Consider the following 144,179-nt stretch of genomic DNA (forward strand, 5'->3'; position numbering starts at 1 on the left):
GAGAATTTATATTTGGATTGTGCTCTTAATTCTTCTTATAAGATTGCATTAATGTTACATTTTAAGGAAAAAGTCTTTTATAAATTGGAAAAATATTATTTAGTGATAAATTGAGTAATTGCTGTAATTCAAATGTTCCAGATTTTACCAGTTAGTGACTAGAGAATAAGATCATGCTTTCTTTTAATTCACCAATTATTATAGCTCGTGCCTCTGCCAGCCTAATGCCTGGAAATAAGACTTTACTTCTGAGCTTTTTCTGAGGTCCTGCCTCGCATCTGTTCAGGGGCAGGTGGCCTCCTCTTCACATTGCTGCCTCTGCTGTCGGCCCTGCTCATGAGACCACTAAACACATGGGCTCAGCTCTCTTGTCCTCCAAGAAAGACAACTACCACTGCTGCCTTTCTGATCTCACGTAAGCCTGACCCTTGCTTCCTCCATCTGAAAAATGAGATAGACCCATCCCTAATTCCCCACAGCACGACTAAGACCAGGTTAAAACATTAACTAGACTTTATTAGAGGTTTGGGCACCATGGAAGGAATACAACAAAGACAGTAACTTACTATTGCTATAAAAGTGCCTACTCTTTGAGTAGACAGGACTTCAGTTCTCTTATTGGTCCAGCTTCAAGTTGGCTGACATCTTGCCAGGAGTGTCTCAGAGTATCGATGACTCAGAGTTCCATCCAAATTCCTAGGCCCAAAGTGAAGATGCTGTTCACCCCAATCTAAGGCCCTAGCTCCTCATTTCTAGCCTCATATGGGAGCTCATCCAACATGATTGATGATGAGAAGATAAACTCTCTTCAAGGAACTCCATACCTAGCCTTGAAGCTGTGATCTTGCTTTAGGAACTACTGAAACCCATAACCCTATAACACCATAACCCAACAGCGTTTTTCTGCCTTAAATAAAGCCTCATTTGAATGCAGTCATCCAGGTGATCGTGTGCTGGCCTTAGCCAGTCCAGCTTCTTTTTAGCAGTAGTATGAAGTGGAGGAAGAATTGGGCCTGTAAGACCTTCTTACCGTCTTCTCTACCCTTGCTTTATATTTCAAATACTCATAGAATGAGACAGACAATGCTGCAAATATGCAGTCATTATACTTAGAGTATGGATCATATCCAGTTTGTGAAAAGAAACGTTTTCTAAAAACACATCTATGAAGGCTCTTCTAAAAAATTTCCCAATTTACATTATTAAACTTTGACTTTCCATTCTGAAGCATTTGCTTTGGAATTTTTTCTTTGAGTTCAGGGTTTTCTTCCAAACAACAAGTAGGTACGCTTCTGTTTTTTTCCTAGGAACAAAGTAACAGGCTTCCTCAAGGACTCTAGCTAGAATGTAGGACTTTCTCATAACTTTGAAAGTCTTGAAGGGATTGTCAACAGCAGAGAGAGCAGTGTGAAGAAGGGACCACCAAGTTTTAAAAAATCTCAAGTTTTAGAATCCAGAGTACCCTATAAGAAACTACTCTAAAATTCAATGGCCACCTTATAACAATAATTTTTTATTCTCACAAGTCTCAGTTGGGTGAGGCTGGACTCCAGAGTCTGGGTTGCTAGCTGCAGGCTACATGCGGGGTTCAGGCCTGCTGCACGTGTCCTTCTGAGGCCTAGGCTGAAGTTCAGTGGCCACTGGAGCATGTTCTTCCCGGGCAGATCCCCAGAGGTCAAAGGGCTACCTCAAGTGCACAAGCATATTTCAAGCTATGCTTGAGCCATGCCCACTAACATCCTGTCGGTCAAAAGAAGACATATGGCCTAGCCTAGTGTCAAGGGGTAGGGAAGTTCACTTAGCCCTCCCATCCACAAAGCTGTGGCAAGAGTGTAGACGTACAATTCTATTACAGAGGAGCAGTAATTATGTCCAGTAATTCAATCTGCTTTCCTGGACCACTGCAAACTTTGCCTAATTCTCTGACTACTTTCTCTTGTGTCTAGCCTTGCTCCACATCCTCACCATTTATACCTGATTTGCTCACTCCTCTGCTTAAATCAATACTTCCATTACAGGAAGAATTTAAACTTTTTAGTAAGGCCAATGGGTTCATCCTGGTTAGTTTTATAACATGTTTTATTTCTATTATTTGCTGTCTCTCTCTCGCCCCTCACCTCTAAAGCCTTGCTTCCATCTACCTGTTACTTCTCTGAACATCTAAACTCTTTTAAGGCTTGTGGTTTTGTGCATGATATTTCTTCTTCAGAAATTTATTTTATTTATCCAAAAAAATTTATTAAATGCCTATGATGTGCCAGGCACCCGGAAAGATTAGATGTACATTGGAGAACAGACTGGAATTTGTTCCTTCCCTCAGAAAGCTTACAGGAGGGTGAAGGAATGCACCTGCCCACCCCTCTTTGCCACAGTGAACATGAGTCATCTTGTTGGGTGCAGTTTTGATCACCTATGCCTTTCTCTGTTTTCCCCAGAGGGAGTTAAATTTTTTCCTTTTTAATGTTCTGGTACCACTTTGCATCAGTGCAGCTAAATAATGTTTTGAGATACAAATTAATGCTTTTTTTCCTTTCTGTATTTCTGTCTTTCCTCTCCTCCCTATACTTTGCCTAGGGAAGTTTTGGGAAAAGAAGTCCCCTTGCTCCCCCAAAAAACACATAAAGCTATTGAGGACATTTGGATAGGTGACTGTAGGAAAAATATGAAGATAAAATGGTGTGCAATTGGAAGTGGAGAATCTAGGAGAAAGTGGTGAAGAACATAGGACCTCTCTCCCAGATGAAAAAAAATTTCCTGGCCTGGGGAACGGAGACAGAGAAAGAGATCTGTAGGTCCCAGGAGCAGAGAGGACCTCTGTACTCCTCCTGGTAGTGCCCTGAGCACGATGATGTCAGTAACAATAATAACAATAACAACAGCAATAAGAATGATAATGAGAACAGCTGACTGTTACTGAACACTGATTATGTGCCAGGTATTGTGCTAAGCACTTTATATTGCATTACCTCATTTTGCCTTCACAACAACTCTGGGAAGTAGGTAATATGCATATCTCTACTTGACAGATGAAAATCTGAAGCTTAGGAAATTGAGAAACATCTGCCTGAGGTCACACAGATATGGCGTGCCCACGACGTGAATGCCAGTGATGCCCAAGTCAGCCTTCCTAAACACTCGCGATTCTGCCTCTCTTCAGAGAGGCTTCCAAGACCACCTGCCTGGGGGACTTAGGTAGAGAAAGCCATCTGCTGTCATGTGAGAGCTTCTTGTTTCTCCCGCAGGACACGGAAGTGGTCAAAGGGCCCTGAGCCGGACGAGTCGTGCAGACAAGGCAAACAATGAACAATAATCAGAGGGCAAATCCTCCACCCCTTTCTCCTCCCCCATTCCAATGACCCACATGAGAGGATGATGGAGAAAGAACCAAGAATTATCAAGGTCAAATTTTCTACTGGCCTGGAAGATGTGGACCTGGTATAAAAAATAGTTAAGCAACATTATAGAAAATAATAAATATATTTCTCGTGCATAGAAATTTGTAAAGTGAGATTTATACCCATTACATAGGTTGTTTCTATTCTCTCACTCTTATCACTTTGCGTTATAATTAGAGCATTTCCTGTCGATTATGGACAACTAGAAGTTAGGAAATTCTGTTATTTGACTTCTTTACGTACACATAACAGAGTGCCAGTCACATGCTGGTTGAATGGACTTTTGAAATACTTTTAGTAAGATTTCTCTATTACTCTATTTTTCCCCCAGCAAATTCTATTCACTTAAAATGTTGAAGTCTTTATTGTGAATATAAAGTCAATTAACACTAATAGCTTATATCTCAAATGTCCTTGCTCTTAGAGGTATATTTCCTTTTTTTCTTTTACCCCTTTCTTTATTCTTATTTCTTATTCTTAAGACATTTTTTTGAGAAAACCTTAGAGAATGTAACATGAAGACATTTTTGGCAAAATGTTCATTAACCACAACTATGTAATTTCTAAGAGCAAAGAGTTCTTACATGTATTTACACATTGTAATGACAATAACTGCAGAATTTATCAAAAACAATGTTGATGAATAGGAAGAGGAAATACGTTCTTACTAGAGGAATGATGCCAGAGAGAAGGGCAACAAATGACTCAGCAGGAGAAGATCTTACCACTGTCAAGGGCCAGAAAGCCAAGCACTGTCACCTGAGAGAAAAATCAGCCAAGGAATCAAGACTCCTCCTAGTTTTGAACCAACGCAATGTAAATCAGAGCTATTGTTGGTGACTGTGATGATACAGCTGCCCAGTTAGCATGCTGCCCTTCTTAGTCACTTCCTTCCTCTTCCTCCGCCTCTTTCTGGTTCCTGAGCTTGGGTCCTGTGAGCTCACCAATTCTGCAGTCCCAGTCATCTCAAGTAGATTTTTTTTTTATTGGGTAAATATCAATGTTTACAGCTTTTATTTGAACTCATGGAGAACGATTATGTCAGTGACACCAAAGTACCTGCATAAACTTATAAGTCTGAACTAAAACTGTAAGGCATTTGAGGAAAAGCATAGTTCTTAGGCTCATTCCCTCATTCAATTCACGGACCATCCAGTCTCTATCTATTATTTACTGCATGTTGGGCTCTGCTCTAGGAGCTGGATTCACAGATTTGCTGGGGAGACAGACATGTGAATAAATTCTATGTGTAATATCATGGGCGCTAGAACAGAGGCATTCTACAGTTCCAAGAGAGCTCAGAAGGGGAAGGTAATATAGAAAGTAGAGGAGGAGTTCTAGGGATGAGGACTTCTGAGCTGGATCTCGAAGAATGATAATAAGTTTGCCAACTGGCTCAGAGACAAAAAGGCACCCAGGGAAAAGGAACAGCATTTCCAAAGACCTAAAATCATGAAATAGCATGGTGTATTTATGGGTGGGGTGTGGGAAGAATAGAGTGGGAGATAAAGCAAGAAAGAAAGCAAGGCTGTGATTGGATCTGTATGCTGAACTTAATTAACTATTTAGAGATTGTTACAAGATTTTACTGATAGAGTTAGTTTTTGATGGAAACTAGTTATTCTGTTGGCCAGTTGGGGGACTGTTGTGAATATGCTTTTTCTCTCCACTGATGGCCAAATGATGCTAGTGCTAGAATGGGGACAGTTGAACCCAGCAGGGACAAAGCTAAATAGGGTGCCGAGCTGGCCATGTAGTTTCTACTACATAGGTCTGCACATGATGGTACCCAGGAATGTTCTTGACTTGCCGGGGTTTGGCATGTGTGTGTGTATGATGATATTTGGTTCTATAATAGGCATAGAGGAAAGTGGGCTGGGGTGGAGTATGAAACTTGGAACTCATTCAGGTACCACAAATTCTTAACTACGCCTCTGCTCTCACTACACGGACAGAGTTGCCCTTCAGGTTCTTGTGAGACATGAGTAATAGGCATAATATGTGAACGTTTCTCTGACCCACCCCTCCCTCAGTAAATGGGGGAGTATTTTAGTGCAAGAGAAAAAGGGAAGCATAGAGAAACTGGTATGAGACATAGAATCCTTGAGAAAACGTCCTTGTTAGTTTTTCTCAAAGGTTTAATCTTTTTTGCTCAAAATTAGTCAGCATGGCAGAGTGGTTGAGAGCAAACTTTGGAGGGAGATCATTCTAGGCTCTTATTCTGACTCTATCAATTAACAGCTGTGGGACCTGTGGCAAGTCAGGCAACATCTCTTAACATACTTTCTCATCTGTAAACTGGGCAAAATAACACCCACATTGAGAGGAGCAAGAATCAAATGAAGAAATGAGTGGAAAGTGCTTAGCACAATGCCTGTCACATAGTAATCATAGACTCCATTAGTCTTTGTCAGAGATTTCCTATAAAGGATCTCTTTGGATCTGAAACACATTGGTCCCAGATTTTCTTTGTAAATAAACTTTTTCTTGCCTATTCCCTTGTGCAATACGTCCTGTTCATTTCATATGTGACATCATCAACCTCTGGCCCTCCTCTCTCTTCTAATGGTTGCTGTAAGGAACCACGAGCCTCTGTTCCCTTTTCTGGGCAGCTCCTCTGTCCCCCTTTTTGTTTCCTTTCTGACACCTTCTTGCCTGCCTCTAGACAGTTCTGGCTTGTCAATAATTGTGTCTAAGCAGTATTTTTTGACCTGTGAAATAGCACATTAAAAATTAATATGACTCTATATTTTATGTTTCCTCCTAAGAACTTGCTCAGGGTTGAAGAAAATCTGAGATCTTCTCTCACTCTTTTTAAGTTGACTCCTTAGTCATGAAAATTAGAAAACTGAAAACAAAGTCACTAGATACAACCAGACTTAAATACTTAATCACTATACAGCCAAATATTACTTCTGACACTAGAAAATTTGACATGAGAATGACAAGTTTGGAAATATTTGACTTGTTACATCTCAATAAAGATTATTTGTATTCAAACTTGCTATCAGGAATTACCTTTAATTCTTTTGGCTTTTTCCAAACAACCAAGAAAAAGCCATCACTTGCCAGAGATAAGTTTCGCATAGTTATAATTTAGCATAGAGAAGATGGGGTTTTGAATTAGAAATCTAGGTTAAATGATCATGCATACTCTGGCATCATTTTTGGTTAATTATTAACTTACTCTCTCTCAGTTCTTCCATCTAAAATGGAGTCAAGTCTTTACTTTCCTTTGTTTGTAGGAAAGTAATAAGGCTGAATAAAGTAATATATATGAAAGCATTCTGTGCTCCTTGGAGGAAAGCTACTATTTAAATTCAAGTTATGATTATCAGAAATGATAAGAACACTGAAGCAGGAATATGCATACTGCACAGTTCCTCCCCTGACCTTCTATGAGCTTCAGTAGGCAGCTTCGAGGATTCCTGTACATTTCATTGTCACAGTCATAAAGCTGACAGGAGAGCCCTCAGTTACACGATGGAGGTGGAAAGGGTTATGTTATTATATGGAGACAGCATGGACAATGTCATGTGTAACATGCTGTAGATAAAGACTTAGAAAACCAGTTTAGGTTCTTGTTGCCATTCTTGAAGGTCTCAACCTTATTCATAACAGGACTACCAGCGTGTAGAATCTGAGGCATTTTCTACCTCAAGTAAAAATAGGAAACTTAGCGTAAGATGTCTGCGTGGGCAGAATGAATAGTAAGAACTGGCAGGGCCTGTTCCACCCTTCCTTCCTTTGTAATCTGATCTATAGTATCTTTTCTATTGTTTTCCGGCACAAATCTCAATTCTTTGTATCTCATAGTGTCTTAATATTCTGGGCTTTGGTTGTCTTTATAACAAGTCATTTAGGTTTTAATTTTCTCATGACTCAGTTCAGTAAATATCCCAACTAGTGTAAATGTCTTTAGCTTTGTGTGGAAATCTTTGTTTTGCTTTGCAAGCCCAATATTATCTTGTAGCAGGTGCAGATTCTGTGTTTTCTGAGTTCTTAACAAACATAAATCCCTACTGGAGATATTTTTCATTCCCTGAATGCCATTGTTCTGATAATGATGCTTGTAAAATACAGACAGATCCTTTTCTAGATTCCACTGCTAAGTACATATTTCAAGAAAGGCCAGTGTTCATCAGGAAATGGGGAACTGCCTACGGGTTTTTGGAGATCATGCTTATGTCTTTGAGTAAGTTTGCTAGAGATAAAAGCCACTTTATATATTGCAACCCTCTGGCTTCAGTGCAGTTCATAGAAAGTGTGTCACACCGTGAAATTGTTATATGCCCCTTTCTGTGCTCCTGGAGTCATTTAGTTGTTAAAACAGAATTTAAAATGATAATTGCTAGAAATGGTCATGATCAGGGAAGTGTTCCAGGGTAGCTTTGCGAATAAATACAGAACATTTATAAGCACACTGTTTAAAACCGGTTTCCCAGACTCTGCTTAAGAGATATCTGGGTGAGGGAAAAAATGAAACCAGTATTTTCTACCATTTACCCAGTCTGCATCATCATTTTCCAGAAGCAAGCATCTGTTTGCAAATAACCGAATGTTGCCCTGATGCCTCTCTCTGTTGATGGAAGTAATGACGTGGGTGTGGAATCTCTGAGGCTAATCCTTGTTATGTTAATAAGTTTACCTTTAGTACACCATGCAAACTGCTAGACACAGTGACAGACCCTGTTTTTACAACTTTCTCTTGAAGGTTTGGAAAGTTGCATACCCATCCTAAAATAACATAAGCATAATAAGCTCCTACCAATTATTCATGAGAAGCTTGTTGGGACTATCAGACTCATAGGGATGATCTCTGAAAGAGTAGATGGATGCTTCTATCTCTATCTCCATTCTGATCTTGCTCCAGAGCTGGCATCTCACATTTCCAACTGCTGTTAGCCATTTTCTTGTGAATGCCTCTTTGTTGCCTAGAACTCTACATGGCCAAAGCTAAACTCTAAACTTGGTTCACGTGTTTATTCTTCACTTAGTCAATTGACAAAATCTATCAATGTTTTTTCCTTCATTCCCTTCCTTCCTGTCTTCCTTCCTCTCTCCCTCCCTCCTGGAGTCCTTCTATTTATCCATCTGTGCATTTATCTGAGCAGTATATAATAAGGGTACCCTCTATGTGGATTTCTGTAGGTATACAGACATCAACGAGGCAGCCACATGGTTCTCTGTCTTCCTTCTTTGCTGATAGAACTATTTAAGGGTCTCCTACCTAAATCTTTATTTTCAGTCTCCTTTATCTTTTTTGTCCTCTTCACACCAACTTCCTATCCATCCTACACATTGTTACCAAATTAGTTGTTTGAAAATCTTTTCTTTGAATACATCACTCTTCGGTTTAAAAAAGCCTTAATTGGTATTTATTTTCTACAGGAAAATGGAAATGGTTTGGGGGTGGGGGTGGGGAGAAGCACTTCTTTGCTCCTCACCCTCCTCAAGCCACGTCTGCCATGTCATTTCACCCTCTTAACCTTCTTCGTAAGCTTTCCGCCTCAGCAGCACTGACGTGTTCACCGCCTTCTGAATAAGCCATGAGTCTTCCTAGCACTATGCTTTGCTCATCCTTTTCTTGGAAAATCACCCCCCTCACCATTCTGCCAAGACAAATTCTACCCTATCCTTCAAGATTCGATTCAAAACACAGTTTGATCATAAAGCTTTCCTTGATCTTCTAGGCCAGGGGTTGACACATTTATTCTGTGAAGGGCCAGCTAGTGAATCTTTCAGGCTTCTGGGCCATACAGTCTCTGCAGAAACCATGGAGCTCTGCTGTTGTATCATGAAAGCACACATTGGCAGAATGGAAAGGAATGAGTGGAGCTGTGTTGCAACAGAACTTTCTGGATGCTGAAATTTTACTTTCGAACAGTTTTCAAATGTCATAATACATTACTCTTTTGAATTTTGTTCAACCATTTAAAAATATAAAAAGCAGTCTTAGCTCATGGGCCATATAAAAGAAGGTGGCAGATGGATTTGGCCTGTGGGCTGCAGTTCTGCTGCTCTGGCAGAAGATTCTCTCTCATGTAATTCCTAAGGTAAATCGTTTGAACCATGCTCTTGGTGTGCAGGGTACGTTTCATACACTGACCTGCACTGCACTTTAAGTGTGTGTTTATTAGCTTTACTCAGACCAGAATCTATGCAAGCAGGGTCTTTATTTAATAGATTTTCCTATTTCCTCAGCATCTACAATGATATCTTTCATATAATTAGTGCTCCACGAAAATATAATGCTATGAGCGATTCAAGCAAGCTGTTAGATCATTCTTTCTGCCTCTGTGTTTAAGTCAAAGTAAATAAGAAAGAACATTTTTTACAGATACTTTGTTGTGGAATTATTATCTCTTTACGTGCTTATGTGCAAATTTAAAACACAGCTTCTTGTAAATTAGAGAAATAAATATGATGCTTATTTTTTAATTTATAATCAGTATAGCATTAATATGAAAATATTTGCTTTCTTAGCAAATAAAATAAACTGGAAAACAACATGAAAAAATTAGGACAGCAACAACGGGAGCCTCTAAAATGCATTTTTAGAACCAGGACAGTGAAGGTTGTTTAAGACTCTTAGGCTGCCAGGAAATCAGCATTACTCAGTGCTCTCATGGACCCCGACACTGTAGCTATGGGTGGTACTGACATATCCCAGTGTCTGTGGTCTCATTGGGTGGCAGAGCTGAGGCCACTGAGTAAGTCATGGCTATCATGGTCTTTGCAAATAGTGCAAACCTTAAATTTAAGAAACTGTTCAATAAAAAATTGTACATTTGATTAACTAGAAAGGTAGATATTTCCGGGTATAAAAGCATGCCACAAAGGAAGAAAAGCCAGGCACTTCTCCTTCCATTAGCTTTATAAGCCTCAGTCTCAAAAACAGTGCTACAGATGCTCCTCTGAGTAGATGAGGGGATAGGATGAGCTCTGCAATTCTTTTGGTTTTTTATGTTTGTCGCTAGTTTTTCAGGCCAGCTGGCTAAGCAGGGACTATTTCTAGCCTAAAGGAAGCTCTGAGGAAGACCTTGTGATTTAGTTGCTAAGTAAGTATTTCTGCAGATGCTGTTATCTTTAGGTAATGATGCCCTACTTTGCAAATGAAACCATGCATTTATTTTGCAGAAAGAGTTGGATTTCTGAAATCTTGAGCTTTTTAATCTGGGATTCTGCTATTAACTACTGGTCTGTCTCAAGACACTGACCCTCCTTTGTAAAGTAGAGTATCGGCCTGGATGGTACACAGATTTCTCTCTGGTTTTATGACTCCACTTGTTTGAATGCCTACTAGGACCGAAAATATCCTGGTTTCTCAGGCTGAGTGGAGAAGAGATTTCCAGGTCTAGCTTGTGTAGGGTGGCACTCGCAACAGCCATGAGGTGCAGATATGGGACTCTCTTCATACATAACAGGTGGCTCACTGTCACGTCAATAACATGGTCCCTTTTCACACGCACTTCCTGCTTCTGAAAAGTCCTTGCTTGTGAAAGGGTAGGATAAACTCTCTGGTTGGTCACCAGTGGTTATAATACTTTAAATAACTCAGATTACTTTGGGTTAAGCAGGATTGAAAAATATTATTTTTCTTGCCTATGGGAGCAAATCATGCAAGATTTATTTCTAATCACTCACTTGCTCTCTTGGCTGAAACTCAGTTTTTTTCCTTGCCCTTCTCCTTTTTCTTTTCTTTTGAAATCTATTTTCCAGCCGTATATTACAGTTCAGCGGTTTGTAGATTGAGTTGTTCAATCCAGACGAATATGACTTCCTTGACTCTCTTGATTGTTTTGACCACATTTGCGCAGCAGAGCTGACCACCCCGGCTTTCTGTGGGGCTGTGAGCATGATTAGAGAGTCAGACTTACTTTAAAATACTAATTCCAGTGTTGGCTGGCCGTAGTAAACCGGCAAAATCATTTCACCTCTCTGAACCTTAGTTTCCTAATCTTTTTAAAGACTAAATTAAACAGAGCATACAAATAATCTAACACACTATTTAACTCAGAGTAAGAATACAATAAACATTACTTTCTGGCCCCACCCTCACCTAGGTCTTTTGGTTGTTATTCTTTGCTGCTGTTATAATCTGGCAACTGGGTAATTGTTGATTCTCATGACTGAAATAATATTTTATAGTGAGAAGTGTATCTCACTATACACTTCTAAGAATCTCAGAATTCTGATTGGTTGCTGCACCCTCTACCCACCCCACCAGCCCATGCTAACAAAATGTGAAACAAATAGCTACTCTTTTGCACAATTTTCTTACAAAGGGAGAGCTAGAACTAAAAACTAGTTAAATTTGAGACTGCAGAGAGGAAATGAAGGAGGTAGGAGCAGGACCTGAAATTCTTGCTTTTCACAGTGTTAAGATAAGCATTATTAGATCATGTTCTCTGTTTGGAATGTCTTATCACCTATTTTGTGTAAGTATCCAGAGAGATGGTTTGACATTTTGTTTTCTTAAGAAAAAAATCTCAGAGAAAATTTTAGACTGCTAGAATTTTCTAGTGCACAGTATGTTGTGCTCCAAGGTAGAAATTAAAAAAAAAAAACAAAAAACAGTTGAATAAACAGGCTCCCAAATCTATTCACGCATAACACCTGACACTAGCCTTTCTCAGTCTTAAATTCCGAAGTGAAGTTGCATTATAGTCAGTGAGTATCAGCTGCTCTAGCACAATAGCGGCACATTCAGTGTCTCTGAACTAGTGATCGTTTTCAGTCTTTACAAATCTTGATTTTAAAGTCTCAGTTTCTTTAAAATTTTGGATGTAAACCCATCTGAACAAAAACTTCTTCAATTGGCTTCCATTGCTGGACAGATAATACTCCAATTACTCTGACAAGTAAATACAAAGTATACAATGAACTTGACCAGCGTTTTGATAAACATTGTTGAAGTGAAACGAAATATCTTTACGCTTTCTTTCTCTTCTGTTATTACTAGGTCTTTCTTGTAAATAAATAAACTGCATTAGTCAGTGTTGAGAAGATACTCTCTCATTTGTTAACTGGGAATGGTAAATTGAACTTAGGTGCTTTCATTTTAGAAAATTTTTTCGCTAAAATTAATTTATGTAAGCTTCTTTATATGACACTCATTTGTAAATGTTTAATGGTATAAAAATGAAAATACTTTTTGAGACCATTACTCCAGTTTATATCTGTTATGTGCTCAATTGTGTCCCCCAAATTCATATGTTGAAATTCTAACCCCAGTACCTCAGAAGGTGACTGTATTTGGAGCCTGGGTCTATAAGATATAGTTAAGGTAAAATGAGGCCATCGGAGTGGGCCCTAATCCAATATAACTGGTGTCCTTAGAAGAACAGAAGATTAGGACAGAAACACACACAGAAGAAAGATGACATGAAGACACAGGGAAGACTTTCATCTACAAGACAGAGAGAGGCCTCAGAGGAAATCAACCCTGTGGACACCTTGGTCTCAGACTTCTAGCCTCCAAAATTGTGAGAAGAATAAATTTCTGTTGTTTAAATCACCCAGTCTGTGATACTTTGTTATGCTAGCCCCGGCAAACTAATACAATATCTTAAATTTGGTAATAATATTGTCTGATAGAGTAAGAATTTCCCATGTGAGTCTTTCCTTCTACCAAAATTATCTTTAATTCTTTTTTTAATATCACCAAATTGTTACTGGCAAACTTTATGTGCATAAGTATATTAAAATTTCTTTGACAGAAAAATATTCCATAATTCAGATGTGGGACAAATCAAATCGACCTTTTCCCTCAGTTGTAAGGAATTAATGAGATCTTACTGAGTAATCCTTCGCAGACATAATTTTTACAAAACGAGGACAACATCTTCCACATTCAATCAGTTCTTAAGTCTCATAGGTTTTACTGTGTTTCTCATAAAATACAGCATTTTACTACCTTATTTTCCCTTCCAACTTTCACTATCCTAATGAATACACCAACCTCTCTTCTGGGCTCATACAATAATTTTCCAAATGTCCTCACCTCTAGACTTGCTCTACCTCCAAAATTCATTACATAGATACTAGTTAAAATTATGACGTGAAATTTTTTTCATTGCAAATTTCTTCAATAGTTTCCCATTATCTATAGAATAAAATCTAAACTCCTTTCGCAATACAGTAGCATATGCTTCATGATGGAGCTCCTGCATACTTGTTCTGCTTTGTGTCTCTCCCCAACCTCAACCCTTGTTTTACTCACTAATACTTATTACCCATAGCTCTTAGACTGTATTGGGCTTTTCTTTTTTTTTTTTATGCCTATATGTCTTTGCGTATATGTTGTTCTTACTGCCTGTAATGTTTTCCCAATTTCTCTGACCAACTTCTCATCCTTCAAGTCTTAGCTCAAATAACATCTTATATCTCAGTGTTCAAATGTGCCTTCTGTGTTTCCATGACATACTGTTCATAGCTCCTTGTCTATCTCCACACTAGATCAATGTATTTCTATATTTGTCTACTTAGTCCCTAGTATCATGCCTTCGTGGTGAAGGGACTCAATGACTATTTACTAAGTGAATACAAGAATGAAGTGGGTTATGGCATCGTAAAATTGCTCAAAACTATTCAAGAAGGCCTTACATTCACCACAAAGTTTTTATGAAAATGATCATAAAGGAGGATCATTCCAACAGGGTCAATTTCCTCCACAGGAATAATGTAATTGGGGGTTGTATTACAGAAGAAGGACATAGTACCAGGTAAATCACAGTTTTGACCCCATGGACAAAGCAAAGATATGACGATTAGAAACTGATATAATTAATAAACATTAAGTGCTAAGTTTTATAAGATGGATATACATGTTAAAGATATATTTGTAATTTAATGTAAATAAAGTAAATATAACTATTGAATAATAAATTTGACATGAAGTAACTTAGCTGAATCTTCTAAAATGGATTTAAGACTTCTTTGAAAACACATATAGTAGCAGTATCATTAAAATAAAAATTCTACAATTATATACTTGAAGTAAATTTGAAAGCAATATCAACCATTAACAAAACATTTAATGTTAAATGTCATTTTTATTTCTTTAAAATAATTTATTTTGGAATTAGTGTGGAGTGGGCCTATATCTCTTTGAAAAGCGTCTGAATTCACAAGCACAGCTGATGGAGATGTGAATTAGAAAACATATTTGAAAGCAGTTTAGCTGTACGTATTTATATTCTTCAAATTGTTCATGGTATTTGACCTACTATTTGCAATTCTGGAAGCTGATCTTAAGAAACAAATCAGACATTTAAAAATATTCATGAACAAATACATTTATTGCAGCACTATCTGAAATTCAAAAATATAAAAAATAAATAAAGGATTGGTTAAGAAAACATGGTATATCTGTTCATTGGAATATTTTTTGCAGTGAAAAATTTACAATAACATGGTGAAACATTAGTGTTATAACAGTGGAAAGCAGGATACAAAACTTTATTTACAACAAGATCACAGCAATGGTATTAAATTATGCTGAAGAACAAATGATGCCCGAAGTTAGAAGAAAGAAGGAAATGAAGATTGGAGCATAAAAAAGTGAAATAGAGACTAACAAGATAATAGAAAGGATCAATAAAACTAAGAGCTGGTTTTTTGCAAAGATAAAATTGCTAAACCTTTAGCTAGATTCACCAAGAAAAAAAGACAGAAGACTCAAATAAAGAAAATTAGAATTGAAAGAGAAGATGTTACAACTGATATCACAGAGATACAAGGAATCATAAGAGACTACTATGAACAATTATACACCAACAAATTGGACAATCTAGAAGAAATGGATAAGTTCAACCTACCAAGATTGAATCATGAATAGAAAATCTGAACAGACTGATTACTTGTAAGAAAATTGAATCAGTAATCAAAAGCTTCCCAACAAAGGAAAGTCCAGGACAGGATGGCTTCATCAGTGAATTCTACCAAACACTTAAAGAAGAATGAATACTAATCCTTCTCAAACTCTTCCAAAAAATAGAAAAGGAGGAGGGACCACTTCTAAAGTCATTTTACAAGGTGAGATTTACCCTGATATCAAACCAGACAAGGATACCACAAGAAAAGAAAATTACAGGCCAATATCCCTCATGAATATAAATGCAAAAATCCTCAACAAAATATTAGCAAGCTGAAATCAACAATACATTAAAAGGATCATACACCATGATCAAGTGGGATTTATTCCATGGATGTAAGGATGGCTCAACATTCACAATCAATGTGATACACTACATTAACAAAATGAAGGATAAGAATCATATAGTCATCTCAATAGATGAAGAAAAAGCCTTTGACAAAATTTGACGTCTATTTATGATAAAAAGTCTCAAGAAAGTGGGTATAGAGGGACTGTACCTCAATATAATAAAGGCCATTTATATGACAAGCCCACAGCTAACATCATACTCGATGGTGAAAATCTGAAAGTTTTTCCTCTAAACAAAAATGCCCACTCTTACCACTTTTATTCAACATAGTATTGGAAGTCCTAGCCAGAGCAATTAGGCAAGAAAAAGAAATAAAAGGCATCCAAATTGGAAAGAAAGGAGTAAAACTGTCACTATTTGCAGATGACATCATATTATATATAGAAAACACTAAAGACACTGTCAAAAAACTGTTAGAACTAATTAAACAAATTCAGCAAAGTTACAGAATACGAAATCAATATACAAAAATCTTTTGTGTTTCTATACACTACTAACAAACTATCAGAAAGAGAAATTAAGAAAACATTCCTATTTATAATTACATCAAAAAGAATAAAAGACCTAGGAATAAATTCAGGTGAAAGACCTGTACATTGAAAACTGTAAGACTCTGATAAAAGAAATTGAGGAAGACACAAATAAATGGAAAGATATTCCACTGTCATGGATTGAAAGAATTAATATTGTTAAAATGTCCATACTACCCAAAGCAATCTACAGATTCAATGCAATCCCTATCAAAACTCCAATGGCATTTTTCACAGAAATAGAACAAACAATCCTAAAATTTGAATGGAACCACAAGAGCCCAAACAGCCAAAGCAATCTTGAGAAAGAAGAACAAAGCTGGAGAAATCATGCTTCCTGATTTCAAATTATATAAAGTTATAAGTAATCAAAATAGTATAGTATCAGCATAAAAACAGACACTTAGATCAATGAAAGAGAATAGAGATCCCGGAAATAAACCCAAGCATATATAGTCAATTAATTTGTGACAAAGGAACCAAGAATATACAATGGGGAAAGGGCAGTCTCTTTAATAAATGGTGTTGGGAAAACTGGACAGCCACATGCAAAAGAATGAAACTGGACCACTCTCTTATACTATACACAAAAATTAACTGAAAAATAGATTAAAGACTTGAATGTAAGACCTGAAACCATAAAATTCCTAGAAGGAAACATAGGCAATAAGCTCCTTGACGTTGATCTTGGTGATGATTTTTTGAATTTGACACCAAAAGCAAAATAACAAAAATAACAAAAACAAAAGCAAAAATAAACAAATAGGACTACATTAAACTAAAAAGCTCCTGTGCAGGAAAAGAAACCATCAATAAAATGGAAGGAAATGTATGGAATGGGAGAAAATATTTGCAAATCATATATCTGACAAGGGGTTAATACCCAAAATATACAAAGAACTCATATAACTCAACAGCAAAAAAAACAAACAATCCATTAAAAAAATGGGCAGAGGATTTGAATAGACATTTTTCAAAAAAAGACATACAGATGGCCAAAAGGTACATGAAAAGGTGCTCAACATCGTTCATCATCAGGGAAATGCAAATCAAAACCACAATGAGATATCACCTCACATCTGTTAGAATGGCTATTATCGAAAAGACAAGAGATAATGAGTGTTGGTGAGGATGTTGGAAAAAAGGGAACCCTTGTGCACTGTTGGTGGGAACGTAAATTGTTGCAGCCACTTTAGAAAACAGTATGAAGGTTCCTCAAAAAATTAAAAATAGAACCACCATATGATCCAGCTAGTCCACTTCTGGGTATTTATCCAAAGAAAATGAAATGATATATGTACCTGCATGTTCACTGCAGCATAATTTGCAATAGCCAAGACATGGAAGCAACCTAAGTGCTCATCAATGGGTGAATGGATAAAGAAAATGTGGATAAAGAAAATAAAATATATATAATGGAATATTATTCAGCCATAAAAAGAAGGAAAATTTGCCATTTATGGCAACATGGATGAACCCTGAGGGCATTATGCTAAGTGAAATAAGTCAGACAGAGAAAGACAAATATGATCTTACTTATATAAGGAATCTAAAAAACAAAAAATCAAAACCAAACTCACAGATACAGAGAACAGATTTGTGGTTCCCAGAGGGAGGGGTCGGGGGGGGCGGTGGCCAAATGGGTGAAGGTGGTTAAAAGATACAAACTTTTAGTTATAAAATAAGTAAGTCAATAAGTCCTGGGGATGTAACATACAGCATCATGACTATAGTTAACACTGCATTTAAAAGTTGCTAAGGTAGTAGATCTTCAAAGATCTCTTCACAAGAAAAGAATTCTTTGTAACTATGTGTGGTGATGGATGTTAACTAGACTTAATGTGGTGATCATTTTGCAATATATACAAATATCAAATCATTATGTTGTTCACCTGAAACTAATACAATGTTACATGTCAATTATATCTCAATTAAAAAAATAATGTTGAAGAATACTGGGAGAAAATTCTTCAAAATATAAATGGTGACCATTGCTGAATTGTGAACTTTCAAGAACTTTTACCTTTTCCATTTTATATACACTATTTTTATAATTGCAAATTTATTAACATTCAAAGTTATTCCATTGGTCTTAGCAGTTTCTCAGAGTTCTAGAGGCATAATAAGTAGTTATTGTTGCTGATAGATATGTTTCTCCCACTCAAAAATGCTTTTCAGAAGTAAGGTCTCACTATCTTCTCATTTCCTCAGTTTATTCCAAGTTATAATAGTATTTACTGGTGTTGGTAGCTCTTGGGTTGGGGAGGGTACCCCACTTCATGAAAACACCGGCCATTGTCCTAACTATGCCATTGAGAAACTCTTTAAAGTGCACCTTCAAAACATCTTAGCAACTTGCTAGAATGGTACTTGAAGATAGGAAAATTGGAGATAGACTATAGTGTATATTTCCTACACTAGGCTGTCTTCTGAGTCTGGTAATAAAAATTTGAAGGTCGTGTTTCTACCCTAGACAGCAATCATAGTGAGTCTTCCTTGGGTAGGTCAGGAACAGTATATACCAGCTGTCTGTCGTTTTCTATTTCTTATATTTACTCTGCTGGTCATTCCTGGTCTTCCTCTGGGTGATTTTTATTTGTAAGGCGCAAACATGTACTCTTATTTTAACTCCTTGCTCTTCTTTTCATATTTAGTTTCAAATGGTATAGTCCTTCATTCAATCCAGGACATTTAACTATACCCTCTGAGAATAAATTGATATTTGTTCTTCCAGCAGCCCCACTGAAGTATTTTGAGTAAATGGCTTACTAAAAATATCCCATTCTTCTCTGAATCATTTTGAATGATCGTTTCTAAAGGAAGCATCTTCCTTTACTCTGGAACCACTAACTCACGTCAGATGCTTCCCTGTTTCCAGTCATTTTGAGCACCAAACCTAGGGAGCAAATTAATCAAACTCTTTATTATCTGAGGACTTTTTGGATTTATAAAAACAAAATTATGAAGAGAAATACTTTAATGCTGGTTCCTTCCAATCTCCTTCTAAGTTTTAACTTTGGTCATTTGCCTTTTTAAACCTGTTGCAACGTCTTCATACTGCCGAAACCAAACATGTACTTCAGTGTAGACACTGTAGCACTGCTGGCTTTGTTACTGGTGATTTCAATTGGAATATTTTCAAATCATCGTTTTGGCATCATGTCTACCACTTAGAGAGAGAAGATTTGGAACTGAAACAATGCCAATTAACATGCCCTCCCTGGAATGTGTTGGGTGTCCCTCACCTGACAGGCTCAGCACATTCCCATTATGTCTTTTTCTTATGGTGTCACTTGCCTGCCAGGGGGCAACACCCATACAAGTAGAAAGATTAAAATATGTACTATTTTTGGGCTCTCCAAAAATAAACTACAAAAGTACAATCTAAAAGCCTAGTGTTTTTCTCGCAGAAAAAGTACTGCATAAACATTTCCCCAGGTACCAGTGTGACACGCGAACTGACTGATGGAGGAGGTGATTTTGCCAGGATGCCAAGACTGCAAACATTTTAAAAGAAATTCTAGTGGCAGAAACAGAGATGTTAACTGGCATAGAGACATTGGAAGTATTTTATTTAGAGAAGAGCTTGTTTGCAGGAAATAGTTTATTAATTCAGGGAAGACACATCTCCAATGAGTCTGACTCACAAGGGATGTAGCTCATCATTAATGATATCATTTGAAGATATTCTTAACAACTGGTCAGTGAGAATCAAATATAAGCATATGATTCTTGAAATACCAGGAGAATTATCTGGATGTTGACCATTTTACAGGTTTTCGTAAATGAGTAAGAAGAACATCAGAAAAATGCGTTTACATTTTTTTGTATACAATTGTGGGAGAGTGCAGTAGAATACGTGGAAATAGAGGCAGAAAGCCACAGTTTTCTAATCTATGAAATAGAAATAATGATCCCTATCTTGGGACTATTTGTGGATTAAATGTAATATTATATTTATAAGTAGTTTCTCATGGGAATGTTACACTGGAACTATAATAAGGCATTTAAAGATGGCTGAATATTGGGAAATTGCTTTCACCTCATTGGGGAAAGTACTCAAAGGAACAATTAAGGATGTTTTGGAAATGAGAACAGGGACACAGTCATATTGGCTACTGAGATGTGATATATGGCTTTGTCATGAAAAACAGCCAAGAGAATTTTGCAGAGGTAGGAGAGAAAATAAGAATTAAGATTGTGAAAACGAATGAGTGGGTTGAAGTGTTAAAAGTGTTGCAAGAGATAAGAAAACCAAGCATGACTTGATAAAGAAGAAAATTTGCTGAAACACCAGGTAATCACTATCTGATCTTGACTAAAGAAAAGGATAAACAACATGAAGCAGAGCTAATTATGGAAAGAGATGGAGGATGTGATCTCTTTTATGATGTGGATTTGAGGGAGTGCATAACACAGCTCCCTGCTTGAAAATACTCACTTACTTGTCCTCAGGATTCATATTTGTTTCCCATTGCCTGTCACGTTTCTTAGCCCCTTGAATATACTAAATAAATTTTCTTGAGTAAAGAATGAATGAATGTCTTAGGTTGGTTCCCCTTTCCACATCCCCGAAGCAGACAATAAAATAAGGATTCAAGTTAAAGTAGTTTATTTGGAAGGTAATCCCTGGGAGCCCCACTAGAAGAGTGGCGGCAGTAGGACAAAAAAGGGGAAAGGAATCCAAAAAAGGGTATGTTTAATGAGCAGGTTGCCACTGTGGGCCACTGGGGCTCATTTCTACTGAGGACCTCTGACAGACAATGTAGAACTCCCATTCTTTATTAGCTGAGGGCTGCTGCCCAGGGCATCAACTCTCTATTACCTTCCTCCTGAGCATGCTCCTTTGGCAGAGAAAGCCCTCGGGCAGAGACTCCAAGATGTTTGTAGTAAGGAACTGTAGACTGTGTAAGAATGGCGATTACTGAGAACTATGAGCAGGGCACTGATGGTGTCTGCTACAGGGAGTGAGTGAGTGAATGAATGAATTACAGCTTCCTTCCCTTGGATCTGTAGGTCATTTCAGTCTTCAAATGATCAACAGTGAAATGCCATTGCCTATGTAACCATCAAGCCATATTAATGATCATATTATTTATCATTTTAGTTAACTTCTAGTAGGAAACATATTTTACAGGAAAAGACACTGATAAGGGAAAAGTCATTGATGAAATATATATAGAACATGTGGTAAAGAGTCCCTGAAGATAAATTTGTGACAGTAATGTTGCCTTTTTATCAAGATTCTGATAATAATTATTTTATGTGGTAATGTTACCCCCCAACGTGGGGCTTTCTGCTCGCCACAAGACATGCCAACAAGACGCAAGGTGGTAGGAGAAAAAGGACTTTTTATTACAGCTTGCTAGCAAGAGGGAAGATGGCTGACTCATGTCCAAAAGAACCATCTTAAGGGGGCACGAAATCTTACAGCAGTTATATAGGCCATTGGGTTGTTGGGGAGGGGGTTAGGAATGTTGACCTTCTGGTGTTACAGACAGGAGTGCCACACCAGATCTTTCAGTCTTCACTGATGATGGCTATCAGCATAGATTCTCTGTTCAGAGATCATCACATTCCTAAGAACTCAAAAAACGAAGTTATCATCTTATCGCAGCTGGGAGGTACATGCACAACCAGGGGGCGTAAAATCTACAGAGAAGTTAGATCTCCTGGAGGGTGCATATCCAGCTGGGTTAGTTTGTCAGAGCTCGTTCAAAGTTACAACAGAGTTTTTCTTTTCTACAACATGGCTTCCCTCATGTCAGTCTTGTCTTGAGCAGGTACCAGTAAGATAAATATAATTGTATCCTGGAGAAACTGTGAAACATGTAAACTTCCTTCTTCCCTCCCTCCATCCCACCTTCCTTTCTTTCTCTCCTCCCTCCCTCCCTTCTTTCTTCCCCTCCCTCCTTCCTTCCTTCCTTCCTTCCTTCCTTCCTTCCTTCCTTCTCTCCCTCCTCTCTCCTTTCCTTCCACAATAGATATAAAGTGTTAAATAGTTTCCCTCATCTTCCTGTAGGACTTGTTTTAAGAATTCAAGTGAAAGTGATTCAAAATAGAATCTTCCAATTTATAGAAAATTATGTTTGCTCCTTCTGTAATTATAGTACTTTAGAAAAGTTTCTAGCATTTCGAACATTCAACCCAATTTGATACTTGTCTGACCTTATTAGGATCCCAAGGCAAGCACAGAAGTCAGAGTTTGGCCCAATATACTCAACCAGAGGGATTAGTTGTCAAGTATGTTTCATTTACTACATTGTGAATTTTTAGTGTCCACACTCACTCTTTTCCACAAAAATTCAAGAGTAGTTATATTTAAACAGGACTGTACCCTTACAGAAAGTGCCGGTTTGGGTTATTAGGCAGTTTAAACTTTAAAGAATTAATAGATTAGAACTGAGCATTTTATTGCTGCCTGATTTTTCTTTGTCTCCGCTTGGTCGTGTAAAATATGGAATATATCCTGTTATCAAGCTCAAACATGTAACCTTTTATTCTCTGGCTATTCAAAAAAATGGGGTTTTAAAAGTACTTGAATCATGTGGTTAAGTTTTTGAATTTATTTTAATTAGATATAGCCTTAGGAAAAGTTATTAAAAATATTCTTACATATTCTTCTAGAAATTAGTTACCTAGGGTGGTTCAAATTTTATATTTTTTTCTCTTTAGCTTTTCTTTTATTTTGATGCTTGGAAATAAATATTGTATTTACTATTTGTCAAATTATCATTAAAATAGAATATTTTTCAATTATTTTTCCTTTTAACCACTTCATTCACTGAATTCTGAATCTAATATGTAATGACTACATTTTTCTGTAGATACTTTTCATTTAAATATTTAAGTTTAAATATTTTTCCATTTAATTTAATTTCATTAAATATTTTATATTTAAATTTCTCATATTTTTAAAAAATTAAATGGTCATAATTTCTTGACTTGAATCTTAAATTGGTGAAAAATTACTGTTTTCAATCTTTTTATAGTTTTATTATAATGACTATTTGTTATTAGCACATAAAACTTAGTGGTATCAGTGTCAAAGAGAGATAGTACACTCACTAATAACAGATATCATTTATGGAGTGTGTTTATACAGAGCATCTGATAAAAGCAGCTGTGGCCAGCTGTGGCTGCCTTCTTAAAGATCAGAACTCAGCCATAGTAACATGAATATTATTCAATGTATAATAATACTTACTAATACTTCTCCAGGTTATTTTGTACTTCCTTAACTTACAAGTATTAGATCATTAAAAATAACTTTTGAGTGTTTGAAAATCATTGCTACTTACAAAGAAACTTACAAGATATAGAAAGTACAGAAAAATATTTGGGCAGAGGATGTGGTTAGAAACTGTAAGAAAAAAAATAAATTAATGCTAAGACATTGTCAACCATTACCTTGTCTCAGTATTTGTTTTTTTCAAAGTAAAAGAAATCCCATGAGAGCCAGCCCTGCTGGTCTAGTGGTTCAAGTTCAACACTTACCACTTTGGCGGCCCGAGGTTCACTTCCTGGTGGTGGAACCATACCACTTGTCTGTCAGTTGCCGTGCTATGGCAGCGGCTCACATAGAAGGACTAGAGTGACTTACAACTAGGATATACAACCATGTCTTGGGGCTTTGGGGAGGAATAAAAAAAAAGGAGGAAGATTGGCAACAGATTTTAGCTCAGGGTGAACCTTTCCCTGCAAAAAAAAACAAAAAAAAAGACTTAACTGTTTAAAAAAAAGAAAAAAAATCCCATGAGATCATCACATCTGTATATACAAAATTCAATAAAACGAACTGAGCATGCTCATATAGAGACATTGGTTAGGAAGACGTTTTATGATAATTACCTTTTTTAAAGCGCAGTAAATTTTGAGGAGCCATTAAATAAATTTCCATTCTTTAAAGCAAAGTTGTCACATTACCCAGTTTGGATCATTTTGAAATTGGAGTTCTAATTGAATGAGGAAAATATAGGGAACATTTAAAAATTTTTCCATTCTTTATATTACACAAGTATTTTTTGATAACCAAATGCGTGTGCCTTATCAAAAATTTAAATTATTAAAAAAATGTATACAATGAAATTAACTTTCTACCCTGACTCCTTGTTTCAGAGCTTCCTCCCCAGAGGCAACTGATATTAATTTCATATGTGTCTTCCAGACATATCTATACAGTCACAATAATATAAGCAAAACTTCATGATTGGTTATGTATAAATAACCGTTTATCTTTATATATCCTTGGATTAGCTTATTATACACACAGTTGGTGACATTCACTTAATATCGCTTAGTCATTATTTCATAACAATAAATTACAATTCTAACTCACTTTTTAAAGTAACTATATAGTATTAAATTCTGTGGATATAATTTATTTTGTTTATTCAGTACCCTATTGTCAGATATTTAAGTTGTTTCCATGCTTTACAGCAATGAATATTTGCAGCAATCAATATATTTTTACATATGTCTTTGTATCCAGATAGATGTATTTCAAAAGAATAAATTCCTAAATGCAGTGTTGCTGTTTTTAATTTTTATAAATATTAGTTAATTTTGACAGCTATCAACCAAATTCCCTTCATATAGAGTTTTTATCAAATAATATTTTAAATTAGAAAAGTAATTTAAAGTTTATTATGTTCATTCTCTCAAAACTTAGTGTCTATACCACTCATTTTTCATTTAGCCTAGGTGACTTTATAGTTATTTATTTTATTTTTCCAAAATAGACTTAAAAGTCCTTGAACGCTTCTATAATGTCCTCCATACTTTGGTATTCCTAACACTAAGTAATAAGGCATGTACTGGGGCAAGTCCCATTTAAAACTCCTCTAACGGGTAACTTGAAATATTTGACTTTGATGCTTAATTATCAAAGTAAATGGATAATCTCAGTGTTGTTTAAATGTCCACTTACTCCTCATATTAGTAAGTTATTACAAACCCTCCATTTGAACAGAATTGGAAAATGAATAAGTAATACAAATAGTCATGTTTTACGTGGTACTACATGCGATGTTGCTTTTTTAGTGTTACTTTATTAACTTTGTTTTTGAAGACTGTAGCTGTGCATCAAACCACAAAGAATAAACAGATCTTTCTCCTTTTTCGATCTCTTGGGCACAGCAGGTCCTGAGCACCTTGCTCTAGAATGTTGCATCAGGCATTCCAAACATGAAAATAAAAACTATAAAGAGGAAATCCTCTCCTGTGGTATATGGGGGCTGGTTACCTCTTTTGCTAATAGGAAGATTAAATTACTACAAAAAAACCTGTTTGCCTGTGTTAGACAACTGCAAGCATAGCCCTGAAGACAGTACAGGCTCCTGTATTTATTTATTTTTTTTTATAATTTTTTATTTATTTATTTTTTTCCCCCAAAGCCCCAGTAGATAGTTGTATGTCATAGTTGCACATTCTTCTAGTTGCTGTATGTGGGACACCGCCACAGCATGGCCGGAGAAGCGGTGCATCGGTGCGAACCCAGGATCCGAACCCGGGCCGCCAGCAGCAGAGCGAACGCACTTAACCGCTAAGCCATGGGGCCAGCCCCAGGCTCCTGTAGAGAGAAGTGTCTCTCACATCTGAACTGTGCACTGAGTGCGCAGGTTGGTTGTAAGTTCAGTAATACCCCTGAATGATGCAAAAAGAAAGAGAAAAAAAAAGTATTACATTTTACAAGTTTTGTATACTCAAATATATTTTCTTGGTTTCAGATCCTCGGCTACTTTATTGGGTGAAAACTCCTGAATTGAAAGGGTCAAGAAGAATAATGTTGTATTTCCTTATGTCACAGGAAACACTTTTCATGGTAACTTAGATTGTCTATGAACAAACCCACTCTTTTAGACATTGATAAAGTCTTCTTTTCTTCACGTGATATTTTATACACGAACACTTCAGATGTGTTAAAGATGTGACTAATTTTAACAAATCCTTTAGATTTGTATCAACTAGTTACATAGGTATTCACAGTCTTTTGTGAATCATTGCCTTTTTGTTTAAAAAGATGGCCTATTTTGAACTTTTGTGTAGGTACATTCCTGTTTTTGTGACTAAAACAAACAAACAAACAAACTTAAGTAATGACTATCAGAAATGTGTTTGGTTTTAGTGTTCTGTTTTAGAGTGTTTTACATTTTTTTTACATTTCTGTTTTACATTATTTTAATATAAATGTGGAAATTTAGCGTTCAGTGCGGTTTTCAATAAAAATTCATAAAAAATTTCTGTTAAAAAAAGACGGTTATTTGAATAGCTTGGATTCTTTTTACTTTTATTTATTAATTTTTGGTTATCTATACCTCTTAGAGATATAAATTAATTTTTTCTTCTTTAGGATTTATTTATTTGCCTTTTCAGGTTGTGTTGCTATCTTTCTCTTCAACATAAAAATTAAAAAAAATATGTCCTACCAGAATTGTGTTGTAATTTGAGTACAAGGAGATGGACAGATGGGCAAAATGATGGGTACTGTGAAACGAACCTAAAAATGTAAATGCAGGGCCGGCCCTGTGGCTTGGTGGTTAAGTGCGCGCGCTGCGATGCTGGCGGCCCGGGTTCGGATCCCGGGTGTGCATCGAGGCACCACTTCTCCGTTCATCCTGGGGCCGAGTCCCACATGCAGCAACTAGAAGGATGTGCAGCTACGACACACAACTATCCACTGGGGCTTTGGGGGGAAAAAATAAAATAAATAAAAAAAAAAAAAAAAAAAAATCTTAAAAAAAAAAAAAATGTAAATGCAGCTTTGTTTGTAATGACAACTAATGCGACTAATTAAATATTGAAGGTTTGGTTATTGCAATAAGCTAAAAACCACTTAAAATGACTTTAAAGAAAGTCAGATCTCTCCTTGTGTAGATGCAGGCTGTATTAGACTTTGAAGACCAGACTTGGGGGTTCATATTATTTAGCGGTGATTGGGACGGAGCATCATTTTGTGATGCTCCAGGGCAAGCAGCCTCAGGTGTCGTGATGTGACACCCTGGCTCAGTAAAGTGAAATCATTCTAAATGACACCTCTGAACGACTCTGGAAAGTTAGTTTTCTAATGAGAACTTAGCTACTGAAGAAACACTTGGCTGAGTAACAACAGATCTCTCTGCCATTGCAAAGAGTAATTGCTTTTTTCTGCCAGCATTTAAAACATTTAGGAAATTTACATTTAGGAAATTATCAATATAAATAAAAATGGGGGGGGCAGAGAAGCAATGGGAAATGTGTGGTTAAAAGAGTCATTTAGCTATAATGGCCATGCCGGATGTGGGTAATATGTAGAAAAAATTTGAATGCTGTACACACAGAATTGAGGAAATTCATTTTGATACAGATGTGTCAGAATTTGTTCTGTGATACACTGGCAATTTAAAAGTGTTTCCTGAAGAGAGGGCTGTCAGATTCTGCTCTAAAGCCAATATAAAAGGACTCAGTCTCAATCATAGTTTCAGTCCTGCTTGCAGAGACCCCATAAAATAATGACCAATTAACACTCAATAAAAGTACCAAAAACAAGCACAAATACTGCTCAAAGACTTCCAAAAAACATTCATTCGTTCAATAAACATTTTTTGAGGTCCAGGAGAAATGATGAAGAACAAGACTAATAAGATCCCTAGTTTTATTAAAATTATATCCTAGTTGAGAGACATACAATAATCAAGTAAGCATATACATTCATAATGTAATTTCAGATAGTATTAAGTTCTACAGAGAATGTAAAACAGGATGATGTGATAGAATGTACCTGGTGTGCAGGTATAGTGGAGAGGGTCAACATTACTCAGGGAAGGCATCCTAGATAAGGAGACATTTGTGCTAAAGCCTGAATGATGAGAAGGAACGGGCCACATTAAGATTTGGAGGAAGGGCATTCCATGCAGAGAAACAGCAGTTGCAAAGTCCTTGCAATGGGAATGTTCAAACCGAAGAAAGCAAGCCAGCATGACGAGGGCAAAAGGGGCAGTGTAGTGGAAGATGAAGTCAGAGAGACAGTGAGGAGACCTGACTACACATGGCCTGGAAGTAATGGCAGATTAGACTTTGTTCTAAGTACAACAGGAAGCCATTGGAGAGTTATAAGCAGAGGATTAAATAACATTTATGATTAAAATGATCACTGTTTCTGAAACTAGGAAATTACCTAGTGCAGAACTGGATAAAGATTAAGTTGCAGAAAGGTAAACTTGGAAGCGGGGAGACCAGTCAGAGGTTATTGTGGCAGTGCAGATGTTTGACAGTGGTGATGGGATTAGGGTGGTAGTAATGGAGAGGGTAAAGTGACTAGATACAGGATACATTTTGGGAGCAGAGTCTACTTGCTGAGGGTTTGGATGTAGGGAATGAGGGGAAGAGAGGCATCAAATATCACTTCTGGGATTTTTCCCTGAGCAGCTGGCTGGATAGAAGCACATTTACTGAGAGAAGATTGGTGGAGACCAATTTATAAGGGAGGAAATGATAAGTTCTATTTTAGACATGTTAAATTTAAGATGCCTGTTAAGTGTCTAAGTGGATCTTGACTACGAGTCCATCTGCAGTCCCGGCAAACTCAAGCGCTCTGTGGGTAATCAGCATTGTTCTCTTGTTCTCGCTGTCCTGCATATTTCTAGATTGAGGGAACAACAGAAAAAAATTCACTTATTCATTCATTCAACAAATATTTATTAAACATCTATGCCAGAAACATTCATCCCAGGCGCTGTTCTAGCAGATGTGGACAGGGCAATAAACAAGATGGAGTTGTATTTTGCATTAAACTTTTTCCCTTTCAGGTTTAGTTTCAAGAGTGTGGGTGAAAAATGGATGACTCATTTCCGTTCTTTACGAGCTAGCACAAGGCTGGCGGTCACTTTGGTCTCTGTTGCATCACACTTCTCTGGTATTCAGTAGAAACATTCAGAAGCAGACTTAGCCTGAATGCACAATGTCACCTGCCAAAGTCCATTAGTAATGAAGACAAGTTGAATGGCACTATTTAATATACATTTCCTCCCACTTATTCATCCTATCTTTTCATTATTCTATCATTTATTATTTTGTAGAGTATTAGAATCAAATAAATGTCTTTGAGGTTGTGATGATTAATAGAAATGGTTAGATATAGAAATAATTCAGTTTAAGTCTGCCAAAGATTCACCAAAATATTTCTGAGTATTTGGTCATTGCAGACTTCTTGGAATTTCATTAGCAGCAAATTGAGGTTTCTGAAAACAAGAAATTACCTGGTGCTTTTCAATACTGAGGTGATAGATTTTGATGCCACTGCTTAATGAAGGAACAGTTTCTGTCTGTCTTCTACGGAATTCTAAACCAAAGAGAGAATCAGAGATAAAAATAACTTTCCATTTGTGCTTTAAACGGGTTCTGGTCCTAATTAAACTTCAGGCGAACCAAATTTGAGACCGTAAAATATAGTCAGCCTGATGGCTCAGCCTCGCTTAATATGCTGCACCCCCTTACTCTTCCTTAAAACTGGTTCCTCCAGTTTCCATCCAAATGATGCTATCATCAGAGTGAGTGTGCCAAACCGAGATTACTGTGTGCTGTAGTCATAGTCTGGTTTCCTGTCTGGTGAAGAAGTGTTTCATGGTGGTTTATAGCACTGGCTTTAGTCAATTAGACCAGGATTTGGATTCTGGCACTGCCATTCATTGGCTGGATGACCTTGGGCAAGACTTTTATTGTCTCTGTACCTCAATTTCCTCATCTGTGTTTATATGTGAGACTTAAATGAGCTCATGTAGGTAAAGTACCGAGCACAGGGCTTGTCAGGGGTTAGGCATTTGTTCATACACCTCAAAAATATTTGAGTGCCAGTCACTGTTCTAGGCTCTGGAATAAAGCAGACATAAATTAGACAAAGTTCGTGCCTTCATGGATCTTATATTCGGGCACTCCATAACCTCAATTTCCTTTCTAATCATTTTCTTTCTTTCCGGGATGGCTCTGGGCAAAATAATAATATAGGCAAAAAATGGGTGTTTTATCGTATTCTTCCCTTCATGTGTGTCATGGCCAGAGTCTGTGTGGCTCACCACAAGCTCCATCCATGCACCACCAAGGCTGTCCTCTGGGTAGAGCCTCCACTATGGGCCTTCCCTGCCCTGCTCCCCACCCTGCCCCATTGCCCCTCACCTGCTTATTCTGTGTCTTATTCCCTCCCTTCTCAGGCACACAAGGCAATTGATAAAGAGTGTCTCATAACTGACACAGACCTAATATATTACCCTATTGAGGGCTTTGGTTAGTTCCCCAAAATGAATCTCTAGAAGTCAACTGTAATTTGCGGAATATGACAACGGAGGGCTGTGGAGAAGCCATTGTGTCTGTTTACAAAGCACCATGTTTTGTTTATTGAACCTAGACTGTAAAATGACTTTCTTCTTCTCTTCCAACCAACTTAAATGCCATGTCCACTTCTGACCTTCCCAGTTGAAAGAAATCTCCTTCCTCTATAGCTTTCTGGCCAGTCTTCCCAGCATTCTCCACTTACTTGTTATTTATTCCTCATTTCTCTGCATCCACAGCCTTCATTAGGACGTGTGTGGATGTGTGGGCAACTAGAGCCGAGTGAGCAGTGGAGAGCTGAAACCAGGTCAGGGCCTTTCAGAGGTCCAGCAGGGCCCTTCCCTCCCTCTCTTCCTTCTTTTCATTAACATGTATTTTTAAAAAGTTAAAACTAGTTTTTAATATTATCACGTAAGAAATAATAGTTTTAATACATGAATTACAACGTAATAATTATGCTGTTTATAAAAATTATTTGTGGTTTTATTTTATTTATTTATTTATTTATTTATTTATTTATTTATTTATTTTTTGTGAGGAAGACTGGCCCTGAGCTAACATCTGTTGCCAATCTTCCTCTTTTTGCTTGAGGAAGATTGTCGCTGAGCTAACATCTGCGACAATCTTCCTCTACTTTTCACTTGGGACACTGCCACAGCATGGCTTGATGAGCAGTGTGTGGCTCTGCACCTGGGATCCGAACCCATGAACCCCAGGTTGCTGAAGCGGAGCGTGCAAACTTAACCACTATGCTACCGGCCCAGTCCCTGGGGTTTTATTTTAAAAGTAATTTGTGATACTCTCTGGGTATCTAGTAATGGGTTATTAAAGTTTTTTTATGAATAGGATCTTAAATGTATACCAGAGACTACATGTATAAAATAATTCAGAGAGATTATTAGATGCTTATTTTGAGGCCTTGTTGAGTGAGACCCAGGATGAGTGACTCTTTGGCTCCCCATGATGCGTCCTGTGTGTGCGCAGTGGTGTCAGGTGCAGATGAAATCAGTAACCAAAACATTAGCTGGATGAAAAACAAGGGAGATCACAGCAGGATGAAAAGATAGAGGGGAAGAATTCTGGAGAAGGGCTGAGGTATTTTGGGAGAATGGTACTTGTACTAGCTCAGGGCCTGACCCCCTTACCAGAAAGCTGGTCTGCAAAGAGAAGGAAGAGGACAGAGAAATTGTGCAAAGAGAAGTAGAAACCAGAAGCCATGTAAATCTTGAGAGATGAAGTGAGTTGTCTCAGTTCCTTGACTTCAATTCTCATGAATCCTGTTGGTACTTTGCTATGGATTCTGTGAATCTATAGCATTATTTGAAGCTCCCTTGCTTTATATCCTATCAGCGAGTCACTGTTTTGGGCAATGAAAAGAGTTCTGATTAGAACAATATCTGATATGTTGTTGAAAACTGATGGTCTCTTGTTCCAGGAAATGAAGCTCTTAGTCATAGATACAAGGAGAACTATATCTGTTTCTTCACCCCAGTTAATGTAGTTGGAACTAGTTTTCCATTTTCAGTAAGGAGGAGTGTTTGGGCATTCTTCATTGGCGCTAAGGTAAGGCAGAAGGACACAGTTTTAAATGAGGCCTGGATATGAATTGATGGATGCGATGTTTAGGGCAAAGGCTAAGTTGTTGAAACAAAGGGACCTTTCAAGTGCAATAGCTTAAATAAGATTCAAGTTTATCTCTTTTTTGACAGTCATAGCAACAGGTGAGTTCCGCTTAAGGTCAGTCGTGTCAGTTGTCCTTGTTTACATGGTGACCAGTACCAGGGTCCTGTTCCAGCCTGTAGGAATGGAGAAAGGGCACCAAAGGTTTAAGGCCAAAAGCTGCATTTGTCACACAGTACTTACAGCCATATCCCATTGGCCAAAACTCGGTTATTTGAGCCTCTGTAGCTGCAAGGGAGGCTGGCTAATGTACTCTCTAGCTTTGTGAACACACCCCCAGCTAAATCACTTTTGGTATTCTATCACTAAAAGAATGAAGGAGGAGCAATTACCTTGTGGTTTCAGGGCCTATTAGGAGAACTTGTAGTCAGGGTGTATCTAGCTGGGGCACCACCTCCTGAAAGATTAACATGGTTTGGGTTCTCCTCTCCCTCTAGTATTGACTGAGTTTGGAGTTTTATTCATTTATTTGTTTACAATTTTGATTCACTCAATTTTATTTGTTATGTATGTTATCTATTGTTTTTGTGGTTGAGCATTTTGTATTTCTAACTCCCTAAAAAGCAATCAAAAATTCAAATTAAATGTCGTTTTACTTTTATATGACCATTAATAGTTTTATTGGGTATTGGAGGGGTGTCAACAACTTTCTGAAAAAAAAAAAGCCCAGTCATTTCTGAGTTAGACCTCTGGATACACCAGCAAGGAAAGTGTGTTTCACTCTGATAAGCCTCTGGGGATCAGAAATTGCTATTTCAAAGCAGAAAGAAATGCCAGCTAGTGGCTGCAGGTGGGGGATAAGTGTGGAATATGGGAAACATACTTTTATAATTTATTTAATTCTTCAAAAATAGTTGTGTGATAACTCTGCAGGGGTCATGGTAGGGCAAGCATCCATCAAGCACAATAAAGGCAATAGACATAGCGTAGGAAGGACACAAGAACCCAGAGGTGATAAAACTGGGGCTAGTCATTCTTTTATAAACAGGGTGTCAAATAATACCTTAATAGGATATTAAAAATAACCTGACTTTGAATATGTGCAAAATCCTATGTTTTTCCATATTTATTTATTTTTTCTGGATTGGGTTTGGGAATAAAGAGCAAAAAAGTCAAAGTCCTCTGCTATGATCCCTGATCTTAGGGGCTTTCTGCCCCATAACGGGTATGGCAAGGTCATGGGACCCTCTGCGTCCTCGAATCAGATATGGCTTGCTTTAAATAGGACTCAAATAAGAAAGATTCCATGTGAGGTCATATGGCCAAGATTCTTGGGAGAGATTGGAAAGAGTGGGGCTGCTGGGGAAAGAATGGGGATCTTCTTTAGATACACCGTGTCTTTTATCCGTCACAACACACCTGAAAATTGGCTTAGAATCTCTCTGGATTCCAAGGTCTGTTGCCTGCTCTAATATTCAGTACTTTCCTGCCCTGCTGGCTTGTCTAATGTGGTTCTGAACTACCACTTTGACCTCAGCTTTTGGCACAGATATTTAGAAAATGTTTCCTTTGTAGAATGCTTCATTAGTTACAGGCTCCACCTTGTGATCGCCTGCATCTGAATTTCCACCAGGGCCGACTGACCCACACATGTGCCTAAACTTCATTTTCTGCCCCAGCCTTGCCTCAGGTTTTCTTAGCCTGGTTTTCATCTTCTTTTTATAAACTCTTGTGTTTCAAGTTTATCTAACAATACAAGTGGTCAGACGCTCTATTAATTGCGCAGAATAGACTCGACAATGGTACAGGAAGTTGGAAGAGAAAAATTACTGGGAATTTGGGGTAAAGAATCAGGGTGTGGAGGCTCTGAGCAAGGCCTTAGGGGATGAGGTTATGTCCAAGGTGATATGGCCATTTTGCGATGCTGCAGAGTGAGAGCAGCTGAACATTGTGGTGACACACGGCAAACAGCGCGGGGTGAGGTGCAAGTGTGGGGCAGATCGCGTTGAGCTGCCCTGGGTCTGAACCCTGGTTCTTGTCTCCGGATACCTGTGTGCGCTGCCTGCTTCCAATTTTGGATACCTCCCAGGATGACAGCTTTTGAACGTCCTTGTTGACAGGCTTTCAGAGTCTTGAGAATGATTAGCAGCTTTTAATATACAAGCCTGTTCTTCGGATTTTGGATCATAGTCTGCATCCATCTTTTGCTTGTAAAATACTTAGTATTGATCCTGTATTCCTTTGGGTTTCATTTGTGTTCGGTCCTAAGTAGGAGCTGGATGGGTGAAAAGGGCAGGGAAGAAGACCTTCTTTCAGGAGAGAAGTCAAAGCCAATACTAACCTTTAAGGATTTGGAGTCTTGTTGGATAAGGTAAAACACTGAGAAAATAAAATCTATAAATGTATAAGACAAAAAATGCAAGGTATGAAACATGGATTGCATTACAGCATTTGGTTTTACCATGTAATACTTCTCCCTTTCTAATATTGTTTTTTACTTATTAACTAAACTCTGTCCTTCAGAAATGTACCACACTGAATGTACAATGTCTATGGTTTGGCCACAGAAGAGCACTAATATGGCACTCTCTAGAAGATTAATTTTTCCAAACGCTCAACACATGGGCCCTAAAAGCCAGTTACATATTTATTTTTCATGTTACATTTGCTGATGGAAGTTATATCTGGAAACAAAAATATTTGGCAGATTCATAAGGATCCTTTTTAGACCAAAATCTGACAATGTCGTTTTAGCATATAATGTCACACTCACTCTGTGTGGAGATGTGGGAATGGAAAATGTCTTTCTGGGGAAAACACTGACACCTGGAAGGCTTCTGTCAACTTCCAACAAAAGCACTGTGAAAAACCTCAGATCAGATGCTATGCAAATGTGTTTCTATTGGGCATACGCTATCAAGTACACTGTATCCTGTTATTTTGATACATGTTGGAAAATAACTTTAATATCCATTTTATGATTTTTTTCTACATGAATCCTTCTCATGAAAAGAAATTTCGCTGATAACCTTTTATAATCATAGCTTAACAAAATAGCAGAGATCTCGCTCTGAGCATTCCTGGTCACATTGCCATCCTTCTCTCAATACCTAGTGCACTTTATCCATGCTTCACTGATGCTACTTGTCATTTGCAGCCTTCTTCACCTTTTTACTTTCTCTCTCCTATTTGTGAATTCCTAGAAGACAGGTTCCATGTTTGTTTCACCTATTTCTTGTATAACATCTTGCTTAAAATCGGTACTCAAGGGAACAAATTGTGTAGTGACACTATACTTTTCACTTTGTACTGTAAGCTCCTTGAGGCCCGAAGAGAATATCTCCTTCATATTCCCCAGTGCTTATTACATTCTTTAGTCTGCAGAAGAACTCAATAAGTGCTTGTCCCATAAACCAGTGAGAATGGGAATTGTGTGCAAATGCTACATTTTATCTTATATACCTGTTTGTCTTAGTGCTTTCAAGAAGAGAGGAGCTGTGTTCAGACGAACCACAGGAATCACATGGAATGGTCCCATTGGTCTCTAGTTCCAACAGAGGTAGCTGTTTAATGTTGCTAACAGATCATAAAGCTCCAAAGAAAGATCTGGGACAGGTGCAAAATTTCTGTGGAGACACAGGGGTAGATTCTAAAAAGTAATTATACACTACGTTGTTTTCACATTCATGTTTTGGAGACAAATATGATATAAACAAGTTCATTAACATTCTTAACTAAAACTATCAAAGTTAATTTGAAGCCTCTCCCCCATTGGTATCTAAGGCAGATGGAAGAGAGTTATTTAAAGGCCATCTTTTTGTGATATTATGGGAACTATATCAAGTGGGTTGAGATTACCAACTGCCACACAGTTGAATCCACAGATGAATGTGAAAATTATACCAATGAGTTATTACTGGTGACCTTTTATGAATTGTAGTTCAAATAGCCAAATATGGTGGGAAATAGCAGAAAATGTTGCAAAAAGAAAAAAGTAAAAACAAACAAAAAACTTTGATAATATAGAAGAGGCTGTTTGAAATAAATAAAGCAATGTAATTGTTAGTTCTGTGATTTAATCAAAACCTCCTGCAAAAATCTTGTCAACTTATTACATATATCGTATAAACCTGTCTTGATTTGTGAGCAATGGATTTTTCAGGTCTGTGTTACAGGTAGAATTAGTAGCCATGTAACAGAGTTTCTAGTCATCTCTGTTGATGTTAGGAAGATGAAACACATGAACCCATTTTGCATACATCCAGAGGCTAATTTTTAAAAAACAAGGAGGCAGCTTCTACAAAATGATTAACAGAAGTAAGGCACTTATATAAAAGTAAACTAAATTTGGTCTGAAAGGAGAGCGAATTTTTAGAAACACAGATGCCTGATAAGAAGACAGCATGATCATCGCAAGATTTCAAAAGGAAATGATTTTACTTAATTTGTTTTGAAATTTGCCAAATTTGTTTCAGATTTTTGGAGCCTGAGGGCTTGTGTTAATTTTTAGAATCTCTTTTATAACTAACATAGCTGATTGTTTAGATCATTACCCTATGAAAAAATACGTTTTTCAAGTTTAATCTGAATTTTGACAAAAGTGATATCTATATAGATATATATCTATATATATAAAGTTATATTAACATTAAATGGCAAAGGAGAGTAAGTATATTTTAAAAATGGGTGTGGGGTCATACTCCCAGTGCTGAAATGGTGGCATCCTAACGTAGCGTCAGCAAGTAGCATACCTGTGTGTGGCGAATGGGTCAAGGTGCCAGACAGCTTCACGCAGATAGCCGCACTAGGGTAAGAGAAAAGAGAGAGGGGGGAAGAAATTTTTATTCCATTTCCCATGTCAGTGCTGTCATTTCATAATATCTAAATTCTAAACCTGGAGTTATTTTGTAATACACTTCTCTCATTTCTTTTCTTTTTCCAGTTCTTGTAAAATATGTGATAAAAAGTATGAGTACTGGGGCTGGCCTGGTGGCATAATGATTGAGCTTGCATGCTCTGCTTCGGTGGCCCTGGGTTCATGGGTTTGGATGCTGGGCATGGACCTATGCACTGCTTGTCCAGCCATGCTGTGGTAGGCATCCCACATATAAGGTGGAGGAAGATGGGCACAGATGTTAGCCCAGGGCCAATCTTCCTCAGCAAAAGAAGGAGGATTGGCGACGGATGTTAGCTCAGGGCTAACCTTCCTCACTAAAAAAAAACCAAAAAAAGTATGAGTACTGTTTTTATATCTCTGTTGCTTAATAATGATGAAGCACTATTTCAGTTAGTTGTGTATGTCATTCCAACTTTCCACTTACCCACAAGACCAGGCAGCAGTGAGGCTTGAGCCCTATCTTTGGCGAGTCATTCAGTCAGACAGGGGCAGGTCTGTGAAACCCATTTTTATTTTGCTAAGAAAGATTGGCCCTGAGCTAACATCTGTGTCAGTCTCCTCTATTTTATATGTGAGTTGCTGCCACAGCGTGGCCCGTGATGAGTGGTGTAGATCCACGCCCAGGAACTGAACCCTGGCCGCCAAAGTGGAGTGTGTCAAACTTAACCACTAGGCCATGGGGCTGGCCTCTGTGAAATCCATTTTTTGACAATATCCTCAGGTGATTCTGACAGCCAGCCAGGATTTGAAATCCTAAAATGTCTCTCTTTTACTCCTTCCTACCTCATTCAGGAAACAGAGCAATCTTTCCTTTGAGATTAATTAATCTCAATAGTGACGTTATTAATATATTGCCTCTTGTATCTTACATTTGCATTTTGAGGTAGGCTTCAATGTGTTAAAATAGAGCATAGTTCTCGTTTGAGATCCCACCACTTCCAGAATTATCTAAGAATCCAAGTGGGGTGGTTTACTCAGTCCACAAGGATCAGTCTGCTTCCCAGAGCCAGCTGGAGAAAGGACTGGAGTCTAATCTATCTGCTCCTGCATGTGCTTCCAGCACACACGGTATCTGATGGAGGCTGCAGTCATGCCCTTGCTGTCTAGAACCTTGCCTGGGCCCAAGCTCCACGGTTAGACTCTTTGCTTAGAGCTCCCTTTATTTCACACTCGCATTTTTCCCACAACACCACTGGTCCTGAGGTCTTCTAGATTAGTCTTTGTGTGTGGGCCTATGAACCAGAATCAGTCCTCTCTCAGAAATCCGTAGATCCTCATGATAACCTCATTGCTTCAGCCCAGACTCCCCTTTCCTTACGGAGAGTTGGTGTCCTCACCGGCTGGCACAGTAGCTCTCAATCATTAAAATTAAAATCATTAAAATCACCTGGAGAATTTATGAAAACACAGATTGCTGGGCCCCAACCTCCGAGTTTCCTACTCAATGGGTGTTATGGACTGAATTATGTCTTCCCAAAATTTATATATTGAAGCTGCAACCCCAGTACCTTAGAATGTGGTTGCATTTGGAGATAGGGCCTTTAAAGAGGTAATTAAGGTTAAATGAGGTCATAAGAGTGGGGCCCTAATCCAACAGGACTGATTTTCCTTATAAGAAGAGGAAGAGACTCCAAGGATGCTCACACACAGAGGAAAGGCCATGTGGAGACACAGCAGGTAGGCAGCCATTTGCAAGCCAGAGAGAGAGAGAGAGACCTCAGAAGAAATCAAATCTGTAGACACCTTGATCTTAGACTTCTAGCCTCCAGAACTGTGAAAAAACAGATTTCTGTTGTTCAAGCCGCCCAGTCTATGGTATTTTGTTATGGCAGCTCTAGCAGACTGAGACAGTAGTTTTGGGGTGGGCTAATGAAGTTGCCTTTCTAACAAGTTTCCAGATGCTGCTGGACTGGGGACCACACTTGTGAACCACTGGGCTGGCAAATCTTTGGCTTGTCTTGAAAAACTATAATAAACTATTTGATATGAATATAGCACTTCCTGTCCTGAGTCAAACCAAGTGATCTAAACTACTACTTAGTTTTCCTGGCTCCCCTCCTTATTTCTGAGGTGCTCTCCAAAACCCCAACTCGGAATTGAGAATAAAAGAGAAATTTACTAGTTAAAAAAAAGTGCTAAAGAAAAACTGAGAATGAATTGCTGATTTAGAGCAGCTGCAAGGGTACAGGAGGGAGTGGTAAGAAGCACATTAGATCAGGAGTCTGGAGAATCAGGAGTCTGAAAACTTGGGTTGTGTCTTGATTCTGCTCCTGGCTATCTATAGGACTGGGATCAATTTAAGCACTAAGGTTCCTATTTGTATCAAGATGGCATTAGTTTAGATGGTCTTTAAGGTTCCCTATAGTTCCACTATTTTATAATTTATCCAATAGATGTTAATGAATTTCTGAGGAATGGTAATGCAGAGTACTTAATATTTCCAACCCTTTCCCCTTTCCCAAATCAGTGAATGACCAGTGATAGCTAGTAGTAATAATAACAGTAAATATTGGGATCTCCAAGGGGACACCTAGTAAATAACACGCGTCTTCCCCATCAGGCTTCTAAACTCATTGAGAAGATAAAAGAGAGAAATAGAAGGGTAAGTCTCACCTTGATTATTAATAGAGGCCACGTTGCGAGACGTGGCACTAAGTCTTACTGAGCAATCATGACTATGCTGAACCGGGGCAGGCCTCCCGGGTAAGATGTAAGGCATGGAAAAGCAGAACATATCTTTGTTCTCTATGGTTTTGGTAGCCATGCTTGCTCTTTGAGGCTGAGTGTGAACAATTATTCCTTCCAAATTTACTAACCAGAGAAGTCTTTCCCCAGAGGCAGAGCAGAGCAAATAGAACATGGAGAGAGGCCAGTGCAGGTCTCTGGACCTGGAAAAAACTCTCAGTGGTGGGGAGATAAGCTTTATCTCCCACAGCCCTCACCATCCCGTGAAGTTGATGAGGTTTGCAAAGGTAAACCGATTACCCAGGGTCACACAGCTGGGAAGGGGTGGAGCTGGGCCTGGAGCCCAGTTCTCATTGCTTCCAGAATAAGCATTCCTAACTACTCTGCCAAAGCTTTAGCTGTAAAGATGGAACCTGGTGGTAAGTGTGTGCAAATCCTCATACTGACACAAGGGAAGCTAAAACCAGGTTCGAAGCTTGAACTTCTCTGTGATAATCAACCATCACAACAGCCATTTTCCTTGGATATATATTCATTTAACTTTAGGGGAAGAAATACATTCCCTGCTTGTCTGATTCCTGGCCCCATTCCATCCTGCTCGGCCTGCAGATGCTTCAGATTTACTTGGTACATTCCTGCCGTCAAAGAACTGTAGTGGTCTTCGGTTTTTCACAAATACAAGACTAATACATTACTTTGTTAAAACCCTGAGTTACCAGGCTAAACAGGCATAGAAGCACATTGTTTCTCAACAGTCACACTGATTCTTCCTTCTAGTTAAGATATATCCCATGTTCTTTAGAGTTTGGGCGGACTCCTTTTCTTTAAATCTCTCTAGAACTTTTGAATTTGGAAATTACATGAAAAAAGAAGCTTATGAAAGTAAAATTCATATTCAATTCATATTCACACACCCAAAAAATGCTAGTAACAACAGATGCCTCTGCTTACAGGAACAGATTTATCCTAAATCTGGATACAATGAACTTCTTTTATTTCCTTAGAAAAGCAGATCTTTGGCCAGATTTGGTGGAGTATTTCTCTCCTGCAAGTTAAAATTATTTCAGCCTATCTTTTAATTACGTGAAATGATGGAAATTGAATTCTTCATCACTTTTTCTTTAGTATTATTTCTGTATAATATTCTCTAGTGTCTAACACAAGGTTGACATATAGTCTCATTCATTTGGCTGTTCTTTCATTGATCCTGGCTTGATTCTTTAAAAATGTAATGTTTTAACATCTATATCACCAAACATTTAGAAAATTTCAGGTTTCAAAACATTCAGAGATTATTATAGTAAGCATTACTGTTAGGTTAATTAGCTTACTGATCATACAGTAGATAATAATAAGAGATTTTCACTCTATCTCTGACGATATATGATGCTAGAGAATTTTTACAGGTATGAGAGGCTATAAGAATGGGGTAAATGAGGAAAAATAGTATTATTATATAGCAAACACTTGATCTTTCACACAGTCACACATCTTATGTGTTCCCATTAAGTGAACTTTGGGTATAACTTTCCAGATAAATGTTGGAAATAACTGACATTATCTTTTCTGTTCTATGTGCTATGCTAATTTGCTTCCACATTAAATTACACAACTTGAAAAGGTGATGTTTTATATGGGGTTTTAGCAGGTACTGGATTCTTGGATTATCAGTTGTACTATTGCCTCCCAGTCATTGCTAAACCTTCCTTCTTACTGGGAAAGTCAGTTTAGGCTTTTCTTTTCTTTTTTTTTGCTTTTTGAAAACTTTACTCAAAAGTTCACTTTTTAAATGTTTCTGTATCCTTTTCTCAGTGATATACCATTTTTCGCATGCCATTTTGGCTCTTGACTTTAACAATTTTATTTTAACTGAATAAAGTCGGTTTTCCGTTTAAACCTGCTTGCTTGGTATTCTAACGTGGATTTTTCTGGCTGTAAGTTAACTGTTACAAAAATTGGTTCCTTTTGATGAAATTAATACATAAAATGGAAATCACATGTTAATTCATTTGACCTATAATTATTTAACACCTGCTATGTGCAAAGGCATTGTTGTAGCTGCCACAAGAAATACAAGACGTGGTCATTAATCATAAATCTCTAGGAGGTCCAGGACCACGTCTGGGACCACATTCTAGTTGTGACCTCAGTACTTGCCATGATGCTTGGTGTGTGGTAGGGACTTAACGAACTACTTCCTGAACAGATAAATACCACATATACCTTAATCTAATTTATCACTTAATACTCCCTAAAATTTTTTATTAAAAAATTTTTTCTTGTTGTTCCTTGTCATTTATATTGTTGTCTCCATAAATTTTTAAAGAAAAAATGTTTTCCATATTGTTAATTGATTTAAATAAATTTTGGTTAATAAGTAGAAGATGATGAGGATAATGAGTCTACGTTGTATAAAATTTATAGTTCCTAAAATCACTAGCAACCTAATGGCAATATTATAAGTCATAAAAGACCATCTCCAGACAGGTCAGAATTCTCATTAATAGCTTACTGTTTTTTTCCTTGCCATTTCTTTTTTTTCTTGCCCTTTTCTTATAAAGAACAATAAAGTAATAGAACCAAGGACAGAGATTCTTATCTGTGGTGCTTAGAAAGAATCAGGAGAAAATGAGTTGCCAGGGCTTGGATCAGTAGCTAGGTTGGTGACTTGAAGTTAGTGGAACTTTCTCCACATTTACATGGGAGGAAGGGTGATAGTGAAGCGTGAGTTCTGTTTGTTTGGGTGCTTGCTCACAAATTCTCTTCCAAGTTGATTTGAATACATGTGCACTGTTGAGAATGGGGAGACACAGGCAAGGATGAAGACACGTAGCCAAGGGACATAGCCAGAGAACTATCCTCCAGCTCGACATTACTGTCCTCGCAAGGTCAGAGTTGAGCCATCTTTCCCTAAGATTGGCAGGCAAATTTTAAGCCATATCATGCTCAATTTCCACAGTACCTATTTTGCAAATAGAGAAGACACATCAAGATTTCTTCATTTAATACAATAATAAAATCTAAACTCCTTATCATGACCCTCAAGAGCCTACAATGAGCTGTTTCCAGTCGACTGTCTGATCACATCTCCCATCTCTCCTTTACATGTAGTCTTCTGCCATTGCTCAAGCTTGACAAGGTCTTTTCCGCCCTCAGGGCCTTTATACTTGCTGTTTCTCCTCCTGGAATGCTCTCCTCAGATCCCCCCGGGCTTTCTCCTTCTCGTCTTCAGGTCCCTGTCAAATGTCACCTCCTAGAATGACCATCCCTGTCTACTATTTAAAATAGCTCCTCTGCTCCCTGGTCACTTTTTATTCTTGTGCAAACCTGGGCTTGTTTGACCTCAGATCCCATGCTTGCCCATCTCCCACTGGACTCTTGGACAGTGGGGGCTGACTACTTCACGCTGTATTTTCCAGGCTGGCATGTCAGCTGGATTCCTGTCGCATTTGACCAATGGGTGGCACTGACGCAGAGATGGAAGGTTATTTCCTCCCCCTTTCTCTGCCTGGAGTGATGTCTCCAGCAGTGCCTATTTTTTTCTCTGTGGCTCCAGCTCACTCCTTCAGGTGCACAGTGGTTCCAGCTTCTCCCATGATGACCCCAGTCCTTCGAATCTGGTTAACACGACATTATTCCTTTGTCCCTCTGACCTAGGAGTGGTAATGACATTTCTGCTCTTGCTAATCTCTGGAAAGTCTCACTGTCCTATTTGACTCTTCCATTCTTTCACTAATTCATTACCTTTATTTTAGAGATTTCCTTGATTGTATACTGACTAATGTAACCTTATTACTGTTTTTTTTTTTTTTTTTAATCCTTATCAGTATCTGCAATTGTTTTTGTTCCTATCTGTACTGGGCTGTACTGTGCTGTACTGTTACTGTCTTACCTTAGGAGAATGTAAGATCCAAGAGGACAGACCCTTTGTCTTATTTATTGTTGTATTGTCAGGATCTAGCACAGTGCCTGGTACATGGTAGTTGCTCAATAAACATTTTCCGAGTAAAACAAAAGTCTGGATGAATTTCTGCAGGTTTCAAATACAGTACACCACTAGTGGTACATACAGTGTTTTCATGCTGATTAGTTCTTTAAACACCAAACCTAAGAAAAAGGCCATTATTTTTTTTCTAATTCAAATGGAAATAGGAGTGTTTTAATTTGTTTTAGAGGAGGGTGAGAAAAAGCATCTAAGAAGTTTGAATCTATGAGATTCAGAGTTCTAAGCTGGAACAAGACTTTTATAAATCCACATGGATTATTCCTATAAGGCTGTGGTGTCCTCATTCTTAACAAAGTGGTCTTTTATATATGGGTATGTGTGTACTTTTGAAACATAATCCTAATAAGGGCTAATTGTTTGATTGATTTAACAGTGCTATGATTCCCTGCAGTTTGGCTGGCATCAAAAAAAACCACAGGGAACTTCTTACTTTGCAGGCAAAATTGACGTATCACTTTTTACCCTAAACAATGTCCTAATGCATAGCAGACAAATTTTATTCTGCTGGTGGCATCATTTTTCATGATTCTACTATTGAAGACATTTTCAGTTTACTAAAGACAATGCTGCTTTTGGCCACTTGTATAAGCTGTTGTGGAATAATCAAGACCTAAATATATTAAAACTAAAATTTACTGTTTGGTCAGTAGCTGTAGAAAAGCATTCCATATTTATTTATTGGTTTAGTTATGAATCTACATATCCACCTATCTATTCATTCATTAGTATACATTCATTAGTAAACATTTCTGCCCCATTCTTCAATCATATACAGGATCATATATAGGAAAAGAGAATGAATGAATAGTTGTGACAATTAGAACAGATGTAAATAATGAACAGTAAGGGAAATTGGATATAAATTTAGTATACAAAGAGCATTCCATAAGACTCTTAACAGTTTCTAGAGATAGGCCAATATTTGGTTCTGAGTTTTCTAGCAATCAAAAGACAGAAAGAATCTGATGATTTCCAAGTGCATAGTGTCTATAGGGCTAACACATGAAAAATTACTCAGGAGAAGCTAAGCCTTTTCAGGTACTGAAATCTGAAAGGATTTTTCAGTGGCTTCTCATAAAGGGGACACTGTTTATCTTTATAAAGACAAGTGGCAAACATTGCCTGGTCAAGAAAGCACAAGCGAAATGTAAGGTATCATTCCAAATATGGTGGCACATCAGGAGAGGATAGACAGAGCCTGTCCTTGTGCCAGCACAGATGGGCTGAGGGCATGCCCCGGAGAGAAAGCCTGGGAGTTTTGTTATGTATCGTCTAGAGAAGTCCTCTAACTTGATAGGTGATGCATCCAGGTTCCAAATGGATAAATACCATCCCAAAAGGCATGCAGTGTATATGAAATGCAAGAATTCGGATTCTAATCAATGATGTGACTCCATAGTCAGTGTTTTCCAACAAACTAGATGGAACCTGATTTTATTTCCCTGATTCCGTAAATCAGTGACAGTTGGAGAAAGGCAGAATATAGGTGTAGCCCAGGCTGTGAGTCAGCAAATTGGTAGGAAATGAAGAGCTTAGATGTGCAGGAGTTAAACAGCAGGAGTTTGAGTGTTAGTGTAGAAAGAAAATGGATGTTGCATCAGACAGACCTGGTATAAATTCTGCTTCTGCCATCTACCAGTTGTGTGACCTAGACAAGATGTTTATCACTTTAGAGATTCCATTTCATTATCTATAAAACGGAATAAAGATACACACGTTGAAGGATTATTTCAAGAATGCAATAATGAGTGTATAGCAATTGGCAGACAGCAAGTACCCTGTAAGGTTAGCCTTTACTATAATTATGATTTTTATTAAGTCAAAGAAGTAATTAAGAAAGCAGTTTAATGCCCATAGAATTTGAAGGTCAGGACAGGCCAGAAGTAAAATACCAGAATGGAAACCAAAAGTCACAAATTATAAAGGACAAATGCAAGCTTAAGATCAAGAAGCCAGGGGTACAGAAGGCCGCAGAGCCAGGTGGATGGGGTAACACATTCTTATTACTCGGAATGGGAAAGGCTCGATTTGATGCACTGTTGTGTTTAATTCAGAAATTTTTCATTTGCTTCCTCCTGGCACAGGAGCCTGTCCCAGCGCTTGACCCATTGTGGGGAGTGATGCTCTTTAAAGTGAAATGAAAGCAGATCCTGACCCAATGGCAAAGAATGCTACTGCAAATCTCATCGACAGAAACACATATTTCCCAAGGGCTAATTGGTGTACACATACATCGGCACTCACCCATGGAAGCTGGCGGCAGACGTTCAACCTTTGGTGTACTAGACGCTGCATTAAAGTCCAACTGTTCATAAAATGTCAGATGAAGAAAACAATGGCCAAGAAGAAACAGCACAAATCAAGCGCTGTGTTCTATCACTCATCATTTTATATTTAAATGTTAGGTTCATTTTATAGTCAACATGAGCAATATCAAGAACTTTGATTGTGTTTTAAAAGGGAAAAAAAAATCTTCATGTATATTATTCCCCAAGTCAATTTGTTAAAGTTGGTTTATTCAGCATTGCGATTTCTATTTTTGAGACGAGGAAACAGAGCTATATACAGGATCAAAAAACTTTATGACTAAGTATTATAAAATCAAGTGCCCAAATTTTTAGTATATCACCCAGAACCTCCGCAAGTAGTCCCCCACCTCTCTTCAGATTTATTTTTTACTTCCTCCCTCATAAGTGATATACCCTAATTTAACCCACTACTCAGAAATACGCCTTGCATTTTCCTCTCTTTCTGCATTTACTCACGTTTTTCCCTCAGCCAGTAGGGATGCATTCTTTCCCTCCCTGTTTGAATGCTGAAATCTTAATTTTCTAAGTTTTTCTTCCTCTATGGAATCTTCCCAAGTCTCCCCAGGTCAATTAATTGCACTTTATTTGTAACTCACTTTTGGTTATTGAATCAAGTTTTACAAGCATTCCCCCTTGTCCACCTCACAGTGCTAAACAGTCATGCCAAGTTCTGAGTAACAGTGAGAAAAAGGAAAAAAACAAACAGAACAAGCCATTCCTGCCTTCTTTCAACTAAATGGCAGAGACAAATACAAAACAAATTAATATGAATTAAATATATAATTGTATATTACAGCAAGAGTTAGGAAAGAAAACAAAAACATACCAGGAGAAAGGCTAACAAGGGAGACCTATTTAGATTTAGGGAGGGAAAGGGGAAGAGCCTGTCTGAAGCAGCATTTAAGCTGAGAGCTGAAGGTTAGGGATCTGTTTATGGCAGTTACTTGCATACTTGGGGATTCCCCTGCTGGGTCCAAGTCCCTATATGCATTTTCCTCTTCATCTCCTCTACAGGATCTGACACAGGACCCTGCCTGTTGGCTGGTTCAATAAATGTTGCACCCACTGAAAGGTAGCTGCCCACTTAGCAAAAACCTAACTTGGTCAATTCATCTCCGTTCTGAACAAATGTTTTAAGTTCTCTTTTGTCTTGAACTGGGAACTTTGGACTGAGTCCTTGATGGATCAGGGGGCACTGGAACGGGGTGAGGGGAGAAGCCATGTTTGCTGCTGGCCAGGTCTTCACCACACCATGAAGCTCAATGAACTCCAATTCTCCCCATATTAGTTTTCAATCCCTTAGGAAAACGTTGGGAGGGCATTGCATGGGTAATCTTTGTCTTTATAAAGGACTAGGGGATTCTATCATCAAATTAGGGAAGACTGATTTAAAATGTTAAAACACAGAGACTGTTGTAACTAGAACACATTTAATACTTTTTTTTTAGTATTTTTTTTCGTTTAGGTGGAATGTCTTTATTTCAATCTATCTATGTGGGTTTTTAGTAATATTGTCACTGTGATAAATATATAAACTATGCGCTATTTAGCCATTCTTATCAAAATTGATTTTCCAGTTAGATACATCTACATGTCCAGCTTTCTTTGGTAAGAGAATAAGGCTGATTTCATATTAGAGCTGGTAAGTCCTAATGCATTGCGTTTGGGGGTGATTGAACAGGAAGATGGGAGGTGGTTTGGCTACAACATTAACTTTTCATGCATTTGCAGGGTGGATTCGATTGACCCGGCTGGGGTGGTAGGAGTTCTTATCCTCCTCATTTGTCTTTGCTGCAACTTAAATTTGACTGTCAGGATAAAACACCAAGTGTTCCTCTTCTGGGACTGATGAAAAACCCAAACGAGGAATCTGGAAAAAGAGTCTGAATCTAGACCTTTACAACAGGAGGCTGTGTGGCATACAGGACAGGCAGGTTGGTGAGTCCAACTGGAGAGAAGCCTAGCCCTCTCCTGCCAAAAGGAAATCAAACCCTCATTCTCCTTCCAAGCAGTGCAGGCCTCAAGGCATTTTTGGAAGAGTGGTAATTATTATCTTTAAATAATTCAATATAAGAATATGATAATGTTAGAACTGAAGTAGAGAACTTTATAAAAGAAGAATCTTACTAAAATGGAGAGAGTTTCAGAGTGGCAGCATTTCTGCTACAGCTAGACAAGAAAACAAAAACAATTTCCCATGAAATCTAAAAAAAAACCAGAAAAAATAAAACCAAGCTCATAGGTGAAGGGAGTCAAAAGGTACAAACTTCTCGTTATAAAATAAATAAGTCATGGGGACGTCATATACAGCTTGGAGACTAGAGTTAATAATACTGTATTGCATATTTGACAGTTACTAAGAGAACAAATCTTAAAAGTTCTCATCACAAGAAAAAAAAATTTATAACTATTTATGGTGATGGATGTTAACTAGACTTATTGTGGTGATCATTTCACAATATATACAAATATCAAATCATTATGTTGTACACCTGAAACTAATATAGTGTAGTATGTCATTATACTTCAATAAAAATTAAAAAATATTTCTCCACATTAAAAATGTACCTAATGGTTTGTATGGACTGAATAGAAAATTAGCATTATTTTCTTTTATTCTTTTTGTCCAAAAAACATAACTGGATACTCCATTGTTGTGACACATTGTGATCTTTCTTAAGACATTTTCCAATTAATGGTATTGCTTCCTTAGGGTGTGAGCTTTGTAATTTAAATAGCAGCCTATGTTCAACAATGTATTTCATGCCATGTCACATTATCAGAAGAGCAATCTGCCATTTTCCGACAGGCAGTGACTGGTGGCTGAATCAGTGATACCTTTAAAAAGAACTCATTATCTGTCTGGTGAACAAAATATGCATTATAAAATAGTGTAGGATTTTAATTTTCAATGTCAGTGATTTTTGTCTGCATGACTGTGATGGATGGGGATCATCTGAAGCAGTGTCAGATATTTGATATTTCAGGAGATTAGCAAATTTAGACAGTCAAGGATTCTCTCCATTCTTCTTGGGATAAACTAGCTGTTCTTTTCTTATGAGTAGTGCTACTTTCAGGAAAGATGAAGAAAAAAACTAAGACATGTTTCTATGACTGAGAAGTCATCTTTTGAGGAACAGGGGGTCCTTAATAGCCATGCAGACATCTTTTATAAACATCATCAACAGACTGTATTTGAGAATTAAGGATGAAGGACATATGGACTATGCTTTATGGTCTTGATTAATTCTAAAACTTTCTACATGGTTCTGTGACATTACAGTCAAATTCACATCCTGTGAGAAGTCAGCAAATGGAAAAAACAAAACAAAACAAACCCAGAATGGGAAGAGGTTAGAAGAACAGCATCCTGCTAGCTGACCTAAGGACATTTTTAGACAAACAATCCTAATCACTGAGGGCCTGTGGCAGATTATTTACACATCTCTAGTGTTGGTTATTATATGGATGCCTCAAATTTTTTCAGCTATGGAAAGGTGAAATTGTGATGGTGTCAGGTTGAAACCTCATTTGAGAGAATCCCACATTCCATAGTGACTAATGAGTGGAAATTCAGACTTGATGAGGGAAGGGAGAAAAGTGAGAACATGATGAAATAGCATCAGTGCCAGCATACTTGTTATTTTTCAGAAGAACCTTTTGAAATTGATCACTTAAATTTAACCCCATACAGGCATATCTAAGTCCCTGTTATGGGATTTCACGCCATCCAACTGGCCGTACTATTTATAAACTTCTCATATCTCCATCAGAAAGTGTTCTTACTCCCAGTGAGTTGAAAGATTTTGAAAATACCATGAGAAATTTTATTTTAAGACTCTGTTTTCTTATAGAATATGCAAAAATGAAAAATGCACCGTCTCTATTTTTAATGTTAGTTTTCAGGAATGACTTTATCATTGGAGTGTAAGTTCCTTGAAGCAGTGATTGTGTCTTATTTACTTTTGGATCCCTAGCAAAGTGTCAGGCCACATGATGAACAAGCTATAAATATTAATTGAAAGGATGAATGTCTAAGGTTTAAGTGTTACTAGTTCTAGGAGCATAAATTAAGGAAATGAGTCTCAAATTGTGGAATTTCAGGTTTAGGCCAACTGATGAACAAGGTATGTGTATATGTGCAGTGCAGTGTCATGTGTGTGTTAAGGGATGCAGTGGGCTTGTGGGGAGGCAGGGATGTATACAATAGAGATGTCTCAAAATGCTTTGAATACTATCAGATAGCTGGCTATTCTACCAGTTAGGAATATGACTAATATAATTAATATGACTATTAGTCATAGTGGCTTAAACACATTAGGGCTCATTTCTCTCTTGTAATGAGAAGTCTGGAGGTAAGTAGTTACTGGTTCAGTGGCTCAAAAATGTCAGGACAGAGGTCTCTGTGATTTTCTAGTCTTTTTCTTAAGGCCCCAAGATGGCTGCCAGAATTCTAGTCATCAGGATCACATTCCAGGTGGGAAGCAGGAAAAAACGTAGAAAGGCAGAAAGAAGGAAAATGCCATGGGAAATTGTGGATGAAGATTTATCATGTCACTTTAGGGAACTGTGTGGAACCACTGCTAAATCTGAGTGACCATGACACTTAATTAAATAAGTATGCATCATTGTACTTCTCCTTATTAGATTTAAGGATGATGAACTCATTGACCCCTTTGGAAGATCAGTAAATATAAGCATATAAATTGTGTTTCAGATGAAAACTTATGGTTTAACCTATTGGTCTATTTAATTGTACATAATTTTATTCTTTCCACTCAATCTCATCAACAAAACTCCTAACTTGCTAGCATTATTTACCCAAATTTATTAAGTACTTACTCTGTGTCAGGCACTGTACTTGTCTCTGGGGCTATAGAATATAAGAGAATATAAGAGAGCAGGACAACCTTTTTGCCCTCTAGAAGCTCATTACTTGGTGGAGGAAACAAATCAACAGGTAATTCTTATGGTAGGTGATACAGTCTATGAGCAAGGCAAGCCTTAGGAGCTCTGGACAAGTAGCATCTGGACGCACTCCAGTCTGGGCAGGTGAGGGCAAAAACCAAGAAGACCTCCATGAAAGAACTGACAGCTCATCTATTGTTTTATTTTTATTTATTTATTTATTTATTTTCATCTATTGTTTTAAAAGATGAGAAGGAGTTGAGGGAGCATGACAGTAGTTCTAAGCAGATTAAAAAGCAGATGTTCAAATACAGGAAGGTGTGGGTTTATGGTATACTACAAGATCAGTAAGCCCTGGATATATTTTCAAGGGTTACATTTGTATACTTGTATGAGTCACTAAATTCTGAAATATTATTCTTGCAATATAATTTCCTTTTCAAAACTGGTAACTCCTAGAGCAGAAAACCACAAAGCTATACCAAAATATGAGTGTTGGTAATCACCTTGACTCACTCACCAGCTGAGTGGCTGCTGTCTGAACACCAGAAGGATCATGTAGAAGTGATGAGTTTAGGTGAAATATGTGCTTGAGACATCTGGGGGACATCTGGGGAACATCTGAATGGAAAGGGAGAGTAGGCAGTATGATAAATAATCTCGGAGCATAAAAGTAAGGTCTGGGATAAAAATACAGATATGAATTCCCTTATTAATTCCACAAATATTTATTGATCACGTAATGCTAGATGTTGGAAATACAATAATGAATAAGAAACAAGTCCCTCCCCTCAACATGTTTGCATTATAATCAAGGAGACAGAGAGGCAAAGCTTTTAAAGTGCATGAGTGCCATTTAAAACTAGGAAGTTAGATTACTTCCAAACTGCAGAGAAAGTATGTCAAGTGAGAAGAGATGACTCATCATGAAATCTGAAGCATACTAACTTTTAAAGGAGATGGTGGTTGGAGAAGAAGGACTCAAAACAGAAATTGAAAAGGAGCCTCTGGAGAGGTAAAAAGAAAATCAGAAAAGAGTGGTATCAGAGAAATCAAGAGAGGTGAGAGTTTCATAAAGGGAGCCAAGAGTCTCGAAGGCTAAGATAAGGGCCAGGAAACTCAGGACTGGAGGTATCCATTGGATGGAGGAATTAGGAGGTTATTAGTGATCTTGACAGGAGGAGATTCAGGCAATTGATGGGAGGCAGAAACATTTCGGTTTGAAGAGTAAATGGGAGGTGAAGAAGAGAGAATAAATGTCTCCTGCTCTTTTCATGAAGCTTGGCTATGCTGGGAAGGAGAGAAATAGAGGAATATAGAATTAAGAAAGTTCTTTAAATAAACATTGGATTAAGAAAGAACCAATAGACAGGATGTGCTTAAATGTAGGAAAGGATGTAGATAATTTATGGAAAAACATCCTCAAGGAATTCAAAGAATGTGGGATCTAGAGAGAGGGTGGGAGGAATTAGCCGGCAGTCAGGTTTCTCTCCCACTGAAACCTGAGAGAACACGGAGTTCCAGGATTTGAGTGTCTAGGAGAGTTGAGAGTATACCAACCCCATGGCCTATATTCCTCTATGAAGGGAGCCTAAGAGTCTTTGAGGACTTAGGTTTGAGATTTTCAAGAGAATGGTGAAGGCTTAAAATGCTATCTTGAGGACTTGGAGAGACAGTTGCTTAGAAGCCCATCAAAGGATTGCCAGAAGGTCTTGAGATCCTATCTGAAGTTGAGACCATGATATTGTTCTTGGCACCAGTTCCCATTACTGTGTGATTTTTCTCCAGAGTACCTAAGACTTTTTAGGTTCATGCGCTGAAGGGGGCCATAGTTAAATATATTGTTCTAGGGCTGAAGGCAGGTTGGTTGGGAGAAAAAAAGGGTAAGAGATTTGAGGGTATTAGCAAAACACGGTTTAAGTCAAGACCTCCTAGATATTTCCCCCTCAAAAACTCACACTGTCTTCTGTAGCTACAGCTAACTGGTGTGCTGAGACAGAGCTCTCCCTAGTCCTCCGAGGGCTGAGCATGGCCAGAACTGCCAGACCTCTCAGGCTTGTTATCTCCAGTGGCATAAGTAGCCTGGAGCATTTAAAATATTAAAATAAAATGCTAACTTTAATTAAAATAATAATGTTATCTTTCTCTATTATGTTATGCAAATGGCTGGGAAGCACTGGTTTAGGCAATTTATGAGCTCTATGCAGGTTAGGGATGGCAGTGATGCCTCCAGGAAGCTTTGACTTAGAGGAAATAGTTGTTTCCCTAAGGGAGAAACACAAGAGTGAGGGGAGTGACAGAGCTGTCAGGAAAGGCTGCTGTGGCTAGAGAGGAGAAGAGGAACAAAGATTTCCAAGACTTGGGTGTGGCTGCGCAAGTGTGAGGAGCTGAACTGGAGTGGAGGCATGGGGCAAGGATTGGAGTTTGGGTTAGATTGGAGTTTGGGTTAGATTTTCCCTGGAAATGTATAAAGTCACCTGAGATAATGACAGTCAAGATTACCAACACCTCTTTCTTTTTCCCCTCATGCTTTCCTTTTCTCCCTCTGTTCTGGTGTGACTTTGACTAGGGATTTTATTTTAAGGATGCATGCAGGCAGAAACCAGAAGATTATCAGCTACTAGGGCAGCTCTAGGGATCAGAGCGAATCTTTTTCCTTAGAACAAGTGGTTCTGTGGCTAAAAACGAGTTTGAAGGCCATGTATCAAAAGCAACAGATCAACTAAATACCCTTTGGGGAACTCTACATAAATTCCAGATCTTTCAGTTGAGATTCAAGCTGTTGCAAATTTTGTTATAAAAAAAATTTTTTTTTTAATTTAAATCTTTTTTTTCCCACCTCATTAACCACAGGGGCATAAATCTTATTTTAAGATCTGACTCTGCAGATCATCTTTGTTATAGATGATACTATTGACTTTTAATGTCTACAGATTTTAGATATGATTTTCCTGTGCGAAATAACTCATCAGCTAACCGGAATTTTTGATCATAAACCATCCTGAAATAATACTCCCTTTCATAGATGTCTGTTAAGACAATTGCAAGTCTACAGTGTGCTCAGTCAATGCTTTTAATATAGACGAGGCAGCCTGTGATTCTGTGATTGGTTATAGTTATAGTTTCTACTTTTGTGGTCTTTACTTTCCACTTCAGAGACATATTTAAGAGATGTTTGTATAGAAAAGTTTTTTGTTTCTTTGTTCTGTGTTCACTTTCAGGGAAGCCTCAGCTGGGAATTCAGTACTGTTCTTACACCATTAAGCCAGGAGAGAATTCTTTATTTCTCTCTTTTACTGTTCTGTTCTTTCATTTTCTTATCTTCTTTCCTTTCTTATTTTTTTTTTTCCTTTTCTCTCTTCTGTGGCAATTATAGCTAATTTCATTAAAGACTCTTTGGGAGAAATTGTGGTCTTTCTTAGATAGCAAAGGGCTAGGTGCTAGACTATGGCTAGTATTATTGAAAATGTTACAGCTATTACCTAAAAACATTATTTCAGAAAAATTCAGCATTTTAGAAAGGCTACATTCTGTAGTTCCAGCAGAAGCAATGTGGTATAATGTGTAACTAAATTGCCAGTAAAATAGAATTTTCAGATTATATAATTTTTCAGTGTATATGCAAATGTGTGGAGTCTTACTGCTTGCTGTTCCAACAAGCTGCAGTCATTCAAAATGAAATGTAATAGGCTTCTCTAAGGGATTTGTGAGAATGATTTTCAAATCTGTATTTGTGAAAGATGAACTGTTCAAATCTAAATATGGGAGAGATAACTTGGAAATCTGTTTATAGATGCTAGGGCTGAACTTCTATAACAGGAGGGAAATAAGATTAACTTATTCAGATTGTGCTCATATTTAAGATAAGGGGAAAAAAAGTGGTTTCTGCTATTAGATCTAGTGTTAAAGTGCAACCACAAGAAGAGAAATAGTTTCAGAATGCTCTGTGAAAGTAGCAAAAATGAAATGAAAATCTAAATGTGTGATGAAAAGTGAATTCTCTCTCAAGGGCAGAATTTCAAAGGGGACTTACCCTAAAATCTCTTTAGATGTTCAATCTGTAGGATGAACATTTAATCTTTTTTGCTCAGCTTTGAAATTGTACCCATTTACATCTGCCTTGTGCCATTTTAGAAAGGTCTATATGTTTGAGAAGGTGTCTGAGTCATTTCTCAAATTAATGCCAAAGGCAAGAGATGAGGTCGTTGAATTTATCTTACTGGGACAAAATCAGAAGGTTTGGAGGTTGTAATTTCAGAGAGACAGGGAAATGCATAAGCACCAACCAATTCCTGTATTTTGTTTACAGATTGTTTGAAAGAGATAATTTAGATTATGCTATCATTCTAGAGAACTTGAAATGACTGCCATGTATGTATTTTTAAATGACTTAATTCAGATTCTTATATATTTAGACTGTGAAAGATTCTCTCCCGTCTTGTTCAGAGGTGTGAATTTTCAGAACCCTTCCTAATAATCTTGTGATGTGCTTGGATTTTTCCCGAAGCATGAAGAAGGATGGAGCAAGAATGTCCAAAGAGGAGGAAAGGTGAGAATTAAAGTAGCACATTTCCATCAAGTAAATTAAATTGACACCTATGTGGAAACTATTCCTCATTATCCTTTCAAAACAGCCTAGCCTTGTCTCTGTTTTACAACATAGTGCCTCCTGGTTCCTTCTTGTCCTGGGAATGTTATATTTAGTGTAGAAAATTAAATAAACACGAATGCCTTTAAATTAACATTGGAGAGATATTTAAAAATTACTGTTTTTAAAGGTGGATATTTTTTCCTTACTAAAGTAAATAATGTTCATAAGCCAGAAGCGATTAAGCCAGATGTCTGTGTGATTTTTTTCTGAACTAATGGCACCCGACTAAGACCTATTTGTTTGAGACCTATTTTAACAAGCCACTTGTTATGTCATTTTTTCTAGGTTTTACTCACTATACCCAGAACCCTTCAATAGCTCTCTTCACTCTTGAAGTAAAATCATTTTACTCATTAATCTAATTCATTTATTTAGGTATTTGTGGATTGTGTAAATATTCAGAAATTTATTCACTGATCTATTCATTAAAATAAATCGAAAGAATATTGAACTCAAATAACGTGTAGTTCTGTGTGCTTGGGGTATTTGTTAACAGCTAGCTCGTGACTCTTCCTTTTGAATAGCTTGCAGTGCACCAGAAGGTATAATATGTGTTCAGAAATAACTACACTACAAGAAAGAAAATAGTATTTCAGGAGAAGAGGGGACAATTACTTAAGGTAGTTCAAAAGAAGATGAAATTAGCTACATACTGGTTTAGTATTTCATTCCCATTAATCTTTCTATCTTGTAACCAGGAATCATTTCAAATTGATTATTTCAGGAGAAAAAGATGTACAATTGGAACCCACTTAAAAGAGATTTTGTTTATCTAGCACTTTCTGAATAATTCTGGACCTCAGGCACCTTTATCTATTTCTAGGTATTGAAACCCGGGTATCTTCCTACCTTCTTTCAGAAGTCAGCTTCCTCTACTGTTACGGTGGAGGACGGGTGGAGATGACATTCAGTCCAGCCGTCTCTCTTCAGTCCTCTTTAGGGTCATGCATTTTTTCCCCAGATGCTCCTGGTAGTCTTCTCGAAGTTACCACACCAGGCTGGGAAAATTGACAAAATTTGTTTTATTGTACATATGGAACCATTTCAAAAGGGAATTATAAGGTAGGATAAGAAATATTTAAAAAATTCAATAATAGGACTTTCCCAAGAGGACCAGAGAGAAAGTACCTAAGTAATTTAGGCCCTTCCTAAGATGATCCCACGTGAGTTTCCCAAGTCCTAGTTGATTCCACTTCCATAGTCCTAGTTGATTTTACTTCCCTGAGATACTTGCCCTCTTTCTAGCATCTTATTCAGTTCTCTGTGATAATCTCCAATCACCTCTCTCATTATTTACCACCCCTTTTGCAGGAATGATCCCACTCTCTGTGTGGGATCATCTGCAAATGATCTCTTTGCAGAAATGACCAACTCATTTCTCCCTACATTCGTCCAGGCTGAGGTCTTCATCTGGAAAAGAGCTTCTAGGGTTCTTAGGGTGGTCAGAGACATAGTTGAAACCTAAGCCCTTACTGTTGTCCCTGGTTTTCTTACCCTTTGGATGATTGAACCAACGTAAACTGCAGATACATTTATTACACTATAACATACTAAGGGCAAACATATGCACCTCTCCCAAAGACAAATATTAATTTTCAGGAATAGCAAAGTCCAAAGCCATACTGAGAAATGAAATGTTTCCTTAATAAATGAGTCCTATTTTCCTTCCCATGGAGTTAGCTTATCAGTAAGCTTTTACTGAGTTACAAACCACACCAAAACTTAATGGCTTAAAACAGCAACTGTTTATTAAGCTTACGGTTCTGTGTTGGTGATTTGGACTGGAGTTATATGACCATTTTGCTCCTGATTGTAGCTGATTATGTCTCACTCTTGTATCTGCTGTCAGCTGGTAACTCAACTGGGCACAGTTCATGATGGCCTCATTCACATGTCAGGTGGTTGTCCCATTGTTAGCTGGGGTGACAGGACTGCCTGGGCTATGTGTCTCTCATCATCTAGGACATCTGCTCATGTCATCCACATACCTGCTCACATCATCTACATACCTGCTCACATCATGCAGCACACCTGCTCACATCATTCAGCACATCTGCTCACATCATGCAGCACACCTCCTCACATCATCCACACACCTGCTCACATCATCCACACACCTGCTCACATCATTCAACTGGCTTATTTAGTGGGGCTTATTCATGTGGCAGCTGAAGGGTTCCCAGAGCAACAAGAAGGCAAGTCCCAAAGTGCAAAGCACTTTCAACCCTCTGCTTGTGTCACATTTGCTAAAATACCATTGAGCAATGCAAGTCACATGACCAATTCAGATTCAAGGGGTAGAGAAATACATTCTACCTAGTGATGGGAGGATCAAGTTATGTGGCAAAGCTGTGGATGTGGGGAGGAAAGGAATTTGTTGCCATTTAAAAAATCCGTAAGACCTATTTTTGTGCACAGAGAAACTGGTTTTTCCTGCTTTGAGCCTACGAGAATAAGAAAGGAACATTACACAATGGCTGGCCCCTCTAGCCTAAGGAGGAGTCCACACTGACAGTTCTTTACTTCCCCACAAGTCTCCCTCTAACCATGAGGAAGGGACGAGGTTGGGGCAAAAAGAAGAGTTACCTAATTTTTCCCACCATCATTTGTATTGATATAGCCAATGCCAGAGACAGTAAAAATGTAAGACCAAAGAGAATAGTCTGACTTTTGTCACGCTGTAAACTATGGGGGTAGCGTACAGGAGAGTTGAAGTTACTGTTTAGCTATGTAAAACAACCACTTGATTGTTGTTGTTGCTGTTGCCCAATTTTTAACTTGTTTAAAAATATCTAGACAAGCCATAGATCTTTAGCCAAATAGATGCATCAATAATGTAGAAAGTTGATACAATTTGAAAGATTTCAAAACCCCTTGGCTTAAGAAGTTATCTCCTAAAATACCTATTAAAAGGCAAATGTGTTTCTAGAGAATGAGAACTGGAGAAATAAAATACTTACATAGGAGACAAACCTTTGATACAACGGAATCCAGTAGAGAAAAAATTTTATGAAGGAGGTAGAAAAATATAATGATCTGGGGCCGGCCCCGTGGCTTAGCGGTTAAGTGCTCGAGCTCCGCTACTGGCAGCCTGGGTTCGGATCCTGGGCGCGCACCGACTCACTGCTTCTCCAGCCATGCTGAGGCGACGTCCCACATACAGCAACTAGAAGGATGTGCAGCTATGACATACAACTATCTACTGGGGCTTTGGGGGAAAAAAAAAAGGAGGATGATTGGCAATAGAAGTTAGCTCAGAGCAGGTCTTCCTCAGCAAAAAAAGAGGAGGATTAGCATGGATGTTAGCTCAGGGCTGATCTTCCTCACAAAAAAAGAAAAGAAAAGAAAAGAAAAATATAATAATCAGTAACATTGGGCTGTTCTAGGAAGTCAGGAAGTAGCATGGGGGTGCTGGATACATATAGAGTTTTCAGAAAGGGATGGTGCTGAAAATGTACATCATTTACTTTATATTCTGCCTAACACCTGTGTGCTCTTGTGTGATCAAATCCTGCATGCACATTTTCTTCTAATTTGGTATTCAAGTCTCACCTTTCAAAAATAATTTGTGATGATAATAGAGTAAAAAACGTTGCCAAATTGCATCCAAATATGCAAGCTTCACTGATGAAAGGCAACATTTTTTACCAAGTTTTTTCTTTTATTTAGAGCATAGAATTTGCTGCATTTGTCTCTCACATATTTTTTTTTAAAAAAAGGAAAAATCCTTAGAAAAATTGATGCAACACACTCTTATTGACAAATAGTCCAATAAAACTTCTCAGTAAAAGCCATGGAAGGATGGCCAGAATCTGCACTATATGTATTTGTATTTCCCTCCACTCTTGTCATTATATTAAAAACTACAGAACATTTATTATGTGAGGACACAGTTAGAAAATAAATATGTTGAGCTAAGGAGGTTTGTGGCTAATATTCTTGCAGTTTTTAATCTACAGAGTCCACACAATATATCCCACAGATGTATAAACAACTAGATAACCAGAAGATTGAACACATGAAGTTGGGAAGTTACAAATGAATAACGAACTAAATGCATTTTATGGGGTTTTCAGTGAGAAAGTCACATCCTATGTGCATGTTTAGACCACCCGGGATGGGATCAAATGACCATCTTTCTGAAAGAGGGAAGGGTTTATAGAAGAGATGGTATTTCACAAGTTCTTTCTGTGAAAGAAAGGGGCGAGTTTGGTCATCTGACAGAACATCTAAGCTTGTTACTCTCCTGATATTGTTGGTAGTTTGAAAGCAGCCTTTCATTTTACTTTTTTTTTAGCATAAATTATTTTTCCAGTTTTATTGAGATACGATTGACATATAACTACGTATAAGTTTAAGGTATACAACATAATGATCTGCTATATGTATGTTTCGAAATGATTATCACAATAAGTTTAAATCTCTCATTTTAGTTTTGAATTCTTGATAGCTTTATATTGGCGTTAAATTGAAAATGGGTGTATAATTACTTAATTGGAAAATACATAAACAGTTATCACTGAAACTAATTTGGTGTGCCTTTTCTTCCTCTTCTGTCTACTTCAATACAAATATATACAGATCTCAGACTCTTTGCTTTCCATTTGTGACATTCTAAGTCAGAGAAGGCTCTTCTTACAGAAAATGTCCGGACCCCCCTGCCACTGAGGCGTTTCATGTTCTAGGATTTAGTTTCTTTGTACATCTGTAGGCAGCTCTTGCTTTTATCTTCTCAGCTAAATTAGTTTCTGCATGTTAAAAAAGGGGAAGTGGTGAACCACCCCCACGGAAGGCTTTATTTGGTTTTTAAAAGCGGGTTTGCTCCGATCCTGCTGTGGTTATTATAGGAGACAATTTTAGCACTTTGAGCTGTGTGTTTTCCAGAGGAAGTGTTTAAAGAAGAATTTAGCAAAACGTTGAAGGTTAACATTTCAGCTCTGCTAGCTGTTAAAGGTCAGGATATGTTTTGTGATTAAGTTTGAGAGAATTCTTGGGTAATCTGAGTGACAGGAATTAATAAGGAAATATAACAGTGCATGCATTTCCACACTTTCTTGTTCCTACAACTTACTATTCAATATATACTGAAAATCCTTTGCATTTCTTCTCCGACTGAATACTTTATTGGAAATAACTCAAAGGGCTTTCTCAAGTGTTAGTGAATGGTAATTTTATGTACAAACAATAGCACAGGGTTACAATGGTGAAAGTGGGCACTGCTAAACGTCTTGATCTTTCTTAAATTATGACTCTATATGGCTTGTATTTCCACATATGCAAAATTCGTTGACACAATACAATATTAGTGCTTGTTTAGGACACATGATTGGAATAATCTATTTGTTGGCACTATGATATAATAACTTGAAATTCCATACATGTTATAAAAAATCTAGATAAATTACCTGGTGCTTTGACAATGAAAGAGATATGAGTTAATCTAACACAAAGTTAGTTTCATAGTTTTTAATTGTGTTCTTGAAACCACTAATTTTGAATTTTGGATTCACTTTTGGTTTCTTCCCAAGGAATCGGTAGTTTTGATACTATGCAGAGAAATCATATATGAAACCACATCACTGCCTCAGTCCCTGGAACATGGCAGGGGCTCAGTTGGTGTTGTGGAATATACTACAGCTGAACAACTCAGAGCATGAGGGAAATAGTAAGGATCTATAAGGAAATATTAAATATCTATTAGGCCTAAAAATGTTACTCGAGAATAAAAGAGGAAATTGGAAAGAACCTAAAAGTGTCAGTGACTGACAATCCTTTCTCAAAGGTCATCCAAAGAGAACTAAGGGCTCATTACCACACATCTCATCTCCATTTCAGAACTATTGTTAATTGGGAAGAAGGGTATTTGACAATAGTCCTTTTCTAAGCAGTAGGAAGAAATTCTCCTATTAGTAATTATATAACACTTAACAAGCTCTTGCTATGGGCCAGACAATATGCTAAGTGACTTACACATAGTATCTTAACCAATCCTAACAACTGGATGAGGTAGAGAATAACGTTACCTCCACTTCACAGATGAGGCAATTCGAACATAGGGCAATTAAATACCTTTCTTGTCTGTGAAGTCATAAGTGGCGAAGCCAGGATTTGAGCCCAGGCACTTTCTAAGCTACACATTGTGATACACTCTACAATACTTACAAAGTGAGTTGATATGCTCTGGTAGAGAGCACATGGTTAGCAGCTGTTGTCGACTTGGAGATGCTGGCACTGAAGCTGCAGTCCATGCTGGCAGGGCTCGTCGTCGCCACTGAGGAAGCACGGGCTCATTCCCTTTGCTTTTTAACAGAATCTCATTTCTGTGCTGGTCTGTACAGTAGCTTAATTTTTGTTTTTCTTACTTTCCCCCAGAGAACTGTATAGATTAAAAAGCAGAATTTTACCTGCTTGTAGTTCATTTAAAAAGTTTCCAAATGTAAACTCAAACCAGCGGTATTTTTCAAGAAGTGTTTATTACAATTACTAGTTTTTTTTTTTTTTAAGTAGAATAGAGAGTGCTGACACAGTCTCCGTGCCTACAGAGAATAGGACCAGAGCAAACGCGTTATGAGTACACGGTGATGTTTACGTTAGAGAGCAGGAGAAACGGTAACGTCAGGCTGCCTCTGTTTTACTCACCATTTAGTAATCGTAAGCTCGTGTGTTGCAAACCTCCTTTTAAGGCAGGCTTTTTCCAACTGCTTGTTCTTGTCACTTAGTATCACTTTTACTTGTGTAGCGTCCCAGCCACGGGCCGCATTCCGACAGCTCAGCAGATTCCCGCCAGGGCTGGCTCTTCCTCAGCTCCTCCTCTCTCTAATCTCTCAACGCATAACTCAAGATTCAGCATCCTGCTTTCCACTTGTGACATTTTGATCCACTGCCCCCACTTCCTGTGGTATTCCTTTACTTTCAATGCTATCAGTGATAAAAATATCATTTACTCATTATCACAACTTTTCATTTATTTTTATTTGTGTTGGTGTCATACGACATTCTACCTTGCATTTTTGCCCAACTTCATTAAAAGCTCCTCAGAACTAGAATGTTTCTTCCTTTAATGCCAACTAAAGACAGTGTTGAGTGCCAGTAGTTATTGCTTTGAGTTATAGCAAATACAAAAAATAAATCAAAGTGCACTGCCCCCACTCAAGGCCCCAACCTCTCCACCTTTCTCAACCTCTCCATTTCTTTCCATGGTTTTCTAGTAGTATTCTATAGGCCTCCCTATTTATAAAGGATTGTTGGAGTTATATTTGATATGTTTGTGTTATTCTTTTATATCCCTTCTGTCAGGGACTTGGGCTTTCTCCTTTTTCACTGTTTCTCAATCACTCTTTCTTTTCCTTTTCAAGTATCCCACTATTGGGCAGATCCTTATGACAACGGGCCTGAATCATAGACCTTGCCTTATGGCTAATATGCATGAATTAACTCATCTTTCCCCAATTCCAACCTGCGCAGCTTCCTAAGACATCCCTTCCATTGTGTCCTCCCCAGTTACAGAAACTGTAATGTCCTCTTGACCTATCAATTTCAGGTTCTTCAGCCACATACACAAGTCTGGGACTATCTAATCTATATAGATTTATTTTTCATTACTTCTTGATATATGCAGTGGACTTTGCCCAGACTGATTTCATTTATTATCTCTCCAAATACACTATACTCACTCCAACTCTCTTCTTTGATTAAGTTGTTTCTGGGGATTGAGGATGTCTAGGCTACTATCCTTTGCTTAAACTCCAATTATATATTTCTATATCCTTCATGAAATATTAGCTAGACTTTTAATCCTATTAAAAAAAAAAAAGCAAACATACAATTATCTTTCCCAAATGCCCATGGCAAAGATATATATTCTGTAATGTAAGTTTTATTTGTTTGTAAATTATTCTGTTTCTTTGCTTTACTCCACATTTAGATTGTAATGTCCTTAATGTTTAGATTAGATGTAATTTCCTTATTGTTTAGAGATTATTAAGTGTTCAAGAAGCATTCTGGTTCAAAATTCCATCATAGTCCTCATTATCAACAAAGGCCTTCTGCATTTTGAGAATAGGAAAAAGTGGTCAACTTCCAAAGGCTTGGGTTTATCCTTGCTAAGTGACAAAGAGATCCTGAGCAGAATGCTGAGTCTTTAAGTTGTCTTCATTTTTTCTGTTTATAAAATAAATAGTACTGTTAGCAGCAACTTAAAATTTTTCTGTTCATATCAGAAAATACTTTGTAAGGTCAGATTCATATTATTTTAAAAAAGAGCTTCCACAAGTCATATGCTATGGTCACTGTAAGTTCAAAGGTAAGAAGTCCATTCCCTTTTTTCTTAGAGCACAGCTGGAGGCAATCAGTATACATCCAAGTGGCCAAGAGGACAGAATCTAACTTTAGCTCCCTCCTGATCACCTGTGCAGGCTGTTCTCACCAATGGGAGCCATTTGTCTCATGGCTGTTTCCTGCTCACTAGATTGCCTGGTTGATGGGCTTCGGGTGTGACTTTGCTCATTTCCTTTTTGTCACCTCACAAAGCCCTGGTTTGTTTGCTTTACCTAAGACCTCTGTGCTACCTAGCTAAGCCTAGCTTCCTGTCCAATGCTGTTCACTGCGTCTCCATGGTCCCGGCTCAGCTGGAAGAAAATCAACCGAGGGTCTGAAAGTCTATGAGTTTTTAATGACTTCCTCAAACTTCTTCTCACTTACCCTTTAGTGCTGACAACAGTCAGGTCAGAGGAGAAGGTAGTAGGGGTGACTCAAATATTTAGATTTTAGCACAAGAAAAATGCCCAGCTTTCTGCTAGCTGAAACTGCATGGGGTAGGGGAGGGAGTGGAAATTCTAGGGCAGAGCATTATTTTCTTTTGTGTGCACGTGTCTGGGTTTAATAATATTCCCCAGTACCTTATGTTAGTGAGGAACATTAAGAGTTTGACATCCCTTCGTAGTTGCACTTTAAGGAATCACTCCCACTTATTCTAAGGAGAAGTAGGAGGATTTTGGATCCTGAGTGAGCCAGAAATCCATATTTAGAAAGGATAGCAGTAAGCCCACAGTGAATATTAGAAATAGATGGAGCTTTAATAGTGAAAAATGAATAGCCTTTCTAGAGAAGCTATGGAGGACCTACTTCCCGTGTACACTGAATATAGATATTTCTTTCCCAACCAAGTGTGGACTCTGCAAGAGGGGTTTCTTTAGAAAGAGTTGGACTTGGTGGAGGATCATTCTACCAGGAGGGACTTTTCAGGTGTCTTCCTTACAATCACATCTCTGAAATGTGTGGATCCAAATTCAGGAGACATGGGTGAGGCCTGTAGATATGATGGAACAGGCTTAAACCATTGGGGAGTGAATAGTCAACCCTCTGAAAACAGTGCACACAACCCCAGGGCAAGCAAAAACCACTTGTGAGTAACCCATGTCTATGAATTCTCTGAGGTTTACTGTAGAACTTGGAATGAAAGCTTAAGAGAGTCCGTATCAATTTACGTGTAAATTGGTACAGCCACTATGGAAAACAGTATGGAGGTTCCTCAAAAAAATAAGTGTAACTACCATATGATCCAGCAATCTCACTTCTGGGTATATATCTGAAGAAGATGAAAATCACCATCTCGAAGAGATAACTGCATTCCTACGTTAATTGCAGCATTATTCACAACAGCCAAGACATAAAAACAACTTAAGTGTCTGTGGACAGTTGAAAGGATAAGAGAAAATGTGGGATATGCTAAGTGAAATAAGTCAGAAAGAGAAAGACAAATACTGTGTGATCTCATTTATAGGTAGAATCTAAAAACAGTGAATTCATAGAAACAGAGAGTAGAATGGTGGTTGCTAGGGGCTGAGGGGCTGAGGGGTGAGGAAAATGGGGTGATGTTAGTCAAAGAGTACAAGGTTTCAGTTATAAGATGAATACGTGCTGGGGATCTAACGTACGGTGTGGTGATGATAGTTAACGATACCGTATTGTATATTTCAAAGTTGCTATGAGAGTAGAGTTTTAATGTTCTCACCATAACAACAACAACAACAAAATGGTAATTACGTAAGGTAAAGGAAGTATTAACTAACCGTATTGTGGCAAACATTACACAATATGTACGTGTATCAAATCATCACATTGTACACCTTAAACTTACACAATGTAGTATGTCAATTACATCTCAATAAAGCTAGAAAGAAAAAGCTGAAGCGAGTCTGGGTGTGTTTATTGAGGTCACTATCAAATAGCACTGCTTGTTTTTGCTTTGTCACCACATACACACACCCCACACCAATTATGTAGTATATATATATATATATATAAATCACATATAATCATGTATAAATGTCTATAAATATGCATATATACATCATTATTATGTAGTATTTTACTACATTATCAAAAACCCATAATAAACACTGCTGAGATGATACTCTATATTTTAACAAATTGGGAATGAGAGGAAGATGTTCAGAAATGGAGATATTGATATATATTCTTAGAATTTTTGGAGACTGACTAGGTGAGTTGGGGTGCTAAGTTGAATGCAGATTTTAAGACCATTTGACATTATACCCTCCCCAAAGAATGATCTGGAAATTCCATTTCTCAAAGTGGTGGGTGAAAGTGAAATAAGCTGAAAGTCCTTCCATACATCCTGAGGTATGCATGGTGCATACCAAAAATTTCTACATTTTCTACACAAGGAATGAGCATTCTCTAACCCCTTTGCCTTTTCATATTTTAATTAACTTATAGTGATAAATCCTGATATGAATATAGAATAAGATAATAATTCAGTAGGCCATAATAATATAATTCAGTACTTCACAATAAAAAAGTTAATAAAAAGCAAAATGGAATGTGGTAGCTGAAACACAAAATTATATTTTTTTCCAAAATGATGTTTTACCCTTAGAAAAATAAGTAATAACCTTAAGTTTTCCAAAATACCTCCTCTTCTAAATTGGGACCTTTAGAAATAGTGGTAGCTCATGAATTTCTCCAAATTGTAAAAAATGACTTTAGAAAAATGGTTACATGGAAATATATCAGTATAAAGCCAGGAACAGTTAACTCAGTTCTACAATTAATAAAATATTTATAACCAGCTCTTTGAAGGAGAAATTTTGTTGTATGAATACCTTAGTGTGTGAGGGTGTGAACTCTGGAACAAACTTCCCAGGTTCAAGGCCTGCCTCTGCCGTTTACCAGTTGGGTGACCTCGGGCAAGTTACAGACATGTCTGTGCTTCAGTTTACTCATCTTAAAAATGGGGATAAAATAGGACTTAATTCCAAGTGCTCGTTAGGAGGATAAAATGAGGTTATAAGTACTTAGAACACATCCCTGGCACATAGGGAGTTTTTGTGTAAGGGCGAGCTGTCAATATCAAAGCACGCAGGTTGCAAACTAGTTTCCTCCAGGCTGTTGACAACTTTTTTCAACATTTTAGTATCAAAAGAATGATATAGATTTTTAGTTTATCTTGACAAATAAAAAATAATGTGGCTGTAAGGTAGCAGGGTTATTGGCTATAACCCTTCCTATTCCTGGGCCTGCTTCTCTCGTTCTGTTCAAGTTGACATCCATCCTTGGAGCCCTGGATGGAGCCACAGAACCTTGAAGGCCAAGAACCTTTCTGGGGCAGGACTTGTGCTGATGGGGACACTCCGGGCTGGACATTCCTGCTCTCCTCTCCCCTCTTAAAATCAAGCGCTTTTTAAATAATATGTAAAAATGCCAAAGATTAAAGAAAAGTCAATGAAGACTAAATCAAATTAGTTCCATAAGATCTATAATGAAATGTCTTGAGAATGTTCTTTTCTTTTTTCCTTTATTTCACGCTCTTGCTGCTCAGTGAGTTTCAACTGTCCTCGCCTTTGGCCCCATCCTGTGGTCGTTCATTCGTGTGCACTGTTTGTGCTGTTCTGTGAGAACAATCAAGATTTAGCCCTTAAAATTGCAGATGAGATATCATCTCACGCCTGTCAGAATGGCTATAATTAACAAGACAGGAAACAACATGTGTTGGAGAGGATGTGGAGAGAAGGGAACTCTCATACACTGCTGGTGGGAGTGCAAACTGGTGCAGCCACTATGGAAAACAGTATGGAGATTCCTCAAAAAATCAACGATAGAACTACCATATGATCCAGCTATTCCACTGTTGGGTATTTATCCAAAGAACTTGAAAACACCAATTTGCAAAGGTACATGCACCCCTGTGTTCATTGCAGCCTTATTCACAATAGCCAAGACTTGGAAGCAACCTAAGTGCCCATCAAGGGACGAATGGATAAAGAAGCTGTGGTATATATACACGATGGAATACTACTCAGCCATAAGAAACGACGAAATCCAGCCATTTGTGACAACATGGATGGACATTGAGGGTATAATGCAAAGTGAAATAAGTCAGAGGGAGAAGGCCAAATACCGTATGATTTCCTTCATTAAGTAGTAGATAATAACAACAATAAACAAACACATAGGGACAGAGATTGGATTGGTGGTTACCAGAGGGGAAGGGGGGAGGGTGGAGGGTGAAAGGGATAATTCGGTACATGTGTGTGGTGATGGGTTGTAATTAGTATTTTGGTGGTGAACATGATGTAGTCCATGCAGAAATAGAAGTACAATGATGTACACCTGAAATTTTTGCAATGTTATAAACCAATGTTACTGCAATAAAAAAAAAAAAAAAAAAATTGCAGGTGAGTTAACTACCAGAAGACAGTTCCCAAGTAACTTCCATCCTCATACATTTGTCTGTTTTTAATGCTCTCTTCGTTTCTTTAGTTTTGCTCTGCTTAATTAAAGTGACACTTGTTTTTCAGGTTCTTTTTCTGTGGATAAGACCCATGAGCCAGCTAGTCCAACAGAAAAAGAGTAACCATGAAGATAAATCTTTTCAGGGAAAACATCAGTGTTGAAATATTTCATTTTCACGCCATTACAAATGTGGTTTTAGCCCATGATACTCTGAACATCTAGATCCTATAACGATAAGAACATCAAACTAGATCTGATGTTACTTAATTTACCAGAACAAATAAGACGATTTTCAGGCACCTTTCTTGTCATCTGACATAATGAAAGGAGTATTTGTGGTTACATATGCATTGACACCCTGATGTTAAGGTGATAAAATTCTCAAATTTGTCTAAACTTATACTGTGTTTTCCTTTATTATATATATTATAAGATCTTAACAGAAATAGCGTTTTCCCTTAAATCGGTGACAAAATGTCACTCAGACTCACAAGGCTGACTCATTTTAAAACTTACTTTAGAAATGTGTTGCAGCGTTATGCATTAAATTACAGATTTAGATGATATTCTTTATGGTTTTTCTGAATTGCAAGAAATAGATATGATAATAAAATGTTATACATTTCAGTATGTTCTGCTTCAAGTTGTCAGTTGATCATTTAATGGTAAACTTGTTTTTTTCTTTATATGTGATATTCAGATTAATTCTGAAGTTGACATTTTTGCACTGCATGGAATGTGTTCACTGCTTCAGTTCATCATAAATTATTTCATCCGTTTATATCCTCCCTTAGGAAAAAACACTTTTAAATTTATAATTCCTGCCCTGAAATATCTCAGGAAACTTCATTTGTTTTGACACATAAAAACAGCAGCATACTAAAACTTTATTCAGGGGAAACACTTCCCCACCGCATCTCTAAAAGTGTGACTTTTCAAACTCTGAGACAGGTAAAAAGATAGGCCAAGGTATCATCTTTATCATTTGATTTCTATTTTTGAAACTAAAGTAATATTATTAATTTTAGTTATTTTTAAACAAATGGATTTTTAAAATATAATCCATTCAATAGGTAACAAAATCTCTTTCAAAAATTAAAAAAAATAAACACATAAATATGCATAGTCTGCAAAGCCTGCTTTCCATCGGCCTCCTTTTCCTATTTCCCTCCCCAGCCTTATCGAGACTGCTCTGCTTGGAAGGGTGGGTGAGGGGCAGTCAGGGAGAGTCCCCACAGAGGGAACATTTGAGCATACTTTCAAGGATGAGCATGTGCAGAGTGCTTCGTATCATGACGCAGCCCACCTTTGAAGAAAGCCCTGGGGACAAATCAAGAGTATTTCTCTTCAATGGCAAAATGTTACGTTTGGATGAGAGAGTTGTGTAATGGATATTGACCACATCTGAGTTGCGGCATAGTGTAGCAGGCAACGGCTGAAATGTATGAAGTGTTTTTCAAATTGCTGACTTAAAAGTGAATCATTGGAAAATATTTTTCTTTTTTAGGTTTAGCAACAATTCAGCTGATTCTATTTACCATAATCTATTCTGGGTAATGAATTTTTTTTAAAAGAAGGTGAGAAATTTTGTGGGATTCAAAAAAGTGTTGATATTAGGTGGCTCAGCATGACTGAAACACTTATAGTTTGTATTGCAATGTCTTGACTTTATTAGTGGATCATTCTGTGAGATAAGTGAACTCAAAATTTCTCCTTCTACTCACTATAGATTACCAGAGTGCTAAATCAGCAGAAGGGCTGAACATATTCAGAAAATTGTTTGTTTCACAATCTTTGGGTAGATAATTGCATTTAATGAAAAAGAAAATACAAATGGTTTTAATTAGAAAAGAATTAAATGTTAAATTTCATATTTCTAAGAAATATTTTCACCTATACAACTTTTTTTGTTATATTTTATTTTTAAGATTCCAAAAAAATGGTGTCACTATTTTCTTCCATACTGAACTGACAGGCTTCACTTGTTTTGGAATTTTACTCTGTAAAATACTTTGTTATTCATTTTTTGAAGATCTTGAAAATAATTGTTGTTAAAAATTAGCCTAAGTTGGTTATTAAGTGAAACTGTGGATTATCCTTCTCTGAAGATGTTTAAAAATATGTTATCTATCTAGGCAAGCTGAGAGATGGTCTGCCTGATTCTGCATATGAGTTAGTTGACCATTCATTCATTCATCCAGGAAATATTTTTTGACTATTACATACAAAACGCTGGAAATTCTCATTATTTATAAGATATGATAAACATGTATGCAAAAAAGGACTTGTTCTTTCAGCATTTGTTAAACAAGTCACCTCAGAAGGCAGTGCAATTTAGGAGAATGGGTATGGGCTTTAGAGTCTGATGGGTCTGGGTTTGAATTTGGGCTCTGCGATACACTGGTTGTGTAATTTTTGACAAGTTATTCAATGTCCTGGTTTTGAATAGCAAACAAGATAAAACTTATAAGTACCTACAACAATGTCTGATAGAGGTAGACATTCAATAGTCACCATTACAGCCATGCAAACAGGCACGATTAATATAAACATTAGCTTATTTGCTCCTGTTCTAGTAAGGACTAGTCTCATCCATCTGGCTATTTCCACGACTATTTTGAAAGCATTATGGAATGTTGACTAATAAACAATTCCGTAGAATGATGATTGTTGATAATTATTCATATTTAAATAGTTTTAGTAAATGTTCATAATTGGTTAACACTTTAAAAAGGCAGTTCTGGGTGTGAGCAAGAAGACTGCTTTTGACATTAGGGAAAGAAGCTGTTAATAGCATTAAATTACATTTAAACTTGCATGTTTTAAAATTTTTATGTAAAGAAAATAGTTCTAATGATTCTTTATTTTCCACTTATTTAGGTGAGAAAAAAAGAAATACAAGTAAGTCTAACAGATTCCTTTTATTTCTTTACTGTTTTCCATAACTTATAAAACCTCATCATTAAACTTGACAACTCTTTTTCATACGTGTTAGGAGCTGACTTCTCCATACTTCTCAGATACTCAGTTCTGACATTTTGGACATTGTTTTCTGCCTTTCATCCTTTGCTTTGGAAACAACTTGTGTGGAAATAATGTCTATAAGGTATTATTGTGCTGTAGTCACGTATGTCCTTTTCTCTCCCTGTTGATAATTGAGATATGACAAGGAAATAATTATTACATCAATATTCTTTTGTTTTACAAGAGACAGTATCAGACTGTCAGGTTTGAAGTGTTCTTAAAAAATCTTGGATCACTCGGGTCCTGGTCATTTCAAGACTACAGAATCTAATGTAAATTGGAGAGATTCAATTATTGAAAATAAATCTGGGTTCACTCTAATATTGACTTGGGCTTATTCCGGGGGCCTAACATCATCCTTGGCCTCTCCTTTGGAGAAACCAGTTCCCTAAATGTATTCCTAGAACTGATGTCGTAATCTTTGTACTGAAGGATTATCTACATTTATTTAGATGTCCAGAGACGTCTCCCGACAGAAGATATCCTGAGTGCTATGAACCATTCTCTGTGGTTTTGGTGGGTAATTGTGGAGCGTCTCAACTTTGCACTTTCCATTGGTAACATCTGCTTTTCTCATATGCTTTGGGTATATAGAAAAGATCTCTAGAGGATGTCAAATGCCCTTATTCCTTTCCTGGATATTCTTTAAGGTATATTTTCAAACTTCCCCACTAATTAAATTCTTCCTTTTCCTTTTCCTGTTTAAAAACTTCATTGTGTTATGCAAAATGAAGACCTTGATTTCAGGGAAATGGGCTACATTATCATTTACTCTGAATTGTCAAAATAGGAAGTGATTCCACCAAATAAGAAAAGAAACATGCATAAAATCTGTACTCGTTTTGAAAATGTAGGCAGCGGCGTTCAGCATGAAGCAGCGGTTGAAAGTTGTGGAGAGGTGGGAAAGAGACCAGAACATACAAGCCTGTTACTTATTTGGAGACGCTTGGTCTTTGCCTACCAATTTTTAAAATTATGATCTATGTTACCTAAGCTGAAGATGACAACCTAGATGTTTTGTTAGCAGTTTTATGGTCCATTTAGTTTATTTACAGTTGAAATGTACTGAAAACATCCTAAAAGTCGGGCCTGATCATTTTGCCTCCCACATTTGCTGCCTAGGTTGCTAACTACTGTTCTGAATGGGGTTTCCATAATCATCCAACTTTACGACGTTCATCTGTATGCATGTTTCTCCAAATAGTCTAAGGGGTCACCATCACTGGTCATAATGGTGTCTCCTTACAATCTGTATCAGCCGTTTTAAAGGAAGATTAGCCATTAAAATGCCATTCCAAATTTGAAAAGTTTCAGCATATGAATAGTAGTTTTTCTCACATTTGAATGAATGTTCTTTAGAAAAAAATCAACCACATGATAATCAGAATATGCCTAAAGGGTAACATGCTTAAATTTACTTTTAAAAAACAGAACTGACGTGATTTCAATTTAATAACAGATCATACTTCAGCCCTAATGATCACATAAGCAATTAGCAAAAGCCAAGTGGAGTTCATTCTGATACATTGACCATATCTTATATTTAAAATACAATTTTTGGTTAGAATACTGAGTCTCCAAACATGCCATCACTCAGAGTCATGCATGATAATAGTTTTGCTAGATTTTCTTGCCCTAATGATTTGCTTCTAAATTATTTTGCTTTAATTTTTATTATTCTAAACTTCAAATTTTTACTAAAGTTTTAAATGATCTTTATCAGTTCTAGCAATGATAACAGTGTCTTTGAGAACTTATATCTGCCAAACTGTGCTAACTTAGAACTTTACATCGATCGTCTCATTTAAACATCACTAAACTATAAAACAAGTAATGTCATTATCTCCATTTTACATTTGAGAAAAATTGAAATACAGAGAAGTTAAGTGATTTGCCTAAAGATATAGGGACATTGGTGAGTCTAGGATTCAAACCCACATCAGGCTAAGTCAGCATTCTTATCCATGATCATTTTAGTTGCCAAATAAAAAGTAGGGTTCATATTTCTTTTAACAAACAATTTTAAGGTTGAATGCATTATTGTTCATATTTTTTATGAACATCTGAAGAAAATCATTATTTTGGTTTGAGAATAAAATTTTATAACATTTAAATACATTGGGAGTTGCTTCTCATTTTTTAATATAAAATTTGTCAACAAATTTTATTGGATAGACAAGTAGACAAGTGACCATTATTCTTAGAAGCCTATTTAGAATAGTTATATATATACATGTGTGCGGCATGCGGTATATGGGAACTCTCTGCACTTTCCACTCAATTTTGCTGTGAATCTAAAACTGCTCTAAAAAATCAAGTGCATTAAAAGAATAGCTGCCTATTTGAATTGTGACTAAAAATATTTGAGAGAAAACTCTTCTTTAAATACTTTTCAGTCTTTTCCTCTGAAGTGCCTCTAAAGGCAGAGGAGAGTGAATTTTAATCTTAGGGGTTTAGTGTTGCATCAATCTGGGTCCAATCAGGAAAGAGAAACCACATAATAATTTGAACAGGGAAAGCTAATACAAAGAGTGATTAACTATAACAGTGGATTGGAGCAATGAGAGGTTGGTTAAGAAGAAGTAAAGATACTTCTAAGAAATATAGGAATGGCAGGTGTAAGGAGCAACCAGTATCCACAGGGCTGAGATAGAGCACCAGAGTGTTCAACGAAGAGGCCTGCAGGGCTGAGATTCAGACTTTATTGGAGAGGGCTCAGCTGTGGCTCACTGAATGGTGGAGAATTCATGTGGTGCCATGCCAATGAGACCTTGATGGAAATTAGTCTTTGGGGATTTACTGAAATCTGCCCTCTAGGGTGCTTGGGACAGGTGTGCATGGGGACGTATCTCCCCAGAAGCACTCTGCTACAAGATCACCCCTGGAGGGTGCCAAGGAAAACTGCTGGCTGCTGAGCACTGCAGGAGCCAAATGCTGGAGAAGTAGGATGTGCTTCAGAAGCCCCGTGCTGGGTAAGCCACCAGCACTACAGAAGCTGGGCCCTGAGGAAGCTGCATGCATTGCAGGAACTTGGCCAGGAAGCAACCAGAACCAGAAAGAAAAACCCTTTCCTTCTTCAATGTCTTTCTAATATCCTCTACTGTAAAAGCATAACATCATGTCAGTGGGCAAAGGAAAAGCATTTAAAAGGCCCATATCTGTTTTCACAGAGCAGGCAGTGAAGGGTGAATTTGGACCAAAGAAGCAATAAATTGATAATTGGCACAGGTGGCATAACCAAAAATGGTTGCCTTATGAGTGTAATCTTTTTGGAAGTCTGTTCAGAAGAGAATTTGTGAGGAGACACTGTTTGGATGAGCTTGCCCTTCTCTTCCGCAGAATCTGAAGTGGCAGCTGACTGTGTTTCCTTGGCACGCCACTTGACCAGCTGTCCACACTGCCGCTGCCTTCCCTCAGCCACAGGTACTGCCCCCAAGCCCAGCAAAGTGACTGAACACTAACTAGTTTTTGGATACACTTGTTTATGTATTACTTTTTTAGCCAATCCCATAAAAAATGGAGAAATATTAAAAGAACATATGAAATGGCATAAAGCCCATTCATGAACTGGTCTGATTGATACACTGGTTTGCGGGGGAGGGGGTGACAGTGTAGAAGTAGATATGGCCTGAAGATTATGATTCTACACTGCTGGAAAAAATTAGAATCTCTCAGTTTATTCCGTCAGACTTATATTTAGTCCATTTTTAATTTTGACTCAGGTCCCCTTGTAGTCACTTACAGGCCCTCCCTCCTCCTAATATGGTTTGATTTACTAGTTTTTATAAATTACAAATATAATGTATGGTTGTTAGTACAGGTCAAAAAACAAAAAACAAAGTGAATAAAGAAACAAGTAGTAATTCTCTACCCTTTCTAAGATAGCCAATCATATCAGTTTGATGTGCATCATGCCAAACATTTTTCTATGGTCTTAAGAACATGTATTTATTATTTTCTATAATCAATTATGTGTGTATATGTATGTATGTATATATATAATATTTTTGTTTTTTTTACAAAAATCAGTGTATTAGACATTCCACAAGGACCATAAAGCAGATGTAACTTACTTTTTTAATAGCTGCATGATATTCCATATTATGGATACACAAGTCTCCTTCTGATGATAATCTGGCTGTCTTTAAATTATTGTCACTACAACCAGTGCACAGCAGGGCGTTTTGAGGCCAATGCTTTTAAGTTTTAAGATATACATACAAGCATATGTAGTACTAAAAATGGCTGTCATGAAAGGATAAGACCCTGTCTCAAGAAAAATTTATGACAAAGAGCTTTTAAAAAGATGATTTTTCCTGTAAGACTCCTCTTCTGATACTTATTCCTATTTCCACTTTGTTGATGAGCATGTTTGTTTAAATTTTATCAGAAGACCTTCTGAAATCATAAACTCAAGATGCTTATTTCTTATCAACCATTATTTATCAAAGAATGTTAGAAAACATTTCCAGGATTTAGTTCCTAAAAAAGTCATGTTGAGGATGGCTTAATGTTTTGTGATTGAATCTATTTAAAATTCGTTTTTTTTATTTTTAATGATTTATTCCACTAATTTTCTAGATATAGAAGTTATGTGAATGCTGCTAGTAGAGGAGAAAGAAAAACCTGAAGGGAAATTGGATTTTCAGGAATGAAAATGTAAAGCACTAAGTAGTTCAGTAGCATTTAGCCTGCAAAAATTTTAAGTAGGTCTTCATATTTTATTTCACTATATGACATGTATTCAAGTTGGATGAATGTGGCAGATGCTACATGTATACTTACTACAAAACTACCCAATAGCAATTTATAATTCAGCAGACTTCATTCTATTAGCAACTTTTTATTATTTGTATGAATTAGCTGTGCTTCTCTTCCTAAGTGTTATGGCTTCTCTATGATTGAGGATCTTATAGCTACTCTTTGTTTTCCTTTGGTCATTTTAACTAAATTTAAACTGTTGGTCCGATCTTTCATAGCCTGTTTCAGTACTTGTAAATAATGCTGTTTTATCTCTTCCCTTTTCTAATTATGTCCATTCAAGACACTTAGGCTTAAATTAAATTAAGGGAGACATATTTGGACTGCTACAGATGGACTAGACATTTATATGTGCAAATTGGCTAAACTTCTAACATCCATTTATTTCTGTATTTGGCCTAGAATGTGGAAACAGATATAGGAGAAATGATGCCAAATGTTCTAAAAAGTTGGATTATATTGGAGCAGTGTTTGACTAACCTGAAGGAGAAAATGCAATTGACATTGATTGACATAGTGCCCACTTTGAAAATAACCAGGAATCTATTTAACAAAAATAAAAAAGGAAATACTGTTTAAATCCCATATTTTTGTCAAGAACATTCAAATTTATTATTGTAAACATCATTTAAAAATGAATGTTCTCGGGGCCGGCCCGGTGGCGCAAGCGGTTAAGTGCGTGCGCTCCGCTGCGGCGGCCCAGGGTTCGCTGGTTCGGATCCCGGGCGCGCACCGACGCACTGCTTGGCAAGCCATGCTGTGGCAGCGTCCCATATAAAGTGGAGGAAGATGGGCAAAGATGTTAGCCCAGGGCCGTCTTCCTCAGCAAAAAAAAAAAAAAAAAGAGGAGGATTGGCAGATGTTAGCACAGGGCTGACCTCCTCACAAAAAAAAAAAAAAAAAAAAGAATGTTCTCTTGAAAAATGAAGAAGCATTATAAAACATGACAATTTCACCAGTGGTTAAAATTATAGCAAGCAAAATTTGGATATGAACTAAAGTTTTACCTAGAAATTTTTTAACAAAACAATCTCTCAAACTTGACAGGGAGGAGGGACAGGGTGTATAGCTTTGGAGAGCAAATACATTAGCAAATCACTTTCAATATAAAAAAACTCAATATACCAATTATGAAGTTTTAAAAATCTAGTAATTAAAAGACCACAGGTGGGTTTCCATAAGCCTCAAACTTAACCCTCTACACACTTGAAAGCAATAGTACTGAATTTCTCAATTATATTTTAAACTTCTGCTACTTGATTCCAATATTTATTTGAAAACGTGATCTTTCAATGTGCTTCTGCTGTTTATAATCATCCAAAAACATTTATGAACATTGATCACTTGCTAAATACTATCTGCTATATGCTTGCAGCACTCAAGCTAGACTTACATTTTGCTGGGAGGCCGTGAATGAAGAATTTCAATTCAAGATTAAATGAAGCTCGACAAAATATTTCTTGGTCTATAAAGTATCACTTTTCTACTCTCCTAGGAATCAATTCCTATCCTGTTTAAATCATGCAATCTCTTTGACCTGCAGCTTTATCATGCAACAATTTTGGAACACTTAGAGTCAAAATGGCAGGTTGGGCTGATGTTGGAAAACACACTCCTTCATTACGTATGCATAGAATTACAGAAAAACTATTAACATTTCATAGCTATTGTAACGTTACATAGCTGAATTTTAAAAGAAGATGGTTAAATCTCCAGATGTTGCAAACCAAGCAGGAACAAGCAATAGTAGGTAGGAGTTGGAGCTGTGTGGCCCACACGGTAAATACTTTTGGGACTGAAGCTTTAATGGCAACATAACAGCAAGGTTCAAGATTGCAGACCATGTACAGGAGAGGCTAGTCCTCAGCTTTTCCCATAAAAACCAGGAGGTGCAAATATGTAACCCCACTGGAAACACTCTTATTATCTCAGCATCAAGTGTAGATTATAGTCACTTATCCTGGACCATGTATGGAAATACTGTCAAGAAGCCTTAAACTTTTTTTTTTTTGAGGAAGATTGGCCCTGAGCTAACATCTATTGCCAATCTTCCCCCATTTGTTTTCTTTTTTTCTCCCCACAGCCCCAGTACATAGTTGTCTATCCTAGTTGTAGGTCATTCTGGGTTTTCTATGTGGGACCCCTCCTCAGCATGGCTTGATGAGCAGTGAGTAGGTCCGTGCCCAGGATCCGAACAGCGAACCCTGGGCCACCGATGTGGATTGTGCAAACTTAACTGCTATGCCACTGAGCCAGCCCCAAGAAGCCCTAGACTTTTATGATCCTTGTGGAAACTCTGAGCCAAGAAATTAATGGAAATGCATTCTGAAATCAGTGAATACTGTATCCCTCAGTAGAGGCAACAACACAATTGTCTCCAAGAAAAGGTCTCCTTAATAAAAAGTACATGCAGTATCTCTACAAAAGACAATTAGATTCCCACAGGGACCTGCTCTTCCGCTTGTGAACGCAAAGCTACTATAGGACTTGCCCTCTTGAAAAACACAACTAGAAAATAGGAAAATTATATAAAAAAAACTGTCTTCACACATTGGTTAACAGGCAGCACACGACCGTGATTCCTGACAGGAGGGAAGCAAATGAGGTGAGTCCTATGGTTGCCCTCTGCTTTCTGCCTGGAGGCAATTTGTAGATTGCAGTAAGGGGAAGATCCTAATGAGTTCTTAATGGGTTGAAAAGACCAATACCAGAGATCAGGAAGCCAAGATGGCTAGAATTTGCTGGGCAGAGATGAGGTTGCTATGCATACAAAGCACTGTAGAAATCTGTGTATGGGTCCCCTTGAGTCTTTGGATGATCACAAATCTGTGCATGTAAAGTTGGAACTTTGTTAGGCCAGGTAAAGAAAAACTGTCAGAGAAAGAAAAATTAGTGGAGAACTGTAAGACGAACAACTCTCAGAACTTACAGAGGGCGAGGAATTATTTGAATTTCCACCAGCCAGAGTAGAGAGATCTCACTGAGTGCATGGAGCATTCAAGAGAAATCTCATGGGGCTGGCCCAGTGGCACAAGTGGTTAAGTGCATGCGCTCCGCTTCGGTGGCCCTGGTTTTGCAGGTTCAGATCCTGGGCGCGCACCAACGCACCGCTTGTCAAGCCATGCTGTGGTGGCATCCCATATAAAGTGGAGGAAGATGCACACAGATGTTAGCTCAGGACCTATCTTCCTCAGAGAAAAAAAAAAGAGGAGGATTGGCATCAGATGTTGGCTCAGGACTGATCTTCTTCACAAAAAAAAAAAAAAGAGAGAGAGAAATCTCAGAAGGGTTATGCGTTAGTTAGAGTGGGCTAAGCCAGCCCCAGAGTAAAGGTGATTCTAGATCCACTCTAAAAAAGTTTAAAAACAAGTGTAAAAATATCATGCTGATCTGCAAGTAATTTAAATCCCTTCCAGAACAATGTCCAACATTCTTTAAAGGTATACAGTGAAATTCAGCACTCAACAATATAAAATTCATAATGTTTGGCATCCAAAGAAGAATTACTAGACATTCAAAGAAAGCAGGAAAGGGGCCGGCCTGGTGGCGCAAGCAGTTAAGTGTGCGTGCTCTGCTGCGGCGGCCCGGGGTTAGCCGGTTCGGATCCCGGGCGCACACCAATGCACCGCTTGTTAGGCCATGCTGTGGCAGCGTCCCATAAAAAGTAGAGGAAGATGGGCATGGATGTTAGCCCAGGGCCAGTCTTCCTCAGCAAAAAAGAGGAGGATTGGCATTGAATGTTCGCTCAGGGCTGATCTTCCTCACCAAAAAAAAAAAAAAAAGCAGGAAAATATGGTCTTTAATTTGGACAAACTTCTGTCAGTAAAAACAGACACAGAGGGCTGGCCCCATGGCTTAGCAGTTAAGTGCGCACTCTCCGCTACTGGCGGCCCGGGTTCGGATCCTGGGTGTGCACTGACACACCGCTTCTCCGGCCATGCTGAGGCCGCGTCCCACATACGGCAACTAGAAGGATGCGCAGCTATGACATACAACCATCTACTGGGGCTTTGGGGGGAAAATAAATAAAATTAAAAAAAAGAACAAAACAGACAGAAATAGCAATGATAATGGAGCTAGCATACAAGACTTTAAACCACTTTTATACACACACATACACACCAAATGTATTTAATGATTTACAGGAAAACATGAACATAATGAGAGAAAGAAACATAAAAAATGAACCAAATGGAACTTCTAAAAATAAAACTTTTTTTTTTTGGATTTGCATTCTTTCTAGAAGTAGCTTCCAAGAACATAGGACTCATCTCTGGCTACGTGGATTGCAAGAGACTTTCAAGGAGGTCTAATACAGAAATAAGGCATAAGTTTTCCTATCAACGTATCAGTATAAACAAATATGATCTATCATTCAAATTATAAAGTAAAATCTCTCCTGATTCATAGTCCAGATGAAGGTCCATCCATCTGCTGCCAGATGCTAGATCCCATATACTGCCTGCATTAGTCTGATGATGGAATTGCCAACATGCATTCCTGGGGAATGGTGCTGTATTAGCATTTCCAGGCAAAGATTCTTTACATACGCCAAAGGACCACACACCTGTGCCTCTTACTTCTACCTGCCAACAACACCTGCCAGCATCAAATCCCTCAGAACCCAGGACTGTGTAAAAAGTCAATGGACTGAAACCGGGAGGACAGTTTGGTTTCCTCATATCAAATATCATACTTTTTCTATTTTCTGAGTTAATAAGTTTGTGTTGGGAAGTTTTCAAATATAGTGTCAAAATGCCTGAAATGTGCTGAACATTTTTTGCTGGCTTAAATATTGCAGAGAGACACTGCAACTCCCTGTCGTAAATTCATATGAAAAGACTGTTGGGGTTTGCAGGTTCTCATACTTGTAGATCCTTTCAAGCCCATCAGTAACCCCATATCTGCCTGGAAACACTTCTTTGTTAGTTCACAAAGCAGATTTTTTAATGTGAAAATAGGATCTGGAGTCTGTCTTTTGTTATCAGCGAGGTCTTTTTCATCATCCTTCTCTTCCATAAGTAGCCTGGCATGAATTGCATCCTGCTCCTTTGGGAAGAAATGCTTAAGTTCTTCAAATTTAGAGTGTAATTTCCTCCTCCACTTTCCCACCTTTCTTCTCCCTCTAAAAGATGGTGAGATTTGCATTTCTAACCCCTTTCAGCCCCTTCAACCTGCTTTCTCAGGGGCTCAATGTAGCTTTTGAGCTTCCTCCTGTGACTAGCTGCAGCTTTCTCAATGGGCGTCAGGGGGTGATCAAGGTGGTCGGAGGAGACCTTGCACTGGGGACACAACAGCTCCAGGTCCTCCTCACAGAACAGGGTCAGAACCTAATTGTGCTTCTCACATGGGGGTTTCCTCTTCCAGCAGTTTCCTCTTGTTCCTTGTGGTGGGAAGCTGCTTAACTAGGGTCACTGGTTCTCTCAGATAATCCAGGTCAACCGGCCAGCTGGCTCCTAATTGGAGGTGGGCCAGGTAGGTTGTGAAGGACATTGTGCAGTGAGGGTTTCTATCTAAGGAAGTTCTCTTTAAAAAGTTCTAGTTCTCCAGGAGCTAGGAAAAGAGAGAAGCTGATGTCTCCTCAGTCCTCACTCTCCCTCAAGGAAGGTAGCAGAAATTTCCAAGAAGAGTCACAACCAATGTCTAGTCTTCCTGTCACCTCCCCCTGTATTTAATGCCCCCTTGAAGTGAAGGTCAACTGTGGAGTCCTCATGGTCAGAAACAAAGCACAATGCCAAGTCACTCTATAGTTTCTGTGGCCAGTGATGCACTCAACTGCTGATGCTCTGCTCAGGTCTTGGCCCTGTGCTGGAAGTTTAGGGGGAGCTGCACTGTGTCTTCAAGGCTAGGGGGTTGCTAGCAGCTCCACCCACCTGGGACTGTGGGCTCATCCATTCATCACAGAGCAGTTGGGTTTTCCTTGATCCAGGTTAGAAGACACAACACAGCCCACATTCTCTGTTCACTGTTATGGTCAAAATCTCTAAAAATAAAACTTTTATAGAATGGAATAGCCTACAAATTAGACATCGCAGGAGAAAAAATTAATGATTTTGAAATATAGCAATATAAATATTCTAAATGAAACATAGAAAAGACTGAAAATAAAAATAAACAGAGTTTTAGTGACCTAAAGCAGCCTCACACACACACTCATGCACACACACATGCGTGCGCGCGCGCGCACACACACACACACACTATTGGAGTCCCAGAAGGAGAGGAGAACAGAAAAATATGTAAAAAAATAGTGGCCAAAATATTTTCAAAATTGGTGAAAACTAGACATCCACATGTCTAAGAAGCTCAAACACACCCAAGCAGGATAAACACAAATAAAATTACACCAAGGCACACTATAAACTGTTGTAAACTAGTGATAAAAAGAAAATATTAAAGACAATCATAAGAAAAAATAAAGACTATGCACAGAGGAATTATGGAAAAAATAACTGCTTGATTCTCATCAGAAACTAATCAAGCCAAGATACACTGAAACGACATACAAGTGCTAAAAGGGAAGGTATAGAATTCTATATCTAGTGCTATAAATTGAATGTTTGTGTCCCCCAAAATTCATATTGAATTCTAATCTCTCATTCTAAATTCTGATTTCACATTGAATACTAATGACCAAAGTGGTAGTATTAGGAGGTGGAACCTTTAGGAGTGATCAGATCACGAGGGCAGAGGTCTCATGAATTGGATTAGTGCCTGTATAAAGGAGGCCCCAGAGAGACCCTTTACTTCTTCCTCCTTGTGTAGACATAGCAAGAAGTTGGCAGTCTGCAACCTGGAAGAAGGCTTTCACCAGAAACTTATCATGCTGACACTCCAATCTTGGACTGCCAGCCTTCAAAACAGTGAGAAATAAATTTCTGTTGTTTATAAGCCATCCAGTCTGTGATATTTTGTTATAGCAGCCCAAACAGACTAAGACATCCAGTGAAAATATTTTTCATAAGCAAAGACAAAGTAAAGACTTTTTAGACAAAAGCAAAGTTTAGAAAATTCATTGCCAGCAGCACTTTACTATAAGAAATGTTCTAGTAAGTTCTTCAGGCAGAAGGGAAATTATATGAGGTAGAATCTTGGATTGATTCAAGAAAAGAATGAAGAATCAAAGAATGAAGAGCACCAGGAATGAAAAAAGAATGAATATAAAATATAAATTATCTTATTTTTAAATGCTTTAAAAGACATTCAGCTGTCTAAAGCATAATAGTGACAGTGTGTGGGTTTTGTAACATTTGTTGAAGTAAAATGTATGTGGAAGTAAATAGCAAAAAGACAATAGTACAAAGAACAAGGGGAAAAGGGAGTATATTATTGTAAGTACCTTATAAGTGAAGTGGTATAATATTATCTGAAGATACACTGTGACAAATTAAAGATGTATATTGGTAACATTAGAGAAAACACTAAAAAAATTATAGAAGTAGACCTGACAATAAGCCAATTGTGAAAATAAAATGGAATGCTAATAAAATAATCAATCCAAAAGAAAAATAGGAAAAAAGGAATAAGAACAGATGGGACAAATGGAAAATAAAGAGAAAGATAGTAGATTTAAATTATATTGATGATAACATTAAATATAAATGGCATAACACTCCATGAGACAAAGAACACAGGACAAGGGAAATTTTTAAAAGTTTTGAACTGAATGTAAATGAAATTACAACATATAAAAATTACTTAGACATAGCTAAAACAATGATTTGAGGAAAACGTATAGTTTTAAATGATTGTATTAAGAAGAAGAAATGTCTAAAAATTGTTGATTTAAATTTGTATTTAGAAACCACAAAAGGAAGAGCAAGTTAAATCCAAGGTAAAAGGAAAGAAAATAAAAAAAAATATCAGAAATTAACACAGAAAAACAATAGAGAAATATTAATGAACCCCAAATCTAGTTCTTTCAAAAATAATCAATGAAATTGATAAATCTCTGCCTATATTGATCAAGAAAAAACTAAAAGGAACTAAATTGTCAAGATCAAAAATAAAAGTAGGAACACCACTATAGATTTCACAGATTTTGAAAGGATAAAAAGGTAATAGTATAAACAATTATATGTGAATAAATTTGACAGTGTAGATGATATGAACAATTTCCTTGAAAAACATAAATGACCAAAACTGACTCAAGAAGAACTAGAACACCTAAGTGGCTTTCTTCAATTAAATAAACTTAATTTTTAGTTAAAATCCTTCCCAGGAAGAAAATTCCAGGCCAACATAATATCACTGTTGAAGTCTACCAAAGATTTAAGGAAGAAACTCAAGAAACACAAACTCTTTCTGAAAATAAAGGAGGAGGGATACTTCAAAACTCATTTTACAACTTTAATATTACCTTGAAAGCAAAACCAAGGACATCACAGGAAAAGAAAACTACAGATGGATCTCTGTCATGAACATATATTCAAAATCCATAACAAATATTTTCAAATTGAATCCAGCAATATATAAAATGGAAAATACATCATTGCAAAGTGAAATTTATCTCAGGAATGCAGAGCTGATTTAACATCCAAAAACCAATGGCACAGAACAAAGGAGAAAAACTGTATGTTATCTCAATAGATGCAGAAAACACGGTGAAAATTCAACACCTATTCACGATTTTTAAAAAACTAGGAATAGAAGGAAATTTCTACAGTATGATAAAAAGACATCTATCTATCTATCTATCTATCTATCTATCTATCCATCCATCCATCCATCCATCCATCCATCCACCCACCCACCCACCCACCCACCCATCCACCCACCTACCCATCCATCCATCCATTCATCCATCCTACAACTAACATAATAATAATAAAAGACAAAATGCTTTCCCCATTACATCAGGAACAAAGCAAGGCTATCCACTCTCACTATTTCTATTCAACATTGTACTGCAGGTCCAAGCATGTGTGATAAAGCAAGAAAAAGAATTAAGAGGCACAGAGATTGGAAAGGAAAAAATAAATGATCTTTGTTCACAGACAGCATGGTACTGTATGTTGAAAATCCTAAAGAATCTACAAGAATCTTTTAGACCTAATAGGTAAGTTTAGCAGGGTTGTAGGATACAAAGTTAATATAAAAAACCAATTGTATTTATATATAATAGCATTGAACAATTAAAAAAATAGGATTTACTGTAGCATTTACTACAGCACCCAAAATCATTAAATACATAGTGATAAATGGTATAAAAGACGTTTAAGACGTACACTGAAAACTATAAAATATTGATGAGAGAAATTAAGACCCTGAATAATTGGAAACATATGTATCATATTCATGGATTGGAATACTCAATATTGTTAAGATTATAATTCTCCCCAAATTGATCAATAAATTCAAAATAATCCCAATCAAAATCTCATTAGGCTGTTTGGTAGAAATTGACATGCCCATTAAAAGATATGTATAGAAATGCAAAGGAGTTTTGAAAAAGGTGGACCAATTTAGAAGACTTATACTACTTGATTTTGAGTCTTACAGTAAAACTACAGTAATTAAAATAATGTAGTATTGACAAAAGTATAGTTATGTAGGAAAAGGAATAGAATTGATAGTCCAAATATAAACTACACATATATGTTTATTTGACTTTTTTTTGAGGAAGATTGGCCCTGAGCTAACATCTGTTGCCAGTCTTCCTCTTTTTTATTTTCTCACCCCAAAGCCCCAGTACATAGTTGCATATCCTAGTTGTAGGTCCTGTTTATTTGATTTTTGACAAAGGCAGCAAAGCAATTCCTTGGGGAAAAGGTAGTCTTCTCACCAAATGGTGCTGGCTCTACTGGATATCAATATGGAAAAAGTAAACCTTAACCCTTATCTCATACCACACACAAAAGTTAAGTCAAATGGATCATAGGCATAAGTGGAAAAGCTAAAGCGATACACCTTTTAAAGGAAAACATAGGAGAAAATCATTGTGACCTTGTGTCAGGCAAAGATTCTTAGATAGGATACAAAAAGCATGACCTGTAAGAGAAAAGAATCAATAAATTGGACTTCATCAAATTTGAAACCTTTTGCTCTGTCAAAGACACCTTTAAGAAAATGGGAGAAGGGCCGCCCCGTGGCTTAGCGGTTAAGTGCGCGCGCTCCGCTACTGGCGGCCTGGGTTCGGATCCTGGGCGCGCGCCAATGCATTTCTTCTCCGGCCATGCTGAGGCCGCGTCCCACATGCAGCAACTAGAAGGATGTGCAACTATGACATACAACTATCTACTGGGGCTTTGGGGGAAAAAAAAGGAGGAGGATTGGCAATAGATGTTAGCTCAGAGCCGGTCTTCCTCAGCAAAAAGAGGAGGATTAGCATGGATGTTAGCTCAGGGCTGATCTTCCTCACAAAAAAAAAAAAAAAGAAAGAAAATGGGAGAAAATATTTACAAAACATACACCTGTCAAAAGACTTGTGTCCAAACAAAGTTTACAACCCAACAGTAAGAAGAGAAACAATGCAATTAAAATATAGGCAGAAATTTTGAGGAGGCTTTCCAAAAGATGATATAAAAATGACCAATAAGTACATAAATAGGTGGTCCATGTTATTGGTCATCAGAGAAATGCAGATTAAAACCACAATGAGATACCACTGCATACCCATCAGAATGCTAAAATTAAAAAGGCCAACAACATTAAGTCTGGGCTGAGAGGTGGTGAAGGGGTGCAAATGAAACCCTCACACATTGCTGGTGGGAACGTGAAATGGCACAACCACTATGGAAAAGAGCTTAGCAATCTCTTACAAAGTTAAACAGACGTCTTTTTACATTACCCAGGAATTTCACCCCTAGGTATTTATTCAAGAGGAATAAAAATAAATGCCCACAAACATATATAAAGACGGACATGTATGTTCATAGAAGATAAAAAGTGAAAAAAAAAAAACCAAAAAACCCCCCAAATATCCATCAACTGGTGAATGGATAAACAAAATGTGTTACAGCCATACAATGGAATATTACTCAGTAATAAAAGCAATGAACTATTGATATACATAAAACATGGATAAATCTCAAAAGCATTATGCTATGTAAAAGAAGCCAGAAACAAAAAGTACATACTGTATCGTTCTACTCATCTGACATTCTAGAAAAAGACAAAGCTAGTCTATAATGATAGAAAGCATATCAGTGGTTTCATGGGGTTGGAAATGGGATAATTGACTGCAAGGGGTCAGGAGGGATCTTTTTTGGGTACTAGGAATGTTCTATACATTAAATACGTGGTACTTTTTATTGTGTGTAAATTATATCTCAATAGGGCTGATTATGAAGATTTAAAAAATATAATTACCACAGAAGGTGTGCTCACAGAAAAATGTTGCAAAGAACACAAAGAAGTCAAATGCCACGAAAGACAGTCAACAGATGCAGGATATAGGATAAATCACATCCAACTCCAAATAAAATTAAGGATTTGGACTGGGTATATGTTGTACTCCTGTGGAGTACACACACACACCCACACACACACACACACATAGATATACACAATCATGTCTTAAATTTCCCAAATCTTTTGTCAGCTTTATTTGAGCAAACATATATATTTTAGGGGCTTTGGAACTTATACTCTCTTGAAAAATAAATCTACTTATGATATAGACTATACTATGGGGCAGCTTCAAGCATAACTAACAATATCTTGACATGCCATCTGTGCTTGCTGGCAAGGTAGGTGTACAACCACTTGATGAACAAATACTAATGAGGAATATTTTATGTGTAACATGCTCTGATCAGCACTTTGGAATTCTAAAACTTTTATGGTCTTTGCTCTCAAGCAGTCTCCAAACTTAGTTACAAAGACCGGACTGAAAAAGAATAAAGCCACAGGTACATTTTGCGTGCACATTACATAGGATAGACAGAAGACAATACAGTCGTAGAAGTTCAGAAGAAGGATGCTCACCAGATCACTGTTTCCCAGAGTGTGGGTCCTGTCTCTGGGTTGTTCTCAGAGGATTTTAGTCGTGACATGAATGAACTTCAAAGCAAAGAAGTCATTCCTTCGTGCAATTCTCTTCTAATCCCTAGACAATCCTGTCAAGGAGAAAGCCTGAATTTGGTGTTATCACATCTTTAATGCCTCCCTAGTATTTACTAACCTCTCTCTCTCTTTTTACAATGAAAAAGCAGAATCAGGATCAGCACCTTTGGCAGAAAACAGCATTTGGCAAAAAAAAATTTTAAAATTATTTAGTTTACATTTTATTCTCTCGATACTTACCTTTTATTTATGATCAATAATTGTTTTCCACTGACTGAGTTTGTATCTCATGTGTAAAACTTCTCATATTTTCTACTTCCTCTTCATTTATATTACTCTGAAAATCTATGAGGACACAAACCAAAGTAGAATTTTAATAAGAACAACAGAGCCCAAACAAAAGAAACTGTTTGAGCAACTTTTAAAAAAAGACAGACATTATTTGCAAGATTTAAAATCAAAAACTTTGGTATTCTTCAAGCTTTTTGATACTATTTTTATGGTAATGAAGCAAAATGGAATATACTCACACATAACAGACAATCCTTTAACAAAACAAAAACTTTAACTTCTGCTTTAAAAACACTGACTGTACTGATTTGTGTCTGACTCATTGGTGACACTTTGAATTTAGGAAGTTGAACTCCTTTTGAAATAGTAGGAAAAAGTCAGTTTTTATCCTTGGGGGATTCTGATGTCAGTAGGGTTAAATGTCCTAAAATTCAGGTTTTCATATCAGTTATCCAAAGTGTAAGAAAAAGAACTGAACGAAACAAATAGAGTTAATAAATAACATTAAAAAGTCACAGATTACTAAAGCCTTCACTACTCATAGAGAATAGATTACTTTTATAAGTGACTTTCAATTTTTAATATAATAGCAGCTCATTATAGTTGTGATATTTATTTCACTTTTCCTTTTTTCCGAGAAACTAGATTTCAAAACCTAGTATACTACCATATGCTTAATGATGCCTAATAAATATCTTTGGTAAAAATGTGAAATGTTTTTCAAAAATGGATGAAAAGTTTTAGGAAACTCAGCTTTGCCCAAAAGATAGCTTTATACTTGTCCCCACATTATCTTTGTAACGTTTCTTAAACAAATCCTCCATGTAATATTGACCAATATTGTGTTCTATGATATGTATGCCTGACCAGAAATTTTGAGAAATTTCCTCTATTACACAGTTCAACTTTCAGTTACTGTGTAAACTTGAGAAAACAACTTCACATTTAGTAACTTATTACAAATCTATTTTAATCCTTGGAATAATCTTCCCCTTTCTGTTCTATTTTTGTGACGAAAGCTGGGAGGAGGGGTGGGATTTCTTCCTCTGCTCTACTCAGCACAGTCTTACTGACTTCTCTAATTTTTTTGGATCCTTCGTTCAATCGCTGTCCAGGAGAGATACCCACTTTGTTCCACCTACACTTTACAAGGACATTTTCCTGTTGAACTTTTTTCATGGATTTATCTGCATCCATCGACATAGAGATTTTGGTGTCATAAGTTTCAAGAAAAGAAAATAAAGCTTTTGTACTCACATCTCTAATGACTTTTTTAGTCTGAAATACAACTATTTTTAGTGCATGAACAAAAGTATTTTAGCTCATTTTAGAATAGTCACTGATATGTTGCCATGTATAATACTGTGCTTATAATTAGTCAAGGGATAAGATTGGATATTAAAGGTTATTGAATAGGCAGGAGAAAATAATGCTGTTTAGTCGCAATACTATTTCTACTGCTTGAGACTCATAGCTGTCAATAAGACATCTTTCCCCCTTCCCATAGGATTTCAGTAACTACTGAGTTAATTTATTATATAAGAGCTAAACTGAGACAGAAGAGATGGCTGATATTACATGAGATGTCTGAAGATAAAGTCAACAACAACAAAACTTGCAGAGAGAAAATACACACAGGAATTAATAGGACTTCAATATGTTTTTTCACTTTCTTTGGGTAGTTTTCTTACAGGAAAAATTCTCTTTAGACTAGGTTAAAAAAACTTTTTGAAATCAGTTTTAATTTATTTTTGATGAGATTGATTTTCCTTTTTTTTTTAAAGACTTTCATTAGGGAAGAAGTCAAGATGGTGGTGTAGGCAGACTCTGAACTCACCTCCTCCCATAGACACAGCCTATTTACAACTATTCTTGGAGAAATTACCCCTGAGAGAGAGCTGAAAACTGGATAAGAGGAATGCCTGCAAGAAATGACAGTCCTAATTGAGGTGGAAGAGGCAGAAATTCCCTACTGGAGAGAAAAAACGCCGCCTTCACAAGCCACAATGCTTCACGGCCACCTGGGAATAGCCCAAATGTATGCAGCCTTCAATGGAGGAGTGGGGGACCTGAGCTGGGGAGCGTGCCTTCTATAGGCATTTTTTGGACCCGGCACAACCAAGATGAGTGTCATAATATCTGGCTTTGCTGGCCACTAACAACAATGGGGAATACCCCCAGAAAAGCTGAGTCACAAAGAAATTAAAGTTGGCTCTTAAAGGGCCCATACACAAATTCACCCATTTTGGAAAGCAACCTAAAATCACCAGAAAGAAAGGTGCACAGTCCTTTGGTGAAAAGAGACTCACCTGATAGGCTCCGGGTACATCTCGGTGAGAGGTGAGATCTCTCCAGGGACTGCAGCCATTGTTGTGATCTGGTGTGGACGTGCTGACACAGATGCTGGCAGACACCATTGAGTTCTCCCAGAGGGCTGCTAGCCCAGGGTCTGCCCCACCCACTAGAGCACTGATTTAATCCAGCTCAGCCAGGGCAGGCAGTCTGCCCTAGGTACTGGCCCCACCCAACAACAAACCCTAGCCCTCAGGCAACTTGTGGGCCTGCTACATGAGCTGCCTGGATTCTCTGCAGCCTGGCGAGTGGGTCCACCTCTGTGGGGCAGGGTGTGCACAAGGAGCAGGTAGAGAGTGTGGGGCATTGGTGGAGTGAGTGGGGCTCCTGCCTTGGAGTGACAGGGTCCACTTCAGGGGGTCAGGGCAAGCACAGAGGGCAAGACTATGCTGACTGTGGGTGTAGCCCTGTGGGTGGCAGGGCTTGTCAGCTGCAGAAGACTTGTGGCTTCCCAAACAGCCACATAGGGGATCGGCCCTACCTTCCAAAGCCTGAAACAATTGGGTACTCCTGTGCCTGAGGCCAGCCCCACCCAGCTGCAATCCTCAGAGAGCTTACAAAAGCCATGTAAGCTGGAGGCTTATAACAATTGTAAGCCCCTGAGCCTAACAACCAGCCATGCTGGGGGCCCACTCACTTAGTAGAAAAACTGCAACAGGAATGTGCTATTAGACCTTGCAGCACACTGTGCTGGGGCCACCCACACCTGATAAAGAGACTAAAGGGCCCACAATAACTACATGCAGCTGAGCATTACAACCAGCCAGGCAGGGGGACAGCTCAGCCTCCCTGGGCCCCTATGGGAAGAGCAACCCAGCCACAACAGAAGGACACAGGTAGCCCACACAGAGGTCACTCCTGGAACATTTGGAACTGGTGACAAGAGGGAAGCACACTGCTGGGCCTCAAAAGGCATCACTTATATAAGGTCACCTCTCCAAGATCAGGAGATGTACCTGTCCTACCTAATACATAGACACAAGCACAGGGAAAGAGGCAAAATGAGGAGGCAAAGGAATACATTCCAAGTAAGGGAACAGGAAAACACCCCAGAAAGGGAACTAAATGAAACAGAAATGAGCAATATACCTGACAGAGAGTTCAAACAAAGAGTCATGAGGCTGCTCACTGATCTTGGGAGAAGAATGGATGAACTCAGTGAGAACATCAACAAATAAATGGAAGATATAAAAAAGAACCAATCGTAAATGAAGAACACAATACTGGAAATGAAAAATTCACTAGAGGGACTTAAAAGCAGAGTAGAGGATACAGAAGAGTGGATCAGTGAGTGGGATGAAAGACTAGAGGAAATCACCCAAGCTGAACAGATAAAAGAAAAGAGAATTAAAAAGAACAAGGACAGTCTAAGGGACCTCTGGGACAACATCAAGCACACTAACATCCGTATTATAGGTGTCCCAGAAGGAGAAGAGTGAGACAAAGGGGCAGAGAATCTATTTGAAGAAATAATAGCTGAAAACTTCTTTAACCTAAGGAAGGAAACAGACATCCAGGTACAGGAAGCACAGAGAGCCCCAAACGAGATAAACCCAAAGAGGCCCACACCAAGACACACCATAAATAAAATGTCCAGAATTAAAGATAAAGAGAGAATCCTAAAAGCTGCAAGAGAAAGACAACAAGTTACATACAAAGGAAACCCCATAAGGCTATCAGCTGACTTCTCAGCAGAAACCTTACAGGCTGGAAGACAGTGGCACAATATATTTAAAGTGCTAAAAGGAAAAAACCTACAGCCAAGAATACTCTACCCAGCAAGGTTATCATTCAGAATGGAAGGAGAGATAAAGAGTTTCCCAGATAAGCAAAAATTAAAGAAGTTTATCACCAAGAAACCAGTCCTACAAGAAATGCTAAAGGGACTTATTTAAGGGGGAAAGAGAAAACCACAAATAGGAAAAATTATCTATTTCCATGATAAAAGGGTAATGGATATAAATGCACAAAAATGAGGTTAGATATGATATCAAAAACATAAAATGTGGGAGGAGGGGAGTAAAAGAGTAGAGCTTTCAGATAGAGGTCAAACTAAAGAGACCATCAACTTAATACAGATTGCTATATATGTAGGTTACTATATATGAACCTCATGGTAATCACAAATCAGAAATCTATAATAAATACTCAAAAAACTAAGAGAAAGGAACCTAAACATAATACTAAGGAAAGCCATCAAACCACAAGGGAAGAGAGCAAGAGAAGAAGAAAGGAACAGAGAACAACTGCTAAAACACTGAGAAAAGAAGTAAAAAAATGGCAGTAAGTACATACTTACCAATAGCTACTTTAAATGTCAGTGGACTAAATGTTCCAATCAAAAGGCATAGGGTGGCTGATTGGATAAAAAAACAAGATCCATATATATGCTGCACACAAGAGACACTCTTTAGACCTAAAGACACTCACAAACTGAAAGTGAAGGGATGGAAAAAGATACTCCATGCAAATGGCAAGGAAAAGAAAGTTAGGGTAGCAATACTCATATCAGACAAAATAGACTTTAAAACAAAAACTGTAACAAGAGACAAAGAAGGCACTACATAATGATCAAGGGAACAATCCAACAAGAGGATATAACACTCATAAATATCTATGCATCCAATGTAGGGACACCTAAATATATAAAGCAATTATTAACAGACATAAAAGGAGAAATAGACAGTAACACAATAACAGTAGGGGATTTTAACACTCCACTTACACCAATGGATAGATCATCCAAACAGAAGATCAATAAGGAAACATTGGCCTTAAACGACACACTAGAACAGATGGACTTAGTAGATATATACAGCACATTCCATCCAAAAACCGAAGAATACACATTTTTTCAAATGCACATGGAACACTCTCCAGGACTGATCACATATCAGGCCACAAAACAAGTGTCCATAAATTTAAGAAGGTTGAAATAATACCAAGCATCTTTTCTGACCATAACAGTATGAAACTAGAAATCAACTATAGGAAGAAAATCAGAAAAGCCATAAATATGTGGAGATTAAACAAAATGACTGAACAACGATTGGGTCAATGAAGAATCAAAGGAGAAATAAAAAAATACCTGGAGATAAATGAAAATGAAAATACGACATGCCAGAATTTACGGGATACAGAAAAAGTGGTTCTAAGAGAGAAGTTTATAGAATACAGGCCTATCTCAACAAACAAGAAAAATCTCAAATAAACAATCTAACAGTGCACCTAAAGGAATTGGAAAAAGAAGAACAAACAAAGCCCCAAATCAGTAGAAGGAGGGAAATAATAAAAATCAGAGCAGAAATCAATGATATAGAGACTAAAAAAACAATAGAAAAAATTAATGAAACCAAGAGCTCGTTCTTTGAAAAGATAAAACAAATTGACAAACCTTTACCTAGACTCAACAAGAAAAAAAGAAAGAAGGCTCAAATAAGTAAAATCAGAAATGAAAGAGGAGAAATTATAACGGACACCTCAGAAATACAAAAGATTATAAGAGAATAGTATGAAAAGCTATATGCCAACAAATTGGATAATCGAGAAGAAATAGTTTTCTATTTCTTAGAATCATACAACCTTCCAAAACTGAATTAAGAACAAATAGAGAATTTGAAAAGACCAATCACCAATAAGGAGATCAAAAGAGTAATCAAGAACCTCCCCAAAAATAAAAGTCCAGGGCCAGATGGCTTCCCTGATGAATTCTACCAAACAATTAAAGTAGACTTAATACCAATCCTTCTCAAACTGTTCCAAAAAATTGACGAGGAAGGGAAGCTTCCTAACTCATTCTACGAAGCCAACATTACCCTGATATCAAAACCAGAAAGAAAATAAAAAAAAGAAAATTACAGGCCAATATCACTGATGAACATCGATGCAAAAATCTTCAACAAAATACCAGCAAAGTGCATACAACAATACATTAAAAATATTATACACCATGATCAAGTGGGATTTATTCCAGGGACGCAGGGATGGTTCAATGTCCACAAATCAATCGAATGTGATACACCACATTAATAAAATGAAGAATAAAAATCACACGATCATCTCAATAGATGCAGAGAAAGCATTTGACAAGATACAGCATCCATTTATGATAAAAACTCTGAATAAAATGGGTATAGAAGGAAAGTACCTCAACATAATAAAGGCCATATATGACAAACTCAAGCTAATATCGTCCTCAATGGTGAAAAACTGAAACCTATCCCTCTAAGAACAGGAAACAGACAAGGATGCCCACTGTCACTACTCCTATTTAACATAGTACTGGAAGTCCTAGTCAGAGCAATCAGGCAAGAAAAAGAAATAAAAGGGATCCAAATTGGAAAGGAAGAAGTGAAACTGTCACTATTTGCAGGTGACATGATTTTATATATAGAAAACCCTAAAGAATCCACCAAAAAACTTTTAGAAATAATAAATGAATATGGTAAAGTGGCAGGATACAAAATCAACATACAAAAATCAGTTGTGTTTCTATACACTAACAATGAAGCAGCAGAAAGAGAAATTAAGATTACAATCCCATTTACAATTGCAACAAAAAGAATAAAATACCTAGGAATAAACTTAACCAAAGAGGTGAAAGATCTGTACACTAAAAACTATAAAACATTACTGAAAGAAATTGAAGAAGACACAAAGAAATGGAAAGATATTTCATGCTCCTGGATTGGAAGAATTAACATGGTTAAGATGTCCACACTTCCTAAAGTAATTTATAGATTCAATGCAATCTCTGTCAAAGTTCCAACAACATTTTTCACAGAAATAGAACAAAGAATCCTAAAATTCATATGGAACAACAAAAGACCCCGAATAGCCAAAGGAATCCTGAGAAAAAAGAACAAAGCTGGAGGCATCACACTCCCTGATTTCAAAATAAACTACAAAGCTATAATGACCTAAACAGCATGGTACTGGCACAAAAACAGACACACGAATCAAAGGAACAGAATCAAGAGCCCAGAAATAAGTCTACACATCTATGGACAGCTAATTTTTGGCAAGGGAGCCAAGAATATACAATGGAGAAAGGAAAGTCTCTTCAATAAATGGTGTTGGGAAAACTGGACAGCCACATGCAAAAAAAAAAGTAGACCATTATCTTACACCATACACAAAAATTAACTCAAAATGGATTAAAGACTTGAATGTAAGACCTGAAACCATGAAACTTCAAGAAGAAAACATAAGCAACATGCTCTTCAACATTGGTCTTAGCAGCATATTTTCAAGTACCGTGTCTGAATGGGCAAGGGAAACAATAGAAAAAATAAACAAATGGGACTACATCAAGCTAAAAAGCTTCTGCACAGCAAAGGAAACCATCAACAAAATGAAAAGACAACCTAATACCTGGGAGAAGATATTTGCAAACCATACATCTGACAAGGGGCTAATCTCCAAAATATATAAAGAACTCATGCATCTCAACAACAAATACTAACAACCCAATTAAAAAATGGGCAAAAGACCTGAACAGACATTTCTCCAAAAATGATGTACAGATGACCAACAGACACATGAAAAGACGCTCAACATCATGAACTAATAGGGAAATGCAAACCAAAACTACAATGAGATATCACCTCACACCCGTCAGAATGGCTATAATTAACAATACAGGAAACAACAAGTGCTGGAGAGGATGTGGAGAGAAGGGAACTCTCATACACTGCTGGTGGGAGTGCAAACTGGTGCAGCCACTATGGAAAACAGTATGGAGATGCCTCAAAAAATTAAGGATAGAACTACCATATGATCCAGCTATTCCACTGCTGGGTATTTATCCAAAGAACATGAAAACACGAATGCGTCAAGAAACGTGCACCCCTGTTTTCATTGCAGCATTATTCACAATAGCCAAGACTTGGAAGCAACCTAAGTGCCCATCAAGGGATGAATGGATTAAGAAGATGTGGTATATACACACAATGGAATACTACTCAGCCATAAGAAACAATGAAATCCAGCCACTTGTGACAACATGGATGGACATTGAGGGTATTATGCTAAGCGAAATAAGTTAGAGGGAGAAGGTTAAATACCATATGACCTCACTCATAAGTAGAAGATAAAAACAACTACAGGGCCGGCCCTGTGGCTTAGCGGTTAAGTGCGTGTGCTCCGCTGCTGGCGGCCCGGGTTTGGACCCCTGGCGCGCACCAACGCACTGCTTCTTCAGCCATGCTGGGGCCGCGTCCCACGTACGAACAGCAACTAGAAGGATGTGCAACTGTGACATACAACTATCTACTGGGGCTTTGGGGGAAAAAAAAAAAGGAGGAGGATTGGCAATAGATGTTAGCTCAGGGCCGGTCTTCTTCAGCAAAAAGAGGAGGATTAGCATGGTTGTTAGCTCAGGGCTGATCTTCCTCACAAAAAATAAAAAAAATAAAAAAACAACCACAAACAAACACATAGAGACAGAGATTGGATTGGTGGTTACCAGAGGGGAAGGAGGAGGTGGGAGGGCGAAAGGGATGATTAGGCACGTGTGTGTGGTGATGGATTGTAATTAGTAATTGGGTGGTGAACATGATGTAATCCATGCAGAAATAGAAATATAACGATGTACAGCTGAAATTTGTACAATGTTATAAACCAATGTTACTGCAATAAAAAAAATAAGAAAAAAAAGATTATTCAAAAAATAAATTAATTAAATTAAATTTAAAAAGACTTTAATTAGTTTAAGCCTTTTATATCTTTTTTCTCCTACATGCCAGATGGGTGTCAGTTAAGTCTACATATTTAATTAAGCATGCTTTGCTCGAAGAAACCTTTCTTTGAAGAGTTAAAAGGTTTGATCATCACATTTTAGCAAGATAAAATTGGTGTTTTAAATTGAAAAAATATGATTTTACATTTTTACATAATATGTAAAATAAATGTATTTATTTAAATTAAAATAAAATGTTAGTTTTGTTATTCAAACTTCTTACCATATTTTTTTCACATTCTTCAAAAAGCTGTGTCGTACCCATGGACAGATATTATTCGTTTTGCTGTGTTTAGGTGTGACACTGAGTGAGGAGGGATGGTCTTCACTGAGTGAGGAGGGATGAGGCGAGGAAGAACTCATACAAGTTAGGGAATCACTTTTCAATTTCCAACGAGGACAAACTCAGAAAAAACTTCTTTAAATGGTCAAATGACAGAGTCGGGGAGAGTATGAGAATGTCTATCAGGGCTGGCCCGGTGGCTTAGCAGTTAAGTGCGCGCGCTCCGCTGCTGGCGGCCCGGGTTCAGATCCCGGGTGCGCACCGATGTACCGCTTGTCCTGCCATGCGGAGGCCGCATCCCACATACAGCAACTAGAAGGATGTGCAGCTATGACAGACAACTATCTACTGGGGTTTTGGGGGAAAAATAAATAAATAAAAAATCTTTAAAAAAAAAAAAGAATGTCTATCAATAAGGATTTTCAAAATAAATATGGTAAGTTGTGCTTTACCTTTCCTAAAGGTTTTAAAAATTGTTTTCTTTTCTGAACAGGAGAATAAACATTAAATATCCTTCTAGGTTTGCCTCTAGTTTACCTGTTAATTTCATTATAATTTAAAATCAGTAGTGAACCTGGAAATATAAAGAAGGGAAAAATAAATTAACATTAAATATGTTTCTAAAGCACAATAAAATAGTTGAGCAAAAAATGTAATATTTTAAAGCACAATTTAAAAGCATTTTTCTAGTCTTTATGCACCAAATTGAAACCAACACAAAAATGCTATGTTTCTGACCATTATGTTTTCAGTTTTTCTAATTTTGTTTTCAGTGACATATGTTTAGGTTTAAAGGGGGATTCTTTTACATGAAAATAAGTAAAGCTATTGTAAAATTTTTATATACATAAAAATTGTTTATATGTACACATAAAAATATGTATATAAAAATTTAGTGAACAAAAAGAAAATTTTTATTTATATAAAACTCATTTAGTAAATATTTATGCATTCTAGTAAATATTGCCCAAGAGGCTTTTCCAATGTAACATAGTAAGAAAAATATCTTTGTTATTGTATTTTATTAAATGCAATGTTCAATTGGTTAATGAATCCTAAAATTCATGAAACACCACATGGTGGCACTGTTTACTAAAAAATTGTTAAATGTACGGCGTCCTCACAGGCATTAGCGTCCTTCATAAACTGCTGTATCCTTTTGTGTCTGTCAGATTGGTCATCTGTTTCAACTGTTAGAAATGAATATTGGATTCTTAAGGGTGGAAAAGGTAAATGCTTTTAATTCCATGAATTGTTTTATGTACACAGTGCCTTTTATAAGTATTGAGAAAACAGAAAATATTGTTGAATTTGGTTTGCTGATTCATACTTGGTGCATTTGTTTACAGATGAAAAGCTCCAGAATAAAATGAACAATAAATACTACCTAGAGGTTAGAATTTTCACCGGTGTATATTTTCAATACACATAGCAGTAGTTGGTTGAATAATGGTGGAGTGTTTTAAAATGAGAAGCCAAAGCATTTAAGCATGAATATAGTGGACTTATAGCCACAGGTCACTGAGAACTGAAGGACAAGGTTGAGGAATGCTCATATAGCAGCTCCCTCCTGTTTTCCTTAGTCATACCCCATTTCCTTGCCAAAATTCATCACTGAATATTTTCTATCCTGTTTAAATAATGTCTATGAGACCTTAAAATATACATATATTTGGAGAAAGTTTCTTCATTTTCCATGTTGCTTTGTGTAGGATAGCCTATTCATCTCTCTGACACAAAGACTTGACTAAGTTGCTGCTGGATTTTATGGTCTTGCGATACATAAGATGATACAAATAGTGCTTTTCTACATTTATATCATTTACACATTGAAGTCATCCATAAAAACAGTTACGGGGAGCTAGATACATATTAACTCTATAGAAAGGGACTTTCTGCAAATAACATGAAATGATCCCTGTGGCAAGGAGTTAAATCCCAGTTTCTTGGTGGCTAGAATGTCAACTCCACCAGGTCAGGGATCTTCATCTATTGGGTTCACTGATGTATCCAAACACCTGCTGGGTGTCTGATGTGATGCAGGTGCTCAATAAATTTGTGAATGAACTGAACAAATATATCTTTGAACTTCTAGCAAAGTAACCAAATCAAAAGGCTTTTTTGTTAAGGAATATAGTGAAAGATGGCATGACATTGAAATAAGATTTGGAAGAATTGATAAATAATTCATTTAAACACTTATAATTACAATTTCTGGGTCTTCAAAAAACAGAAAATGAAAGTTTATTATAAAATTTTAAAATCATGTAGAGAAGTTAGCTGGAATTGTAATTCAATGACCATTATACATAAAGTAGAGACATATTGACCATATCCTTCATCAAGGTACTTGACAAGGAGAAAACAATTATTTGGAAGATATATTTTCCCACTAAGAAATAAAGAACAATGCAAGGTCATGGGTAGGGATGAAGAGCCAGTGAATTTTGAACATTAATATTCATATGGCCTGAATCGTGCCCTCTGGCTGGAACTTGAGGATTTTGACACCCTGAGCTGGGTATCGTTGCAATGATGCCAATGAGAAATGCTGAATGATACTTGGAGTTAACTAATGGAAATGTATTGATTGACTTAACTTTGATCATTTGCCTTCAATCACTTATTCTGGTTTGGTTGCTGTCTGTTTAGGTAGCTTCCTGTTTGCTGCTTGCTTGTACTATTTTTTTTCTTTGATTGATAAAAATCCACTCAATAATGAACCCCATCTGATTGGGCTGGACATATGGAAGCTTTTTGCCAATGAGTGGAGACAACAAATTGCAGTTCTCCAGTCTCCGGCCTGAGGGTGGGAGGCAGGAAGAAGGCACACACTTCAGCCCGCTCTCCCTTCCAGCCCAGGTCTCCTTCCTCCTCACTTAGGACTCTGTGGACCTCCTGCTGTCTTCCACCACCTCAAACTGGCGCTCACAGTCTTCTCCTTAGTTATAAATGACCGGGCCCAGGCAGCCTCCTTCAAAACTATTGACATCTTAATGGGTAGGAGTTCCCCAAACAAAAGGAATAAAATTCTCGTGTAAGGCAGTGAGACATCCTGCTGAAGAGCACAGACTCCAACTTTCTGGAATGAAAATCCAACTCTGCCACAGCTAGCTGTGTGATTTTAGGCAAATTACTTAACCTCTTTGTGCTTCAGTTTCCTCATGTGTGAAATAGCGTCTACCTGATGAGAGGATTGAATGAAGTATATAGGTGGAAGCTTTTAGCGGAGTGCCTGGCACGTAGCAAGTGCTACTCAACAGCCAGCTGTATTAGGGGCAGGATTTTAGGCATCGGTGTGCAGGAGAGGAAGGTGAGGACCTCGTGTGGTCCTAGCATCCATGACATTATACTACTAAGAAGTTACCTGCTTTATCTGAGAATAAGGCGTCCTGCAACCCTGACCTGGGTTGGGTTAATTATCATCTGCTCTTTCTGGATTTGCAGGAGTTTAAAAGGCAACAAATTTTGAGCAAAAAATTTCCCTCAAATCACAGAAGCAGGTGCTCTTAAAGTGTTTGCAACTTTATTATACCAAAGCATTTTCCAATATGAAGAAATTAATCACATATTACTCCTCAAAATATTTGTTTTTTAATAAGTGGTCACAAAGTTTGCTACTCATAAGCATATATTCATATGTGGTTCTGATATTTAAGCATAATGCTACAACTCCTCTGGTATAAATATTAGTGATAAAATGTGAATTTTTGGTTTATGGGAAAAATTGATGCTCTATTGTATTATTCTTATTTGCATCTTTTCTAGGTTATGGAAAGTGAAACTATTCTCCATTGACATTAATGTGGCCTTCCTACAAAATGTGTGGTTAAAGCAATTTACATGGGCATTAATATTAATTAATCCACATTAATTAATATTAATTTTATAGAAATATCAAGGTAATTTTATATCAATTTGCTTACCATTTAGAGTTGCTAAATCTGTGACTATTTGATGACTTTTTCAATAGGAAGAGGACCAGGGAGCAGGATGGGGGTGAAATTACAGTAAGAACATTAATGGGGAATGTGCAGTAAGAGAACAATGGAGAATAAGTGCTTATGCTCATCTATATCCTGGTGACGAACTACAGCACAGAGTCTGTGCCCTTATCCACAATGAATGTCCTTGTCAAGACCAGTTACAAAATTTGTGCAAAATAAAAATGTGGGGTCTCTTGTTAAAAAATTTTTAAGAATTTCGAGATGGCAACATCAGAGCATTACGCCAAGCACAGGTCATATGTCCATGAAGCTGGCCTTTGTCCTTGTATTGTGCCCAGGGAGTGTGGTAGGCTTTGACTTGTTCTTTCTTGCCTCTTTCTTTCAAAGGAGAAAAAATAATCTTCAAAAATAATCGAGAATCTTTGTGAACTGAATATCTATTATATGATGTCCAATTGCCAAGTTCTTGGTAGATACTGAAAGCCTATTCTGTGGTCACTTCCTTTGTCATTTTAAACAATGTTCTTAATACCAAATGGATGGTATTTATTTGCATTTTGGCAGAATATGACAATACCCCCAAATATTAAGTGTCTACCATTCAAAAGAACTTTGGAAAACTGGAAGTTATTATTTCCTTAACTAAATCACTCATCTCTTTTAATCAGTACAGTCTTGTAGACTACTTCTTCTTTCATGCAAAACATAAGCACTGTGGCTAACACTCTAGGTCACTAAGGTGGCCTTTTCTGATCCATAACAGCTTCGACTATTCATATCAGTTTGGTCTGTGTTCTCCCTGCTCTACACCAGGCTGTTAGTCACACATGGAGAAGCATACATAAAACTTGGAGTGCAGACTATTTTGGAATTCTCTCAGTACCACTTTTTTCCCCCCATAGGAAACACACTTTCTTCCTTCTTTGCAAATAGAGAGTAGCTACATCCAGTTTTTCTGACCAGGTAGTCCCCTCTTCATGTAGTAACATATTGAGCTCATGAACTTTGGAATCAGTTCATTAATGCTGGCTGAATATTGTTGGAACTGATGTATGTTAAAGACAGCAATGTTGCATTTTCAGAATTATTGGCATAAATGAAAGCTTTGGTTCTACAGTTTCTCATTTCTGTTTTTTCTCATCTTGCTCAGCTAATTCCTCGTGCGAAGTGTGAGGATGTCTTTTTTGTATTGTACAAAAGTTATACTTGTTGCTTAACAGTAAGCTCTCTATGAGTTGGAGGTTGTGAATTTAAATCCACACATTACAAGTCTGGTTTATAAATAACGATCTCAGACAAAGTTTAGATGCCCCACTTAGATAGCATGTGTTCTGGATACACTGGATGGGTTAGGTCTGTGCCAATACTCGAACCATGTCCAGGTGGGCTCCTACGGATATGCATTAAGGCATCCAGATAGCAAGCATAGTAACTTAGTCCATGGTTGATGTGAGTCACTAAATCATATAGGAATGGGATGAAAGTTGGAAAATTATAGTCCAGTAAATATAAATCACTAGGAAGCTGAATATAATTTTTTCTTTTTAGCCAGTTTAGAGAATGGTCATGAAATAAATAATAAATATATATATATAGACTATCCAAACTACTCTTTCCATTCTGAATGGGTTAGAATACTTCTGCTTTATGATCTAATGCAGAACCAAAAGAAACTTTATAACTAGTAACCTACACAACAGATTCTATTAATTAAATTATCCATGAACATCTGTGTCATAATTAGAAATTGGAAAATTAAATTAAGATCAGCATTTTTAAATGGGATCACACGTAAAGTATATTTGGGTTTGTGTTTAATAGGAGCAGGGAAAGTGAGGTATGTATAACACAAATTAAACTGATAGTATTGTTATTAGGTTAATATGTAGCAAAACAGTTTATGATAAATACTAGTTTGAGAAACTGGTTAATGTTCACTTCAAAGTAAGAAAGGAAAATAGAGTGGAAATCCGAAAGTAATATCACACTGTGTCTGGTTCACGGTGATCACAATAAATATGTGTTAACTCTGATAGGAGTCATGGGAATTTCTGATGTTTTGGTTCACATTTAAAGAGTAATAAGCAAACCATGACTCTTCCCAGCTTTATATTCCCACACCTACATTAATGTCTCCTTTTCTGCTTTAAATCCATCAGACTCTAAATTCAATAATTATGCATATGAATTTTTACTATACCCATTATGGGGTTGAAATATAATTGAGTTCCTATTCTTATAATTAATTGACAAAACAACTGAGAAGTCAAGCCCTTTAGGAGCTCAGGGTGGTAGACAGGTTTTTGTGACTGTAATCAGAACATATTACTGACTGTTCACATCATTTTCTTAAATGATTAAAATATAGTGAATTTCTAAACTTGTAAAAAGTAAACATGAAACATGAAAAGCAAGCATTTGAATGCTAGTAAAATCTTTGAGTAACATTTTTTCCTAGATACTTATTATTTTTCACCAGAAGTAAACACTTTAGATGATTTATTTCACCCTTTCTAATTTTTTTTTCTAGAAGCTAATAATTCATACCTTTGGGTATTTAACATATTTCAGAGAGTAACTGACATTTATTTACAGGAAAAGAATAAAAGGTTAATACATAAGAAACTCATATAACTCAACAGCAAAAAAATAAATAACTTGATTAAAAAATGGGCAAAGACCTGAATAGACATTTCTCCAAAGAAGACATACAAATGGCTAATAGATATATGAAAAGGTGCTCAACATCATTGATCTTCAGGGAAAAGCAAATCAAAGTCACAATGAGCTATCACCTCACACCTATTAGGATGGCTATTATTAAAAAAAAAGATAAATTGGCGAGGACGTGGAGAAAAGGGAAACTTTGTACACTGTTGGTGGGAATGTAAATTGGTGCAGCCACTAGGAAAACAGTATGGAGGTTCCACAAAAAAATTAAAAATAGAACTACATTATAATCCAGCAATCCCACTTCTGAGTGTATATCCAAAAGAATTGAAATCAAGATCTCAAAAGAGATATCTGTACTCCCATGTTCACTGCAACATTTATGATAGCCAAGATACAGAAACAACATAAATATCCATAGACAGATGAATGGATAAAGAAAATGTGACATATATATATACAGCCTTAAAAAAGAAGGAAATCCTGTCATTTGGGATAACATGGATGAACATTCATGGATGAACATGAATCCTGTCATTGGAGGATATTCTGTTAAGCGAAATAAGCCAGATACAGAAGAACAACTACTACATGATCCCACTTATATCAGGAATCTAAAACAGTCAAACTCATAGAAGCAGAGAGTAGAATGGTGGTTATCAGGGACTAGGGGGTGGGGTGAATCAGGGAGATGTTGGTCAAAGGGTACGAAGTTTCAGTTATGCAAGATGAATAAGTCCTAGAGATCTACTGTATAACATGGTGCATATAGTTAATACTATAGTGTATACTTAAAAATTTGTTAAGAGGTTAGCTATGTTAAATGTTCTTATCACACACAAAAAAAGATGGAGGGAGGAAACCTTTAGAGGTTATAGTTAACTTTGTGATATTGCTTATGGTGACAGTTTCATGGTGTATACTTAATTTCAAACTCATCAAGACGTGTACATTAAACATGTACAGCTTTTCTGTATGCGTTATATATCACTTGAAAAAATTAAAAAACCCAAAAAGACAAAACCTAGCACAGAAGTGACTAATGCAACTACATAAAAGTTCTCTTTTCTAATTGCCAATTAACAAACTTTATGGATTAACTAACACAATCTCCCCTATAAAACATCTTAATGCTTAAGGCAAGAAAATGAGAGTAGGTAGCAGGCTACTCCTTCGGATGTCCACATCTTCTGCTAGCCCCAGTGGAGTCGTGTGCCAAATCATATGCTTGTTGCGTTTACTATTATAATTATGTAATTTAGTTAATTTATGAATAAGAAACATGCACACACACAAAGCTATTGTTTCCATGAAAATAATTTGAACACTTTGGAAAACAAGCAGTAAAAATTGGCTGGAAAATTGCTATTGATTTAAGTATGGGAGACAATTGTAAAATATGGGAAAAATCTGAAAATCTAGAATTTAACACTTCACTTATAAGTGGTTTTTTTTTTTTTTTTTTTTTTTCCATTTTAAAGAAATGGGAAAAGAGAGATGTGTTATGGGTGTGAAAAAATACAAGACAGATGTTGTAGAATTACAACCAGTGTGCACATACTCTAAGGAAAGGCATGGCCCTAGACCAAAAGATTGGCAAAAGAATGTACATTTTCATGTTTTAGTTAAAGTTAAAATTTTAGCAGCTATTGAATAAAAGTGAAAGAAAATCTAAATACACCATTTACCGTATTTAAAATCACCTCTTGGTCCAGTGCACTTTTAAGTTCTATCCCACTGAGCCGCTTATAGTAGAGACTGCTGGTTGCCCATCCAGTATGCACTGTTTCTGTTCTTACTAATAGAATTTTAATTTTATCTGTGGTAGCAATGTACCCTCTACAATTCCCAATGTCTCTTGCAATTAGAGGTGGTCACGTGAAAGAATTTTGGCCAATGAGATGTAAGAGGAATCCACTGAGGTCATTAAAAGAGCTTGACTTCCACAACACATGGCTCTTTCCACCCTTTGTTCTTCCCTTTTAGCCTGCATGAAATGCCGGGCTGATGCTTGGAGCTGCGGCAGCCCTCTTGAGAGCATGAGGATGAGGGTCATTCCTTAAGAGTGCTGGAGCAGAAATTTAAAAGGAGCACAATCTCTGATGACAAGTGAGGTCAGCATACATCCTTAGCCTGCCTGGCTCCAGACATCCTTTACATTTGACAGGAAACAAACAAACAAACAAACCCAAATTCGTAGTTCAAGTTTCTGCTTTCTGTTTCTATTTTTAACAGCATAAAATGGTTCCTACCTGATGGTCATCTCTTGAAGTTGATGTGCTGGTGAAGTGTGTGGGTTCTTGGGTCAGGGTGCTGGGCTGGACATCTGGCTCAGTCATTCTCTGTGGGACCCAGAGAGCTTACTTAATTCTCTGTATCTCAGTTTCCTCAACTGCAAAATGGGGTTAATAACAACCATTCCCATAGAATTGTTGGATCAGACAAATGCTATAATCCATGTAAACGGCTTAACACTTTCTTGTCTGTAGTAAGTGCTCAATAAATGCTATTTTTAACAAAGTCACAAATGACTTCCTAATTTCTAAATCTAGTGGATTTTCAGTACTTATTTGATTTTTGAAATTTTTTCACACTAAAAAAATTTCTTCTTTTTTGAAACTTCCCATTTGAATACAACTGAATTTAAATATATCTCTCTTTAGAATACAGGCAAAATTATAGGACATAATAAATCCCATGAACATCTGGGTACAGCGTGGAAAATACAAAAATATAGTGTAACAGGTAGAATTTCACAAGTCATAAGTACAAGCATGTAAAACATAACTTAAAAAAATTTTGTTCTGTTTTATTTCTGGTTCTGAAACCCCATTCTACCTGATGTGGAAAAATTAAGCTAAATACATATTTATAAATTCAGTGAAATTCAGTCCATTTCTTCACTACATCGTGTTGAAAAGGTAAAACTTAGGACTGTCTTTTTTTTTTTTTGGTGAGGAAGACTGGCCCAGAGCTAACATATGTTGACAATCTTCCTCTACTTTGTATATGGGACACCTCCACAGCATGGCTGATGAGTGGTGTGTAGGTCTGCATCTGGGATCCGAGCCTGTGAACCTGGGCCACCACAGAGTGCACTGAACTTAACCACTTTGCCACTGGGCCAGCCCCAGGACTGTTTCTGTTTTATCAATCCTCTCCCCAGGATTGATAATACCTCTGTTGGAGGTGTTTGTGCTGAGAGGCAGTGGCACACAAAAATTGGTGAGGCATTAGCTAGGAGGAGATATCCATTTATAAGCCTTGATCTGTCTTGATGCTGTGCCGGCATCTTTTGAGAAGTAACTCATTTCACTCTTCCTCAGTAGTGTTCTCCTCCATGCCATGAAATCAAATAATTCCTATCTAGGTAGTCCACTCCTCATCGTTTGCCTCAGAAGGATGCAAACCTTTGTCTCCCATCAGAGAGATCGCTGCAGACATGTCTGGGTTTTTTCTTTCTCAGCCAATCTTCAAATTCTTTCCCATAGTTACGCGGCCCTCTCCTGCAAATATCTCGGATTACAGGGAGGCAGGTCCAAGCTTTAGGGGCCATTCCTTCTCTTACTGACACCCCTTGCACCTGTCTCAGTTCTCTGACTTTCCCAGAACTAATGACACTGCGAGGCCGTCAACTCCGAGTTTCCAGATGAACGGGGGAGGCACAGGTCAGCTCCTCTCTGGGACATGCCGCATCCATTACTCGTCGGCACCCCCGCCCGGTCTCACCTCCACTTTAGCTGGTGACAGTTTGCAGAGTACAGAAACAAATAAAATTCTTAAGTCTTTATTTTTTCTCTAAAGTTCTTCCTTCTCTCCAGTACTTGGGATCTCAATCTGTTAGAGTGGGGATTGTTGTGGAAGGCAGAATAAAATAGTTCTGTCTGATAAATATCCTTTTCAATCTTTCTGTATTACACTTCTATTAAAGCCTTTCATCTTTATGGATGTACATGATTGTTTTATAAATATTCCATGGATATATGGAAAGTGTATATTCTTTGTTCAAAGAATGAAAAGTTCTCTATATTAAATCAAGTTTATTGATTGAATTACTACATTCCACATGACATTACTTGTTTTTATTTTCTACTAGATTTGTTCAGTTCTGAAAAGGGTGTATTGAAGTTGATCACTATACATTTATTTTCTTATTTAAAACAATATATTTAGATTCTCTGTTTTATGGTCTCTACAAATTTAAGACAAATGTTGTTTATTATTATTACCTCATTTTCTCTTTTTCCTGATTACTGCTTTTAATCTTTGTAAAAGGAAAATTGTACCAAATGTGGTTCGTGTAAGATAATTCAAAATATCTTTCTGGAAAGAAATTTGCATTCCTAACAAAATGTTTTGCACAATTTTCTGACATATTTTTAATAGGATTAAGAGTCCTTCTTGGAAACTAATTACTCATTGACACAGCTGACTGTCCGTCAGGAGTCTAATAATCCTCAGATATTATTTCTTTTCATACTATTTCTTTTGTATTTTATCTCACTGCCCCTCCCTGCCTTTTAAAGTAAATGTCTGTACCAAGTAAGAAATGTTTTAATTGGCCTGTTTTACGTCTCCTTCCTTGCAGCAAGCTTGAAATAAAACTGACACTCACTCCTATCTAAATTTTCTGAAAAGATTTTTAACAGTTTAAATGATACCATATCTGGTATTCATATAACCACGCCGGCTTTTTTTTCTTTTCATTTGCCTGGTAATTATTTGCTCAATTTTTTTTTCAACCATGTTTAAAAGAATTTCTATTAAGTGCCTTTTTTTAGTATATAACTTATACCTGGAATTAGGTTTTTGATACTCTAATAGCCTGATTTTAATGACTGATTCAATCTATTAATATTTAGTATAATGACTGATATACTTTATTTTTTCCTTCCATCAGAATTTAGATTTCTTTCTATCATTTTTCTTATTTTTTTTTCTGCTTTTAGAAAAAATTGTCCAAGACCTCAAAACACAGCAAAACCATTGTTGAGTGTCCTATCCTTTCAGTGAAGTCCTGGGCCGTGTTCTGGCAGCCCCAGCTTGTGACTGATGGCCTCTCTGGGGCTGTTGTACTTGAACTCCTTAAGTGCTCTTATAATTTTTCTGTTAAAGTTGCCACCTGTCTCCTTTGGCAGTTCTGTGTGCTGGCCACATGTTCTGTTTATTCTGACTCTCCAGCACACTCTGGCTGCTAGCTCATTTGCTGGACTGTTATTTTTAATTTGTTGGCTCTTTGGTTGTCAGACTATAAGTGGTGAGGGTTCTACAGGTGGCGACAGGGGAAATGACCTTCTGCGATCAACCAGTGGAACGGAATCTGCTGAGGAGTCTCCTCTGTTCCCCGATCTCCTCAAACCCTCTTAGCCTTAGAAGAAGGAAAGACTCAGCCCACCCACTCCTGCATGAACCCACCCGTAGATCTCTGTGAGGTAAACTAGTTCAAGGCTCTGTTTCTTTGTGATCCTCACCCTGAAGTTTCAAAACTCTTCTTCAGGTGTTCACTGAGTCATCAGGAGTCGGGGCAGAGGGGACCACTACTCCAATTTTCTCCCTAGGACGTTCCTCAGAACCTACAGCTTCATTTCCTCCCAGATTCCCAGGAACCCAACCAGTTTTATGATTGGGCAGAGGCAGATAATTTGGAGCTAGTGCTAGAAATAAAGAGAGCCTTGTTCATGTCGTCATCTTTCCAGAATCTCTTTGAGAACTCAGGTGTTGATATTCAAAACCAAGATTTTGGATATTTTGTTTTCTGGTTTACTCATTGACAATTCTCAAACAATAGGTGTTCTCTCGTCTAGCCATCCAAATTGGTGGTGGCCACCAGAAAAACAGATGGTAGAGAAAAGCAGACATCAATGAACACCTCCTAGATCTCACTGCTCTGGCAGTGTAGCCCAATGCGAATACAAAGTGCCTGCATCAGAGGTCATGATAGGGCTTGTATGAACACAAAAGGGAGAGTTGGCAGACACTGATGTTGCAGACGGGGTTAGAGAGCTGGTGGAGGCAACTCAGCAGGTAGTTGTTGAACAGGGCTCCCCTAGAAGAGGGACAAATGAGGCACTAATACAGGGTTTAACAGATAGGTTGGGGATTTGCGGGGTATGTTAAAGCAAGAAACAAAGAAAAATATAGTCCTAAAGCCAAATATCAATTCAAGAAAATCAGGAAAATGTTTTCCATCTCGTTATTTGGGGAGCTCCACTACCTAGTGGAATAAAATCTGCAAAAACTCTGATAGTTACCTGGCATCTAAGAACCTAAATTCTGTTTCAGCTCAGCCACAAGCTAGGTGGGTGACTTAGAGTAGATATCTGAAGTTTTTTGGGTTTAATTCATCATCTTCAAAATGAGGTGTTTGACCAGATTAGCCCTGAAGATCCTGGCTAAATCCAAACTCATTGACGATTCTTGATAGGTCATACACTCACACACACACACACAGGCTGGGATGTGTGTTCACACACATCTCTCTTCTGTAACTCAGCCTGCCTGTTGTGGATGGCTTAGAATCTGGATGGGAAATGATGGAAAGGAGGTGCCCTTTCAGGTCAATATACTCTAGGTACGTATAACTATACAACAATGGAACTTTAAAAAAGGTTATGTGTTTATATAGAGGCAGCATATTTCACACTTGGGAATACTGTCTGATGGCTTTACTGAGTGACATAAACACTTTCAGGTTTGAGCGAGGCTTAGAATACAGAAGGATTTGGTAGCGGGTCCAGGTAGAGGTACAAGTAGCCTTGATACCTGGGCCATATGACCTCCCAGATCGTGTGATATTAGAGGCATCTGTGGTAGGAAAGATGCTGTGTGAGGTTGATGGCTAGCCACAGTATTATAACTGCACTGTAGACCCCCAGGTTTTATGGAGCAATGCCCTGCGATCAGAGCATTCGAGAAATAGATCCTGTTGTGTTACTGGACCCTAGTAGAGACAGAGCTTCTGACAATGGGAGACTAAGTGGCCCTGTGGCCAGAACTTCTCATCATGAGCTGGCTTCTGTCAGACCCACTAAATCAGATCAGTTCATCATAAGATGGAGATGGTACATCTGGGATCAGTCATGAGCAGGGCAAGAGAACACAAGTAAGCTCATGAACAGGGGGTCCAATCTTCCACGAAACCCACTGCTGTCCCATGAGTGCCTCTCCTCAATTAACTCCTATAGCTGCTGTGGAGGGTAAAGGGTTTATGACTACTGACAGAGGAGGAAAAAGGTGAAGCTTGGTTTGTGGACGGATTGACTCATGTTATGCGAGCCAGTAATGTATTACCATTACACTACAAACTCACTTGGGGTGACCTTGAGAAACAGTGGGGGAGTGGGAAATCCAATGAAAGCCATAGGCCTCAGATAAAAATATGTATGGATTCATGGACAATGGAAATGCCTTGGCTTGTTGGTTAGGAGCATCGAAGAAGAAAGATTGGGTGAGATTTGAGCTGGAAGTATGTGGATGGACCTAAAGGACCTAACAAGTCTATAAGCATTAATTGTGAAGATCTTTGAATAAAATGTTGACACCCATTGTCCACTGTGGAAGAAGCACTAAACAATCAAGTAGATGAATCAGTCAGCTTCTGTCATCGACCAACCAAGCGCCAGCACAATGTAATGCGTTAATAGCATAACCATGGCAGCAGGAATGGAGGCTGTGCATGAGCTCAACAGCATGGCCTCCCACTTACCAAGACTAATCTAGCCCCTGCTATTGTTGAATGTACAACCTGCCATAAACAGAGACCAATAGTGAGTCCCTGTTATGGCACAATCTTTCTAGAAGACCTACTAGCTACTTGGTGGCAACAAATTACATTGGACCCTGTTTATCCCAGAAAGGGAGAGAATCATCTTGATAGAATTAGATACATATCCTGGTTTGTCTTTCCTGTGTACAGAGCTTCAGCCAGGATCACTATCTGAGAATGGACAGTGTTTGATTCAAAACACAGGATCTAGCATAATATCCAAGGGATGCACTATACAGCTAAGGAAGTGTGGCAGTGGGAATATGAACATGGAATTCAACAGCTCTAACACACACCATGCCATAGAGAAGCTTATGGCCTGATAAAGTAATAAAACTGCCTTAAAAAAAGTTGTATTGAGATATAATTTACATACCATTAAATTCACTCAAAGCATACATTTCAATGAATTTTAGCATATTTACAGATTGTACAACCATGACCACAATCTAATTTAGAATATTCTTATCACCCCAAAAAGAAATCTCATGCCCACTTACAGTCAATGTCCATTCCCACCCCTAGAAATTCCTTTTGAAGGCACAGCTGTTGCATCAGCCTAGAGATGATACCTTGCAAAGATAAAGTGCCATCCTCTTAGATGCAGGATATATTCTAAATTAATGGCCACATGTCCCCAATGGGTAGAATACATGGATCTTGGAACCAATTGGTGGAAGTAGGAGTGGGCCCTCTTACCATCATCTCAGTGATCCACTTGGGAAATTTCTGCTTTCTGTCACTGCAACCCTAGATTATGTGGTTCTAGAGATTTTGGTTCCCAAAGGGGGAATGCTTTCACAGGGAACACAGGAAGAGTCTCATTAAACTATTAGCTATGGCTGTTAGCCAATCACGTTAGGCATCTTTTTAACTAGATTGGTAGGGGAAGCTGACTTGATAGTCAGGAAGACCTATGGCTGTTGTTACACATTGGAGTTAGGGAAGAACATGATTTGGACCCAGGTGATCCACTGGGGTGCCTCTTGGTAGTCCTCTGTCAAATTTTGACAGTAAGTGGACATGTCAGCAGCCATGACCTGAAAAGGACCTGTTTCTTAGGAATTCTGACCCCTCAGGGCTGAAAGTCTCAATCATCCTACCAGATAAGCCAGCTAGACCAGCAGAGGTACTTGCTTGAAGGTGTGATTAACCTGGAGTTGATAGTACAGCAGGGAAAATACTATTAGTCAGCCCTGAAACCAGTTGCAGCCATGGGGACTGTAGTTTGTCCCACTATCCTTTTTCTTATAAGTTTATCCAGGAAACCAGACCAATCAGAATCCTGGAGGAGCTATATCTGGAGTGCACTTATTCTACAAAGCAAATGGATCTGAAGGTGCATGCTGAACTGTAGTGGGTGCTGTAGTTCACCCCCAGAGTCCAGCTGGGATGAGGCATTCATCCCCCTACTTCTGGGAGCATTGCCTGCTGATAGCTGAGCTGAATACCTCCCCTAAAATTGCCCTCAATCAAAGGAACTGCCTTGGCCATGGTCACATCCCATTTCTGGGGGCATATCCAAACACTGGTCCATTCTCAGGTACAAAGGCCCAGGCCCTTCTATTAATTGAGGACATCTCTGAAGTGCTATCTCAGCTTCAGAGCTCCCTATGAGAGTGACCGAGACCTCAAATCAAGGCTAAGTGCTCCCTTTGCCTAAACCTGCTTCCCACACTGCACTGGAGGTATTGCTCCCAAGGGCACTCCCCAAAAAGCCCTTGTACTCTTGTTCAGAGTCTGTTCTCCACAGAACCTGACCACGTCAAACATTTAAATGCCAAGGTATGTTATAACTAGGTCTACCCAAAAAAACAAAAGTGAGCAATTGATAGTTTATTTACTAAAGGTAATTATAGTAAGCAATCAAAACAGTTAATTCAGCTTCTCTACTCCCCCCATGTTTTTTGCCTAAGCAAGATTCCTTTCTTGATTTATTCAAAAAATTGATTCAATTTTCTAAATTCTAACCTACAAAAGAATGCTTTTTCAGACTGGATGTCTTTTTACCTAATAATCTCATAAATTTTACCTTATTTTATTATAAGAATTGACAGACCACTTGGTGGAACACGGAATCATTAATGAATTGCAATATTTTATACGTTGTTGCAAGTTAAAATCTTTTCCATCAGCATTTGCTGTATAATCAATTATGTGACCACTTGTTTTTGTTTGGTAGAGTTATGGCTGTATTTGTTGTAAGGGACAAATCACTGACCCTTCATCAATTAAGTGACTAAGAAGCAGTCTGCCTTGCAGGGAATATTTGAATTGTGTTGGGGAAAACTTACCATAGCCAACCTAACTATTATTTATCTATTACATCATGTGTTTGCATGTGGATGTCCAGTACTCAAAAGTTCCTTTCAGTGCTGGCTCGATGGCATAGTGGTTAAGTTTGCGCTCTCTGCCTTGGCGGCCCTGGGTGCGTGTGTTCAGGTCTGGACATGCACCTACACCACTCATCAAGCCATGCTGTGGCGGTGACCCACATACAAAATAGAGAAAGACTGCCACAAATTTTAGCTCAAGGCCAGTCTTCCTCAAGCAAAAAGGGGGAGGTTGGCAACAGATGTTAGCTCAGGGCCAATCTTCCTCACCAAAAAAAAGAGTTACTTTCTCCTTCTTAAATACACTTTAAAAATAACTTAAAACTATGTGATCTGGCACCTTGATTAGTCCATAATTAAATTAGTAGTCCATGATTAAAGAAAAAAGCCATGTACATCTGTGAAACAAACACACACACATGTGCACAAACACACGCACTCCACACACTCACATCCATCGTAGAATTTCTTATTTAAATACACTAGCATTATAACTATGAAAAAAATACTTAAGAGTATCCTTATACAATAATACATAACTACGACAGTGTGATTGGTTCTGGGATAGATAAACTACAAATGGAACAGAATAAAGAGTTCAGAAACAAAACATTATATGTAGGTTTACCTTGTTTATGGGGGAAAAAAACCCTGCATGCATGGGAAATAATGCTTTATCTTTTAAATAAATGGTGCTGGGTTTAATAGCTAGCTATACAGAGAAGAAAGTACCTTGGATCCTACCTCATCCCATGTACAAAAGTCAAATACAATTTTAAGTGCATTACTGAAATGAAATAAAATGCAAATAAATAAATAAAATAAATGTAAAGTAAAACAAGAAAAATTTTAGAGCAAAACATAAAAGTGCATTCTTATGACCTTAGAGTAGGTGAAGAAATCTTAAATAGGACATAAAAAGTATTAAGCATGAAAGAAAAAAATTGAAAAATTGTATTATATTAAATACAAGAATTTCTGCTCATCGAAAGACGCCATAAATGAAGTGAAGAGGCAAGCTGTGGACTGGGAGAAAATATTCACACTTCATACATATGACAAAAGTCTTCTGTCAGGAATATATAAAGAACCCCTATGAATCTACAAGGAAAAGACAAATGATCCAATAAAAAATGGGCAAGACTTAAAGAGACTTTGTGAATAAGGAGATCCCAAAGGCTGGTAAACCTGTAAGTAGATATTTAAATTCACTGGTTATAAGATAAAGGTAAATTAATCCAGGACATGATGTGATATTACTTCACAGCTACCAGCACGACTAAAATAAAAAAGAAGTGTTGGGAAAGGCCTGGAGAAACTGGAACTCTTACACACTCCTGGTGGAACCATGAATTGATACAACTTTGGAACATACGAATACTTTAGCAACAGGTAGCTCAACTCCTAAGTTTATTTAATAAAAATTGTACAAATTATATTTTTCAAAATGCATATACTAGAATGTTCATAGTGCACCATTCATAATGATGAAAAACTGTGTATTATCAAAATGTTAATCAATAGTAGAATAAGTGAATAGACACTCGAGTGATAACTAAATAGAAATGTGAATGAGTGATCTACATCTTTTGCAATAATACAGATGAATTTCACAAACATAATGTTGAGGGAAAGAGGTTTGTAAAAGAGTGCATATTGTATGATTCCATTTATGTGAAGTATGAAAGCCAGAAAAATTATTTTTTTAAAAGTCAGGATAAAGGGAGAATGATGAGGGTCATTATTGATTGTCTATTTTTTGGTCTGCAAGTTGGTTATACCAATTAGCACACTTGAGGCCAATACTCTGAGTGATATGCTGAAGTCCACTCGTCTGTGTGTGTTTATGTCAAGACAAATAAGAAATGACATCTTTCATCTTTTGAAGAAAGAAACCCATAGGCATATTTCAGTACCACTTTAACTTTTTAGGTGATATCAGTTATCTTTTGCCTATCTTTAGTCTTATCCCCACACTATAGATCATTTCTTACCCCAAGTTACTGGTAGATATTTCTGGGATTTCACAGTCAGTATTTCAGGAGAACACGGCATCAAAACTTGGTTACTCTTCACGGTCCTCAGCAGTCTGTTCTAAACCAGGGATACTTAGACCTGTGTGTGCATCAGATTCATCTCTCAACAGTTTGATTCAGTCGGTCTGGATTGCAGGCTCTAAGTGTCCCTGGTACATCTAATGGGGACCAGGGTCATAGAACCACTGGACCAGGCTGCTAAAGATAGCCTTAGCATATCTCTGTAGCTGTCTTGGCAGCAGAAAGGTTAGGGATTAGAATTTAAAAAGTCGTATTGGGCCATCTGCACCAGAATTATTTCCTGGCCCCAAAGACTGATTCATTGTATCTGAGTATAAATTTTTTTTAACAAGCATCCCAGCTGATTCTTATATTCATTAATATAAGAATTTATATTTGAGAAACATTGTTCTAATATCTATACATTTCTTACTTTCTGAAGAGGAAAAATAAATCATTATAGCTCATAGTAGTGCCATGCTACTGTTCCAAAATACTTTCTCCCAACTTTCCAGCTTCTAATTTTTCTAAGCTTATATAGAGTTGCTAAAATTTAGCAAGTGTACAACTGAGACTATTGGAGATTTAAATAAAATAGTTACCTAGTAGTCCCTTAGCAGCTTATAATTCACACAATGTACTTTTGACCAGCTCTTTTCAGGAAGACAAAAAAAAGCATTTGTATTGCTTACTAGAAAATGTAACAAGGTTTTAAAACAGAGAAAAAGGCTGCAGCACGTATCCATTGCTGTTCTGTAGGCAGTAAAGGCAAATTATTCTCTATCGCTGTCTGAACAGCAATTCACTTTCTTCAACTTTTTTTGTGAACCAACAATTCATAATAGATGACAGAAGCAAAAAAAGAAGGCTTTTATCCCTGCCCTCTTATCAACGATATTTTCATTAAAAATACTTGCTAGTTATTCGTAGTCAAAGTAGAATCAAGTAGTTTAACTTCCATACAGGTAAAGAAGCTATATTTTATTAAAGGACTCCTTGAAGTATCTAGTAAATGTTTCCACAATGGTCTATGTATAGCACCTATTAATAAAATGTCCAGTAATCACTTCTAAAGAAAGCAGGATAGAATTTTAGTTTCATTCTGTTGGACCCAAACATTACAGCTAATAAGGGGCTATATTACTTCAAGGGGGCTTGCAACATAGATGGCAAGCTTTGCTCTATTTCCTGATTTCTAGGGTTTATGGCAAGCCATTAGTTTTACTATTGAAGTTTTCTTTTTTCTGTCTCCTTATATAATAAAAAGAAAGCTGATGGAGGCTTAAAAAGAAAGCTGCTGTAACCATCTCCTCTAATGAGAAGATGAGTGAAAATGAAGTCTACTAGTTACGGGGACAAATATTTTTTTTCAAGTGAAACTGTCCAGTTTCCTGGATAAAAACTATTTATGCTGAAAATTGTTTTAATGATTTTGATCTAATGTTTGTTATTAAATCTGTAAAACACCTTCAAAGCAATTCAAGTTTCAAGCTTATAAAGACATTTTTTGACAAGATTTATAAGGTACACTGTCCAAAGATAACTGTATATTTTGTTTTTATCATAATAATCTTCACTTAGGTAAGTGACAACAAATAATGGTTGTATAAGGGGTGTTTGGATCACAAGTACATATCTCTGAAAATATCTAAGAATCAGTCATATTGATCAATTTGGAACAGAACTCTCTATCTTTTAGGAAATATTTTGAAAACCACAACCATCATCTTCCTTTAATATACTATTAATAATAGATGACAATCTATTTTATTTCATCCCTCTAATGGAAGGAGGTTCTCTCTCTTGCTCTAGCTCTCTCTTCCACTATCTCTCTCTCCATGTGTGAAGGAATTGTTTATACGGTTTTTGGGGATAAGTGGATGAAAAAATTCATGAATGAAATAATGTAGTATAAAGTCTTCAAAGAAGCAGGCCATTGCTAAAAATCATCGAATTTGTGAAGGGGAAACTAAGTCTATGCTACATTCAGCAGAGACCAAGAAATAACAGTATGAGGTTATATTGCTACAAGAATCAATACTCAGGTCTTTGCCCTTTGTGAGACTGTCACAGCAGATTAAATGTTGGAAATTTGCGTGCAGAATACGTGATGCTTTTTTCTTTTTTTATCATGTGCTTTAATTATGGAGACTGAGGTGTCAGCTGACAGAGTATTTAATACAGACAATTTAATAACTTTGGAATCATTCTGTATGCTTGTTGGAAACATTAACACACTTAAAGAAAGACTCTAATATACATTTTGCTGCTGTGTGGTCACTTTCTTTCCCTCATTATATTAGTTTTATCTAGGTTAACAAAGAACAGAGTAGGCTTTCTACACTAGCACCATGGGATTAAGAAATATTTCTTCTTTTAAGAAAATAATTATATAAGCCATGTGAGAACAGATTAGCTTTCTACTTTTTAATAAACCAACTTGAGGAACACTTGAGATATTGGTTAACATTGTCCAAGTCAGGAAGTTGCAACTTTGATGTTTTTAAAGAAGGAAGAGTTAAGGAAGATTTCTAAGAGTCTTTGTAAAAGAAAAAAACAACAGAAAGAGAAAGAAAGAGACTTAAATAAGACTACTTAGGGCGCTGCATGGACAGTGGGTTGAGACTAAGGAATGTGAGTTCTAACTCTGTTTCTACTGTAAACCAGCTGAGAGATGATGGGAACATTATAACTACCTTGGCATCCAGTGTCCTTATCAAGAAAAACAGTTAATCTTCAAAGTTTAACTCTTTAAAGAGTCTATTTTTATTGGGCTGTATATAAATAGGATGTAAGATTTTTTTTTTTACTTTGGTCTATGTGTGGGGAAAGACATAATAAATTAGTAAAGTCGTGATTAATTAATTTTGTGGGGGTTGCTAGTTTTTGGAATTCTTTTGCCAAGCCTTCTAAGAATACATTTCAATGTCCTTAGTACGGAAGGTGACTGAAGACCATGAACTCTAGCAGAATAATTAAGTGTGACTCAGTGATAAAGAACTAAAATCATATTTAGTTGATTATGGTCTGAGTTTTTCAGACCAGTGAAGATAAAGAAATTTAAGTATGTCCATTAGACTTTTAGGTTACTTCTAGGAGATTTTTAAATGTCATATTGGCACCATCTATAGATATTTAAGGTGAAGTACACCCACAACGATTTCATTTTACGGTAATTCACCCTTCCCTTGAATTTAAGCTAAGTAGTATTAATTTCAATTTATCAACAGAGATACTAAACAATTAAATCTAAGCCACAACTAGCATTTATGTAGTTGGGCTACAAATCACTCAAGTAGACATCATTCTTCCTTTTGCCAATTTATATTCCAGACACGTAATGTCTATGCTTTTAGTCTATTCTTTAGGATATCTACAACTTCTGTAAAATATTAAAGTTTCACTTTTAATGATGAGCAGCAAATCATTTTAATACTTAAATCATCAATTAAAGTTTCATTTTAATGACGAGTTCTATCAAGGCTGTTTTAGAGTTTTGAATGGAGAATTGTTTTTTTCTTAGCACCTTTTCTTGATATTTTTAATGCTCAAATACAAAAGTAACTCTATAATCAAAGACATGTCTACGTGGATATCATGAAGTAGAAAATAAGGAAATAAATTTTTTAGAAGAGTGACCTTATTAATGTGTTGGAGAAAAGTATGTAATTGAGTCTTTGTTTTGTGAGATTAGGTTGCTTAGTAATCTACTTTTCTAGGAATAGTGACTGAATTAATTGTGTGACAAAGACAGAATATTTGTCAAAAAGTTTTGATGAACAGAGGAAGGGGCAAGCACTTTAAATTTAATTGAAGATATTCAAAGAAAGAAGGATGTGTCATAAATCATGTTTCTATTTAAGGAAGCAGGAGAAAACCCCTGCATTTTAAATGCTTGTTCAGGAATTGTTTGCTAAACTTTGTTCCTTGACCAGTAACTACAGCGAATGGAATAATAACAATTTGGTGTAAACTGAACCTGAGGAATCAAATGGATGACTTTCAAAAACAAAAGCAAAGTCCCTGAACTCACTCTTGCTGTTTTATTTACTAGCCCTTTCTTTCATTGCTTTACATGTTTTAAATAATTGCTTCAATAATATTAACAATAATATTAATATTAACCCAATAATGATTCAATAATTACTTCTTAGATCTATAGCTAATTATTTGTTTCTGTGATGTTGTTTTAGGTTCCATTAGCTAGCAAACCCTCAAAAGTTTTGGGCTTTATTTCCCTTAAAGCAGCATTTCAGTTTTCATCAACTATGAGAAGCTCATATCTCTGTAAACAGCTTAAATGTTTTCAGATACTTCCAAATTAAAAGGGGAAAATACAGAAACGAATTCCATTGATTTCTATGGTAATCGTATACCATTAGACAAATTGAACCATTAGAAGAAGACTGGCAATTTAGGCATTCTGATTACATTTTCCTATTTAACTTCAATCTTCTTTCCAATGTTCCTACCCTCATTAAAAGTAAAATGCATTTAACCCATTTTTAGTAAGCACTTTATGTTAGATGTGGATATTTAGATTAAATATATACTAATATCTAGATGTATTCCATTCATTTCTATTTATTCACAATCCTAAAGTATGAGCTTATTTTGTTAGGCGTTGCTTATCTTTTCTCAAAATTATAGGTTCACTATGATTGTAATTAAAATCTTAAGTCTTACAGAGACTTTCACTTATAAATAAATGTGATTTACAAGGATGCTATTCATTATTTCACATTTATAATAGTGCTTTTTAAAATACATGAGGTGCTTGAAAGCGCGTATTTCTTTAAATACTGTAAATATTCTGTAATTCCACTTAAACTATTAATTTATCAAGTGGATTTGTTTAAAAATGTGAAACCAACTTTAAAACTTTAAAATAATGTATCTTGGAAAACCTACTCATTAGCCCAGTCATGGTAAATTTCAACTTAGTTCTGTTGAAATTATTAGCTCCTGAAGTTTGGTATTCTTAGTATATAAGGCTTTCCTAGTCTACTCTTCTTATTAATCTGTTTCTTTACAGGGGATCATTTACATACTATTCCACCTCTTTTTGACTGCTTATAGAAGAAAAGTTAACATGTTGTCTTTGAAAATACAGCCTTACTACTCCTCAAATGAAGGGAGAGATTCCTCAGTCTTCTCCTAGAAGCCTGATTCCCCTAAGGAACGTCCAAACAGATTTCTGTGAGATGGGGAGGGAGACGGAAAGCGAGTTTGACAGCCCTGCATCTGAAATGCTTAGATCAATGCTTTTGATGATGAATCAGTGCCATCCCCTGGGAGGAATGCTCAACACATCATGACGAAGAGCTCCCTTTCCTTTCCTCTACTCGGTTCTTTGTCACCACGTCTTTATCTGCGTTTTCTTCTTTCTGTACACTCATTTATTGCCTAATGTCATATTTTTCTGAATAATATGGTATTTTCTGTAAATGGACACCAATTATAGACCAATGGTAGGATCTAGATAAACCCCTGGAATGAGATTTTTTATTATGTTTTCCCGCTTAGCTCTTCTTTCACATATTTGTGGCGTTGTACCAGGAAAAATGAGCCAGATAATTTAATAAGTAAACATGTTATTGAGTCATATAGGGGAGAATTGGATTTCAAACACTTATTTGGTATGATAAAACTAACTTTAAAACATTATCCTTGAAAAAATAAATTTACTTATAGCCTCACCATAGTAACTATTATTTTTTCTCCATCTATCCAGACATTCATATATGCCTCTGAATTGGCATTATTATAATTGTCCTTTATAAGCCATTTTGTTACAATCATTTTTTTCTGAATAACATTTAGAATTAATTAAGAGTTTCTGAATTATCTTTCTTTTCATAATATAAAAAAGCTGGCATTCACTGAGCACTTACTGCATTTTATGTGCCAAGCTAACCTTATTACACATATTTTCTTATTTGTACAAAATAGGCGAGAAGTGGTTATTATTATGTCATTTACTGAGGATTGGAACAATTAAGTAATTCACTCAATATCACACAGGTAACAAGTGATGGATCAAGGATTTATAACCAGTTGGTCTGACCTTAGAACTTATGCCCCTAATCAATATGCTAAACCGGGGCCAGCCCGGTGGCTTAGCGGTTAAGTGCGTGCACTCCGCTACTGGCGGCCCGGGTTCGGATCCCGGGCGTGCACCGATGCACCGCTTCTCCGGCCATGCTTCTCCGTCCCACATACAGCAACTAGAAGGATGTGCAACTATGACATACAACTATCTACTGGGGCTTTGGGGGGAAAAGAAAAGGAGGAGGATTGGCAATAGATGTTAGCTCAGAGCCAGTCTTCCTCAGCAAAAAAGAGGAGGATTAGCATGGATGTTAGCTCAGGGCTGATCTCCCTCACACACACAAAAAAAATAAAAATAAAAATATGCTAAACTGCTTCTCATAACTAAAAATGTATATAAAAGAAGTAAGAATTGGATAATGTGAATGGTTGAAGAAATACAGTTAATGAAGGTTATGTTCCGGACTTAAATCAATAAATTCTTAATTCTTTTACTTGGTTACTTTCTGTGGTTCTCCTTCCTCTCCACCACAAAATAAGAAATAGCTTTGGTGGGGCTGGGCCAGTGGTGTAGTGGTTAAGCTTTCGCACTCCATTTTGGTGGCCTGAGGTTCACCGGTTCTGATCCTGGGCTCGGACCTACTCACTGCTCATCAAGCCATGCTGAGGCGGCGTCGCACATAGAAGAGCTACAACTCTACAACTATGATACACAACTACGTATTGGAGAAAAAAGAAAAAGGAAGATTGGCAACAGATGTTAGTACAGGGCAATCTTCCTCAAAAAAAAAAAAAAGATTCCTCAAAAAAAATAAAATTAAAAAAAAAAATAGCTTTGGGGATGTAACTTAGTATTTCAGAGTTTTTATTTTTTATTTTATTTTATTTTATTTTATTTTTTTTTTAATTTTTTGTTTATTGCAGTAACATTGGTTTATAACATTGTAAAAATTTCAGGTGTACATCATTGTACTTCTATTTCTGCATGGACCACATCATGTTCACCACCAAAATACTAATTACAACCCATCACCACACACATGCACCGAATTATCCCTTTCATCCTCCTCCCTCCCTCCTCCCCTCTGGCAACCACCAATCCAATCTCTGTCCCTATGTATCCGTCCATTGTTGTCACTATCTACTACTTAATGAAGGAAATCATACGGTATTTGACCTTCTCCCTCTGACTTATTTCACTTTGCATTATACCCTCAATGTCCATCCATGTTGTCACAAATGGCTGGATTTCGTCATTTCTTATGGCTGAGTAGTAGTCCATTGTGTATATATACCACAGCTTCTTTATCCATTCGTCCCTTGATGGGCACTTAGGTTGCTTCCAAGTCTTGGCTATCGTGAATAAGGCTGCAATGAACACAGGGGTGCATGTACCTTTGCAAATTGGTGTTTTCAAGTTCTTTGGATAAATACCCAACAGTGGAATAGCTGGATCATATGGTAGTTCTATCCTTGATTTTTTGAGGAATCTCCATACTGTTTTCCATAGTGGCTGCACCAGTTTGCACTCCCACCAGCAGTGTATGAGAGTTCCCTTCTCTCCACATCCTCTCCAACACATGTTGTTTCCTGTCTTGTTAATTATAGCCATTCTGACGGGCGTGAGGTGATATCTCATTGTAGTTTTGATTTGCATTTCCCTGATAATTAGTGATTTTGAACATCTTTTTCATGTGTCTGTTGGCCATCTGTATATCTTCTTTGGAGAAATGTCTGTTCAGGTCTTTTGCCCATTTTTTAATTGGGTTGGTAGTTTTTGTTGTTGAGATGCATGAGTTCTTTATATATTTTGGAGATTAAGCCCTTATCAGATGTATGGTTTGCAAATATCTTCTCCCAATTGTTAGGTTGTCTTTTCGTTTTGTTGATGGTTTCCTTTGCTGTGCAGAAGCTTTTTAGTTTGATGTAGTCCCATTTGTTTATTTTTTCTATTGTTTCTCTTGCCCGGTCAGACGTGGTGTTTGAAAAGATGTTGCTAAGACCGATGTCGAAGAGCGTACTGCCTATGTTTTCTTCTAGAACTTTCACAGTTTCAGGTCTTACATTCAAGTCTTTAATCCATTTGGAGTTAATTTTTGTGTATGGTGTAAGGTAAGGATCTACTTTCATTTTTTTGCATATGGCTATCCAGTTTTCCCAACACCATTTGTTGAAGAGACTTTCTTTTCCCCATTGTATGTTCTTGGCTCCTTTGTCAAAGATTAGCTGTCCATAGATGTGTGGGTTTATTTCTGGGCTTTCGATTCTATTCCATTGATCTGTGTGTCTGTTTTTGTGCCAGTACCATGCTGTTTTGGTGACTACAGCTTTGTAGTATATTTTGAAGTCAGGGAGTGTGATACCTCCAGCTTTGTTCTTTTTTCTCAGGATTCCTTTAGCTATTCGGGGTCTTTTGTTGTTCCATATAAATTTTAGAATTCTTTGTTCTATTTCTGTGAAAAATGTTGTTGGAACTTTGATAGGGATTGCATTGAATCTATAGATGGCTTTAGGAAGTATGGACATCTTAACTATGTTAATTCTTCCAATCCAAGAGCACGGAATATCTTTCCATTTCTTTGTGTCTTCTTCAATTTCTTTCAGAAATGTTTTATAGTTTTCGGTGTACAGATCTTTCACCTCTTTGGTTAAGTTTATTCCTAGGTATTTTATTCTTTTTGTTGCAATTGTAAATGGGATGGTATTCTTAATTTCTCTTTCTGCTACTTCGTTGTTAGTGTACAGAAATGCAACTGATTTTTGTATGTTGATTTTGTATCCTGCAACTTTACCATATTCGTTTATTACTTCTAAAAGTTTTCTGGTGGATTCTTTAGGGTTTTCTATATATAAAATCATGTCATCTGCAAATAGTGACAGTTTCACTTCTTCCTTTCCAATTTGGATCCCTTTTATTTCTTTCTCTTGCCTGATTGCTCTGGCTAGGACTTCCAATACTATGTTAAATAGGAGTGGTGACAGTGGGCATCCTTGTCTGGTTCCTGTTCTTAGAGGGATAGCTTTCAGTTTTTCACCATTGAGGATGATATTAGCTGTGGGTTTGTCATATATGGTCTTTATTATGTTGAGGTACTTTCCTTCTATACCCATTTTATTCAGAGTTTTTATCATAAATGGATGCTGTATCTTGTCAAATGCTTTCTCTGCATCTATTGAGATGATCATGTGATTTTTGCTCTTCATTTTATTAATGTGGTGTATTACGTTGATTGATTTGCGAATGTTAAACCATCCCTGCATCCCTGGAATAAATCCCACTTGATCATGGTGTATAATCTTTTTAACGTATTGTTGTATGCGATTTGCTAGTATTTTGTTGAGGATTTTCGCATCAATGTTCATCAGTGATATTGGCCTGTAATTTTCTTTTTTTGTGTTGTCCTTGTCTGGTTTTGGTAAAAAATAAAATTAAAAAAAAAAATAGCTTTGGGGATGTAACTTAGTATTTCAGAGTTTTTAGAAGGAATATTCTTGTTCCTGGGTTTCGGAACACCCCAGAAAGGGAGTGAACCAGACTTAACTCTGCGTGAGACTAGGGATCAGGGACAGAAGCAGGGAATATTTGTGGGTAAATCTTCATAACAGGGATCAAAACATGTTTAAGTTCATCAAGCTAAATAAATCTACCACATGGTTAGTCAAATTCACAAAAGAAACTAGTGACAACTGTGGGTGTTAGGTATGAATATAGGAAGGGATTTTCTTTAAAAATAGCAAAAATTGCCCGTTAAAAAAATCTGAAAAGTATTTCAAAACACGTTTTTGAAAGATCTCATTGCCTTAAGGAAAAGACAGCTTTTGTTTTTGAAAGGAATTATTTTCCAACTCAAAATGTTTTTCTCTCTAGAAAACGCCGCCTTAGAATATTCATGTTTCTGGTATGTGCTCAGGAATTCCTGTGTCACATCCTTGAGTGTATCTGTATGTCTTGAGGAAGAAACATGATTTTAAAAGTTTTAGTGCCCTGATATATTACGGAGAATAGTGTCTGCAAAATGTTATTGGGTAAATGCCACCTAGAAATTAGGAGAACCAAAAAGGAATTTAGGGTCTACATCCTAAAATTCTAAAGACAACAGTTAGAGATTATTTACATGTATATCAAATTCAGGAAGGGTTATAGAATTGAATGGGAACATTTAAAGATAAAATGAGAAAAATATATGTTCAGAGGGAAAAAGGAAATAGTGGAGGGATGACATTAGCTTTGTTCCTAATTGTGGAAAATGAGAGATTTCCTCTTCCAAATTTTTTTTTTTTTTTGTGAGGAAGATCAACCCTGAGCTAACATCCATGCCAATCCTCCTCTTTTTGCTGAGGAAGTCCAGCTCTGAGCTAACAGCTATTGCCGATCTTCCTCCTTTTTTTTTATTTTCCCCAAAGCCCCAGTAGATAGTTATATGTCATAGTTGCACATCCTTCTAGTTGCTGTATGTGGGACGCGGCCTCAGCATGGCTGGAGAAGCGGTGCGTCCGTGGGCGCCTGGGATCCAAACCCGGGCTGCCAGCAGCGGAGCCCGCGCACTTAACTGGTAAGTCATCGGGCCTGCCCTCCTCTTCCACATTTTTAAACAGAGAGGAAGTTCAAGTTATATTAAGTGGCAATAAATACATCAGACTCGAGCTATTTGATAAAAAATGTGAATAAAATATGAGGACTTATCACTTGGGCATTTAACAAACAGAAATCAACCTTATTAAGAAAGCCTTTTACAAAAGGGGCCTGAGCACCCACATCTTGACCAAGTTGATGGAAAGTGTAGTCTGCCTCCCCCAAACGTTAATCTATAATTAGGGGTATTTGTTGAGATTGTATGAAGATCCTAAAACAGTTTAGAGTGACCAAATCCACAGTCTGAAATAAGAATGTGTGTATTATCTATTATGCAATTTCCATAAGTGCAATTGTATACAACAAAAGCTCTCTCATGTGTTTGGGCCCTGTAGACAGCTGGCTAATCAAAAGTTATTTAAAGCCAGGAGGACCTTAAACATTTGTTTAACTTAAAACATATAAAAGTGCATTCATTAGCCAACCTTTAGATGTAGAATGAAGCCTTTTTCTGCGAGTGTATGTCCACTATTTAGAGTTCTGTCTCATCTTTCTTGAGTAAACCATATGCACCTTTTGAAAATTTCCGGTTTCAGTGTCTCAGTATCCCTAATAATTAGAAAAAATTTACAGAGTCTTGTGAAGCTGAGTGCAGAATCATTCTATATTTTTATGATTCCCTCATCTCCCATCATTTTTTATAGTGGTTTCACTCTCACCTAATTCAATGGCTTTTTTCTTTTTTTTCATCCTAGACTTTAAGGAGCCTTTCCAAAACATTTAACTTAATTTGCATATAACAATGACTTTCTTTTCACACTCATATTTCTCAATTAATGCAGAATTTAATTAAATTATATAATTACAAGGATGATTCCACAGTAGGCTACAGATTTAAGCTAAAATAACATTGGACTAAAAAAGAAAGAAGTTTCCTCTCTCTCCAACAGAAAAATCTAGTTAGGTGTTTTAAGGCTGGTAGAGTGGCTCAACAATTATTAGGGATAGCACCTCCTTCTGACTTGTTGGCTCTAGTGGTTCAACTAGTGGTACAAGATGACTGCTCCCATTCCGCCATTACATTCACATTCCAGCCAGTAGCAAAAGGGGAAGGAGAAAGGGAAGTATATGCTCCTTCACCTTAACGGCATAATCCATAATTTGCACACATCACCTTAGTATACTTAGTCACATTGTCATACCTAGCTGCAAGAGTCTAGGAAATGTAGCCTTTAGCTGGGTGACCATGTATTCACTAAAAATTCTATCGTTGTATAAAAACCAGAGAAGGGGAGAGCAGATACTGAGAGACGTAAAGCAGTCTCTGAAATATTCAGAGGGCCAAGACTATTTGCCCAACCAGAACCACGCCCTCCATCTAAACCTGGCTACCCAGGACTTCAGAATTCCCTGTCTGAACAGCCCTGGGCCTGCTTCCAGTGCCTCAGGTGGTCTTTTGGAGGGTGAACTATGCGGTCTTCAGGAGTATGAAAGCAGCTTGGGTGAGCAGGCCAGGAATCTCACATGTGTATGACACCCCTTGAACAGACAAAGCTGGAGGTGGGAAGGGAGGGGGAGAGAGTATGAGCCAGCTTGCCCAGTGCTGGATAATTCCAGTGCAGAACTCAGAGGACTTAGAAAAATCTAAAATTGAATCTAGCCTTTCAGCAAATCATGTAGGTATATTTGCCAAACTAGGAAGATGGTATCAATTATCTATGGCTTTGTAACAAACTATTCCAAAACTTTGTGGTTTAAAACAACAATCGGGGCTGGCCCGGTGGCGCAAGTGGTTAAAGTGTGCGCGCGCTCCACTGCGGCAGCCCGGGGTTCACCGGTTCGGATCCCGGGTGCGCACGACGCACTGCTTGGCAAGCCATGCTGGGGCCGTGTCCCATATAAAGTGGAGTAAGATGGGCACGTATGTGAGCCCAGGGCCAGTCTTTGTCAGCAAAAAAGTAGGAGGATTGGCAGATGTTAGCACAGGTCTGATTTTCCTCACAAAACAAACAAACAAACAAAAAAACCCAATCATTTATTGTTCCTGTGAGGACAGTTCCACAAGGTGTAGGCTGGGGCTGGAGGACCCAACATGCTTCACTCACGTGTTTGGAGTCTTGGTGCTGGCTGCCCGCTGGGGCATCTTCCCTCTTTTCCATACGACCTCTCTTTCCATAAATGCTTCAAAGTGGTTGATCTCTATTTGTGTTGCATTTCTGTTCTATGGCTGCATTCTTATTGTTCAACATCTCTTTTGCTTTCAAGATTCTTCCACTTATATGGTTTTTCTAAATCAGTGTTGGCCGATAGATATATAATGCAAGCCACATATGTAGTTAATAAATGTTCTAGTACCCTTACTAGAAAATGTAAAAATAGGTGAACTGAATTTTAAAAATATATTTTATTTAAATTAATATAAAAATCATTTTAGGGGCTGGTCCCATGGCGTAGTGGTTAAGTTTGGCGCATTCTACTTTGGTGGCCGGTGTTCACGGGTTCAGATCCCAGGGACAGACCTGCACCAGTTATCAGCCATGCTGTGGCAGCAACCCACATACAAAGTAGAGGAAGACTGGCAGCAGATGTTAGCTCAGAGCTAATCTTCCTCAGGAAAAAGAAAATAATTATTTCAGCATGTAACCAATATGAAAATTGAGATTTTTTTTTATACCAGATCCTCAAAATTTGGTGTGTACTTTATACTTAAAACACATGTAGATTTAGATTAGCCATATTTCAAGTGCTCAACAGCCAGAGTGCAGCAATAGAATTTCACAGTAACTGGGGATATGAGTAGGACATATTAGTCATCATTTACCAAATAAATGCACTTTTCTAGGCATTGTGAGGGATATCAATTGTCTCTCCTCAAGAAACCTGGTATCTAGTGAATGAAATAAGGGATATATACTGTAATTATGATATTGTTTCTCAAATAGTAAAGTTCTAGAAAACACAAATTCAAGTCATTCTTGTTGGAGATAATTAAATCCCCTTCTATTTTCTTTTTTCTCTAAACAGAGAGGCAATACAGGGATTTTTTTTTTTATTTGGAAAAATACATTCAGGGAAAAGTCTTACAACCGTCACCTTCCATCTTTTACAGAGAAGGAGCCTTGATAAGCCTGAGAGGGGCTGTTCATGTCTTTACCGTGAAACTATCTTGGAAAAGATTAAATGTTAGATTACTCTTGAAAAAAATGCTTCTCATCTATGACTAACTGATGTTGCTAAATATTGCCCTTGGTTTATTTCCCCTAAGTAAAGCACATAAGTCTCTGGGGATACACCCAGGAAGTCAACACTCTAAGATCTTACTTCACAAAGTATTTCGTCATTTAGATTGGAGTAAGCAAATGTCTGCTTCCTGGAATTCACCAAGGCCTCCAGCTTCCCGGGGCCATCTTTCATTCTAACATTTAAATAAAATGGCTCAAATCCCTTTCTATAAAATAATACCTTCTAGCTTCTATCCACTTCCTCCTCCTTTCAGGGACCAACTTCCTCTAAAATATTTGGAGAAAATGAGGGTTGTCTCAAGGTTCCTTCTCTGCTGTCAGCTTCAGGACTCCTAATCACGGCTCCTTGCCCAACCTCAGGCTTCCATTACTTTGTGGTTGGTTCCCATCTACAACTTTGGAACTTTGCATCTCTTCATCCATTTCCCAAAGTACTACTAACATGAACCAACTGGGAGTCTATGTAAAACAGATTTCTACTGAAGACTTGAGGAAAAAAGACAATAAATCCCACATAGTCAGGAAACAATTCTACTATTGAATGCCCTCCCCCAAACCATTTGCCCAAGAATACTATCTGTCTAGACCAACAAAACTTTTTGCACTGTTCAATCCAGTAGCCACTAGCCACCTGTGGCTGGTAAGCACTTGAAATGTGACTAGTGTGACTGAGGAACTGAATTTTTAATTTTATTCATTTAATTTTAAATAGTCATATGTGGCTAGTGGCTACCATGTTGCACAATGCAGGTCTAGAAGCTTGATTTCATTTCTTTTTCTAAGGTTTTCACTCCCATTTACCAAGCATTAGTAGATAACTACAAAATCCTTGTTACTTTATTTCACAGAGAGAGATTCTAAGTCTTGCCCATCTAAATTATCCTGGGAGCCCTATCATGTATAATAAAAAATGTCTGATGTGGCCTATCAAAATGTTTTCCTAGGACCAAAGAACCCTTTACCTTGGTAAATGCCTACACCTAGGAAGACTTAGGCAGTTAAATATAATATTTTGTTTTAAAAATTAATGTTTTCTTTTGTTCACACCTTTTCTTCAGCAAAATCTTTGCAGTATCTGGAAAGAAAGGTTGCCCATGAACTCTTTCTATAGGTAATGTTCTGGAAAAGATAAAAACATATTGTCTAATGTCCTATGGAAACTTCACAGGCTACTCAATCTCTATGACTTGCAGCCTTTACATGAGAAACTATCATAGGCAGACCTCTCCGAAACCTGAAGAAATCTCTTAAGACTTTTGTGCAATTGGGGTATGAGAACGAGTAGCTTCTCTCGAGCGTGAGGGAATGAATGTGACTAGAATGTCAAGTTGTTTCTCTATCCTGAGGCTTCAGCTTCTGATTTGTAGCCTTGAAAGTCAGTGCCCAGTCCCATTTTTGTCTCTTTGAAAGTGTTGGACTCCTGTTATTAAAATAATCTCCTTTTCCTTTTTCTGCCCCCCACTGTGGAATCCAGAGAATAGTAAGTTGAACCCTCTACCAACTTCCTTTTAGGGTCATATTCTGCCTGTGCTTGGCATGAAGTTCTTCCTCCTGGGGATCTTCCTCTTTCCCAAGCCGTACATAAAAGGGAGAGACTCCTGTAGAAAACTAAGCCTATGTGCTCACAGGATCTAGAAACTTCCATTCCTCTGGAAATTCTCTCCCTCCCTTTCCTGCCATTTCATTTGTTACCAGAAACTTCCTAGATAGGCCTTAGCTTTCACATTTTCAAAGTTGGCTTCTTGGTGTGCTTAGTGCTTGCTAAGTGCCCATTCTTCTCACAATCATAGCAAGAGGGTGACATTTCCATTTTATGGAGTCTTAAGTCTCATCTTTGGAGATACCCACCACCCTGAGCTTTGCAGTGCTTCTATGAAGGTGGTGGCCACCCCAGTGAATTATTAGACAATGATTAGAATTCCTTAGTCTCAGGTGGCATTCATTTCTACAATCTTATGCTTTTCCTTGATTTGCTTCAAAAAGACTGCAGATTTTTACCAGACCAGGTCAAATACATCCTATTTATGCTTATGTGCCCCAACTTGGTAGCAGAATAGTGGTGTTTATTGTTACCAGTCCATAGTCTTTTAACTGGAAAGGAAAATACCACCTGCCTCTGCTCTCTGGAGCCTTGAATAATGAAAGTCTGAGACCAGATTTTGCTGACAACAACTTCGGTTCCCCATGTCTGATTTGGTGCTTCCTGTGCTAGCTTTGTCACAAGGAGGTATTTTCTATTGGCTTCCAATGCCACCTATCTTTCTTCCTCCTGATGAATTATTCTTACTGAGAGAAATATTCTATGTACTTTGAGATGTTACAATTCAATTTTACTATAAATAGATCCAGTTCTTATTTTTTCCAATTAAATTCTCTTTGCAATAGCTTCCTTAACTTTATCTGATTAATCTATGCTGTAAATATTTGGTGAGCACATGCTATGTGAAGATACAGTTCTAGATGCTGGATAGACAGCAGTAAGCAAAACTCACACAAATCCTCATTGTAATGGAGTTTACATTCTAGTTGATGAAAACAGAAAATAAAGAGATGGTTATAAGTCCTGTAAAGAAATTTCCTTTCTGAAAAGGAGAGCGTGAGAATGAGAGGCAGACACTGGGAAGTATTGGTGGGAGTAGTTACGATTTTAGGTAGGATGGGCAGGGAAGATCTCACTAGTAAGTTAACATTTGACCAGAAACTTAAAGGAATTGAGGGAGTAAGCCATGTAGAGATCTTGGGAAAGTGTTGCAGAAAGATGGGAATGGCAAGTACAAAGTCGTGGCATATACAAGAAATAGCAAGATAGGAAGTCAAGCTAGAGTCAAGCTAGGAAGAAGGCGAGCCATAGAAGCTGAAGTCAGAGAGAGAGAGAGAGTGGAGCAAGAAACTACAGAGTGCCTTACAGATATATCTACTTTGGCTTTTACTCTGAGATAAGACACCATTGATGGGTTTGGGGCAGAAGAATAATCCAAACAAATGAAGATGTTCTTCTTCCTTCTTTGTGATGCATGTTTAAAAATGAAATGTTAGAGTAGTGGCTACTGTATAAATTTGTCAAGACCTGCTCCAATGTTATACACATATCTGGACAGACACAGGAGCAAATAGCCATGTCATCAAGAATAGGCCATAAGAATTTCCTAACTTTCTTATATCCATAAGTAATCTGAAAGGGTTAAGTTTGGAATACAACTTTCAAAATTTCAGACAAGTCATCAATTTCCAGGCAAGGAAATGGAAAGATGGTGGAATAGTCATTGAAATAAGTTCTTACATGTCCACACAAGTGGGCAGAAAAGAAACAGAGACACTTGAATCCTGACATGCCAGAAAACATTCTTGGGGGAAAATGCTCTAAACCATACTCATAGGATGATAAGCCTGGGGGTAAAAATCTACCAAATCTTTAAGAATGACCACTGTATTTTCAACCACTTCTCAGAATGTGAGGACTAGTGGTACATAATTAACTAAAACTAATTCAGCTGAAATTTGGCCATACACCCTGTAGCCATTACCACACCCACTGAAATCTCCACACATCTGTGGGTCATCATTATGATCGCCCTTTTCCGGGAATATTAAGCAATTTGTCAGAGGACAGACATCTGGAAATAAACCTATGCTAACTTGAGCATGGTCTTTTAGTTCTATAAACCATCCTGTCTCTCTCCAGAAATTATGATTTCAGTCCAATTCCTGTATCCTTTGGAGGAGAACAACATTGGCAATATGAACTCCAAGTTTCAAATGAAACACTGAATTCACTGTGAATTTATAGTGAATAAGGACCACTTTTGTCTCATGTAAAAATATTCAATCTTAACACACAATGGCAATAAAATAAAATAGATGTAACACTCTACTTTTCAACTCTTTACAAAGATAGCAATGAAGTTTGAAATCCTTTGAAAATGAAATTTAAACATATACAATATGTGTTTATTGAATTAATTCCATCATAATCTCAGCACCCAAAGTCTGCCATCGTTGACATTTAGGCATATTTCCTTTCTGTTCAATCTTTTTGTCTTGACTTTTCTTTTTGACAATGTTGGAAACATCATATTTATAATTTATATCTGCACATAATTTTACCTTGCCATTTTAGTTAACGTGTCAAAGCATTCCTCTTGTTTTATAAACTCATCAAAATATAATTTTAGAGTAACATTTCTAAGATATTATATGTTCATGAACTTCACTGTATAAGATCCTTCACTACCTCCCCCATCCCTTCAGTAGAAAGTCCCAAACTCCTTAGTACAGCATGTTAGGCTTGTCATGATTTCCCCTTCCTGACTCTAGTTTTTCAGTTTTTCTCTAATTTCCCAAATGTACCTTAACCTCTCACAGTTTGGAATGATTTGCTGTTTTTGAGCCAATCTCATTTTTTCATTTTTGGTGTAATTTCACTCTTGGATTTCAATGCCTTTACCGTTATCACCTGATACAAAAAATTTTTACTTGTCTTAAAAGGCTGTGGTTTAGGGTTAGCTTTTCTGGGCAGGTGTTTTTGATCTCCACCCCGCCCCACCAAGGCTGATTTGGGTTTCCTCCATCCTGTGAGCCCCAGAACACCCGTCAGTTACCACAGGGCCTGGTTTCCTCCTCTAGACCAGGAGTTCCATGAGGGTAGGGGCCTCGTCTTTTTCATGTTTCTATTACAGTTATTAGCATAGTTCCTGGCACATAGGAGGCATTCATTTACCATATGTTGAAAGAATGAATAAGTGACCACAAATAAATTCTCTTATCTGTGTCCCGTTACTGAGGGCTTGTCATCTCTTCACATCAAGTCCGTACCTTCCAAATTCCAAGCTGTCCTTATCCACTGCCAAGTTACTATGTTTATTGACTTATTCACATCCGTCACTTCAGGTTCAGGACTTACAATTCTTTGTCTGCATTTTGCATGATAAATTTTGCTAATAAAGTTAAAGAGAAATTTCTGTTAAAATGAATTTGAAATGAAAGACAAGGGAAAAAAGCTGCTAAGGATACCTATGAATCTGCAAATTTTAAGTATGTGTACGGAATTTCACATCTGGCAAATATTCAAACGTGAAAGATCGTATCTACTTCTAATATTTAGGCAATTATAAAATTAGATTTTTTAACTAGGTAATATCTGTGCAAGTTCTCCATTTTGGCTTCCTGAGAAATATAGTAACTATCGTGCACTGAAATGTCCTCTTCATAGTCATTTTCCTCTAGGTGGTCATGAATCAGGAGGGGATAGACTGATATGGATGTGTATTTAGTTTCAGATTCATGAGCTTGGGCAAGTTATTTAATTTTTCTGACATTCAACTCCATCATCTTTAAAATGGACAGAATTATAATATCTAAACCACAATACTTTGAGGATTATATATGTAATGTATGCATGAAAGAACCCTGTATGGTGTCAGTATGAGGCTTCTAGTTACTACTGACTTCATAAATATTTTGTGACTCTGGGTCTATAGGCCTGACCAGCTGTTTGAGCCTAACTTTTCCTGCTAAGCTCCTTCTTCTTGTCATCTAAAGAAACCTGTATTCTCTTTTAAGTTCCAATTTTATTCTAATCCTTGTTCTACAAAATCCATGACTTGGATTAATTTAACACTCTGTTTCGTGATCACAGTAAAAATCCTCTCTTCTTTCCATACTCATCAGATGTCTGAGTACTCTCAGAATTATGGCCAACTGGTTGTCAATAGTCTGCATCAAAGCTAGAAGAGAGGCTCTTCCTTATTCTTAAACAGTTAAGTAGTTATTTACTTACTCACACACAGAGGGATTGCTATTTACATAGTCACCAACAGTTATCACTTAACATTTGAATACTGCCAATTAACTTATAAATATTTTTTTCATGAATACCAAATCTCTACTTGCAGCATTAAGATAATATTATGTATGAAAAAAGTTTGAAGAACTTTCAGAAGAATCCTTTGCAGATGAATTCTTCTATGTGTTGGGTAGATTTTCATTGTGGTAGTCTTAAGTTTACACTGGAAAAATAAGTATTTTGTAAGATATTTGAAGATTTACAAGTAAATTACTGTTTTTATGTGCTTAGAATAACACAAACATAGTAATGATTCTTCTCAAATTGCTCACAGTTTAATGGGGAAAAATAGACATGCATGTATTCTATACTATAACTTCACTTTAATCTCTTTAAGACTTCTAAATAAGAAATACGCAATATAACTTTATTTCAATATTTACATTTTTAAAGGTCAAAATGTCAAAACACTTTTATTTATTTTGCAATGTGAACAGCTTTAAATTATCAAAATAAATCCTGCTATGAGATAGTGAAAGGATAGGGTGAGGCTATTTATAAGAATTATTGGGACCTTTGTTGTAAATTCTACCATATTTATAGAGTTAAGTGTAGGTGTGAGCTGAATTTTTTTGAGGTTTGTTTATCTGGGTGACAGCATATGCTAATATTGTGGCAAATTTTTAGCCTCTCAATTTTTAATTGTAAACGTGTGATACACTGGTTATATAGAAGAGTTTATAGATTTAGTTTGATAAACAGTTGTTTGTACTCTCTCTTTCCGTTTTAAAATTACCATATGGAAACTTCTTCCAGTTTAAGAAATTAGTGCACTTCTAAAACTTAGAGTTGGGTTCAGATTGGAACGTAAATCAATGCATTTACATGCTGTGTCATTACATCCTTCACTGTGGTTATGCTTCTTGGATAAAAGATAACGCAGATAGTTTTGTGAACAAACTCCCACAGTATACAAAAATATCACATTTAAAATTCCTGATCTAATTCATTAACATTTTGGATCCCAGAAAACTTCTATCTCCAGAGCTCAGAGGGAATTCTCTCCAGCTCCATTACCCATCCGCCACTCACTGAGTCAGGAGAGCAAGGGTTCTGCAGTGGTAGGAAGGATGGAGCTTCTGGATTGAGAAATGGATGCTAGTGGGAGAGGTGAGAAGGTTGTCGGCTTATTTTTTTTCTTCAGCTTTATTGAGGTATAACTGACAAAGAAAATTGTAAGAAATTTCAAGCGTGCAACGTGATGATATGATGTATGTATACATTGTGACAGGATTCCCCCCACTGAGTTAATTAACACATCCATTATTTCACATATTTACCCTTTTTGTGTGTGAGAACAAGTTGTACTCTCATCAAATTTCATTTATACGATACAGTGTTATCAATTATAGTCATTATGTTATACCTTCGATCCTCAGACTTTATCTTATAACTGAAAATTTGTATCCTTTTACTAGCTTCTGTTTCTCCGCCCCCCCCCCCCCAAGCCCCTGGCAACCATTTCTCTACTCTCTGTTTCTATGAGTTCATCTTTTTTTCCTTTTTTAATTGCACATATAAGTGATACCATGTAGTATTTATCATTCTTTGTCTGGCTTATTTCACTTAGCATAAAGCCCTCAAGGCCTATTCACATTGTTGCAAATAACAGGATTTCCGTCTTTTTTAAGGCTACATAATTTTCCGTTATATATAATATACCAAATTTCCTGATTCATTCATCTGCTGATGGACATTTAGGTTGTTTCCATACCTTGGCTATTGTGAATAATGCTGCAATGAACATGGGAGTACAGATATCTCTCTGAGAAATTGGTTTTGTGGAATTGCTGGATCATATGGTAGTTCTATTTTTAATTTTTTGAGGAATCTCCATACTGTTTTCCATAGTGGCTGCACCAGTTTACATTCCCACTGACAGTGTACAAGAGTTCCCTTTTCTCCACATTCTCATCAGCATTTCTTTTGTCTTTTTGATAGTAGACATCCTAACAGGTGTGAGGTGATATGAAATTGTGGCTTTGATTTGCATTTCCCTGATGATTAGTGATGTCGAGTAACTTTTCATGTACCTGCTAGCCATCTGTATGTCTTCTTTGGAAAAATATTTATTTCAGGTCTTTTGTCCATTTTTAATTGGGTTATTTGTTTTTTTGCTATCGAGTTCTATGAGTTATTTGTATATTTTGGATATTAACCCCTTATGTAGCTCTCCCTTTTGAGACAAGAAAAAAAGCATTTAAAATTAAATCTTTAAATTTAATTTTCGTAAATTCATAGAGGTGAAAAGTTTTAAATTTTAAATTGAAATTTATGTGAACTGATAGTTTAAACTCAGAATTAAATGCTAATTTAATTCAAAGAGTAAGAAGAATTGTTGAGTTTATTATTTTATTATGTAAGTAATTTATCCATTAAAAAAATCAGTACAATATAGGAAAGAGTTTGAAAAATATAAAAAAACCCATTATTAACAACATATCCCCTGCACAATTTGTGTGTTTCTTTCTGATCTTTGCTCATATATTTCACAAAACAGGATTGTATTGACTATATACTTTTGTATTCAGCTTTTTTTCATTTATATTAATTGCTGTTCAAAAACATTATTCTTAATTGTGCTTAATATTCCATTGTATGAATGTACAATATTTTATACATTTCTGTGAATGGGGTCATTTTTCTCCTTGTCAGGTGGACATTTACTTTGCTTCTAGTCTTACACTATTATAAATAAAATGATGTTGAAAATTCTTATACCCAAATATTTATCCTTATATGGAGAACTTTGATGGAAAAAATGATGATTCCAATGGTTTTAAAGGTAATTTTTATTGTTTTCTTCAATTTTAATTGTGGAATTCAGGAGAAGAGCATGTATGTTTTGAAATAAAGGGGAGAGAGTTCTGTTGGAGAAGAGTTGGCTAGTATCATAGCCGTAACCTCAGCATAACTTTAATAAAAAGTGGACCAGAGATTTAGCTACAGAGACAAGTGGAAGGAGGGATATGCTATAGGAAGAAATGGTAGTATTATTATTTGAAAGAAGGAAAAGAAAAGAAGGAGAAATCAGTCTGTCTTTAAGAATCGAAATCAGGATTTCAGAAGTAATGATGCTTAAGATTTTTACAGGAAGAAAAGACAGGAAACTATTTTCATCGTATTTTTAAGAAATGATTAGACATTTAGATACATCTACTTGTATGAGTGATACTGAATTCTAGCAAGAGCTCAGAAGAAAATTAAATTAAAAATCATCATTATGTAGATCGCCATTAAAATAGTGAGACAGACAAAGAAAGCTTCCTTTAACCACATCCCTATAGCACCCACTATATAGAAGAGATGTACTAGGTGCTCAAGGGGATAGAAAAATGAGCCTCAAGGGCAGGTGATGAGATGATAGGTAAATGTAAACAGCTTTATCCGAGAAATTATTATATTAAACCATGCTTTGATATATGTCAGTTTTAGTCATAGTTATAAAATAAAATATGCTAGAATAGGAAATCAAATATTCTGTCATCCCTTGTAATAATTCAGGAAACAATAACCATGAGGTGGTGCTGTTCAACAAGAAATCAGAAAGCACTGAGCGGGAGGGACTTGGATGTTTCTCTTGGCATGGGAATTCTCTGAAAAGGCACACTGAAACTGTTAAGGCTTAAGGAAACAAACACTAGGAACTTAAAGGGACCAGTTACCAACTGCTCCATCTACCTCATTTCCTTACGCCATTTAAATTTTTGAAACATATTGCAAATAAATGAACCTGTGGTTTTCTAGAATTGGGAACAACAGCAAGACTTGAAGACCCTCAGATGGAAGGCTTCCTGCCTTGGATACGTGCCTGCTGTGAGTCTACGTGTGGGCAGGCTCACCGGCCAGAGCACTGGGAACACGGGAACAGAGAACAGAGGCCTTTCTGTTTTCTCCGGTTGATGTCTGTCAGTTTCTCCAGAGGGCAAGGCACCTCCTTGTGTTTGGCAGAGAATGGTTTTGGGCTGAGCAATATGGAATCTTTTGTGAAGCAGGCACTGGCTGATTTACATTAACGTAAAAGCGAGTGTTTAAAAAATACAAAGTGTGGCGGTAACACTGGAAAAGAAAAAGAACAGTCTGCTTTAGTAATCATAATACTTTCAGTTATTTTGAGCCATTTGAAAATAAACATCGAATAAGCTATATGTTAAAACATAGATATTTTTTAAAATTTTTTCATAAACTATAGCTAACAATGAGATTAACTTTATGTCTTTCATGAGACTTCCAAGACTGAGTATGGGCTAAACTAGTGTGTAAATTCTACCCTTTCCCACCTGGATAATTCCTATGGTTTCTTCAAAATCCTTGTGGCCTCTAGAGTTACACCACCTGGTCCTTTAAAAGGAGATACATTTGGAAATGGGGGCATGTGAGGGAAGATCCACTTACTAGTTTCTCATCTCAATAAAAAACTTAGCATGTCGTTTGGGATTTTCAAAACATTTTAGGAAATACCTAATAAAAGGAGAGAGGCTAAGTAAATCAGTTGCAAATAAAGAAAGGTGTCCAGAGGCAAAAATAAGTCAAAATGAGAAAAATGAAAGTAGTTTAGGCTTGCTGTGTGTTTGGGTGAAGAACTCTGAAGTTTAGGGTCTCTTTTGCATTTAAGAGAGATGCTGTTATTTGGGTAAAATGGGGGAAAAAAACATAATTTTTGGAGCAGCTAGTACATCTATGTCCCTTCAGTCCCCAAGTCCACAAACCTGTCCTAGCTGCCAGGCATGTCCTGTGCTGGGAGGATCTCATTCTTTCTGACCTAGATCAAATGGGAAGGTACAGGAACACGAGATGAGGAACACTCACAGAAGGGGCTGAATCTGAAAACGGAAAAGTGTCACTGACTAATTGCCCCGAGGAACTCAAGGGAGGTTTTGGAAGCATTTAACTGTTTCTCCCAATTGTTTTTTCTTTTTTGTTATATTAAGAGATGCAATCACCAACCACCCTGAACTGGTCCAAAACCCACTGCAAGAGCTTGCCTCCACGGATGAGCTGAAAATTGCCCAAGAGATGACCTTTGCCTCATTTTAATGCTAAGATCTCTGCCCAGGAGGAGCTTAGGCCTTATTACCATAACACGGATGTACCTGGAAAAGTGTTTTCAAACTGAGCCTGCACAAGCAAATACACACCTCTCCCTTTTGAATATTCATTCCCCACCCAAAATAAAAGGCCCCTGTTGACCTGTGCGTGGGGAGCCGTGGCTTTGTGAAATAATTTCCCCCTGGGCTCCTTATTTGTGGCAAATAAACTTTACTTTTTGTGACAAGTACTTCTGCTGAAGGCTCTGATTTCAACTCACCAAGAAGCAGACTCACCTTGGTTCGGTAGCAAAAGGTGACCAAGAAAGCAGAAAAATGAAGAAGATAAGGAGTAAGCATCAAGGACAGATTTAGACCTTCTCTAGTCCCTGACAGAAAGCCGAACTCACCCAGAGAAAGAGCATTTTCTTGATTTTGGCATATTAAGCTGCACACCTCATCTTGCACTTTCTTTTCACTACCAAGTAAGTGGCAGTGATGCACCAATTTCCTTTTACCATTTTTTTCCCCATATTCTGTAATCTGGTTTCTCAATTCAAAACACTGCAGGATATGACCAGATTCCTCAAAATTGTCCAGTAGAATGGTATTTTTTGGTTCCAGTCATCTTATTGTCACCTGACTCCATCCCCTGTTGAAATCTGAGTTTCCTTGGCTTCTGTAAGAAGTTCTCCCATGTCTCCCCCACTGACCCCTGACAATATTTCTGTGTTTCTTCTTCAACTCTTGCTCCTTGGATGTTGACATACCTGCAGTTCACTCCAGGCTTCTTTCCTCCAGCTCTACTCACTTTCCCAGGATGAGCTTCTTCCCCTTTGACTCATCTTCTAATTCTTTGCTGATAAATCTCAGTACCAGCCACTCCCAGAGCTGCAGATCTCAATATCTCATTGTCTGAGGAACATCTCCATCAAATGTCTGCAGGCACCTCAAACTCAGCAGGTTCCCACAATGATAGCTGGCCTTTCTTGCTGAATCCTCCTCCTCCTTCTCAATAAGAAGAGAGCGCTATCAGCTCCCCAGCCAGAAACCAAGAACGAAGACTCATCCTTGAGTCTTCTCTCTTCTATATCCTCCACGTCATATTCATCAGTAAGTCAAATGTGTTTTATATGCTTTAATACATTATGTTATAAATATGTTTTTTGCTTTATATGTTTAAACACATTACACATTTGTGCCTACTATCCATTTCTTTGTGCATATTTTATTTTTTCTCTGAACTGTTCCAGTAGCTTCATAACTTGGTTCTTTTGTTTCCATTTAGTCCTTCATTCAAACTAGTTAGCCAGATCTAACTTTCCAAAAGACAAATCAGATCCCACATCACATTTCCATTCTTACAAACTTTCTCTGGCTTCCCTTGATCCACTGATTAAAATCCAGACTTCTTAACACGGCATACAAGATTATTCATCATCTGGCCCCAACATACCTTTCCAGCCTCACCTCATTCTTCTTACACTTAACACTCCAGAGGACTTGTCATCACTACTACATCATTGCAAAATCTAGTATCTCTGCCCAAAAGGTCCCTTTCCCCATCATATTGATCAAGACTCAGATCAAACCTGAACTCCTCTACGACTCTGATTCATATTTTTCTAGTACCTATTACATAATAAGAATCCTATACATGGTTTATTTTTCTAAAATTGTTAGAGGAATTCAAGCCATTAATTAAATAATTAATTCTCTTATTTTGCATCAACTTTTATGAGTAATTAATTTGTGTCAACTACCATGCTGGGCCATGGGAAAACAAAAATGAATCAGAGTTAATCTCTGCCCTTGAAGGACTTACAGTGTATTAGGTAATAAAGATAGAGAAGTGCATTATTATAATGTAATTGTCCACCTCTTTGCCTTCATGAATGGCTAAAACATTACTTCCTTTCCAATGTCAAACATAAATTGTTTGTACTACGACAAACAGATCTCTCCTCTGTTAGGGCTCAGGCACATGTCTCAGACTCAGCCAACTACTGGTGTTCTCTTTCCTTTTTTTGCAGCATGACCCGGGCTTGAAGGACTCAATTTGTTTTCCTCTCTCCTCTAAAGCTGCCTTACCACCACTTGATTTTCTTGAGCTTTCCTTGTTTTCTATAAAGAAAAGCAAACAGGCACTTTCATTACATGGGTTTTACTACTGTATGTTCACAGTTGGGAAACAGTGCAGAATGGAAATAAAACGTAGGGAATTTACCAAGTTTAAGAGGATCTTCCAAAACTAATTTTGTGTGTCCTGGCATATTGTTGCTGAAGTAACTGGGTGTCCCACTGGTTTTCTACTTTGAGCTTTTACTCAGTAAACTCACTGCTTTCTCTGCTTTCTAACTCCTGTTAAAGGGCTTGCTTATCCCATTCTCTAGGCTAGGAATGTCTATCAAAATGGCATAAAGGGATCTAGCCATCATCAACTCAGGCATCCCTTCTAATTAAGGGGGTGATTCACATCTCTGTAGACCTTCAAACCTGAGGATATCTAAGTACACCTGACCTCTGGCTCACACACGAAGGTTCACCTTTAGTCTTTACCCTACGGAAACTTATTCTAATGATTCAGTTTACACTTTTCCTACCCTAACTTTCTTTTATAGCTCCCCTGGAAATGGACAGCAGCCACTTTCTTTTACTGGTATACTATTTCTTCACATATCTGCAAGTTTGTTAAGAAGGGGTCATTTATTTTAAGACCAAGGAAGCACAAGACTCACTTAACAGTAAGCTCTAGGTGGGCAGTAATTTTTTTTTGTTTACTTATTTGGTTTATTGACTTGTCATTAGTGCCTAGAATAGTGCCTGTCAAATAGCAAGCAAATATTGTTTAAAAGAGTGATCTATAACTTTAGCTTTTTAAATGCAGATATATAATCAGAACAATTTCTTCTGTGTTGTCAATAGTAGTTATTTTATAACATAAAATGA

At 37.3% G+C, this 144,179-nt stretch overlaps 1 long non-coding RNA gene across 6 annotated transcripts; it reads right to left on the bottom strand.

The window, feature by feature from the left end:
- Positions 1-27,785: 27,785 nt before the first annotated feature.
- On the bottom strand, positions 27,786-90,801 carry LOC147917348 (uncharacterized). Of its 6 annotated transcripts, none has more exons than XR_015552029.1 (13): positions 90,680-90,801; positions 88,320-88,424; positions 88,002-88,132; positions 62,172-62,450; positions 61,695-61,908; positions 58,506-58,740; positions 56,382-56,530; positions 51,402-51,502; positions 36,828-36,880; positions 35,539-35,702; positions 34,126-34,351; positions 29,391-29,473; positions 27,786-28,774 (listed from the first exon to the last, which is right to left on the bottom strand). It is a non-coding gene; the product is annotated as an uncharacterized LOC147917348 (long non-coding RNA). The 6 variants fall into 6 exon arrangements; XR_015552025.1 differs by having other exon boundaries at positions 58,493-58,740; XR_015552026.1 differs by having other exon boundaries at positions 58,493-58,740; positions 88,002-88,148.
- Positions 90,802-144,179: the final 53,378 nt, after the last annotated feature.

Source organism: Ceratotherium simum, chromosome 4 (genome assembly GCF_057802395.1).
Source record: "Ceratotherium simum simum isolate JZ-2026a chromosome 4, ASM5780239v1, whole genome shotgun sequence".
In the NCBI taxonomy this organism is placed as follows: Eukaryota; Metazoa; Chordata; class Mammalia; order Perissodactyla; family Rhinocerotidae; genus Ceratotherium; species Ceratotherium simum.